The 144,179-nt window shown below is 35.2% G+C and overlaps 5 protein-coding genes and 1 long non-coding RNA gene across 8 annotated transcripts; 3 read left to right on the plus strand and 3 right to left on the minus strand.

Annotated features, from left to right (window-relative positions):
- The first annotated feature begins 22,101 nt into the window (after positions 1–22,101).
- Positions 22,102–57,564, plus strand: LOC149926226 (uncharacterized). Of its 3 annotated transcripts, none has more exons than XM_090160394.1 (8): positions 22,102–22,178; positions 22,249–22,285; positions 23,157–23,195; positions 32,353–32,508; positions 32,567–32,617; positions 33,939–34,112; positions 35,207–35,539; positions 56,832–57,564. In XM_090160394.1, the coding sequence occupies exons 1-8, from the start codon at positions 22,161–22,163 to the stop codon at positions 57,518–57,520; spliced, it is 1,497 nt and encodes a 498-aa protein (XP_090016520.1). In that variant the 5' UTR covers positions 22,102–22,160; the 3' UTR covers positions 57,521–57,564. The 3 variants fall into 3 exon arrangements, with proteins under 3 accessions (XP_090016520.1, XP_090016522.1, XP_090016521.1); XM_090160396.1 differs by having other exon boundaries at positions 35,207–35,311; XM_090160395.1 differs by lacking the exons at positions 22,102–22,178; positions 22,249–22,285; positions 23,157–23,195 and having other exon boundaries at positions 32,415–32,508; positions 32,550–32,617.
- An 8,381-nt stretch (positions 57,565–65,945) lies between these two features.
- On the plus strand, positions 65,946–67,884 carry LOC149926227 (uncharacterized). The gene is made up of 7 exons (XM_090161911.1): positions 65,946–65,953; positions 66,053–66,218; positions 66,297–66,611; positions 66,686–66,913; positions 67,060–67,192; positions 67,262–67,638; positions 67,726–67,884. Exons 1-7 carry the CDS (start codon positions 65,946–65,948, stop codon positions 67,882–67,884), a joined length of 1,386 nt encoding a protein of 461 aa, XP_090018037.1.
- Positions 67,885–74,756: 6,872 nt separating this feature from the next.
- On the plus strand, positions 74,757–89,545 carry LOC149926228 (uncharacterized). Its single transcript, XM_090161912.1, has 6 exons — positions 74,757–76,130; positions 80,451–80,902; positions 80,969–83,351; positions 88,237–88,435; positions 88,544–88,717; positions 89,136–89,545. The coding sequence occupies exons 1-6, from the start codon at positions 74,757–74,759 to the stop codon at positions 89,543–89,545; spliced, it is 4,992 nt and encodes a 1,663-aa protein (XP_090018038.1).
- A 16,207-nt stretch (positions 89,546–105,752) lies between these two features.
- On the minus strand, positions 105,753–106,901 carry LOC149926229 (uncharacterized). Its single transcript, XR_016477059.1, has 4 exons — positions 106,697–106,901; positions 106,362–106,561; positions 106,130–106,271; positions 105,753–105,967 (listed from the first exon to the last, which is right to left on the minus strand). It is a non-coding gene; the product is annotated as an uncharacterized LOC149926229 (long non-coding RNA).
- A 23,062-nt stretch (positions 106,902–129,963) lies between these two features.
- On the minus strand, positions 129,964–133,680 carry LOC149926230 (uncharacterized). Its single transcript, XM_090161913.1, has one exon. The coding sequence runs from the start codon at positions 133,678–133,680 to the stop codon at positions 129,964–129,966; it is 3,717 nt and encodes a 1,238-aa protein (XP_090018039.1).
- Positions 133,681–133,721: 41 nt separating this feature from the next.
- LOC149926231 (uncharacterized) lies at positions 133,722–135,018 on the minus strand. Its single transcript, XM_090161914.1, has 2 exons — positions 133,822–135,018; positions 133,722–133,775 (listed from the first exon to the last, which is right to left on the minus strand). The coding sequence occupies exons 1-2, from the start codon at positions 135,016–135,018 to the stop codon at positions 133,722–133,724; spliced, it is 1,251 nt and encodes a 416-aa protein (XP_090018040.1).
- Between the last annotated feature and the right edge of the window lie 9,161 nt (positions 135,019–144,179).

Raw genomic sequence — 144,179 nt, forward strand, 5'->3', positions numbered from 1 at the left:
TCTCTCCCCACTGGTTTAAGGGGTTTTCCCCCGAGATCTTCGGTTTCCCCTTCCATAAAAACTTGTTGAGGTTAACGGTAATAGTGAGTGTAGGGAGCTGTTGGCTCGCGTGGCTTGCAGGGCTTGTCACCACCCTCCTACGCATTGTAACCCGGCCACCTGAATTAAAGGCTTTAAAAGTCGCTCGATGACTTAGGCCTAGGGTGGTGCCTTGGGTATTAGCCTAGCTGATTATTATTTAAAAATATCAAGAAAACAAAATAAATTACTAAACATAATTAGTACAAATCACGTATAAAATTTATATATTTAAAAATGAGTATAAAATTAATTTGATTAAAGAAATTAAAATTAAAAATTACTTTTATAAAATAAAAAATACAGAGAACAATATAATCGTTTAAATAAATAATTATTGCCCCTTTAATAATGTAACCTCAACAAATTAACACCAAAAATTAAAATTACATTCCTCGAACTTCAATGCCAAGACTCGAACCCGTGCCCTGTCAATCATTGGACGAGTATCTTAACTAGTCTATTACACCATATTTTGCTTCTAAAAATTAACAACAACGAGTCTATCACAATCGACGAGAGTGACGCCGCGCGGCGGTCGTACGTACCATCGTAGCCATTTTACTTTTCTCTGCTAAGCGATAAAACAGGATAAATTCGGTCGGTGTATTAGTTTCCCCAGTAGCACGAATTCGTTGGGCCGACGTCGCTGAAAGTGCCTTTCCCGACTCGGTCGGCTTTTATTCCGCCAAAGGGTAAAAATGTCACCGTCGGCCGACTGTATGGTTTTGGTCGGCTGAGAGTCGCTACGTCGATGTCGGCCCGACTTATTACTGAACAGGTGGCCCACCTCCAAAACATCCAGTCTATCACCAAATATTTCATGGCAGCATATTAATTGGCCCGATTTCTTTCATTAAAGCCTACCCATAAAACAGTAGTTGACCCTACCAATATGCGTCATACTGATAGTTAATTGTAAATATGTTTCTTAAACCGGTTAGAAGCTAACTATTTTTATGGGTACATAACATTATATTTAACGTTATAATGTTTTAATACATAAAATATTCAATATTTGTACAATCATGGCACATATTTTAAAGTGGCCGCTTCGGAACTAAAACTTTTAGTTCCTCTATCACAAAATGGTCACCGTAAAAAAATATGAAAATAGAGGCTGAATATTACAGGTAATAGTTTTCAATTTCTGTACCAAAAATGTTTAAATATAAAAATAACACATATATAACTTCTAAGCCACTTAACTATTGAGGCTGAGAATCTTTGACCACAATTTTTTACACATCTAAAAATTATTTTTAACACTCATACTAAAAGAGTTTTTCTTAAAACAAAAAGTTCTATTAAGTCACTATAATTACTGCATTAGTTAATTAAATATTCAATAACTTTCACTATTTGTACTGCAGTGTTAATTACATAGATGCCACACACTAGGAACTATAATGCTCAATTCCTGTAGTACAAAATTATCACCATTGAGGCCGAGTGTTTGGCACTAAAATTTTCAATTACAGTACCACAAAAACTTTCAAGTTCAGAACTTAAATTATCACATGTTATGTTCTTGAGGCATTATATATTTAGCACATATTTCTGAGATTTCTTTAAAACAAATCTGAATAACAATAAGCTAGACTAGATTGTACTTTAACGATCCATACACTTCAAAATTTTTAAAATGCAGTATAAAAGTTAATACGCATTCAGCGACTTCATTCCACTTCCAAATCGTTCTCATTCACTTTGGCGTTAGATTTTTGAGCTTTTAAATTTCTTTTAAGTCGCCCACTTTGTCGGTCTTTAGCGTGCTTGAAGCATATGCTTATGGCACTTTCTACGTGTATATCTTTCACCCCTTTCAGGTTCGTAGAAAACAGCATCTAAATATAAATAACTTTAATCAATGGGTTCAACGTATAAATTTTTCAATAAATCAATTATACCTATTATGACATGCTTTAGTTGCATATCTTTGAATGTTATTTTCCCATTTCCGGCACTCCAGTTACAAAGGAGAGAAACTTCATGGCAACAACAACTATTTTACTGGCTTCTGAATCTACCCCTCCACCTTATGTTGCCGCTACACTTCTAACACCCTCCAAAGCTGTACTATCTATTTCTACTTGTTCTTCTATCCCAATAACTTTATATAATCTCCTCTTGAATTCAAGTCATTGTTGTCTAGGGTAATACGTTGAAAAATTTTTTTTTGTGCCTAAGCCTTTGCCTCTTAGAAAGCTCGTTCCGGTCTTTATAAAGCGGTATTTTTCGTCCATGCTTTGCACCTCGGAAAATTTTAAACCTAGGCCTAACGTGGGTATAACATTTGTATTATAAATACTTTTCAATTAAAAAAACGACATTTAAGATAAAATTATTATTAATGAATTTACAAACCTTCAGAAATATAAAAATCCTTTCAAAAATAAGATATTTTCCATTAAAAATATGAAACTGACCTGCACTCTCGGCGTGTTAGCTGAACCTTGATCGTTCTCTTTGTATCTTTCGAATGAGTTGCCGTTTCTAACCACAGCTGCCAGATATACGGCAAGCCGATTGTCAGGTATGCCAGAAAATACGCGTAAGGATTAAATAACACAAAAATCTAACTAAAAACTTAATATTTAGTTAAGAATTACAATAGAAATCAAATGTAATTACACCCCTTAATTATTTTGGTAGATAAAAATTAAATGAGCACCAGAATACAGACAATCAACGAATGTCCAACCCAACAATTGGCATTCCAGGAAAATTACCTTCGTGGAGACCTTCAGCGATTTTTTAAAAAATTCGTTGTTTTAAGGCTGTGTTAAGCCTCTATTGACTTAAAGATTTAGTCGTCAAGATGCGTTCAATCAGACCACGAAAAACCTAGAATACATACAGCTTAATTCTTAAATTAAATATAATTTTCCCGAAATCTACGTATATAAAGGAAGCAAATCAATCACTAGTAAGCATTGGTCCACATAACGTGTACAACCCGACTCTAACATAAGCCGGAATTTGTTTACTTCCGCTTAAAATATCGTTGGCCCGACGTACGTAAGCTTAAAATATCGTTGGCCCGACTAGTACATAAAAAAATAGTTACACAAATATTAGTCGGCACTCGGTCTGCATGACGTTCACAGACCGACTCCTTAAAAGTCCCGAATGCATGCTTAAAATATCGTTGGCCTGACGTCTAAATAAAACCGAAAAAAAACAAACACTAGTCGGCATTGGGTCTGCATGAAGTGAACAACCCGACCCTAAAAGGTTCTGGAATTTATGTTGTCTACAACGCTTAAAATTTCGTTGGCCCGACCTCTACATTAAATGGAAGGAAAACGCACAAGTCGAAATTGGGTCTTCATGAAGTGCACAGCCCGACTTCCAAAAAGTCCGGAAAATATACTTCAAATATCGTTGGCCCGACCGTCGGATTTGCGTTGGCATAGCAAACACAATCTAACTTAAAAAAAATTGAGTCGCAGGTTTTTAACAGCCCCTTAAAATAACGTCGGGCCGACTACTAAGAAAAAAATAAATAAAATGTATAGTCGGCATTAAGTCGGCATGAAGCGTGTCATACGACGCGGACCCTTTCCCGACTCAGCGACCATTATCCGACCTGAAATTGGATTCCGTGTGCTACTGGGGTTAATTAATAGCTTAATTAATAGTATAAATCGTTGTATTTTATGATAAAACCTTCAGGCAAGAATTCACTAAAGGTAGGCATGAGGCTTTTTATTAAACTGTAAATTATTTTATATTCTTATGGTTGAATTAATTTTTGGTGTATTTCCATTAAGCCTTTGTAATTTCCTGTCCGACCGCATGGTAGCATTCGCTTAATAATACACCAAGGACATATTTCATTGCACTAAGGTAAATACATTTTCATGCTTTTTAATATTTGAAATAATTCATTGATTGGTTGGATTAATTACTAAAGCAAAAGTTCAACTTTTTTATTACTTATGTTTATTTAAAAACTTTTTATGGTTTGTTGATGGCAAAAAAGTCAGTTATGGTTGTGAAGTCTAGAGAGTGGTTAAATTTTTGTTGCTTTTAAATTGAAATTAAGAGTTAGTTTCAGTATTTAATACTTTTAATGGGAAAATTTCTTGCATGAAAACCTAAAAAAGGTTTGTTGATGGTAGCAAAGTCTGTTATGGTGGTGTAGTCTAGAGAGCAGTTATATTTTTTTTATTAGAAATTAAATGCCTGATGTCATTTAAGATTTTATTGACCAAAGATGTAGTAATAAGTAAGATTACTTCTTTAATCTGTTTTATATTCGTTTATATTAATTAAATCATTATAATTGACCAAAATGTTTAAAATTTTAAAGGTGCTGTACGGGTAAACGGATATTGAAGATATCATTAAAGAATGGTTGAAACAAGCGACAAATAGAATTAGAAGCTCGAGCAAGGACAAAGGTAAAAATAAAACAAAACCTTAAACGCTGAACAAGTAGAAAACATCAAGAACAATGAGGATTGTTATAATTTTAAATTTCATTTGTCAAAATCGCCTGTAAAGTTTATTTGGCTTATTTTTAATCAAAAGGAAAACTGATTCGTCATTAATTGTACCACTATCCCACTACAATAAATTTTTTATTATACGATTTTTCGTTATGAATGTGTTTGGTTGCACTTGTTTCTTAAATAGTAGAAAAGTTATTAATAAGGCCTAATTTTATCGTTTATTTTCGATGTCAAATAATCACCGCAAAGTATTTGTCAGCAACTTTTAGAAAAATGTTTGATTGGTGTTGAGGAAGTGTAAGTAGGGTGTTGAGGAAGTGTCAAAAGGGTGTTGATAAAGTGAAAGTAGGGTGTTGAGGAAGTGTAAGTAGGGTGTTGAGGAGGTGTAAGTGTGGTGTTGATGAAGTGTATAATAAGTGTTTGGGTGGTGTTATTTAATTGTAAGGTTGGTGTTCGAAGGGTGTTATTCTAGTATTAACAAGTGTAACATTGGTCGTTAAAGGGTGTTAAGATAGTGTAAAGTCAGTATTTGAAAGGTGCTGAATAGGTGTTGAGGAAGTGTAAATAGGGTGTTGATAAAGTGAAAGTATGGTGTTGAGGAAGTGTAAGTGGGGTGTTGAGGAAGTGTAAGTGGGGTGTTGAGGAAGTGTAAGTAGGGTGTTGAGGAAGTGTAAATAGGGTGTTGATAAAGTGTGAATACGGTGTTGATAAAGTGTGAATACGGTGTTGATAAAGTGTAAGTATGGTGTTGAGAAAGTGTATAATAAGTGTTTGGGTGGTGTTATTGAAGTGTAAGGTTGGTGTTCGAAGGGTGTTATTCTAGTGTTAACATGTGTAACATTGGTCTTTAAAAGGTGTTAAGATAGTGGAAAGTCAGAATTTGAAAGGTGTTGAATAGGAATTTTTACTCGTGTTGTATGGTGTTGAGGAAGTGTAAGTAGGGTGTTTAGGAAGTGTAAATTGGGTGTTGATAAAGTGAAAGTTGGGTGTTGGGGAAGTGTAAGTGGGGTGTTGAGGAAGTGAAAGTGGGGTGTTGAGGAAGTGTAAGTGGGGTGTCGAGAAAGTGTAAGTGGGGTGTTGAGAAAGTGTATAATTAGTGTTTTGGTGGTGTTAAAGTGTGTAAAGATTTATTTTGAACACGTGTAGATTTGTTGTCATGCACGTTCGTCGGTGGTGTTAGCACATAGGTAAAACACATGAAAGAATTGTGTTTAAACACGTGATTTAGGTGGACATGATCAACCGTGGACAGACGTTGACTGAGCACGTGAAAAACACATGCTATAAACACGTGCAAATGACGTGAAATTGCTACCTGGGTGGTTATTCTACGCTTCCATTTACGCCATATATTCTTCAGGATCCTCATCTGACCACTCTTTCTGTCGAGCTAACCGACGCTTCAAACCCCTCTCATAGTCGCGGGAGAAAAACTTGTCTAAAATAAGTAATGAAAGCGATTAAAATTGGAAAATTTGGCGTCATTATTATTAAACCGAAACTCCGCCCTATCCGTAAAAGTATACGGGACTGTCTTAATAAGTAGTTCATCAAGAGACAAGTCATATGATCTTGCAAAACGTTTCAACCGATTAATATGTAGCTTAGGATCATCATCAGCTTTACTAGAAAACCAAAAATTAAGGGTAGGTGGACGTTTGCTAGACACCCTACTAAATAGCACCAAATCAACCACCTCGATGACCCTACTCATGTCATCTCCCGTCGCCCCATCTGCACCATCCATACTTATACTAACGCTAGCTTGTTGAGAGCTATCAAAACCGCAAAGCCTATACAAAGCAGTATTGAATTGCTCAATTCTTAAGTCGGTAGAATCGAGAGAAGAGCTATCAAAGGCAGGGACTCTTTCAAAATCTTTGCCCGCAGACTTATTGTCCATATAAGTTAATTATAATAACACACTAAAAAAACACTTAATTTAACAATAAAAAAACTAACTCCTAATAAAACCATTTAAAAAGGAAAAGAATCGTAAAACAAATCACGGCTAATTTGGACAAGCAGACGACCAGCCAAAACTCAGGGGCAGGAGCACTTCACCGCAAAGCAACCAAAAACCAAAAACCATATGGCAACCGCAAGAAGAACAAGGCTTAAAACTTTGCGTAGGAGGTACTGCAGGGATGTTTAAATTAATAAAATCAAAAATAGTAGATTCTCACCCAGACTCCTAACTTAATAATAACAGGGGCGTAAATGGGGCCCCACGCCCCCGCGTTGCGGGGAGGCCCCGGAGTTCCAAGGGGCCCCTTTTTTGTTCATTTTATAACCTTGCTTTGGTTCTATTCAAGTACGGCAATTATAAATGATGATTGGAAAATTTGCTAGCTAGAAGATTTTGTTTTTAAATTACCAAAATTTCTGCCTGACAGTTAACGGACGAAGCCTTAAATCTCAATGTTGCGTAATTTTCGCGTATTTAGTCGACGCGTGTTAAGAGCTTTTATTTAGTAATATAACCCAAGGTTCCTAGAAATTTCACTAAATTAGGTTGACCGATTCGGGCGACTTTCCTATGGTGAACTTCGCGCCCGTTCATTGGCTACTAGTGTGACGTCATCCCTAGACTTGCAAAGTTGGTTTGCATGAAATTTTTGCCTTGTTCGCACGTTAAGTCAGCGCCGGCAGGTTATGTAAAACTTCACTTGAGATAAATTCATTTAAATATGTAAGTAATATAGATTGTTATTTAATCTAGATTTCATTATCATGTTTAGGGATTATAATTTATTATTTTAATACCATTAATTATCAAAAGTTACGTTACATTTTTAAAAGAATTGTATCGTTGTTGTATTGCCTAGGCAACTTTTAGAAATGTTATGGCATTTTTAATTCCAATTTGGAGAGTTAATTAACTTTTTACACGGTTTTTTATAGCTAACGATGACTGGAACTAGGTGTGCAGTTGCAGTTTGCAAGAACTGTTTAAAAGCCACTAAAAAAATATCAGCAACTCAAAGTATTAGCTACCACACTTTTGCAAAGGATCCAGCACGTCAAAAAATTTTGATTATACGATGCCGTAGAGCTGATAAATTTAATCCATTAACATCGCATGTTTGTTCGGAGCATTTTGAAACTGAAGACTTTGAAAGAGATTTGAGGTCTGAATTAACTGGAATACCAAGGAAGGGCCATAATACAATTTTAAAAAGTTCCGCCTGTCCATCAAAGAAATTAACAAATTATCAATCGAAGGAAAGTTGTGGTACCACCCATTCCAGTAATAGACAGTCGCGTGCCAAAAAAAGACAACTTAGAAAAATTGCTATAGATATAATTATATGTGATAATGCACCTGAACCAACAAATGCCAGTTCCAGAAGCCTAATTGAGACTTTAGAATTAACTAGGACCATGAACTGCTGCTGTGATAAAGATTAAGAAATTAAACAACTTAAAGTGAAATTAGAGAAATCTGAAAAGAAAAGCGTTATAGTAATGCCACATGCGCATTAAGGAAATGTAGACAGAGCAAAGGAGAACTTAAGAGGATAATTAATATGAAAGACATTTCAATTCAATATATCTCTAAACAACTGAAGACTCTCGAAGCTCAACGTGATAAAAGATACTCTGATCTGGTACAGTCTCAAAAGATTTTAACCTCAGTATTTTCTAAAGTCAGGTAAAACTATTGATGGGGAAAAAGAAAGTGGCGTCGAGTCAAGATGACTTAAATAAAGCATTTGCCCTGCGTTATTGTAGCAAGAGAGGCTGTGTATTTTTACGAACAGAAATGGGAATACCTTTTCCAGGGCTTTCAACTTTGAAAAGATACGCATCCAAAATTAACGTTAGTGATGGAGTCCTTGATGATATCTTAAAAATTATGAAAGTTGTTAGCAAAGGTAAATCTAGTTTAGACAGAGTATCAGTTATCACATATGATGAAATGAAAATTAAATCACAATATGAATACGACACAAAACATGATCAGATAGTTGGGAAATATTCACAAATGCAAGTTATAATGCTTAGGGAATTATTAAGTTGCTGGAAACAGCCAATTTTCATTGGTTTTGATACCAAAATGACAAAATCTCTCTAATTTGATATTATATCAAAAGTACATGAAATTGGGTATAACGTTATAGGGTCAGTTTGTGATATTGGGGGAGGTAACCAAGGCTTGTGGAGGGAGCTAGGGGTTGGTGTATGCAATAATAAAAGAAACTGGTTTAATCGTCCAATTACTAATGAAAAAATCTTTTGCTTTGCTGATGCCCCTAATGCATTAAAGTTAATTAGAAACTGGTTTTTAGACACAGGGTTTGTTTTAGATGATGTAAAAATTGGTGTGGAATCTATTAAGACACTATTAATATTAGACAATAAAGAAATTGAGGCACGCCATAAGCTATCTAATAGTCACATAGAGTGTCATGGTATCCAAAGGCAAAATGTGCATGTAGCTGCTGAACTTCTATCAAATACTGTTTCAATGGCCGTACGCAGTATTGCAAAATTTGAACAATTAAATTTATCAGAAGAAAAAAAAATTGAGTATGAAGACACTGCATCTTTCATCAAAACCATAAACGACTGGTTTGATATTTTTAACTCGAGGCAAAAGGACAATTTGTTAATTACTAAATGTGCATATGGGGTCCATTTAAAGGAACAAAACGAAATTTTAGATCAAATGACAACATTAATAAGTAGCATGACTTGTAAAGGGAAATCTTACCTACAAGTGTTTTAGAGAGCACTATTAATTTCAATTCAGTCCTTAAAGGATTTATTTGCCGAAGTTAAGCAAAAACATAATGTTAAATATATTCTAAGCCAAAAGTTAAACCAAGACTGCCTTGAATTTTTTTTTCATAAGTTCGCACGAGAGGGGGTCTGGATGACAACCCAACTCCCCTCAATGCATTAAGTAGAATCAGAATTATAATACTCGGACGAAATCCTGGCATATTAAGTGAAAATACCAATACAACTGATCAAAATTTGGAAGAGTATTTGGTTTCAAGCGCGTTGAATATGAAGAAAGCTTAACTGAAACTGATAGTTTTCATATAGAAAGTATCCCTCAAAAGGAATCTACCCTTGAACCATTGTGTCAAAGCACTCCGAGCAAAAACCATATTCCTATTAATTCTAAACCCTCAAGTTCTTACGTTTATGTCCCAAATAATAAGAAAAAGAGAAATAGTAGTAGTGATGAGAATGATTTTGTTGAAAATGAATATTCAAATTTAGAAGAGAACGGATTGGAATATTTGGCTGGTTGGGTGACAAAAAACATTTAAATACTTATCCTCAGTTAAACTTAAATAATAAAGACATAACAGATCATGCATATTGTCTCCCTTCTTGGGCAAAGATGCTATCATATGGTGGACTTGTAGTCCCATCTAATTTTTTTTAAATGAGGTTAAAAAGTATGAAGCCATATTTCAGGAATATTTGCCAAATAAGACGCTTAACAATGAAAAACAAATTGTAAATACTATTAGCCAAACAAATTTTAAAACAAATAAGTTGTGTCCCCTAGAAGTTATCAAAAGCTATGTTAAAAATTGAATTTTTGTAAGAATGAACTACCTTAACAATATTATAGTACGGGTAAAAGAGGGTAGCTCACCGGCAAAATTCGTCCCAACTTGCAATGTGGCCTAAAAATTCTATTTTGATGTCTACTTTGAGGATCCGATGAGTCCGCAGCGATGCGGGGTGGAAATCACAGTTTTGGGGGGGGGGGGCAGGAGGGGGCAGTTGCCCCCTAAATTTGCTTTCACCGAATTGAGCCGTGTTTGGTGTTGTTCCCGATGGTACATTTCACCCTGAGTCAATTGCGACCAACCACATGCCCGTACGATGAACCATTTTCGATTTAGGGCCGAATTTGTACTGAATCGCGTGGTTTTTTCTCTAATATGAAAAAAAAATCCCCTAATGTTAAATTTAGCAATCCGGTCAAGTTGTGTATCGTTTCTGTAGTATGTTTTAACTTTGAGTCGAATGAGACACGCCGCGGTTCGCTGGAACTAATAGTTTGTTTCGGAGGTATGACCAAAAGTACACTAAACAAATGTTTTTTTTTCCGGAATTTCACTAAATGTTGAAAAGGTATATCAACCATTTGGCCAGGACCAACCATACTTTCGGATCGTACGTATTGTTTTGTGCCGAATCGAATAAGACCAACCGTAATTCCGTAGGATGAATAGTTTCCGAGCTATAACGAAATATGTGCGAACCATAAATGGTGTTTTTTCAAAAAGTGGTTGGTCGCATTCGACTCAGGGTGAAATGAACCATCGGGAATGACACCAAACACGGCTCAATTCGGTGAAAGCAAATTTAGGGGGCAACTGCCCCCTCCTGCCCCCCTTGCCCCCCCTCCCAAAAACTGTGATGTCCACCCCGCATCGCTGCGGACTCATCGGATCCTCAAAGTAGAATTCATAGGCCACATTGCAAGTTGGGACGAATTTTGCCGCTGGAGAGCTCTTTTTGGGCCTCTTTTACCCGTACTATTAAGCCAAAACCAAAATCTCAGGAATCCGAAGATAGCGGTAGGAAAAAACACAAAAAGATGACAAAAATTGTGACATGATGTAGAATGAACTCCTCAAAATACTTGACCGTTAAAATGCCCAGTTTCTCGATATACTTTTTTTCTATATTCAGAATTTAACATAACCAAGCATTTTTTTGATTTACCTATTTTGTTTCTCAGTAATTTTTAAATTAGGTTAACCTTTCCTTGAAATATATAAATTTAAAAATAAATTCCTTAGCTTTAATTTGTAATAACACAGCAAAACTTAAATTAAAAATTATGTAGAAACATTTGTAATAATAGAAGATATTATAAAGTACCTATAGTTCATGTATTAAAAATTTGTGATATTTTAGAAAATGCCACTGTAATAAAAACTTGTGATATTTTAGAAAATGCTAATGTAATAATAACTTGTGATATTTAAAAAATGTTAATCATATGTAATATTAACTTTGTGAAATTTAAAAAAATCTATGTAATAATAACTTGTGATATTTTAAATTTTAACATTGAGGTAAAATGTTAACTAAACTTAATTTTATTATTAAATTCATTGGGTTATTTGTGAAGTTTAGAAAAATTATTTGATCACATTTGTAATATTTTTGTAAAACGGGTAATGTTTCTTCAACTGGCAACGTTGAAAAAAGGTACGATTTTAATTAATTTAGTTCGAAAAAACTTTGTCTCTATTTTCTCTTAAAATCAAAAACATTAAGATTAAAAATTTAGTTTTCAGGTCCATCTTAAAAAAATGGGAAAATAAAACCTTGCAATTCGGCGAATTGAATTCGAGCGCCCAACCATGGCTACTGTGGTTCGTGAGTCTAGGGATGACGTCACAAACGCTATCGGCAAGAACGTGAAAATTTTTCTAGATTTCGGAGTAGCGAACGGGCCCCCCTTGAATATTACCGCAGAGCTCCGATGTACGCTGAATTAGGGAAATTCAGGCACAGCCTAGTTTGAGGGATCAACGTAAGTGCAGCTCGTGAAAGGTAGCCCGGTAGTCGTCGCTAATTGCAACGGAAGCCCATCTTCACTTTTCGATTCAGCGAGCATGTCAAGATTCAACTTTGTATGAAACCGTTAGTTTTTTTTATCTAATAAAAGTAAAATATACTTACGCTTGTGACTGGGTGTTAGTAATAAAAATCCCAATGTCTTCTAATCTCTACGGTAGTTATTATTAGCATGTTTGTCACAGTCACTAAATTATTTTGAAAGATTGCATTTTTGCATCTTTCTGTAGCAATGCTCAAACAAAAAGCCCACCTGAGGCCTATTGAGCAATTCTATTTGTCATAAAAAATAAATCATGATTACGCTCTCCAAAATTCTAGTAACTAAAGTCCAACTTTCTAGATTGGATGTTAGAGTATCTTATTTTTTTTCAAACTAAACCACCGCTTTTGATGAAATATTTATTACTTTAGCTTAGGGGAAAACTAGACTCGAAAACGAAAGGAAAATTAATAAAATACAAGGCAAGTTGGGTTAAGTCACGGGTAAAAAGAGCAATTTTAGTGTTAAACTGTACTAAAATACGTAGGTTAAAAGTAACATCAATAACTTTATGGACGGTTCAGTGCCGTAACTAGGGCGGTGCCAGCGGTGCCTAGGCACAGGGCGCAGACCCAAGAGGGGCGCAGAAATGACCAGTTTTGGCAACACTGCATTTTTCAATGGCGCAGTTATAGAGCTCGCACCGGGCGCATAAAAGCTAGTTACGGTACAGGGACGGTTCACTCAACCCCGTTTCGAATTGTTTCTAAACGGTTCGATACTTTAAAAAGTGTATTTATATTGTGTCGACTCACTCTTTTACTGTTTGAAGTGTTTCGCCTGTTTTAATTTCTTTTAAAAACCAGAAATAAATTTGTAAAATTGGTAATGGCTGAAAATAAGATAAAGTACTCAAGTGGTGCCCTAAAAATGAGATTGAGGGAACAAAAAGAGCAAGTAACTAAAAAATGTATGAAAATCGACGCTTTATTTGTGAAGAGTTTTAAGAGTGGTAGTGAAAGCATTTGTCCGACAAGTTCGACAACGACATCGTAGGACACACAGCAGTTAGTTTGGATGTTAATGAACATGAATCTTCTATTAATGTTAATGTTGAAGAACTTGAAGGAATTGAAGTAGCTAACGGAAATTTAGCTAAGGCTATAGATGTTATATTTAAAGATAATGAACAGGATATTTCCGAGAGAGAACAAAGAGACGACTCCAATGCGCAAGATTCAATAATTTCGACGGTTAGGGGACTTTTCAAAGAACAACTTAGTCAGGAAGATAAGGTGAAAATATTACGAGCAGAACCATGTAAACCAAAGGGGCCATTTCCCAAAGATAAGAAGTCTTTACGATCTTTTAGTACCGTTTATTATTATTATTGTAAAACTAAGACTGGCTAAATTATTAAAAGGTATTAACTGTGCTACTCTCCTATATTTGACGGCGTGTATTGTGAACCTTGCTGGCTCTTTGCAACAGAATCTGAACAACCGTGGCGAAAAGGAAATATTAGAGATTGGAAAGGCTTAAGTAAGATAATAAAAACCCATGATTCTTCAATTTCTCATATCCAAGCGTGTGTCATTTACAACACATGGAAACAAAATAAAACTATTGACAGCATTGGCGCATTCGATGGCCAGATCCACGAGTGGAAAGCTATATTAACGAGAATTATTGACGTGGTTCGTAGGTTAGCTTTGTGTAACATACCTTTCCGTGGTCACCGTGAAGATATAAGTAGTATTGGGCAAAAATCTGGAAATTTTCTTAACATTATTAATTTGCTGTCTACTTATGACTCTTTATTGCAAGCACATTTGAATGATCCCCGAAAAGTCAAGTATTGGAGCCCAGCTGTCCAAATTGAAATGATTTCAATACTTTCAGACTCGGTGTTGAAATCGATAGTTTCAGAAATAAATTCATGTTCATTCTTTTCTTAATTTTAGATACCACGCAAGACGCATCGAAAAAGGATCAATTAAGCATAGTTATTAGAACTGTTTTACTGAATAGTTCCAATTCATCAAATGGCGATAAACTTCAAATTAGGGAATCGTTTCGGGGTTTTATCGAAGTTTCAGACCAGGGTGCTTCGGGTTTTGAGAATAAAATCTTGAATGTTCTTGACGATTTAGGAAATGATTTGAGTAAATGTAGAGGGCAAGGCTATGACGGAGCAGCCAATATGAGTGGACATTATTCTGGTTTGCAAAGAAGAATTAGAAATCGAGTAAAAAATGCCGAATATAAACATTGCGCTGCACACAATCTAAACCTTGTTTTGAACGATTAGGTTTCCAATATAACTGAAATTCGGGAATTTTACGTAACTGTTGAAAGTTTGTACGTGTTTTTCAGCGAAAGTTTACCACGTTGGCCAAAACTCAACAAGGTTTTGGAAGAAAACAATCAAATAGTTTTGACTTTAAAAAAACTATGTCCAACGAGGTGGTCTTCCCGATTTGATTGTTTGTTGTCTATAAAATATAACTTTAAATCCGTAATGTGTCTTTCTAATATCATATAAGAAAGCAAGAAAAAACCAGAAAGGGATACAGCTTTATCTCTTAGGAAAAAACTTGATAAATTCGATTTTGTTTTAATTCTTACTTTTCAAAGCATTGTTCTGGAAAATGTAAATCTTGTTTCAAACACCTTGCAACGGACTAACATTGATTTAGGAACAGCCCAAACATTGCTAGAGAACGCCAAAAATAATTTGATTGGTATGCGAAACAATTTTTATGACCTTTTTAAAGAAGCGTCTCAATTGGCGGCTTCGTGGAATATATATTGTACATTGACTTCTAGACGTAAGAGAACGATAAAAAAGTTCTTCGATTCAAAAATTCAGGACGCTGTTAAAAGATTCCAAATTGATGTGTTTAACGCTTCACTTGACATATTAATAAACCAAATTAATAACCGATTTACTAGCATGAACGAAGTTGCTAAGAATTTTAATTTCATTCATCCAAAGACCTTATTTCAGCTTACCCAAGAAGAGTTGCATTTTCAAGTTAATAACGTTTTAGAAAAGTACGATAAAGATTTTTCCAACAGCCTCGTGGATCAGATCATATCATTTAAAACTGCAATGGCTGAACAAATTAAGACAAAGAACTCAATAGTGGAATTGGCGAATCTCTTGTTAGTTAAAAATACTTCTCTTTTAAGTAGCTTACACTTTTTCAATTTTATTTAACGTTACCCGTTACTTCAGCTACTGCCGAACGAAGTTTTTCGAAGTTGAAACTTATAAAAACTTACCTTCGAAATAATATGACTACAAGTCGATTAAATTCTCTTGGTATATTTAGTATTGAAAATGATAGAACACGCAACATCAATTTAAAAAATGAATTAAAATAATTATAATTGTTTTTTTAACCTCGCTATGAAGAGTAATTTATTTTATGTAATTTTATCTTTCTACAAAGCACTCAAGGCCAAACATTGCGAATGCTTAGTTATTATAAAATAAAGTGATTTTCCCTTAGCGTCAATTTACTGATACTGTATTAAATGCACATACTTAATCCGACGTTAAATAATATTTTTTCGCGTGAAAACATAAAAGTTTATTTACTTCGTTTCTCTGCCCGCAAAGTAAGTAAATTGAATAGTAAATGTCGTTTCGTGTTTAGAATTGTTGGTGTGATAAGTAAACTAGAAATGGAATTTATTTGGCGATTTAAGTATCCTGAATATTTCCCAGAATGTGGCTAAAATCGCCTACTTTACAAAATTATTTAATATTAATTAAAGTGCTAAATGAAAAATGTGCTTCCTAGAAAACCTGGTCTACTTTATATTTAAAAATGAAACCAACTACAATTTCGCCTGGCTATTTTATTCATAGTGCACCTATTATATTCCCTCTCTTACTATGCCATATGAAAATTCGCCATTTTTGCCTTCACATAGGCAGTGTGTCCTGCCCTCAGTAGGTACGAGACATCTACGAAATGGTTTCGGAGCGGTATTTAGGTATTCGGGAAGGTCGAGAGAAATAATATCTTTGAAAGTGCTAAGTCCCCAAAACTTACCTTAAATACTCCATTGATTAATAGTAAACAATAGCCTCTCAAAAGGAGTCACCTAAGGGGGAACCAAAAAGACCCGAGGAACGAATGTTTGAATAAGACCCAAGGCACGGTTCTTAAAAATGAAATAAATTGCATAGAAATTGTTTAGTATAACCATTAGTGGTTTTTTTTATATTACTTCAAAAAAATTTAAATAAATAATTGGTCAAAAATTAGAAAAATTTTATATTATTTTTATATAAAAATAATGCTTAGACCAAAACGATATTTTACAAGAACGTTTCTATGTATAAGATGATGCACTGAAAAAAGTCTTCTTGATATTGGAGGTGTGCCGCCTAGTAAGTAAAATATTAAGTGTCACCCCACGTTTTGGCTCGTATATCAAAATTTATAGCAGATACAATAAAATAGATTTCAAATTCTGTTTCAGCGTACAGTTTTATCTTAGCATACCCTTTTTTATGTTTTCCCAACGTTTAGCGAACGCGATATTAAAATTAATGTCAATAACATACACCAAAATTAAACCAAAAAACTCAAATTTCAAAAAATCATAACTTTTAAAAATTTTGAAATATTTCCGGTAAACTTCGTAAATCTTCATTGTAGAGATAGATGAACGCACAAAAAAGTTTGGTTAAAATCTGTTACTCTCATGCAGCAAAGTCTGATGATTTCAGAAATAATTACCCAAAGGTGATATAACAACGGTGTCGTTCCGGACAGTTAATGAGGATGTAGCCATTAGAAATATAATCGTACTAACTCGGGACCAAAACGGAGACTGCCTGACGTAGCCAATGTGCGTCCGCTAATACTCGCGTGGAGCAGTGCTGCCAAACATGCTAGGGGAAAGACCCAGGGTCGGAAACGGCTACACTTTCACTAATCATTCTTAAAGGGAATACGATGTGAGCCCTGATCTTTATCAGAGTGACAAAATCTTACAACAGTTGCGTGTTAAGGGAATACTTTGTTTGTGCTGATCTTTATCAGACGGATTGAAAAATTTCAAAAGTTGGGTGTAGTTGGAATTCGTCGGTGAAGAAATATGATTTTTAATATGTTACAACTGTAAATCGCTGATATTTTCCAGGCCCTAGCGGCCAACATTTTGATTTTTCGAAGTTGCGCCCAGCAAGATTTTTGTTCACGATGTTCAGAAGTACAACAATTTTTACAAATACATTTTTGAGCTTTCGGTCAGCAACACTTTTAATCGGCATTCTCTAGAGTACATCATATCCAAATTTCAGTAAAATTGGCCGAAAGACCACTTTCCATAGACGGTGAGCCGTGTCTTTTCAGCAAAATTGGCCGAAGTACATTTTTCCATAGGCGCTGTGCTGGGTCCTTTGTTAATAGTGCGTAGAATATAACTAACGTAGAATTAAATCGACTTATTAAAGCATTCATTAAACCTCGCAGAGCGCCATCTGTCATCAAAGGTTTATTTGGAAAATCAATTAATACAATCCATGGATTTATTTAAATTGTCTATTTATTCAGTTTTCAAACACTGTTTTGATAAGAAAAACAAACAGATTTAGGATAAAATAGTTAATTAACGTCCCAAATTTCTAATATTTTTTCTTATCAAAATAGTGTATTAAAACTGTATAAATAGACAGGTTAGGACACCCTTACCTACCATTAAAATTATTTGACGTGTATGGACAACCATGCATGTGATCAGCGAATAGCCACGTATTCTAATCATAACTTTACAACAAGCTTATTAATGCACGTTTATTTTATTAGGATGCTCCCAGAAGCGGTCGTCCTAAAACAACTACAAACGCTCATGCGGGAACTTGGAGAGAATTCATTAGACTTGTAACTGCGTTTGAAAACGGCAGCGTACTCACCACAAGCCGAAACATGTCGCGCCTTTTTTTTAGTTGAATTATTTTAATGTTTAAAATATTTTAACAATAAATTTGCTTTATAGTGTACTTTGAATCGTTGCATGGAGAGAATTCGTCTACGAAATCTTTGGCCCTTGAACAAAATATTAAGGGACCGCACTCTTTCGTGTGCAAGAGTTGCTTCTTCAACCGTAAGGGCTAAACTAAAGCAACGCGGTCAAAGACAACGACGATCAATATGTAAGCCGTTATTAACTGCGAGACATTGAGCAGTTCGTTTTGCTTTTTGGCGTCACCCTCTACGATGGCCTAGAAAGGTTCTGTCCAGACTTATTTTGTTTTCGGACGAAAAGGTTGATATTTGAACCTTGATTTATCGTATTTTAATTTGATTGTAATATGGTTACGACACTAGTCGTTTCAGAGCTCTTCTAGTTCGCCGACAGTCTGGATTACAAGGCATCGTAACCAACGCCATTACTCCAGAACTACCACAAGAACCCAAACAAGTGGGCGTTTCTCAGTTAATGTTGGGGCTAGCCGGTGTTTTAAGACCCGTAGTTGGTCGTCTAAATGCGCAATCGCAGATATTTAAATTCTTAGGGATTGTATGATACCTTCGCTAGCGGCTACATACGGCTTTGAAGATGCCGTAAAGTGATTATTTCTATATTTTTACTTTAAGTCACTAAGGCATTTAAATTATACAATAAGTAAAAACAACGATATTTTAAGAGTGCACAAGAATTGTTTATTAAAAAATAAAATATTTAAAACCCGACTAGTTTCGGCCGCAACATCGCTCCGTCATCAGGGGTCTAACGGAGCGATGTTGCGGCCGAAACTAGTCGGGTTTTAAATATTTTATTTTTTAATAAACAATTCTTGTGCACTCTTAAAATATCGTTGTTTTTACTTATTGTATAATTTATATTTCTGTGCAAGTCGCTAAATAACTCTAGACACTAAGGCATTATTTTAACTTTTCGGTTTTTTACATAAGGGTCTATTTCATGCAAGACAATTGTCCGGCTCATACTGCTAGGGCAACGAGAGCGTTCCTAGAGGCTGAAGATTTGGAACTTCTTGAGTGGCCGCCTCTTTCTCCCGACCTCAACCCAATGGAAAACCTCTGGTCCAGAATGACGTGTGTAATAGAGCGTAGGATACCAAACAGTGTCGATGATTTACGAAATATGCAAACGATGCTTTTAACCGTTTACCCGCGGTGTATTTACGCTCTCTTACAAATTATTTTCTTCGAAGGTTAACATAGTGCGTAAGGAGGAGAGGAGACGCAATTCCTTACTAAATTTCAGCTTCGATAATAATTTTGTTGTATTTGGTTTCATTACCAAATAGTTGATAAAGAACGTTAAATAATAAATATCTTTCGTCTCTCGTATTTTACTTTTATTTTTTACAAGTTCTTTATTTTTGAATTTTCATAATTATCCAATTCCCTATAGTTTTCAGACATTTGTCGTTAAATATTTCGTTATTATTATTTAACGATGCGAAAATATCCGCCGCTTTGAACCAAGGACTATGGCCACCCAATTCACAGATTTACCACAATTCCCCCCCCCCCCCCAACAATTGTAGTGTTCGTTTAATATCTTAAAACGTATAACGTATTCAAGGGAAAGCATTGAGAACAAGACATTCTAGCTTCTAAATCGCCACCCGGTTTAAAATAATCACAATGAAATTCTTTGGGTGCTACGAAATCAAAGGGATTTTTTAATTTATTATTAGATTTCAAGTTATTTTTCAACACGTTGTCGAATCTCAGTTGGTTTTAATAAATGTGGACAGCTGGAACTATGTGTGCAGATTCATATTCTTCGAATCTGGCCAAAGTCTTCAAAATGCCATATCTTTTTAAAGCGTTGGTCTCAGTGAGATAGAAATTACACTTTCTAATTAATTCATAATTCAGAGTCGTAGCCATAATATATAAAAAGTTTTCAAAAACGACATTTTTCGTTTCGCCCCTGCATTTACATGCTTTGCGAAAAATAACATCGGATTATGAGATAATATCATTTATAAAAAATATAAGTAAATGGTTTCACCGTCGTACCTCCTAAAGATTTCGAGAATAATTTAATTTAGTGCAAAAATCAACACGGCTGAAGACTTTTCAAACAGAGTGTACGTATACGGTAATAGCCAAATTATACAATTTTCCTATAAGCATTCTCGATCGATTAGTTGTTACATATTTAATGTCAGTTTTCACATAGTAGTAATTATTTAATAGTTAATATACATTTTTATTAAAGTTATTTATTCATAATTTTATCTGATTTAAATGATTTAAGAATTTAACAATAATTTGAAATTATTTTATTTTATTATTATTATTATTAAATTAGTTTTAAGACTTAAGATGGCTTCTTAAGTTGTACAGTATGATATAGACAGCTGTCAGCGGGGCCTTTTGAAAGTAGATATATATTTATTTACCTATTTGTAGATTGATTTTGAATTAAAGATGTTTTAGCAGGATTTAAAAGCTTGAAATGGGTTTTTATATTTTCTGATATCATATTAAGAATATCAATTTGTGACTATGTGAAAAAGTAGACTACTGATAAGTGCAAATTTATTTTGTGAAAATTATTCTGGTACAGTTAGAACAGTTAGAAAAGACTAGACTCCCGGTACATTTTCTTCAATTTAAATGAATTTTAGACTAGAAAAAAAATATTGAATGTTGACAACATTTTTACAAAATTAAATTGACAATTTAGTTCTGTAGCCGCTGTTTTTAATGAAATTTAAAGAATTCTGGTAAATTTAATTCGGTTTAAATGCATTTTAGACCAGAAATGAAGTTTAGAAGTAAACGGGTTAAAATTTTTTTCACAAGGAAATAGAGCCATAAGCATTTTGGTTAGCATTTTCATTGCGATTAAATTTATGTAGCTGCTGATTTTTTTCTATTAAAGTTTAAATAATTCTGGTAAATTTACAGTTATAAAAGTTACGACTCCTAACATATTTACAATTTCACAGAGTTTTGGACTAGAAAAACGTTTGTGAATGCGTTGCACTATTTCTACAAATATTAAGTTAAAATGTGGATGTGTGAGATAAAATTTATCTAGTCGCCGTTTCTCTTTCACGAAATTTTAAGAATTCTGGTAAATTTGTATATACTTCAGTTTAAATGCATCTTAAACTATACATGAAATTAAAAACTGAATGGGTGAAACAATTTTATCATAGGAAAGCGCGTAAAAAATATTAAATTGGTAAGTATTACGTGCAGAATAGCTTTTGTAATATATTAAACTCATTGCAATCGTGGTACAGAGAGGCAATGCCACCCTCGTAGATGGTTTGTACTTTATCCCGCACTGTGCATGTGAGTGGTAATTTTTTGTTATTTCATGACTGCGTCATAAAAATGTGATCACAGTCCTGTAGTGTAAAATTTTCCCACTACCCCTAAAATAGGTTTTCCTATTTGAGTTCTTGTGTTCGTGCGGTAGCCTACTTATTAGGCGTTTTAGGGTTTTTAAGGTCAAACTTTAAAACACTCTAGCGCTTCTCCAATTCATCACAGAGAATTGCGACCAGGACAGTCATACATCATTACTCAAATTTACTGTACTGATTTTTGAAACACCTTGTATATTAGAGATTATAAAAAATGCTTATGATAAATTAAATTAGTATATTATATTGGCCGTGCCGTGATCGTATATTTGAAATATACGTTTGCTAAAACGTGAAGGGTCTGACACTTGTAGCAACACGCCCAAGGGACATATTCAAATATTCGAAGGGGGTTTTCTAAAACGGTTGTAAGCACAATTTTAAGTTAAAAACACGTATTTTTTACGTATTTAACACTAAATTACAACCCGGGGTATAGGTACGAAGACAATGATCATTCTACTGCCATCGGGAATTTATGTGTTCTAACGCAAACATCTGATGCTTCTATTGGTAGTAATGAAACATTGCTTTCAAATGATATCAATTTATTGGTTTCTAGACGTACAATTTATGGATGAATACAATGGCGTTATTTGAAACAATAAAGATTAGGCTGTATTAACAAAATGTTTTTGTATGATAAAAGTAGTAGATAAACATTTGAATTCGCAGATTTGTGACGATGAACATTGAATTAATTGTGAGTAAAAGTACTGAAAAACTTATTTCATTATTTCAATTAAAAATACAAATTTTTTGTCTTTTTTTAGACACATTACTCTTTCGTTTTGCTGTATTTCCTGAAATGTAAGATAGTTTTATTCTTGATAACTAAAAGAATTGATTATTTTGATAGATTGTAAAAATGTGTACTACTCGCATTTACGGTTAACCGAGACCCCTGAGAGTACGAATCATTTTACGGCGGTATTATAGAACGTCAGAAAAAGCAACAACTCTGAAGTAAAGCCAGGAGTTGAAAACGTAGAGGACGATCGATCCACGGACACACAAACTTTGAGGATCATATATGTTGATAATAATAATCAGCCAAAGCACTTGCGACTTTAAGGCCTTTTAACCAGTGGCAGAGTTATACATCATAGGAGGGTGGTGGCCAGCCCTTCTATACGTATACTATTGCCAGTTACCTAACCATGTTACTATAAGAAGGGTCAACCAAAGCTCTCGAGGGAAAACCACTTTAACCAGTGGGAAGAAAACTTGCAAACTCTACGCAGTACGAGATATTACGGATTTTCACCCAGTGCGACTACCTGGGATCAAACTCGGATCCTCTTACTGCGAGACGAAAGTGCCCACCACTCCGCCACCCCACCTTGTAAATTGTAGGCCCGTTAATTACTCTTTATTGTGAACCAAAAGAGTTGTCGATACATGCTAAGAACAGACAAGTTTTTTAATGGTTATTGAAAAATATTAAATCATTCCTAGGTTATTTTTGTGAAATAAACTTAGCGTAAGAAACATATGAATGATGTTTATTTCTTAAAGGATGTTATAGCACTTTTAAAAAATACGTTATTTGCTATCCTAAAAAAATACGGTTCTCTCTTTACCCGAACCACGACAGAAAACGTGAACTATTTTGGAATAAAAATGTCTATTAATTTGAGTGTCTCATTTAAAAAAAAATAAATACTTAATTTATTTTTAGGTATAGCCGCAGAAACCCAGTGCCAACGACGAAAGAGCAGTACGTAATTTATATTGCAATTGTCTTTAATTTTAAGTGGTCCATGTAGTTAAAAGTAGTTAAAAACTATAAAACACAAAAAATATAATTACAAGCCGGCTACCGTTTGACAAAAACCAGAAAACACAATCTATTCAACTTTTGACTAAGTAGTTTATTATAGTTTCATATTAATTAAAAACTACTGTAAAAGAACCTTTAATCAGATTTTATTATTGATAACTAAGGCCTAAGGTAGTATGAGTATTAGCCTAGTTTATAATTATTATTATTATTATTATTATTATTAAGTCTTTGAGTATTTTTTATTTATTATTGAGTCTTTAAAATTATTCGATCGAAGCGTTTTTCTCCGAGAGTTACGAAATTTTCAGGATGTATTTGTAGGGTTGTGAAATCAGATTTGAGAAATGGTTCACAGTTTAAAAAAAATCAAAGGTAGGTTTTACACACACGTTTTCACTAACAGAGTTGTAGATAATTCTCGAAAAAGTAAAAATAAAACTGATTCGATTTAAAAAGATCAATTTTCCACGGATATAGCAGTAAATAGCACATCAATTTAAATTTGTTTTGGAACGTATGCTTTTGACACAAATGTGTGTGTTGGAATTAAATATGCAGATTTCAGATAAAGGAACGTTTACAGTTTTTTAATTGAAATAACACATTATACAGTAGATTATTCTAGCTACCCCAACTGTCTACCTCGTGACACGATAGTTCTCTGGGTGAGCAGTAGAATACTACTATCCTACTATACAATTGTACACTATTGTACACTATTGTACATAGACAATGTCGCATCGGTTGGGTCTCATAGTATAATGTGGTCTGGACGTCAGTGACTAAAATGCAGAACTTACAACAATTTTTAAAATCAGCCCTGGCCGCCGGTGACAAAAATACTGCGAGGAAGTAAATTAAGCGTTATTTTATTATATTTTTCTAATCGACTCTCGACGCCAGTAATAAACACGAAAGATGATAAAAAGTCGGCGCGAAAGCTAAACCCTAAAAAATAAACTATTTTTAAACAATGGACCAATAATTCTTCGAGCACAAAAAATACGCGAAACTCGGACCACATAGAGCTTCGAGTCGAAAATATTAAAAATTACAATAAATAACCAGAAAATCCGACAGTAGACCGGTTTCGCTCATCAATACTGTGTAGGCATAGACTAAGGAAGGTTACACAAGGACATTTCGTGCAGGATAAGTCTTATCGCTAGATGGCGCTGGGACTTCAAAATAGTCGTGCGAACCAAAGACTAGGGAATTACCTAGAATACACCATATACACTTTAGGAAATTAAATCTAGTAGCACGTGCTTTTCATTTAAGATAAAAAAACGTGGTTGTGATTGTGTATCATTTTGATGGTAAACAGTAGTGATATTTTAAGTCTTATGAGATTTTAAGAATGATTTCCATTGATGATGACTTTGAAAGCCTATTTCATGGTAAGTACAGAGTTTTTAAATAATATATCTCTAATGCAATTCATTAAGATATCAATTGTTTCAGAGTCAATGTCATTATCATCCGTTGATGAAAATTAACCCATAACATTGGTTCCTGATCAAATTTGAAATGGTAAATTACTAAATGTATATCAAATTTCGCTGATTAAATGAAAATAAATGTAATTAATATGGTTTAGGGTCTCAATCATTCTTCACGGTTGATTATAAAGGAAATGTAGCTAGCGAACAAGATACCCAACCTGCATCAGTTCCTACTACCTGTAAATTTTGCCTTGCAAGAAAAAAATGCCCTGGAGGCAGAAAATGATAATAAAGTAACCTGAGTTATACAGGGTGTTAACTAAAAAAAACGATACAGAGCTTATTACTCAAAATGGTTTTATTGTAAGAATTTAAAATTTGCAGGTTACATAGAGTGTGCAGGGGGACAAATGACAATGAAAATTTCAAAGACCTTTAACCAGGTCTTCAAGGTCATTCAAATTCTCTAGAACCGTTAGAATAAAAAGAATGGTTCCAATTATAAAATGGGGTCTTCGTTTAATTTTAAGACTAAACAGCTTTGACCCAATCTAATTTGACTAATGAGAAGCCGAGAAATGTTAAACCAATAACCATAAGGTCGTATGTGGTTTTATAATCAAGACACGACCTTTTAAGGCTTATAAATTGAAAACTACCAGATCTAATGGATCGAAATTGTCGTGAAACTCTAAGCTGAATGGCGGAGTTCGTAAATTGTCACTTATGATGACCTTGAAACATTTTTCAAGGTCATTCAAAATTTACCTCAAGAACCATTAGGATTAAGAGAATGGTTCCAGTAAGAAAAATGCCCGCCAAGGTTTCTTAAGTCAAAATACAATACGTCTTAAATCAATTAATTAATTTTTTTGTAGTTTTAATGGTTTAATTAACTCGGATAAAAGGTATTTTGACCTAAAATACCTTGGCGGCCATTTTCTAATTGGAACCATTCTCCTTATCCTAATCCTAATGGTTCTCGAAATAAATTTTTAATGACCTTGAACTAATGTTTCAAGGTCATCACAAGTTACAATTTACGAACTCCCCCACTCAGTTTAGAGTGTCACGACAATTTTGATCCATTAGATCTGTAGTTTTCAATTTATAAGCCCTTAAATGTCGTGTCTTGATTAGAATACCCCACACGACCTTATGGTTTTTGGTCTAAAATTTCTCAGCTTCCCATTGGTCAAATTATATCAGGTTAAAGCTGTTAAGCTTTATTATTAAACGTATAACACATTACTAATTGGAACCATTCATCTAATCCTAATGGTTCTCGAGGTAAAATTTGAGATTCCTTGAAGACCTGGTTCAAGTTCATTAAAATTTTCATTGACATTTGTCCCCCTGCATCCTCTATGTTACCTGCAAATTTCAAATTTTAACATAAAACGCATTTTGAGTAATTGGCTATGTATCGTTTTTTAGTTAACACCCTGTATACTTCACTGATATCGTATTTTAAAATTTATATTTTAACATCAGCAAGAAAAAACCAAGAACGAAGAAGGCCGTAAACCTCACCTTAACAAGTACATTACAATTTTCTATGAAATTAATTTACATTTCATTTTTCAGCAATGAAATTTAAGACAGCTGCGAAAGAGTTCTTTAATGAATGTCTTCAGAATATTAACAATGCTGCAAGATCATATCATGCAGTATAATATAAATCTGTATATTCTGGGTTCTTGCAGATGTCTGTTGCAGGTATCATGTTCTGGAGTCCTATAATTTATCTAAAATGAAGACATTAATCGAGTCTCTGGATCACCCAGTAGTAGGTAACTCTAAACTAAATTAATTCCTTACGAGAAACATCATACCAATTATAAGAAAATATAAATATTTCACAGATAAATCAGCAATAAGCGAAAAGAAAACAGTCACTTTTATATCTAGTCACAACAACGCTGTGCAATTCTCTCGGCAATGGAGAATGGAAAACATTAAATAACCATTTTAAAGTAGAAGCTTAACTAAGATTACGAAAAGCTTTATCTGAAAATTTAAATAAATGAAATGATTTTTGTGCAATACGCTAAAGAAATTTTATAATAAAACATTTTATGGAAGGAATATTTATTAAGAAATGTAACGTGTTTTTTTTCTGTACAAATACTTTATATCGACAATTGCAAATTCGCATAAAAATGGTACCTCGAAATAAATTCCGTTTACACATTAATTTGTTCAGTGTTTTCTCCACTCGTAGATATTTTTAATGTTGCACTTCTTAGCTGGTCCAGGTTTCCAATTGACACTAGACTGTTGGTCTAAATTTGGGTAAGTTCCACAAGATTGGCGATGAGTACTGCTACCTATATTTTCAAAACCCAATTCGGTACCTTCCTAAGCCAACCAGGTCAACACTGACCCAAACAATTTTCTTACTGTCTCGTGGGTTTTTCATGTGATCTTTGTCATTATAGCGACTATCTCTTCGGCATTTTGGGTGAATGCACCCTTTGAGCTTAGACATATTCAATGATAGATTTCTACCCTAAAAGAAACCAAAAAACCTTATAACACTATTTTAATATACAAAGTAATCTTATTTTAAACTTACCTCTTAAAATCGTAAGTTTTTCCAAATATTTATTATCGTATTAAATTAAATATCTACTCTCGTGTAAGCCGGCGTAGATACTTTCGAAATGCCTTGCCAAAAATAAATAGCAGACGAGAACTTAAAAAAAAATCAAAACATATCCCTTGTGATCGCCGTTTCGCCAGAAGTCTGCTAGAGCACGGCTGTTTGCCCCCAGAAACTACTTCGGTACACGGTGGAAAGCAGAAATGGGGTACATGCTACCATGCGTGTGAAACCTTCCTTAGTCTATGGTGTAGGTATCTGTCGAGTAACTTACAAACGGATCTTTAAGTAGCTAAGCCTAACATTAGATAAATATCAACACACGTGCCAAAGCGGTGGAAGGTCGATAGGTTGTGATCACTTTGCGGTTGCTGGAAGCCTTTTGTTCAGAGAATTCATCGAACTATTCTCAATTACAAAGATCTGTCTAAAAATGATCTTGCAGACACTTTGTACAACGCTCCATGGGACATTGTTTTTCCTTTGAGTGATATTGATGTGACTTGGGAAGTTTGGCTTGATCTCTTTTGTTCGTGCGTTAGGGACAATGTTCCGAGTTTAACCATTCATGGGAAGAAGCGTCAGCCCTGGATTACGGCTGATCTTGTTCACGCGAGCCACGTTTTTCTTTTTTTAGGAAGGCCAAAAAGTTGAGAAGAGATTTTGATTGGAAGAAGTATCGGGATTTTAACAACACTTTGAGAACTAAGACTAGAGGTGCATATGATATATTCGGTCAAATTTGCATGATACCATTGCTACTTATCCTAAGCGGTTTTGGCGTTTCGTCCCCTCAAAGTCCCAGCTCCCTCCACCGTCTTCGTTTAAAGTAAAGAATGGGCCAATATCATGTCCTTTGGCCATAGCTAAGGCCTTTGGTGAATTCTTCTACCGAAGCTTTAGCACGCCCGACACTGCCTTACTCTACCATCCGTTTCGACACCAGAAACAAAAAACATTTTCCATCACTTCTGTTGAAGTATCAGATGTTGCTTTGGCCTTGAAACGTTTGAAGAATGGTTCGGCCTGTGGGCCGGATGGTATTACAGCTAGGCTTCTTAAATTGATGTCTTCTGCTATAATTGACCCGCTGGTGAAAATGTTTAACTTATCACTATCGATGTCTTCTCTGCCTTCTGGTTGGAAGCTTGCTAATGTTGTACCAGTCTTCAAAGGGTTGGGCAAGCGTAACGATCTTTCAAATTATCGACATATATCACTCATGTCTGTCGTTAGAAAATTACTGGAATCGATTGTTTACTAGAAGCTGAATAAGTTCTTGGAAGATTATTCCTTAATACCTACCTCGCAGTATGGATTTCGACAGGGTCGCTCTTGCACGGACCAGCTTCAGAAATCTTTCCACGAGTGGTCTTCCTTTCTCGATGAGCGTAAATCCACCTGACATTCACGTAGTGTCGTTTGACTGGTTAATAGCGTTTGACTCCGTTTGCCACAAGCAGCTTCTTTTAAATCGTCAAATAATCGGGATCACTGAAGAGGTATTGCTTTGGCTTCTGGATTTTTTATCCAATCGCTTTCAACGAGTGATTTATCGTGGTGAATTCAGCACGTACCTTCCAGTTCATTCTGGAGTGCCTCTAAGCTCGATTTTGGGACCATTACTTTGCAACATATTTGTGTCTGATCTGCCGTCTATGTTGACTTCTAAATGTTCTCTATATTAGTATGCGGATGACAGCTATATATCTCCCGCGGGTCATTTGAACTTGCAAGATAACATCACTAGTATTTTCAATTGGGGTGTGGCCAACAACATTTCCCTCAATATTAAAAAATTCAACTTCATGGTAATTACAAGGAGGAAGTCCCATGATGATGTCACCTATAATATTAATGGCGTTCCTCTTTACCGTGTGTACTCTGTGAAGATTCTCGGTGTCGTCGTTTCAAGAGATCTAAAGTGGACCTCCCACATTAACTACGCTAGAACCACTGGTTTAACGCCTGCATCTACCTCACTCTTTCGTTCGATGTGCTTGCCAGTGCTGGACTATGCGTCTCCAGTTTGAAATCTAAAGAAGGATATTGCAGAACTGGAACGCGTGCAGCGTAATTTCACGAGTTACTTCCTTAAGTCGCCTCGGTCATATTCCTTATAGCCAACGGTTACGAAATCTTCACCTTTGGCCACTCTCCGTTCGTTGAAGTGTTTCGGATATGGTCACACTCTTGAAAATTGTCAAGTCACCGACTTTTATATCGATGACAAAATTACATCATGCACCCAGAAGACCTACCCTACGTATAATCTAAAGTTTGCTAGATGCTTGGCTTTAGAAAATTCATTCTTCTTCAGAAGTGCACGGACTTGGAATCTTTTGCCAGCTGATATCCGGGAGAATGCCACTTCTCTTTCAATTCAACATTTTCGATCTTTGGTCTCGGGGTTTTTCTTTTCGGATTTCCTTCTTCAAAATTCTTAATACATTTATTTATAATTTAATTAATATCTGGTATAATTTATATTGTGTATTTGTTTTATTATTTTTTTATTTTAATTGTTTGTACTGTTTTGGTAACCACCCTGTATAGGCTTTGCCTCTATGGTTGCCTGCAAACTTTGTGTTGCGAAATAAATTTTATTATTATTTTTATTTTAGTGGGGTATGGTAGAGGGTGGTGAAGATGATAAATAACAAATGTAGAAGTGAACACAAACTGACGGTGACTGGATATTCGGTAATAAACACAAAAATGGTTAAAACTTTATCATAAAAAGGATCTAACAAATTTGAAACTATTTTCGATCTATGCGTTTTGAAATTTATTTAATGTTTTGCTTAGCTACATAAAATTGCTTTGTAAGTCACTTTACACATACCTATACAGTTCTGATGAGCAGCAATCAGGGAAAAACCGGTCTACTGTTGGATTTTCTGGCTATTAATGGTAATTTTAAATATTTTCGACTCGAAGGCCGATGTGGTCAGAGTTTCGTGTATTTATTTTATGCTCGAAGTCTTATCGATCCGAGTATTACCAGACGAAAATAGGGAAAGTATGTATCTGTAGCTTGAGCCGTATAAACCGTCATGTGACCCACGGAAATGCCTTTTTGCACATAATAATCCAAACTGTAAAAGTAGTTCCACTTTGGTTTTTTTAAAACAAGGCGATAAACGACAGCTCGTTTAGCACAGTATGAAATGGAAAATATGTTACAATTGTTTAATTTATGAAAAATAGCTTTTTTTAAACAATGTATTGGTCCGCAATTACCCGCCAACCCGTTTTGTCCCAAAAATTCGTGAGAAGTGACGCCTTTCCAAGGCTGACTAGAAGTGAACTTCACTCTATTTTCTACTGGTATTACGCATAGTTTTTAATTTGTTTCAAATTTGTTAGGGCTTAGCTTTCACGCCGCCTTTTTATGATAGATTTTTACCATTTCTTCTTGTTAATTACCGAAAATCAGTCCATTGGTGGTTCGTATTCTCGACGCCAGTGACTAAAAATCGGTGATGCAGTGGTCTGGACAGTTTCGTTTTTTGTTGCTTTTTTTAATCGATGCTGAACGCCAGTGACTAAAATGACCCCAGAGTCGATTTGAAAAAAAAATAATTCTGCCTACAGTACTACATCACTACAATTTAGTCCCCGTCGTCCATACCAGACTGATATTCCTACAAGACACTTGTCTTTAAATACATTATGACGCGCCAAGGTGGAAATCAAGCTTAACATTTTGACTTTATCGATTTTTTCAATTTGTATGGTTATTTTTTTATACCTACTCTAAATGCAATTAAAAAGGCGAAATACGTAATTTTTATAAAAAAGGGAATTTTTTTTAAGCGATGCACCTAAGATGTTTCAAATAAAATGTGTTAAAAAACAAAAATACTAAAACCGGCTTCATACTGTAAAAAATTTGTCCTTCTGATTTTAGTACCAAACAAGGTAAAATTTAGTACAGACAAATATTAAATATTAAATATTAAATTATATTAAATATTAAATTAAATTAAATATTTAATATTAAATTAAATTAAATATTAAATTAAATTTATTATTAAATTAAATTAAATATTAAATTAAATTAAATATTTTTAAAAACTTTAAAGTTAAATGACGGCACTTGTACATATAAATTTTATTTAAAAAATTAAAAACCTGATGAAGCTCCCGAACGGGAACGAAACTAGTCGTCTAGTTTTTAATAAAACTTAATTTTATTGTACATACAGTGGTTTTTAATTTTTTAAATAATAAATTCAATATTCAATTAAATTGAATATCAAGTTAAATTAAATATTAAATTGAATTGAATATTAAATTTTATTGAATATTAAATTAAATTAAATAATAAACTAATTTAAACATTAAATTAAATTAAATATTAAATTAAACATTAAATTAAACATTAAATTAAACAATAAATATAAAATTAAATTAAATATTAAATTAAACAATAAATTTAATATTATATTTAATATAAAATTAAATTAAATATTAAATTATAATTTTAAGTAAAAAGGTAAACCATAAACCTCAACACCTCTTATTTCCGTAACCGTTCAAGATGGGTGGTATGTTCAAAGGACATTTTGTGATCTGTATCACACCCTGTACATAATCCTAGACGAATCCTAGAAAGAAATTAATTCGATGTATACCCACGATTCTAACATGTTGGGGTAAATGTCTGAAGTAATATTTCTTACCTTTTTGGTCATTGAAAAATCATCGAGATTACTACAAATTTTATATTATAAAATGAAAAACCCACTATTTTTATCTGTTCAACTTAGATAAAATATTTTGTTGCTTTATTAATAGAAATTAACTGATTTAATAACATTTACTTAAAAATATGTTGAATATGGACCTCGATTGGATAGATCCCTAGATTTTAATTTTAAATAAACAAGTAACGCGAATCAGAAGAACTTGTCACTATGATAATAGGTAGAATACCTTATCTTTAATGGATATTAGGCGTAATGTTCCACAGAACCATGTTCTTTTTATTAAATTTAGGATTGGTTAAACAATAATTTTAACTTTTATTTTATAGAAGGAGATTCAGTAGATTGCGACGCAACGACAGGAAATTTCAAACCTTTGAGTTGTATTAAAATAGGTCTTAATAAAGTGGTTTGTTCCTGTCATTATCCTGAAAATAATAACCCCGTGGCTAATTTCCTTCCACCAAATACAAAATGTTTACCAGGTAAAACATAATTGAAACAAATACTGAATCATTTCAAAAAGTGTGTTATTATTTATAGATAAAGGAGAAACACCGTGTCAGCATATGAAAAAGGTTCTGACGAAAGAAAGTAAATATCATTTTAAAATATTCTTAGTAAAGAAAAACAAAAATTGCACAAATTTCTATAGCTTAAAAAATTATAGTATCTGTATATTTTACTCCTACCTAAAATATTTTTTTCAGAATTAACTTATTTAGATGTAATCAAATAAGTTAAAAATTAATTTGTATTTATGGTTATAGTACCATGTCTTTCCCCCTTTTTATCATAGGTGGTTTTATCCTTTTAATTTTCATGTTCTTCCTTTACTCTTTTGAAATATTTTTTCAATCTAAACTCTTTCTGAACTGTTGTCTTTCATCTGTAATATCTAAAAAAAAGTTTACGCCTTTCTAACGGTAATTTTACGAGACGTATCTCATCATACTTTCAAATAATCTAAGCTTAGAGCCCATAGTAACTTATAAAATTTGTATAAATTACTTAAATTTAATTTTCAATTTGAAAATTTGTTATGTGTGACAAGAAAATGATTAATTTTACAATCCCAATGATAATAATAATCAGCTAGGCTAATACCGAAGGCACCACCTTAGGCCTAAGTCATCGAGCAACTTTTGAAGCCTTTAATTTAGGTGGCCGGGTTACAATGCGTAGGAGGGTGGTGGCAAGCCCTGCAAGTCACGTGAGCCAACAGCTCCCTACACTTACTATTACCGTTAACCTTAACAAGTGTTTACTGGGGTTTTTGAAAGATTGTTTTATAATAGATGCTATTTAGAAATCATATTGAGTAACAGTTAGACCAGCATTTCAGACTTATTTATTTCTGGTTTTATTAATTAGTTGGTGTTTTTACGAGTAGTAAACTAAAAATAAATTAATTTAAGCATTTCCATGTGGTATAGAGGTCGTGCGGTAAGCGATAATTTATTAAAGTTCTTATTATAAAAATTTTAATAAACATTACGGTTTTGATTTAAAGACGACAAATTTTCAAATATTAATCTTAATAACAATCGTTTTATGGGCAACGAACACTTAAAGTACAATATCTCATAAAGGCATAGTAAATGTATTAATTTTCATATATCACTGATTTTTGAGAACCATTTTGAGCTTATATATTATATAAATGTAAATTGCAATATATAATATAACCATATAGGAATTAAAATAATGCGTATTTGATAACACTTGGATCCGTTGTAAGCATTTAGCTAAGTTTTTTACTAACTAAGAAAATTCACGTTATTTTTTAAGTGATACAAATTTAAATGATTTCTTATTAAAAAAATTAAATATAGTTTAGTGATTAAAGTATAATATTTATAGTTTTCTGGTCAAAGAGAAAGTGGTTTTTATATTTTTCGGTCCCCTAATTCAGAACGACAAGACGAAGTTAAATGCGACACTAATGGCCGATTCTTGCATAAACAAAGACGCATGTTTAGAAAGTTCAAGAATAATAAGCCACTAGTTCCACCGGAATATATATGGGTTTGTGTGAATCCAGAGCATGGATGGAAAATACGAGAAGTAAAATCGGCATCAGATGATTGTGAGTAAAGTTTCTGAATGATTGTTTGAAATCACGCTCATTTGTAAATTAATGAACCGTTAAAAGGGTGCATTTGTAAAAATATAGAAATATGATAAGCGTAGACTTATTCAGACTTACAAAATATGAAATATTCTCCTATTTTATTTCAATGAAATCGAAAACAAAGCGTTCAAATTTTGCATTTAATTCAATGTCCGATTTGAATCTGTGGCCGGTTTTTAATACGTTTTCCATATTATAAGAAATTACCTAAATCATTTATTTTTAACAATTAATAACACTAGCGTAATGTTTTTTATCTCCGAAAAGGCCGTTAGTTGTTTTTTAGTTATAAAGAAAAGCTACTAACAATAATGATCATTTAACTTCTGGATTTTTCACTCAAGAATAATTCCATTAGAGTTATATCCACTTCTCCATTCGACGTCAATCAATAAAAATTTAACTTTGTTATTTAATATATCAACGCTTTGTTGTAAAGACAATAATACTAAGAAGATAAACTATCTACAAAACTAAATACTTGTAGTTGCTCTAAGTCCGTGGGATAAACAGTGGGTCAGAATAGTCAGTTTTATTTAGTTTGTGACTTACAAAAAATAACGATACTTCAATATCTAGGAACCAATTAACTTTGTCTGGTGAAAACTTAGGTACACCTGACGTTTATTTACTCTTATGCCAGAAAATTTGACCAATACTTTTTTTAAAACTGGATTAGTTATAAAAATGTCTATATTGATAGAAAATTTTATTATTGTTTTTTTCAAACACTTTTAAAATTAAATTACTTCACACTTTTTCTATCTTAGTCAATTTTCTGTAAAATTCTTGACTTTTGTATTGGTTTCAGACAACATTGATTAATAATTGAAGCTTAAAATTTAAAACTTCATGTAATAAAAAATATTTTCTAGAAATTCTCAATGTTTTAAATCAAATGTAATATCTTTAAATAAGCGCATTAAAGCCGGTTTCGTACTAATTCGTTGTTAACGTTAAAAGTTTAATTTAAAACAATAGATTGTCTGTAACAAAATCCAGCATAATAAAAATATATTGATTGATTATATCTTAAATATTGTTAACAGGCGTGCCAAAAACTACCACTAAGACAGTTTCCACTACTACAACGTCCTCCAAAACCAGTAGTATGACAACTACTACTTCGAAACCTGACGACGCAAATGATAAAAGTAATGATAATAATGATGATATTAAAACAACTACCAGTAAAGCGGAAGATAAGGAAGATAATGAAAAAATAACTACCAGTAGAGCAGACAATAATGATAATGACAAAAAAATAACTACCAGTAAACCAGAAGATAAGGATTATCATAAACAAACAACAACAAGTAAACCAGAAACAAAAAGTAGTCAATGCAATGATATAAGAAGGAAACTTAAGAGTCGTCCGAATTGTAAGGAATAAAACTTTGCTACTTTATTTTCTTAATTCACAGAAAACGTAGACCTTCGATTTGTACGTCGCTAACTATTGGCTTTTAGAAATATTTTATGCTACTTGTTTTTCTCTATGACTTATGACATAACTTTACCCTTAAGCCACTTCTCGCATTTAAACTCCAGATAGGTAAAACTTAATTTGCTATTATCAGTTAGTAAACTATATATGTTCACGGACAAAGTTTATTTCGATTAACAAATACTTGACCCCAAATTTTTAATGTCTGATAACGTTTTTGCGTATACATTTCTTTAGGCTGAGTAAGTGCTAGAGATAAGTGAGTGCGTCTACCGATAAGGGGCACCTGCGGGCGGGGGAAACGGGCCCCTATAGGGGCCCCCATTTTGCGTACATTTTCGGCAGGTCAAAAGGTTAGGTCAAAAGGTTAGCTGTTTTACGAGGTTGATTTACGATGTTAGGTCAATAGGTTATCTGCCCCTATGGACACGATGCAAACAGCCGTTAAATAGGTGTGAAACGGACCCCTGTAGGGGCCCCATTTTGCGTACATTTTCGGCGGGGTCAAAAGGTTAGCTGATTTACGATAGGTTATCTGCCCCTATTCCGCAGGTGGTGTGGACTGACACGATGTTATGCAAACAGCCGTTAAATAGGTGTGAAACAGGCCCCTGTAGGGGCCCCCATTTTGCGTACATTTTCGGCGGGGTTAAAAGGTTAGCTGATTTACGATGTTACCCTCATAAAACCTAACCCTGGGTCAATAGGTTATCTGCCCCTATGGACACGATGCAAACAGCCGTTAAATAAGGGTGAAACAGACCCCTGTAGGGGCCCCCATTTTGCGGCAATATTCGGCAGGTCAATAGGTTAGATGATTTACGAGGTTAGGTCAATAGGTTATCTGCCCCTATGGTGGTGACACGATGTTATGCAAACAGCCTGCCCGTCATAGTTAATAGCTGGAGGCACCCCATTTTAGGTCAAAAGGTTAGCTGATTTACGAGGTTGATTTACGATGTTATAACCCATAAAACCCAGGTGCTAACCCATTATAGGTCAATAGGTTATCTGCCCCTATGGTGGTGACACGATGTTATGCAAACAGCCTACCCGTCATAGTTAATGTCGGGCACAATTCGAGTTGGTTTTCGCCGACAAACACTTTCGGGCCCCTAAGGGTAGCGTAAAATAGCGGGCGGTCATCGGTAAAAGTGTTTTGGAAAAAAAGAGCAGAGTGTATACAATTTATAAGGTTTTATTTATACATTCAAAGTTACAGTACATTAAGCGGATGAAAACGTTTAAAGATAAAACAATTTATTTTTAATATATTTATGGCTGGTAGATACCATATTAAACAAATTGTAAAAGTTAAATACACAAAACATATTTTGGTTGGCCACTGTTTCTTTAAAATCGTCAATAATTTTAAATGCTGTTACGTAATTGGACGCGTAGCGGACAACGGTATCATACCTTTCATGTTCATCCGATAGAAATAAATTGTTGGGTGCACATGGTTCTTTATACAATATTTCGTAAATTTTACGATAATTATCGGTTATAACGTAACCCATTAATTCAAAGAGTTTTTGGTTCACTTTAAGGAGTTGAATGTGCGAATTAATGAAATATTTGAGTCTGTCCAATTCTCGAGTTTCCGGCGCTTTGATTACGACCGACGCTTCGGATATCGTACTTTGCAAGGTTAATTCTTTTTGGTCAGACATGGCGGCGGTCACTAGCGCATCAGATAGCGGGAACGGTGATCGAAAGGGCAACAGTTGGGGATCATTTATTTGTTCCCAGTGGCCGTATAAATCATCCCAGGCGCGCGAAGACATTTCAAAGACCTGGTGTGTGATTTTATTGCATAGAGCTACAGATATATCGAGCTCAGACGTAAAACCCGTAGTAACGAAAAGCTCGGATGAAAGTGAATACCGAGGGTTAACTTTCCGCTGAGTCGGATCAAATTTAGACATTTTAGTAGGCGCTGGAACGTTATCTACACAGCTTCGTTTAGACATGATGCTCGAGAAACGGTTTGTAGTGTACTGCCGATGGATGACGGGGATGAATCCCTTATATAGCGATAATAATTTGATGACGTAATCAGGATGATGTAATGGGTTGACTCAATGACTCACGCGATTAGTCAAATTTTGCGGTGTTATGTGTATAGCGACGGCCATATTGGTAAACCAAAGAGATAGAAATTCTACAAGTCCCATTAAAAGTAAAATCAACGCGATTAGTAATGCGTTTTTAGGATTGTTCGCGATAAGGCGAGTAACGGGAAAGGCGGGATCGTCCCTATTCGGTAGGGCTGGTGGAATCATCTGACATGATGTTATGCAAAAAGCCAGTAGCTATAAACCCGAGTAATGGGCCCCCTACGGCATCTGTCAAACACTTTTTTCCACGTGCGAGTGGTGTTATGAAATAAATCCAAATAGTTCAATGGGTCGAGCCTTTTGTGTATCTATTCATAACTATTTTCACCGACAAACACTTTCCCCGTGTAACATTATTTTCAAACACTTTTACGATGCGCAAAGCTATCCGTCTTACGGAATATCGGCCCTAAGGGGTAAAGGGTAGATAGAGGATGGCCCTTGCCCCCAGCGCGTAAAATAGACACAGCGGGTGTCCCCTCTCGCTATCTAAAAGTGTCGTTTTTACATCAGGTGTGGATTCTTCGCGCTAAAATGGTTATAACAAACGATTGTTCCCACCAAAAATGTAAAATCCATCTCCGCTGTTCTCGGATGAGGACGTAGCCATTTAAGTTTTTATCAATTTTTATATTTTTAGCTTGGCGATGTATTCCAAAATTAAATGGTAACCACGTATGCGTTACAATTTCAAGATGCAAGATACTCGAGAATGGTAAAATAGTCTATATTTAAAGTTAAAATGCGAAAACTATATTTGTATAGTCGAAATTTATTTTAACGTATTAAAATAAAAATTCATCTTTCTGACAAGAGTCTTACCCATCATACATACACCATCTAATCTGGAATCTATGTTTAACAATTGGAGGAATTCGTGTTTACGATAGGCTCTTTTTAACGTAACTTAGTACATTAATTGAGTATTTTGAAATATTTTAATATCGGAATTTTTTTTGATGTATTAAAAGTAGAGTTAAGATGCTTTTATAGTATTTTCTATGTATTAGCATATCTGAACTTGCGGTTCAATTTTGGGTACATGGACCACTTACACGCTAATGATATTCAAATTAAGTTTAAAAATATTTCCATTTGAACGAGTCCCTCTTTTTATATCAGCAAAGTACTGAACGATTCTATCTTATGGATTTAAATAGTTCTAACAATAGTACAACTACAACATTTGAGAAAGACACTTTTCCCCATTGTGAAAGTGGAATACAAAATAAGAATCACTTCAATTTAAAACGCACTTTAAATTTAAGTATAGACTATTTTACCATTCTCGAGTAACTCTTCTTTTCTTTAAAAGCTGAAGAAATATTAGAAACGACATCAGTGATCAATTAATTGTTTCCGAGTATGACAGACGATTTTTGATATTAAAGAGTCATTTTTCAAAAGTAAGATTGTTTTCGGTTATTTTTTTTTAAAGCTAGCTTAGAAATCACATTATTTTTATATATAATTATTTAGTTGTAATGTTAATTCTTAATTACTGGTAGCCTTCACTAGAAACTATTATAAGAATTATATATGAATTTATAACCAAGCGTGTATTTACCACTAGTGAATGCAATATCAGTCGAAGAATTGAAGAAAGACGGAATCACGTCATTATTAAGAACTGGTGACTACTTCTGTATATATTGTGACGGTTCAGTTTTTCATGTTCCAACTGTCGGACGGCTAGCATGGTACTGTGACGGATACTCAATCTGTTTGAAGTACCGTAAAGCTGTTTATTTCCAATCAAAAAGAATTCTAAGTATAAGAATTCCTCCAGGTGTATTAAACGCGTTACCACGCATATATTTGTGTTTAAATTGTGATATGTTGGGCACTAAGAGAGCAGCCAATTTGTCATATTGCGAAGTAACTGGTGGATGTTGTGTATTTCCAAAAATTAAAAAATAATAATAGTATGTGTGTGTTTTTCTATTATTTTTCCACCTATATTTGGCGTATTGAAAGCTATTTTAACGTATTGAACGTAGAGTCAGAGGTTTTTATAGTATTTTACTATCTATATTTACATTTTGGAAAGCTATTTAAACGTATTGAGCGTACAGAGTATTTTGCATTATTTATGGTAATAAAAGGTAATTATTGTAGAAAATAAAAGATATTTTAATTAAAACATTTCGGTGATCTATTCCAAAATTAAATGGTAACCCCGTATGCGTAACAATTTCAATATGCAAGATACTCGAGAATGGTAAAATAGTCTATATTTAAAGTTAAAATGCGAAAACTATATTTGTAGTGTTCAATTTAAAAGAAAATTACTTCAATTTTTAAATAAGATTTTTTTTCTGTATCTACCCTATATCATTTACATATTATTTTTTTATTCTAATTTAACCATAACTTTAAAAACGTTGCACGTCTGAATAGCTGTGTAGAGTACTATTAACAGAGATAAATATTTCTGGGTTCAGTTAATGTGATGATTCGAGTGAAAAATTTGAATATGTTAAAGTTATTGGATTGAAGGAAACTTCAGTGTTTTCAGAGTGATAATTAAGGGAAGTTGCCGTACAATATAGTTGAAAATTATCTTTTTATGTCTGTGTCCACCCATTGATTATATTAGGAAGTGAAAAAATTTCATTTAGCAAGCTTTTCTTCAATTTCGGTATCCACCCTGTATCATTTAAAAGCTCAAGCATTGTTTTTATCAAGTTAATTTCAAAAATATCTTAAAACAAGCTTCCCTAAGTCTGACTAGCTCTGTAGGGTAATAATAAAATAGCTAAATATTTTTTGGGTTTAATACTTGTGATGCTTAGTGAAAATTTTCCATATATTACAGTATTAGGTTGGCTAATTATTTTTTTCACCTGCTACCATTCTCAACGGGTGAACATAGAATAACAAAGATAATTGTCCAATATATTTAAAGCCAACTTTCCTTACATTTCACTATGAAAACACTGAAGCTTCTTTCAATGCGATAACTTTATTACATGCATTTTTTTTCCAGAATTACAATTATTGAATCGAAAAAAATATGGAACCACCCTAGAATTAACCAACACAGGTATTCAGAAGAGATGGTGTTCAATTTAAAAAAAATTACTTTTTTTGGATCCACCCTATATCAGTTATATAAAACCTGAAATTATTTATTTTTTTTGAATTCTAATTTAACCATCACTTTAAAAACGGTAACTTCCCTTAAATTTCAAACTGAAAACACTAAAGTTTCATGCAATCCAATAACTTTGACTTTTGAAATTTTTTCACTCAGAATTATCACATTAAATGGGAGCCACTCTGTATCGTAAAATTAAAAGCTCAAGCAATATTTTTTCCAAATTCATTTTTAACTTATCTTAAAACACGCTTCCCTAAGTCTGACTAGCTCTGTAGGTTAATAATAAAATAGCTAAATATTTTTTGGATTCAATAATTTTGATTCTGAGTGAAATATTTGCATATATTACAGTATTAGTTTGACTAATTAATTTTTTTTTCATCTGCTACCATACTCAATGGGTGAACATAGAATAATAAAGGTAATTTTCCAATATATTTAAAGCCAACTTCCCTTACATTTCACTATGAAAACACTGAAGCTTCTTTCAATGCGATAACTTTATTACATGCATTTTTTTTCCAGGATCCACCCTATATCAGTTATAAAAAACCTGAAATTATTTATTTTTTTGAATTCTAATTTAACCATCACTTTAATAACGGTAACTTCCCTTAAATTTCAAACTTAAAACACTAAAGTTTCATGCAATCCAATAACTTTGACTTTTGAAAATTTTTCACTCAGAATCATCACATTAAATGGGAGCCACTCTGTATCGTAAAATTAAAAGCTCAAGCAATTTTTTTTCCAAATTCATTTTTAACTTATCTTAAAACACGCTTCCCTAAGTCTGACTAGCTCTGTAGGTTAATAATAAAATAGCTAAATATTTTTTGGATTCAATAATTTTGATTCTGAGTGAAATATTTGCATATATTACAGTATTAGTTTGACTAATTAATTTTTTTTTCATCTGCTACCATACTCAATGGTTGAACATAGAATAATAAAGGTAATTTTCCACTATATTTAAAGCCAACTTCCCTTACATTTCACTATGAAAACACTGAAGCTTCTTTCAATGCGATAACTTTATTACATGCATTTTTTTCCCAGAATTACGATTATGGAATCGAAAAAAAAAATATGTGACCACCTTAGAATTACCCAACACAGGTATTCAGAAGAGATGGTGTTCAATTTAAAAAATTACTTTTTTTGGATCCACCCTATATCAGTTATAAAAAACCTGAAATTATTTATTTTTTTCAATTCTAATTTAACCATCACTTTAATAACGGTAACTTCCCTTAAATTTCAAACTGAAAACACTAAAGTTTCATGCAATCCAATAACTTTGACTTTTGAAAATTTTTCACTCAGAATCATCACATTAAATGGGAGCCACTCTGTATCGTAAAATTAAAAACTCAAGCATTGTTTTTATCAAGTTAATTTTAAACATATCTTAAAACACGCTTCCCTAAGTCTGACTAGCTCTGTAGGTTAATAATAAAATAGCTAAATATTTTTTGGGAGTCAATAATTTTGATTCTGAGTGAAATATTTGCATATATTACAGTATTAGTTTGGCTAATTAATTTTTTTTCATCTGCTACCATACTCAATGGGTGAACATAGAATAACAAGGGTAATTTTCCATTATATTTAAAACCAACTTCCCTTACATTTCACTATGGAAACACTGAAGCTTCTTTCAATGCGATAACTTAATGACATGCAATTTTTTTGCCCAGAATTACAATAATTGAATCGAAAAATTATCCAACTCGGCTTATTACGCGGATAATACAGAAATATAAATTACTTGATCAAAACGTTTTACGAATAATTTTGAGAGCTTTATCTATTGAATAAAAGTTAACCATCCCCAACCTCAAGGTTGGTATCGCGCTTAGATAGAAGACCCGATATGTTCGCGAATTCCGACAACGACCATAATTTCAAACTATGTTTTTTATATTTTTTATTTATTTCTTTCTTTTATTTTGTTTAATTATATATATTTAAAATTGAAGCTGAAACAAATTTTAAAATGACTTTGGTTTCCCCATAAGACATGCTACCCTCCCCACCTCGCCGTCTTGCACGCGTGCGCTGATTTCCCCTGGGGGGGGGGGGCGCGGTCTGGGGCGCGGATTTCTCGGAGGGGCGCGTCGCGGTTAATTTAAAAATCAAATGAAAACATAGATTTAAGTGTTTTGCGCTGTTAATTTGAATTTGAAACATGGATTTGAGTGTTTTGACGTCATAGAATATTCGTTGTTAAAGTAACGTAGAATGGAAATATTTTTAAACTTTATTTTAATATCATTGTAGTACTTAAATATGCGGGGCACTTGACCCTATATCACGAGTATTTCTTAAAACGACTATACATCTAAACTCTACTTTTAACGCGGCAAAATACAATTCCGATATTCAAATATTTAAAAATACTTAATGAAAAGAGACTTTAACCGTTTTTAAAATTCACAATATATTTATGCCATCCCGATTCTCTTTGAGCTACGGAATAATATTTCTGGGTTTAAACCCCCCCCCCCCAAAATGACGTAATCTATAAAAATGACGTAATCTATAAAAATGACGTAATTTAAAAATGACTCACTAAAGATGACGTAATCTACACCATGAAACGTAAAGATTACGTAGATGCGTTGTGGTTTTCATAAGCCAGCCGCTATGGGAAAGAGGAAGATGTCTCCGCTTAGTGTACCCAAGAAATGCTGGATATGCGCGGAAATATACCGGTCCGTGAGAGGTTTCAAACAACATTTAATGACACATTTATCGTGTAATACAATGAAAGAAGATTCGGATCTGGCGTGTGATTGTGATGAGAGTGAATCGCTCCATTACACGGAGGCCGAGGAAATGTCAGATGATAAAATTATCGATTATCTTAACGAACTTATTGTGGCATGTAAAAAGCGCGGTGCCACAATGGAATCAATCGAGTCAACTACATCTAACCTGCCAGCCGAATTAAAAATGCCGACTGAAAAGGAAATGGCTGCTCTGATTTATTTTCAAGAATATTGTAAAACTAATCAAATTCATAATATTAAAACCGCTGTAAAGAAAATGTGAATAAACGTTTTTATATTGAATACATTGTTATTTTTAAAGGTGACCGTATAAAATAATTTTTACATTTGGGTAAATTGACACTTAATATTTTTAAAATACGTTTATAATATTTTTCCAACGTGGGCGAATGAATGGACACAATGAACTATTAATTACGTAATCTAAAAAATGACGCGAGCAATGAGAAATAACGAGTCTGATTTATAAGATAATAAAAAATATTTATTTTATAAGATGATATATTACAAAAATTATTTTTCTTTTACGAGTCAAATAAAAATATTATAGTGCGATACAAAAAAAAATTAAAATGGACATCGTATTTGGTTGTCTATTTCAGCGCGGTTCTGGGTAATCCAGTCGGCGAAAAGTAGACTTCGTTCCAAAGAACACGGTTGTCGGGTGTTTAGAGTTTGATGTCGGAATAGACATTTTACTGGCGGGGGCGTATCAAAGGTCGCAGCTCGGGGACAGTCAAAAGTTTCCAAATCGTATATGGCGGTCTCAATATAATCGGCTAAAAATTTACACTTTACGTCTCCTTTTGTAAAAATCATATCAGCACTCGAAACAGCTGATATAAGGCAGGCGGGTAGTTTATAATAGGGGAGATACCCCGCGGTCCAGCAAATACCGTGAAGGTTCCTAGACACCCAGCCGTTTTGTCTTTTAATGGCGTTCGGAAGTTGTTGTACTGGATAGGGTTGTTCGAAAGTCCAAGCTTGAACGGCGGGAGGTGTCGATACTGTTGATATAGCTAGTTCCTTCACGACAATGTCGGGGGGCTCTCCGCCGGAGCGCGAGGCGGATTTTCCTAGTAGAAAGTCAAATTCGACAACGGCCATTCTCGCCATGCCACCGACACGATACTGAGGGTTTAGTTATGAATAAAACGGGGTATAGTCGCGCGACGGGAATTTATACTCCGTTTATGACGACGTAACACTAGCCTTTGAGAAAAAACGCGCGCGGCTAAAGAACAGTAGCATCCACTATATGTATGCATAAATATTTTTTCGTCCCAAAGTTCCCCCCGACCGCGCCCCTCCGAGAAATCCGCGCCCCAGACCGCGCCCCCCCCCCCCAGGGGAAATCAGCGCACGCGTGCAAGACGGCGAGGTGGGGAGGGTAGCATGTCTTATGGGGAAACCAAAGTCATTTTAAAATTTGTTTCAGCTTCAATTTTAAATATATATAATTAAACAAAATAAAAGAAAGAAATAAATAAAAAATATAAAAAACATAGTTTGAAATTATGGTCGTTGTCGGAATTCGCGAACATATCGGGTCTTCTATCTAAGCGCGATACCAACCTTGAGGTTGGGGATGGTTAACTTTTATTCAATAGATAAAGCTCTCAAAATTATTCGTAAAACGTTTTGATCAAGTAATTTATATTTCTGTATTATCCGCGTAATAAGCCGAGTTGGATAATTTTTCGATTCAATTATTGTAATTCTGGGCAAAAAAATTGCATGTCATTAAGTTATCGCATTGAAAGAAGCTTCAGTGTTTCCATAGTGAAATGTAAGGGAAGTTGGTTTTAAATATAATGGAAAATTACCCTTGTTATTCTATGTTCACCCATTGAGTATGGTAGCAGATGAAAAAAAATTAATTAGCCAAACTAATACTGTAATATATGCAAATATTTCACTCAGAATCAAAATTATTGACTCCCAAAAAATATTTAGCTATTTTATTATTAACCTACAGAGCTAGTCAGACTTAGGGAAGCGTGTTTTAAGATATGTTTAAAATTAACTTGATAAAAACAATGCTTGAGTTTTTAATTTTACGATACAGAGTGGCTCCCATTTAATGTGATGATTCTGAGTGAAAAATTTTCAAAAGTCAAAGTTATTGGATTGCATGAAACTTTAGTGTTTTCAGTTTGAAATTTAAGGGAAGTTACCGTTATTAAAGTGATGGTTAAATTAGAATTGAAAAAAATAAATAATTTCAGGTTTTTTATAACTGATATAGGGTGGATCCAAAAAAAGTAATTTTTTAAATTGAACACCATCTCTTCTGAATACCTGTGTTGGGTAATTCTAAGGTGGTCACATATTTTTTTTTTCGATTCCATAATCGTAATTCTGGGAAAAAAATGCATGTAATAAAGTTATCGCATTGAAAGAAGCTTCAGTGTTTTCATAGTGAAATGTAAGGGAAGTTGGCTTTAAATATAGTGGAAAATTACCTTTATTATTCTATGTTCAACCATTGAGTATGGTAGCAGATGAAAAAAAATTAATTAGTCAAACTAATACTGTAATATATGCAAATATTTCACTCAGAATCAAAATTATTGAATCCAAAAAATATTTAGCTATTTTATTATTAACCTACAGAGCTAGTCAGACTTAGGGAAGCGTGTTTTAAGATAAGTTAAAAATGAATTTGGAAAAAAAATTGCTTGAGCTTTTAATTTTACGATACAGAGTGGCTCCCATTTAATGTGATGATTCTGAGTGAAAAATTTTCAAAAGTCAAAGTTATTGGATTGCATGAAACTTTAGTGTTTTAAGTTTGAAATTTAAGGGAAGTTACCGTTATTAAAGTGATGGTTAAATTAGAATTCAAAAAAATAAATAATTTCAGGTTTTTTATAACTGATATAGGGTGGATCCTGGAAAAAAAATGCATGTAATAAAGTTATCGCATTGAAAGAAGCTTCAGTGTTTTCATAGTGAAATGTAAGGGAAGTTGGCTTTAAATATATTGGAAAATTACCTTTATTATTCTATGTTCACCCATTGAGTATGGTAGCAGATGAAAAAAAAATTAATTAGTCAAACTAATACTGTAATATATGCAAATATTTCACTCAGAATCAAAATTATTGAATCCAAAAAATATTTAGCTATTTTATTATTAACCTACAGAGCTAGTCAGACTTAGGGAAGCGTGTTTTAAGATAAGTTAAAAATGAATTTGGAAAAAATATTGCTTGAGCTTTTAATTTTACGATACAGAGTGGCTCCCATTTAATGTGATAATTCTGAGTGAAAAAATTTCAAAAGTCAAAGTTATTGGATTGCATGAAACTTTAGTGTTTTCAGTTTGAAATTTAAGGGAAGTTACCGTTTTTAAAGTGATGGTTAAATTAGAATTCAAAAAAAATAAATAATTTCAGGTTTTATATAACTGATATAGGGTGGATCCAAAAAAAGTAATTTTTTTTAAATTGAACACCATCTCTTCTGAATACCTGTGTTGGTTAATTCTAGGGTGGTTCCATATTTTTTTCGATTCAATAATTGTAATTCTGGAAAAAAAATGCATGTAATAAAGTTATCGCATTGAAAGAAGCTTCAGTGTTTTCATAGTGAAATGTAAGGAAAGTTGGCTTTAAATATATTGGACAATTATCTTTGTTATTCTATGTTCACCCGTTGAGAATGGTAGCAGGTGAAAAAAATAATTAGCCAACCTAATACTGTAATATATGGAAAATTTTCACTAAGCATCACAAGTATTAAACCCAAAAAATATTTAGCTATTTTATTATTACCCTACAGAGCTAGTCAGACTTAGGGAAGCTTGTTTTAAGATATTTTTGAAATTAACTTGATAAAAACAATGCTTGAGCTTTTAAATGATACAGGGTGGATACCGAAATTGAAGAAAAGCTTGCTAAATGAAATTTTTTCACTTCCTAATATAATCAATGGGTGGACACAGACATAAAAAGATAATTTTCAACTATATTGTACGGCAACTTCCCTTAATTATCACTCTGAAAACACTGAAGTTTCCTTCAATCCAATAACTTTAACATATTCAAATTTTTCACTCGAATCATCACATTAACTGAACCCAGAAATATTTATCTCTGTTAATAGTACTCTACACAGCTATTCAGACGTGCAACGTTTTTAAAGTTATGGTTAAATTAGAATAAAAAAATAATATGTAAATGATATAGGGTAGATACAGAAAAAAAATCTTATTTAAAAATTGAAGTAATTTTCTTTTAAATTGAACACTACAAATATAGTTTTCGCATTTTAACTTTAAATATAGACTATTTTACCATTCTCGAGTATCTTGCATATTGAAATTGTTACGCATACGGGGTTACCATTTAATTTTGGAATAGATCACCGAAATGTTTTAATTAAAATATCTTTTATTTTCTACAATAATTACCTTTTATTACCATAAATAATGCAAAATACTCTGTACGCTCAATACGTTTAAATAGCTTTCCAAAATGTAAATATAGATAGTAAAATACTATAAAAACCTCTGACTCTACGTTCAATACGTTAAAATAGCTTTCAATACGCCAAATATAGGTGGAAAAATAATAGAAAAACACACACATACTATTATTATTTTTTAATTTTTGGAAATACACAACATCCACCAGTTACTTCGCAATATGACAAATTGGCTGCTCTCTTAGTGCCCAACATATCACAATTTAAACACAAATATATGCGTGGTAACGCGTTTAATACACCTGGAGGAATTCTTATACTTAGAATTCTTTTTGATTGGAAATAAACAGCTTTACGGTACTTCAAACAGATTGAGTATCCGTCACAGTACCATGCTAGCCGTCCGACAGTTGGAACATGAAAAACTGAACCGTCACAATATATACAGAAGTAGTCACCAGTTCTTAATAATGACGTGATTCCGTCTTTCTTCAATTCTTCGACTGATATTGCATTCACTAGTGGTAAATACACGCTTGGTTATAAATTCATATATAATTCTTATAATAGTTTCTAGTGAAGGCTACCAGTAATTAAGAATTAACATTACAACTAAATAATTATATATAAAAATAATGTGATTTCTAAGCTAGCTTTAAAAAAAAATAACCGAAAACAATCTTACTTTTGAAAAATGACTCTTTAATATCAAAAATCGTCTGTCATACTCGGAAACAATTAATTGATCACTGATGTCGTTTCTAATATTTCTTCAGCTTTTAAAGAAAAGAAGAGTTACTCGAGAATGGTAAAATAGTCTATACTTAAATTTAAAGTGCGTTTTAAATTGAAGTGATTCTTATTTTGTATTCCACTTTCACAATGGGGAAAAGTGTCTTTCTCAAATGTTGTAGTTGTACTATTGTTAGAACTATTTAAATCCATAAGATAGAATCGTTCAGTACTTTGCTGATATAAAAAGAGGGACTCGTTCAAATGGAAATATTTTTAAACTTAATTTGAATATCATTAGCGTGTAAGTGGTCCATGTACCCAAAATTGAACCGCAAGTTCAGATATGCTAATACATAGAAAATACTATAAAAGCATCTTAACTCTACTTTTAATACATCAAAAAAAATTCCGATATTAAAATATTTCAAAATACTCAATTAATGTACTAAGTTACGTTAAAAAAGAGCCTATCGTAAACACGAATTCCTCCAATTGTTAAACATAGATTCCAGATTAGATGGTGTATGTATGATGGGTAAGACTCTTGTCAGAAAGATGAATTTTTATTTTAATACGTTAAAATAAATTTCGACTATACAAATATAGTTTTCGCATTTTAACTTTAAATATAGACTATTTTACCATTCTCGAGTATCTTGCATCTTGAAATTGTAACGCATACGTGGTTACCATTTAATTTTGGAATACATCGCCAAGCTAAAAATATAAAAATTGATAAAAACTTAAATGGCTACGTCCTCATCCGAGAACAGCGGAGATGGATTTTACATTTTTGGTGGGAACAATCGTTTGTTATAACCATTTTAGCGCGAAGAATCCACACCTGATGTAAAAACGACACTTTTAGATAGCGAGAGGGGACACCCGCTGTGTCTATTTTACGCGCTGGGGGCAAGGGCCATCCTCTATCTACCCTTTACCCCTTAGGGCCGATATTCCGTAAGACGGATAGCTTTGCGCATCGTAAAAGTGTTTGAAAATAATGTTACACGGGGAAAGTGTTTGTCGGTGAAAATAGTTATGAATAGATACACAAAAGGCTCGACCCATTGAACTATTTGGATTTATTTCATAACACCACTCGCACGTGGAAAAAAGTGTTTGACAGATGCCGTAGGGGGCCCATTACTCGGGTTTATAGCTACTGGCTTTTTGCATAACATCATGTCAGATGATTCCACCAGCCCTACCGAATAGGGACGATCCCGCCTTTCCCGTTACTCGCCTTATCGCGAACAATCCTAAAAACGCATTACTAATCGCGTTGATTTTACTTTTAATGGGACTTGTAGAATTTCTATCTCTTTGGTTTACCAATATGGCCGTCGCTATACACATAACACCGCAAAATTTGACTAATCGCGTGAGTCATTGAGTCAACCCATTACATCATCCTGATTACGTCATCAAATTATTATCGCTATATAAGGGATTCATCCCCGTCATCCATCGGCAGTACACTACAAACCGTTTCTCGAGCATCATGTCTAAACGAAGCTGTGTAGATAACGTTCCAGCGCCTACTAAAATGTCTAAATTTGATCCGACTCAGCGGAAAGTTAACCCTCGGTATTCACTTTCATCCGAGCTTTTCGTTACTACGGGTTTTACGTCTGAGCTCGATATATCTGTAGCTCTATGCAATAAAATCACACACCAGGTCTTTGAAATGTCTTCGCGCGCCTGGGATGATTTATACGGCCACTGGGAACAAATAAATGATCCCCAACTGTTGCCCTTTCGATCACCGTTCCCGCTATCTGATGCGCTAGTGACCGCCGCCATGTCTGACCAAAAAGAATTAACCTTGCAAAGTACGATATCCGAAGCGTCGGTCGTAATCAAAGCGCCGGAAACTCGAGAATTGGACAGACTCAAATATTTCATTAATTCGCACATTCAACTCCTTAAAGTGAACCAAAAACTCTTTGAATTAATGGGTTACGTTATAACCGATAATTATCGTAAAATTTACGAAATATTGTATAAAGAACCATGTGCACCCAACAATTTATTTCTATCGGATGAACATGAAAGGTATGATACCGTTGTCCGCTACGCGTCCAATTACGTAACAGCATTTAAAATTATTGACGATTTTAAAGAAACAGTGGCCAACCAAAATATGTTTTGTGTATTTAACTTTTACAATTTGTTTAATATGGTATCTACCAGCCATAAATATATTAAAAATAAATTGTTTTATCTTTAAACGTTTTCATCCGCTTAATGTACTGTAACTTTGAATGTATAAATAAAACCTTATAATTTGTATACACTCTGCTCTTTTTTTCCAAAACACTTTTACCGATGACCGCCCGCTATTTTACGCTACCCTTAGGGGCCCGAAAGTGTTTGTCGGCGAAAACCAACTCGAATTGTGCCCGACATTAACTATGACGGGTAGGCTGTTTGCATAACATCGTGTCACCACCATAGGGGCAGATAACCTATTGACCTATAATGGGTTAGCACCTGGGTTTTATGGGTTATAACATCGTAAATCAACCTCGTAAATCAGCTAACCTTTTGACCTAAAATGGGGTGCCTCCAGCTATTAACTATGACGGGCAGGCTGTTTGCATAACATCGTGTCACCACCATAGGGGCAGATAACCTATTGACCTAACCTCGTAAATCATCTAACCTATTGACCTGCCGAATATTGCCGCAAAATGGGGGCCCCTACAGGGGTCTGTTTCACCCTTATTTAACGGCTGTTTGCATCGTGTCCATAGGGGCAGATAACCTATTGACCCAGGGTTAGGTTTTATGAGGGTAACATCGTAAATCAGCTAACCTTTTAACCCCGCCGAAAATGTACGCAAAATGGGGGCCCCTACAGGGGCCTGTTTCACACCTATTTAACGGCTGTTTGCATAACATCGTGTCAGTCCACACCACCTGCGGAATAGGGGCAGATAACCTATCGTAAATCAGCTAACCTTTTGACCCCGCCGAAAATGTACGCAAAATGGGGCCCCTACAGGGGTCCGTTTCACACCTATTTAACGGCTGTTTGCATCGTGTCCATAGGGGCAGATAACCTATTGACCTAACATCGTAAATCAACCTCGTAAAACAGCTAACCTTTTGACCTAACCTTTTGACCTGCCGAAAATGTACGCAAAATGGGGGCCCCTATAGGGGCCCGTTTCCCCCGCCCGCAGGTGCCCCTTATCGGTAGACGCACTCACTTATCTCTAGTGCTATTATAATCGCGAGACAAGCGAAAGTAACATGTTTGGCAGTGATATAGAAGCGCTTAAAATTTAATGGGACTATAATCTTAAGAAAATCTTGTGAATCATAGGGTGCCATTTTGACTGGATCATTTTGTATATTTCGAGCACAAAAGCAGTCCAAAGTAGAGATCGGCGTTTGAAGACAGTTGGTCCGCCGTAGTGTAAATCAATTGACAAAGATAGCAGTAATTTGGAAGGTTCATATAGAACCATTGGGCTTTATTTAGCAAGTCTGTTATTGACAGCAAACACTGAGTAAAGCCAAAAATGCAATACGGTGAAGATGATCCCCAAAAGGACGAAACCGGTTATAGTTGCATTTTCAGACTAACAGTGAATATATAAAGTATGATAAATTAGAACTATATATTCATTAATTTAATTACAAAACCGTTTTATTAAAAGCGAGGACTATTTTCGCTGTTTTCTTTTGAAAGCTTCAACACGTTTAACTATGGCGTGCTAAAGACTACTGTTAATGTTTTCGCGCTTAATCAGTTTTTTCTGCGTGTATAAACACGAATTGTTTGAGTAAGTAAAGTACATAGAATGTTTGAAATACTTTTATATATGTTTTAACCTACTAGAACATTTAAATCGTGTTTATCCTTTATGGTAAACATTTTGTAGCTTTAGTTTTTTGATATTAACGGTAACTTTTAAAAGTAGTTAAACTGAAAATAGTATCGCTACCACCTTTGATTATAAATGAGGTTGAAGGACTTAACCAAAAACGTATACTTGATGTAAAACATGAACTATGTTCTGAGAGAATGGCAGCGTGGCTAGCAATTTGACCTTGCAGCAAGAAACGCCAACTTGGATCTCAGCTAGTCGCACTAGGTGATAATTCGGAAATATTCTAGGTAAATTTTAAACGTTATCTCATTAGTAGTTGAGGATTTTTAGCTGAAATCTTCGGTTTAATCTGCTCAAAACTACTTGCTGAAGTTAACAACAATATAAGGTGAATAGCAAACGGTTTGCTTTTGTGACCTTAATGTCTGATCACCACCTTCCTAAGCTCTGCTTAACCCGGCTACTTGATGAGCGACTTTACAAGTTGCAAGATAATAAAATTAGATAACGTATTTCGGGCAGGGTTTTATTATGCACAGGACTAAGATCTTAGTTTATATCTAGGTAATGTTCGAATTATAGAAATTACAATAATATTACTAACCCTATGCAATTAATTTCGAGCATTTAAGCCATCATATATGTTTTAAAGTTTTAAATGTATTTGTTACTTAGTAATATTTTTGTGGTGTCTGATTTATAATTACGAAAGGGAAATAAGTAGTTATACATGGTATTTTAAAGTGATCGATCCAAGCGTGTTTCTCTAAAAGACGTACGACGGTCTGAATACACAGAATCCTCCTGATGTGTTAAGTTTGTTTCAGATATATAGAGCAACCTAGAACGTCGGTGGCATAACCAATATTTATTCACGTCCAAAATTATTTGTACTTACACTTATTTGTTACTTCTGTGGTCACACTTATTTGATATTTCTGATCAAACATAGTTGTTACTTCTGATCAAACATAATTGTTACTTCTGGTCACCCTTTGAGTGTCACACTTATTTGTTACTTCTGGTGACACATTGTAAGCATCACGTACTACTCCGATAAGTGTCACACTTATTTGTTAGTTTGGGTTATATAAGAACGGCCAAGATAAATTCAAGTTTACGTGTACACTTAATAGTTTCTTCTGGTTATACGTCGTAAGAATCCCGTACTACTTCTATAAGTGTCACACTTATTTGTTACTTCTGGTCCTACGTTGTAAGCATCCCGTACTACTCCGATAAGTGTCACACTGCTGTGTTACCGCTGGTTATAATAGAACGGCCTTCAAAAACCCAAGAGATAAATTCCCGTCTAGCCTATACAACCACGCGTATTTTCAATGTTGGAAGTTGAGGGGGGTAGGTATACGCTGTCCAAAAAACCTTACTTAGAATTAAAATCAAGCGACGTATTTGCAATTCTATGTTATATGGAAACCACAGCTATTTAAAAAGTTAACTTTCATGGAAATCGGACTTAAATTTGGGAACGTTATGTCGAAATTTAGGCGAAAATATAAAACCACGAAAATTGGGGTCCCGTAAATTACCCCGAAAATCCTACTTAAAATTAATATATACTGATATAACAAAAGGGATAGGTCCGCCGAATCCTAACGTAACCAAAATATTTTCTTTTACGTTATGAGACTTAATTTTAACGAAATATCTACCACACAAATCGAAACCACCGAAAAACGGTAAATTGGGCAAATGCCCAACTTCGTGGGTTCAGATTTAAAAAAATTTTTAATGTCTCTCTATGGCGATCAATGTAGATTCGACCGAGATATCATTGATAATTCTAGCCCTAACCGTTGAAGAGAAATGCTTGACACGGTGGCATCGGAATTGGCTACACTGTGCGAGAAACTAATACACAGAAATCCATAGGATTGTGTGTAAAAACGGCGTATAGGAAAATCGCGACATTATAGACGCACAGTAATGAATTGAATTTGTAAATTTCAGAGAAGTCGAAGCATTTGTTTACGTTATAACTAATTTTCTCTCTGCGAGGCTACCTAGCAAGTGTCATTAAAAAAGTTGAAAGAAACAAAGAAGAAAGATGAATACAGTCGTTTAAATCAAAGTACGGTTATTTTTCACCGGGTTTCGAGGGATTAAAAGTAGAAAAGTTAGTCGTAAACTCAATAGCTTCTTATAAATTAAATAAGAAAATGCGTATAAGTTTGTTTGAATTAAAGCTTCAAATTTTCGAAAAACAGCTTAATTTTAATGTATAAACTTTAGAAAAATGGTTTAAGAGCAATAAAAGAAAGAAAGACTTCGTTAGGTTTGCATATTTAGCTTAAAATCACTAAAATTTACATTGATTTGTCTAACCAGTTTCGAAACGTCTAGCGTTCCATCATCATCTTTCGAAACTGGTTAGACGTATCATAGTAATTACCATGATTTTAAACTAAGTATGCAAATCTAACGAAGTCTTTCTTTATTTTATTACCCATCATTAGCATATTGACTTAACACATACATTATCATTAAGCCTTAAAAATGGTTTAAAGATATCGCTGTCCGCTGACCAATATTTGGAAAAATGCTTTATCATTTATGGCGTTACAATTAAGACGACAAGTTTCGAAGATTCTCTACGGTAGCTCTTTGATGGTCGAAAGGGGTATACAGTAGTCGTAGCCTTTAATAGAGCCCACAAAAAGGAGACAAACGGTGCTAAGTCATGAGATCTAGCAGATAAATGCACAGACACATTCCTCCAATTACATCTATTTTTGAACTAATTGTTGAGGTAGTTCACAACGTCTCTGTGTTGGTGAGTAGGCGCACCATGGTTTTGAATCCATAGGTTAATGATAACTTGCAGGGTAATGGCATTCAATTCGTCCGCAACCTCGTTTTGAAAAAAGCCCAAGTTAATAAGGCCACTGAGACGAGGTGGAAAGAAAAATGAACAATAATAATAAATAATCATAATAATAATCAGCTAGGCTAAAACCCATGGCACCACCTTAGGCCTAAGTCATCAAGCGACTTATAAAACTGGGTTACAATGCGTAGGAGGGTGGTGGCAAGCCCTTCATGCCACGCGAGCCAACAGCTCCCTACACTAACTTTTACCGTTACAAGTTATTATGGAAGGGGAAACCGAAGAACTATGGGAAAACCCCTTAAACCAGTGGGAAGAGAACTTTTAAACTCAAAGCAGAAGGAGTAGTTCCGAGTTTTCACCCAGTGCCACACGCTGGGATCGAACCCGGCTCCACTTGCTGCGAGGCGAAAGTGCTAACCATTCCGCCACCCCACCTACAAATAACTCTTTATCCTAAGAAACCTGCCTAGATAATGACTTCGAACTATTCTTGATGGTTTGAGGAAATCCTCAGTGGGGGTTAACGCCGTTGCATTTATGATTGTTCTGATGGTTGTATGGCCCATAAATCGAAATTGAGCACTCATCCGACACTAGTAGATGACGCAGGAAAATCTGGTCTTTATTTGACATAATATTAAACCAGTTGCAGAACTCGAAAAGGCGTTGCGTGACCCCATCGCGTAGTGATTGGTGTAATAGAGTTGCTCGGTTAGTATTGTGTCTTTAGACATAGTTCTGATGCACGATCGAAGATGAGCATTGAAGGAGGCCAAAAGCTCATCTTCTTAGTCAATGTTGTTGAGTCCTTGTCCGCGGACCCTCGGATTGATGTATTTTTTAAGTCAATGATAACATTCGAGTGAGTAAGTCGACAGCTAGGATAACGATTTCGAAACCACTAACATAGGCCAACGGAGTTGTATATTATACTAATAAAGATGTACTATATCCTAATAGACCTATAATCATCCACTTTTAATCTTTATTTTAATTAATAAAATTTAAACTTTTTTAAATCAAATATCGGAAGCTTTAATTCCAACAAAATAGTTGTTTTTGCTCATTTTTGTTTAAAAGAAGCTATTGCCTCCGTGGCCAACTTGTCTTCTTTCAAGCCCTCAATACTCGGGGAAAAATTACTTGTTTGTCTCACTTTTTTCTGCGACCTACCAGTGAAATTAAATTGATTTCAATGTTTTGAATATACCCTGAAAATCTTTGAATTTTTCGTCACGTCCTTTTTGAGAAAATTTTAAAGACCTTGTATATGTAGTTCAAAAGATGTAAAAATCTCTTGCTTATGTTAGAAATATAAGTTTTAATAATTGTCTCTTATGTTCTTAGGGAGAGGGTATTTTCCGTCATGTAACAGTAAAGGAGAATTTTCGGAAATCCAGTGCAGGATGGTGGTGAAAAAGACCATATGCTTTTGCGTATCAGTCGAAGGAACAGTTTTGGAAGAAGTATCTGGTCTATCAAGAGTGAACTTTCGAAAATGTCAAAAAACGCGTCAACAAAGGAACTGGAGTTCGGATTGGCTGGCCTACGATTACTATTATGAAACACGTAAAGAATACGCCGATTATGACGATTATTGGTACCTTCCTTTTCAGCGTAATCACAACATGGACAAGGAACAATATCGATGGACTGACGAAAATTTCTTTAATTACGATACCAGTGACGAAAACCCAGGAACATTTGATTACGATAACGTACCTTGGTGGTTTAGAGAAATATTCCACGGTAAAAGGAACCCGAAAAATGGTAAAAGTGAGATGTCAGATATAGATTTTATTTTTAACAATATCGACGACGAAAAATCAGAGAGCATGGATTACTATGATTACGACTACAAGATACCAAGATGGTTTGATAGGTACCTTAAACGTAACGGAAAAAATAGATATGACAAAACTCGGATGGCAGAGGAAGATTTATTTTATGACGGTACCGATGACGAAATACAAAATGACGACAAGATACCTTACTGGTTTAAACGATATTTTTATCGTTATATCACCAAAAATTAATGTAAAATAGTGTTATCTATAATAAACAAAGATCATTTAATGTATTCTCATGGCAGACCTAAAACGTTAATGAAAATCGAATTACATTTTATTGCCAACGGTATTTTGGGTACCCTATAAATACCATTGATTATAAAAATATAATAGCTTCTCTATGCTCAATTATTTTTTAGATTTTTGTTACTTTTCCCATATAATTCTGTTCAAGAGCTTCATACGTGCTAAGTGGCCTAGAAATTTCAAAATAGAAGCTGCAACAGATTTTTATTTTTATGTGGATCGTTTTTAGTGCATTCCCTATATAATCCCAAGATTTGAGATATTAAATGATATATTACTACGAGTAGTGTTAAAATATTTCTTAAGTAATTTAAAGGTGTTAGTAAAGCTATTTGTACAAAGAGGAGGGTACAATGTTTTTTTCGAGCTGATTTATTTCTAAGCATATAAAATATGAGTTAATTATTTCTTAAAGTTTATGTTTCATCTCATGAGGTATGTACCTACACCGAAATAACACTTTCAATGCACGTTTTTTTTAAATTTACACAATTCGAAAGCTGCGAAATAAAGAAAGCTAAATAATAAAAACGGGGAATAGGAAAGCGATATCCATCGACGAAAAAGGGTTCAACTCAACTTCTGACGAGTAAAGAAGAGAACGAGCCTGCCAATTGTCAAGGGTCATCTTCATTTGATACTGAGTTTTCTCCATGAAACGAGAAGATCTGAAAAAGTAATTTAACGCCTATTAACACTTGCCACCGTTTTATCCAACTTTGTTAATGAATTTAGATTTAAACTTAATTTTTTAAGTTTTCACAAGTTAACCTTCGTTGAAACTTGATTAATAATAGGGTTCTACTATGCCAAATCGACTAACGCCCTCACGGCAGCACCTCCGATTTTATTCAAACTTGAAGTGTTAGGTCAAAATTTGTAGAAAATTCGGAGAAATAGGCTTATGAAGCTCGGTAGTGCGGGTACTTTTTCAACCGTTATAAAATACGAAGTTTCAGCACTTATAATTTAAAAAATAATAGTAAATTTATAAATTAATTTGCCATAATGACTATATGTGGTGGACATTTGTTAAAATTTATTAGATCTCTTCTCCGTAAAATAAATTCCTTAAGTCAATGCAATATTCATCGTAACTCCCAAGTAAGATAAGTTAATAATTCGATATTTTGCAATCGCTTCATTTTTAATGGATGCCGTTTAAAGGAAAATACATTGAAATTCACTATCTAAGAAATAAGTTTTAAAACTATACTACCTTTGATGCCAATAATTTTACCAACAACGTGAAAACATGCTATTGTTTTTAGCGTTGGGAAAGCAAAATTGAAAAAGCATATAAGATTAGAAAGCGAAGATTTGGAGCAGGAACATGAAAATATAAACGCGTTGATTGTAAGATTTTTTCTATTAATTATGCCAGTTTTCTGACATTAAATAAATTAAACCTATAATTAAAGTGTTATAAAAGGTATTTTAATTTAATTTTACCAGCCATTATTAGAGAAAGAAATGTTTTATCTAGTTTTAAAGTGTTCACTTTATTTTAAGAAAATCCTTATTTTTTAATTTAAAAAAGATCTATTTTACCGTTCAAACGTTATGTATTTTTCACAGTTATTTGGTAGACAAATGTTTTAATGATAAATTTATGGAAATTATTCATAAAGAGTAAAAATAAAATGGACGAAACTTATTAGGTTATGGAAAACGAAAATGGTTTTACCCAAAACAACTTTTCTCTTGCCGAAAATAAATTTTAATAATAGCCATTTTTTCTGACATTGTCAAAAATAAAGCTATTTTAAAAAAGTTATACAAGGCGTTTCAATTTCCCAGACATTTTTCTGAAAATATGTTAAATTTATAATTTTGAAATATTGTGGGTAAGTTTCTTAGTGTTATTTAATAAAAGTTACTCACATAAAGCCATGGTACTAACCAAATCAGTGTTGTGGAATATTAAAACACAGATTGATGCATATTAAGGAACTGCCTAGTTCACCTATAAATGATAATTAATTTTCTACTTTATCGAAAATACGCAGAATCTGCGACAGCGATCCCGTGGAGGTTCCGGCGCCAGGGCCCCCAAAGAGAAAAAAGTAGGGCATAGCCTCACTGAAATATATTTGTGCGGAAAGCCCCAAAAATACATTTTCAATTACTGGTTTTAATATTATAAAATATATTATTTTGGCATTACTTAAGAAGGGTACCTATAAAGAAAAAGGCTTAAAATATATTTATATAAAATGTTCGAACCCAAAATTTATCCGTCACGTACACAGTTTTAATTCATGTACACAGAGAATTATCCGAATTGATTTTGGGAAACTTATTTTATGGAGAACAATATTGATACGTTTTTGCAAATGTCCACCGTTATTGCAACCTATTTCATAAACATACTTTAAATTTTTATTTAATTGAAAGTGCTTAAACTTTGTATTTAATAACGGTAGAAAAAGTGTACCCGCCTAACGCTTTGGATTTTTCCTTAATATGTCTAGTATAACTACATGCGAAGTTTCAATAAAATCGTGGGTGTGGACGTTGGTGATGCTTTGTGGACGTTGGTCGATATGGCGTGGAATGACTCATTTCTATTACTACGAAATAAATAGTGATTAATTAAGTTTATTTGTTTAACTATTAGTTTTTACGCTAACATTAGGTTGTAAAACCTTAAATTGTTAAAAAAAAATATTCGTCCACAAATTCATTGTGTCTGTCAATACGGTTCCATAATGTGTTTCACATTTAACAACAATATTTCTCAAAAATGTTGGCTAATCAAAATAGGATTTAAGTCTATGTAAATGTAGTTTGTTACAATATAGAACGTGACTAACTATGGTCAATAACAGTTCAATTTGAACATACCAAAGTAAAGTAGTTTCGGACGTCATTTGTATGACACTTGTGTAAGCCAAATATAATTATCAGTGGTGCCGCTCTAATTTTTAGGCATAAGTTGCGAAATTAAATACACTATCTACTGCAATCTCAAAATATGCGTGTGTTGTAGAAAAGACCTGAAGAATAACAAGTTGGCAAGCCTAAATATACCTCTCCTCGGAAGAATTGTCCCTAGTTGTATTAATTTACCGAGATAACCCTTAAAGATATATCTCCGCAATTCAGAGTTATTTACTGAAAACGTTATCCTGGTTCGATCCCACCCAGTATAAAATTTTAATTATAATTAAAATAATTGAGACGAAACAACCGAATTTAATTTATTCAGAATATTATAAACTAAGTAGTTACAACAGTGAGTTAGACGCACTATAACAATGCACAATTGAATTAAACCCTTTTTACAGAACAAGTTTATCAGTTAAATATAATACGAAGCAAATTTTAATGAAATAAATATCTACAGAGGGTATTATAACGACCGTTCGCTTTTTGGTTTATAATTTTAACGGAATTGGGCCGATTTTAATTAAACAATAGTTTATCGAAATTTTGTTAAAAGAATATTCCCTAAGGCCACGCGATTAATTTACGAGAATAATTTCCCGTCGCCGTTATATCGAAAATTTATTTGATTCGGGATTGCCTGAACTGTAATGTTGTGGGCGAGTGATTAGAAAATAAAATGGCAACCAGAATTATGCAAAATTATTAATGTTTATTTTTATTCAGAACAGTCTATGGAACGTTCTAGATTTAACTTTCATCAATAACCCAACAATATATATCCCTTCTACGTAATTGTACAGAACTGGTACTCAAGTGTCTAAGACTAGATTTGTCTTAGTTCATCGTGATTGAAAAATAAACCAAAACATACTTACACTTAAGTAAATATCATAAATTATACTGAGTAATTTTAACTAAATTCAAACTAACTAACTATAAACTCTGTCTTAATTAACAGCTGAGAGCTGTTCGCTACTAATTACTTTCAATCTACTTAATTACCCTCACAGGTTGAATTGATAATTTCAAGGGTATAATTAGGTTATTCCAATTCAAAAAAAATAACAATCAATTTTATCTTACAGCTGACTTAAGTTAGTTCACAATTACTTTAACACTTTCAGTCTTAAGCACGCACTGTTCATACACTTAAGTCCATTCACTCACGTTCCACACGCGAAACACAATTTAACTCTTTTCTTGACCGAAGACTGAACATACTAATTAAAACCGCAAAGTTACCTCATAACTTTTGACCGACACCAGGACCCCGTCATGTAGTATTTCGTCTGACAGCCGAGAACTAAGACTAAATCTTCTAAATTGACGGCAACGGCCTTATATACCTTTATTTCGTGTTTTATTTGACCCCTCGAGATTTGACTAAAGTTCGAAAAATTGAAGAGATTATATTTTTTACCCGGTTTGATTAATAGTTCTCCACACGGTGGCGCTATATTATTACTTTTATATAGTTTCCGCGGGAGTATATAATTATCCTTTTTCTAAGCGTTATTAAAAGGTAAAAAGCCCGCCTTATCATAATGGTTTCTTTACTTTTTATTTTCCTAAAGGAAGTCAATGGCTCGGCGGTAAACTATCTGCATTGTAACGATGCGACCCGAGTTTAATTCCTGAACACGATCAAATATAATTTATACATATTTAAAATGATGTAGAATACATTATAGTACCTAGCGTTATAACTTTGTAAATGACATTCGCCAAAGCTGTTTTTTAGAAAAACACCGTAACTAACTAGCGTTGGTGGATGAGTGGTTAGAGATTATCTCTTGCACGAGGCAGACCCGGGTTCGATTTCCAGCCGGCGCCAATAAATCGCAAATTGATACTAAGACGAATACCGTGAACAATTGGTGGAAACACTGCCATTGGACATTGAGAGGTTGCATAAAACTCAGCATTCGGTCCGTCCCAAAGTCATTAAGTAGAAGCTGGAGAGAAAACGCCCGTACAAACACAACATACTCAACATCTACAACCATCATAACACAGACACACCACAATCTCTACACCCACAACCGACATAACACGAACTCAACATGCACAACCATCAAAACACAAACACAACAAACTCAACACTCACAACCGTCATAACACGAACCCAACATTCACAACCTACGCATAAACATTACAAAAACGTAATACACCAAACCGTCACGACGGTTAGCGAAAAAACACCATCCAACCCAAACCGCAAATGAATCCGTTAACGCTCACGGTCACACCGTGGTTTTGCCAACCCTTCGAGAAACTGCGAATGCAGAGATTTCGAGAAACTGCGTACGCAATGATTAACCTTTGCATGGAAAATGCGAACGCGTTCGCAGGACAGACCCACAGACAGACACGGTGATTGTTATACCACTCCAGGGTACAAAGTCCCCTCGGAGAGGTAAAAAGGTGAGGAAAATCGATGGAAATTATTTTAGAAATATATTTCGCTTTTGAAAAAAAAAACAAAACTCTTTAAACCTAAAACATTTTCAATATCTGCGCCTTCGTAGATCTCAACTACTCCCCCTTTATTCAACCTTTAACTGCTTTGATAAAACCATTTTTTATTTAATAGCTGTCCCTTTGCTCTGCCTCACAGGGCATATTTTGCCTAAAATTTATGTTTGTAAAAGAAAGCCATAAGTTAGAAAATAAAAAGTTTTATTTTAAAAAATATTTGAAATAGAACAGACCAGTACTTTGCTGTAGGAAATTTTACTATATTATTGGATGTAATTAACGGTATTTAAAATAGTTTTAAATATTAAAATATGTTAGGCCTATACTAAACAATGTATAATTGCATTATGTCAAATTGACTTCTAATTGTCCATTAGGGTTTAGATAACAAACTATAGATGTATAACTGGCTCTAGTGAGCAAGTGAAATATGCTAATTTTTTCAGACTAGTTAACTTTTGAAAAAAGTTATTGGAATCTGTTGATTCGTTGAGTACCAGTGAAAATCACAAATCTCAGAGAAAACTGCTCTTGATTTCCCAGCGGAAGATTTTATTAAATCTAATGCGAAACTTTTTATTTTACATCCCCATTAAAAGTGACCCAGCATTATATCATCTGGAATCGCCAATTGTAGAATTTCACAGATTGAATCCTCGGAATGTAGTTGGTTATTTTTGCATAAGGTCAATAATATTGAAATTGAAAGACAAAGCTACTTGGATAGGTTTTTTTTATTAAATAGACAATATTTTGACATTTACATTTTGTATTTATAGCATTTTGGTATTTGATGGATGTGATTATGTAATATGAAAACTGAACAAGGAAAAACATTGTTACAGATCAGTTTCGTAATGTAATATTGATTAAAAATAGAGAAAGAATACCCTCGGAAGAACGCTTATCTAATAATTACCAGAAGTGAAGACAAGTACATTGTGAAAAACTAAATGAAAAGAGACTTAAAACGCTTTTAAAATTCACAACTTAATAATTACCATTTATGTACAATAATTTATTTCGATAACAATGATGTGACAGAAAGCTTGTAAAATTTTATAACAATGATGCGGAAAAAGCTTGTAAAAATAATTTATCCAAGATACAAGCGGGCCAGCGAATTATTTCTTAACAGCATTGCCAGACGTACGATAATTAACGCACGGTGCGATAATTTAATCAAAATTTATAGGGCGCACTATAATTTTCATTGCGTATGATATCGTACCATTAATTCGATAATTCTGCCTCAACATGGACACCCGTAGCCATAGAGATAGCAATTAAATAGAGGCACTTTTGTATCTGGCGAAGTTGACCGCGAGTGCCGACCCCTTTTCGCCAATGTAGCACGCCATGAGATGGGCAGATTACGTGGCGCCATCGACGCACGGTTAAATGAAATACATTATGCCTTTTTGAAAATCAACTGTCAGTTGATGTAAACAAAGGAAGGAAGGATGGCGTTGCAAATTCTGCCCATCTCCGCTTTCATACATGCGTCGGGGGGGGGGATGAAATTTCTCGGTCAAAAGCAGGGGTGCCTTAACGCGGTAATCTTTCCTCTATTGCTTTTCTATCTCTATGTCGGACATAGTTGGTTGTTAATAACTCCATAAAGACAATCGTGCGAGCCGAGTGCATGGTGAAACGCATCAGTGAGTGGGTGACTTTCTTGCATCGGTCACCCAAATGGAGCTAAGTCTTTAGGACGAAATCACCCGAGGGCCTTGACGTAAAGACCGTCGGCGCCACAAGATGGAATTCCATATAAAGAATAAGAAGTGTCATACTTATTTAACAATATTTTTATTCTTATGCTAATATTAAAAAATTCCACATTTATTTACGATATTTATTTATTAATTCCTAATAATCGGGCCGAATCGAACCTTGGAATCAAATAGCAAGTGATTCGGGCATTTTTTAATTAATATTATTTATTTTGATTGCTATACGATTCCCGGTTTGAAAGCATTGAAATGGCCCCATACTTAGAACCCTATTTGGTTAGACTGCAAACCTTCTTTCGCAATTTCTACTTTTTTCATCCATTGATCCATTCCAGACAGCACTCTCTTCTTAGTGCACCTGATAAGGGGATATTTAGGGGCAGTCTATGATTTGAAAGTGCTGTGTTTGTCCACTTAGCATCCAGACTTACAGTCAGTCTCTTAAAATTTTCTTCATTCTCGCGGTTTTCAATTTCAACAATAGCGTATACTACTTAGTCATATGACGATGGAGGCTCCACCGGCGCCAATGCCAAGGGGCCTCCCCCCTTCCTTTGGGGCTTGGTCGTGTAGGCTGGGCAAGCTTCCTATACTTATACCTCGCTTCATAATCCTTTCTACGGCAATAGTATAAATAGTAGGCTACAAACTCAACTCGTTACAGTTTCTTGTCGACTTTTCTCGAGTCTGCGTCTTTTGAGTTTCAATTCCTATTTCAAATTTTCAATCCTTTCGGCGTTTAATTTTTTCGGGTCAAGGATCTAGCTTCGAACTTCGGAAGTACGAAGTTTCGTAATTTAGAGTCATCAGTCTTGTACTCTTGTTTGGGAGTTATACAATTTCAGTTTAACTTATTTAAGACTTTAGGTTCGCTTCGTCTAACGGACACCTTTCTACAGCTAACAGATAAAAGGTAATTATTTTTATTTATTATTTCTTAAATTTTTAGGTCAGTTTCTTACTTTATAAAGTTTCCTACTTTGATTTCGTTTGTTTTTATTTTATTTAAACTTGTAACGGTGGTTTGGTACCTCTTTGCTTTTTTCATTACTTTATTTTCTACTCAGCAGTCCTTAATTCGATATAAATATTTTATCAATTAAATTACTATAGCATTGATTTCCTTTAAATTTAATTTAATTTATTTCGTTGATCAGTTCCATTTTTGTTCTTTTCAAATTTACAGTATTTACTATGTCGAGTTTCCTTAAAACTCCTTCACCGAGTACCGCGAGTACTAGTACTTCGACGTCTTCAATATGGTCAAGTTCTTTTGAACTGGACTCACTGGAAGACTTGGAAGAAGTCTCTCCTTCTTCCCCGAAAGTCCTTGCCTTGGATGATGCCCTAAAAACCCTTTTTTTAGGGGCGATTTTGGCAACAAAAACATACAAGAACATGTTGCTTATATTGGTAGTTGCCCGTCGACCAAATCTGGAGTCAGCAAGACTGCGGTTGCTGTATGCAACTATTGCGACAAAGAAGTAAAAACGGCCCAAAACAACCCCACAAATTGGGAACGCCACGTGACGGTACGTTATTTACGATTAACTCTTCGAAAGACCCTCATTATTAATTATTAATAATTATTTATTTAACGGCATGTACAGATGGTCCACAAAGTAGCTTTGCGGATCAAGAATCGCAAACGCCTGGCGCCCAAAACCGCCTTTTCCCCCGAAGTCCCCCCGAAGAGGAAAAAGTCTATAGAAAATGAAAACGTAGTAAAAGCCAAAAATTTAACATTTCTTCAAATGTTGATCAATATGGTTGCCATAGACGGTTTACCTTTCTCCGCGGTTGAAGGAAAAGGGCTGAGGATGGCCTTTCAGTTCGCCAACCCGGACCTGAAAGTGCCATCGAGACGATCTTTGGTCAGGGGCATCGAAAATACCGTTAAAACCGATTTGCTACCCAAAATGAAAGTAAGTTTAAAGTGTATATTTTTTCCAAATATCTATACTTAATTAATTAATGTAAAATTAAAATTTATTTTTAGACGTTGTTGGCCAACTTGAAGCCAAAGGAGGCTCACCTAACGCTCGACCTTTGGAGCAGTCGACAGAGGCAATCAGTAATGGGAGTGAGGGTCCAGTTTATAGACCAGACTTGGACGTTCAGGAACCTCCTCCTATCATTTATCCATTTCCCCGGTAGCCATACGGCGGAACGAATTGCGGCCAAATTGAAAGAGATTTTGCAATCCGTTGGACTGACTCTTTCAATGGTGATTATATACATCCGTGTTTTATACTTGTTATATTTATCATATCAGGAGGAAATATGTATAACTCTCCGAATTTATTCTGAAGCTTTCTTACCTTGGTTATTCTATTAACATGAATTGGAGCCTAACAAATTTACTTTTCTTAGATATATAGTGTGTGTGCGGACAACGCCCAAAATATTTCGAAGGCCCTGAATATGATGGACGTGGTGGAAACTAATTACCAAGAAGAAGGGACTTCGGAGGATGAGGAAATTAACCAGGCCATTTTAGATGATGGTATATCTTTAAGTTTGCTACTAACTCGTAATTTTGTAATATATTATTAAAAAGTCTTTCCGCCTATAGGTTGGAGTTCTTTAAACCAAATTTTCAATCCCGAAAATTTTGCAATGCCGGAACCAGACATTTCGGCGGAAGACGTGTATGAAGACCTCCTCACGACGCCGGAAGAAGTCATCCAGGGGGTTCTGGATGACAATCCATTATGGGAAAGGAAGCGCTGTATTGCCCATTCACTGCAGTTAGTTGTGAATAAGTCCATTAGGAGCAGCGATGTAGTGAAAGGAATGATCGAACGCGTAAGCGCTTGGATCGCTTTCCTGCATCGCTCTCCTAAATGGACTGAAGCTTTTAAGCAGCGTTCTCCTTCTCATTTGGATGTCCGCTCTATTGGCGGTGTACGGTGGAACGCCGTATATTTGGCACTGGAGCGATTGGCCGAAGTAAGATCATTCTTAAACGCGCTTATTTAATTTAATTTTTCAAAAAAATCAGTTTAAAACACGTACGTATTTATTCAATTTCTATAGGACGGAATGGTTAAAGCACTCCGAGATACAATTTTGGACGCGAGGGAAGCGAAGCAATGCCCAACCGACATTGAAATCCCGAGCGTCGCCGACCAAAAAATGATGAGAGATATCCTATCACTACTAAAACCAATTAAGGTGGCGACGGATGCTTTCTAAGTGAACGGACCGACTTCCCACCTGGTCATCGGTCAATTGATGACGGTTTTCCAAATCCTAAAAGGCGTGGAAATTCCGTCATTGGACGAATTTAAGACAAATTTATTGTCTAATTTGGCATCTCGTTTTGCCGAAGAAATTCGGGATAAAGAATACATCGCCGCTGCCATTCTAGATCCTTGGCAAAAAACCACCCTATTTCAAGGTATGTTAGTTTTGTCAGAATGTCTGATAGAAAACACGAAATTAAGTTTTTTTCCTATATAGATATTTACAGCAACCCCGGAAATTTTCTTCCGACAGACCTTCCGGATCTAGACAGTCAAACTGTAAATTTTCAAACTCCGGATATCGGCACAGCCACCGCTACCGTGTTGGACTTCTTAAAGCGCCTCCCCAACGTCAGCGGGGAAAATTCAAAAGACATAGTCGCCACGCCGAAGAACTCAACACGTTTTCCTCATTTGATGGCACCGAGAAATCCGGCGGGAAAGTCAAGCTGCCCTCAATATGAGAAAGAGCTGAAATCATACCTTGAGGAGAAGCTGTGTGATCAGGAGGAAATTCAAATATTGGACTATTGGATGATCCATGAAAAACGCTTCCCCACTCTTGCAAAACTGGTGAGGTGAGTGATGTCGATACCGGCATCCTCCGCCGATGTCGAAAGGATGTTTTCAATTGCGGGAGCCATCATGAGATATCGGCGGAGTAAAATCTCGCTCGAGCATGTAGCTCAACTGCTAACATACAGGGAATATCGGTTATTTCACCGCACGTAAGGTAAGTTGACAAATTCAAAATGAATAGACGCAAAATCTAATCACTGTCTCTCTATCTTAGGAACAATTTGACGACAGCGTACGTCGTATTTGACAAAAACAAAAGGCCTTTCTAAAGGCCATTAGAAAGTGTTCATCGTGTAAAATGCAAAATTATTGAGTTTATATTAAGCGTAGTTGTTTCGCAATTTACAGGATGAACACTTTCTAATGACGTATGAAGTTCCACGGAGGAAGGCTTTAGTTTCCGCCGTGGAGCATTAGCGGAGTTCATTGCCTCCCCGTTTGGCATATGTCGGTAACTAATTTAGGTTTCGCTATCATTGCTTAAAAAATGTGAAAACTTAATTAGGCTAAAATGACACGCTCTAAAGAAATAACGCTTCCGTTTAAGATTATTTACAGGTACGAGCAAAGAGTTCAAGATTTATTTAATTATTAAATGAACCATTATTTTCGTGGATGTAAATAGAAATAAATAACAATAATGAAATGCAACCGTATTGTTTTTGTTTTCGAATAGCCTACAATTTTAAGTTAAAACCGATTATTACCTTCCACCAGAAGTAAATAGAAGAAATGGCCCTTTTTACCTATCGTTAGTGCAAGTATTCCCTTGACCACAAACTCATTTTTGGCGGGAAATCGCGGATTAATACATTGTTTAATTTCCATTTAAATAGTAATATCATTATTTATCACGTCGAAACGATGGTAATAGTATTGAATTTAATTAGGCTTAAGTTAAACTGATGTGTCAACATTTTGCTACCGCGAAATATTGCTACTGTTGTTTAAATAAGCTTAGGTGTATATAAAAAAAGCTAAACCGCATCAAGTTGCCTTAATACTCGGCTACGTATTTATTTTTCTTTATATACTAGCTTTAATACCCGGCTTCGCCCGGGGTCTTTTTGATTTGTACGTAATAAAAGTACCGCACCATAACAAAACCGTCTTCAGAAAACTTCGTATTTTTATTTCCTTCAGACGATTCTTCCTAATAACTTTTGAGAGAGCGAACTTTGAATTTGTTCTTTAATTAGGCGACGGAAAAGCTAACTAACATTTAAAGAGACTTATTTTGTACTCCTTAACCAAACTTTATTTTATTTCTCCATTTAGGAGCGACCTAAATTTTTGAGCCCTTTCACTTGGCGCCTTTTCGAGTTTTAATTTCCACAAATGTTGAGTCCGTTGAAGAGCCCCCAAATTCGACCCCTTCTACCTGTCCGTCAATGTAGAGCCTACGGGCGACTAAGATAAGCCCTTCCCGTCAAAACCTCAAGCAAAGAGGCGAAAGTCCAAAGTCGAGTAAAATAAAACTGAATTAGATATAATAAAATTGAATTAGATTAATAACCATGTCAGGTATTTGGAATTAGGTGCGTTTAGTTGCAAATCAGGCCCTAAACATTGAGTTAAAATTTCAAAGCTCTAGAGCTAACCGTTCTCGAGTTTTTATGAACATGACATTTACAAATAACCAGAAGAAAATAGGGGGAAGTACGCTTCTAGTCAGCTTTGGAAAGGCGTCACTTTTCACGAATTTTCGTGCCAAAACGGTTTGGCGGGAAATCGCGGATGAATACATCGTTTAAAAAGTAATTTTTCTTAAATTGAACAATTGTAACATATTGCCCTTCTCATTCTCTGCTATTTGAGTTAAGGCGTATTTGCTTTCGTCGATTATAGCCGTGTTGAATCAAAACAAAAGTAGAACTACTTTTTCAGTTTGGTTTATTATGCGTAAAAAGGCGTTTTCGTGGGTCACACGACGACTTCTACGGCTCAAAGCTACCGATACGTACTTCCCCTATTTTCTTCTGAAATAACTAAATAAATAAATCTATATAAAAAAATCTGATGTTTGTATATATCTATATATATTGGTTTGTTACCTTCTATGCACGCCCAAGATAATGTCCGATTCGCCCAAAATTTGGCCTGTGGCATTGTGGCCCCTGCCGTAAGGTTTTAGGGCTGTCTTGAGATTGCTTACCTTTGTATTTTTTGAACACGGGACCAATAACCGGTGACCGCAAGACCGAAACCCGTGACATCACGCTGTCAAGAGACGCGGGTATTAAGAGACACCGGAGTTTATCTCTCTGGCTCTAATTGCCTCACTTAGCATGGCACGACCTTCGACCCTTTTCGCTTGCGTTCGTTCTCTTTTCTCAGCCCCCCACCCCTCCCCATCTGTGTCACGCAGACACCTTTGCCCGGGCCGTATTCATTCCATGCATACCCATAATTCCAACCGATACGCCATTTGATTTTAAACGCCTGCAATTTCCAATCAATCTTAGCTTCGCAAGGACAGTCACTTAAAACTGCGGGAATTAATTTAGAAAACCCATGCTTTATGTGGCGTGCTCAAGAGTTGGAGCTGCAAATAACGTGTACATACTTACTCCAAACGGAGAAACTAAAAATATTGTGTACAAAAACGCTTTATCATAATTACATCTTAAACTAATCAAAGAAATCAAATGTATGTTAATATTACAAGATATGATATTTTGCACTATTAAACGTTTGCAATTTAAAAAAATGCCTATTTACTATTTAAAAATAATTTAATTTGCATATTTAAAGTAAAGTGCATTTTGTTTCCGTTTACTAAACCCCAATTTACTCAACTAGCTGAAAGCACGGCCGGAGGCCGGGCTTCTCAGCTAGTAAATAAATAAATAAAAGGACAAACTTTAAGACTTATAGTTATAGATTGATTATATCACCGGCGTTGTGGGTTGCTCTGTATACTAAACAAACTTAACACATCAGGAGGATTGTGTGTATTCATTTTTACGGCGCCAAATGATCATTAAATTATACATACTATATTTTGAAAGCTTATATTTCAATCTACAATATGGAAAATTTAAAAAAGTGAGTATTAAGCCTGATTCCCACTTAGCGCGAAATTTAGTTTTCGTGATACGAATTGACGGTCGCGAATAAAATTTACTAAAGTGCAAAGCTACGGCAAAAAATTAATTCGTCGCGAAAATATCGAAAAGTCGTTAGTTTTCTTCGTAGACAACATTTAAAAACTACAAAGAATTTGGAGCTAAAATTTAGTTTTCTCACTAAAATTATATATGTTAATAACCTGTAAATTTTCATCAAAATTGGTTATGGTGCCGAGGGGGACTTTTTCCAAAAACGGACGATTTGACGTGGAATTACCCAATTCCAAAATTCGATGGTTTAGTAAAATAGTATAAACATGAAATTATCATTGTTTGTTTATACATAAATGTTTCCGGTGAAATCGGAACAATGAAACCATAAAGATCAAGTGAAAGTGTGAAACAACCATAGCGTTACTGGAACAAGGGGAGGGCTAACAGTACAAATAAATCGCACTTTTACATACCACCATATATAACATAATAAAAATTTGTATGATTATCATAAAAAGCATACTAAACTGATTTCCAGAGTTTTGCCCTAATTCAGGTTTCTTTCAACACCGAGACCCATAGTGCCTAAAATATGTTCAGGCCGAAATATATATTACAACTACTACCCAATGTTCTGTCAGGAAATTCGTATTAACATTTTAGAAAGTGTCATACTGGTTATGTTACTTATGATACCTCTGTAGCTAATCACTATACAACGATCAATATTAAAAATATAAATATAACAATAATGTATCTACATCTGCCTAGATATTTTTAATGTTAGAGTATACAAATCGTTGTGAAAATAATACGTAAAATAATTAAACTGATTAAAAAAATAAAATATTTTCAATGTAGGCTCGCCACCCGGTGAGCGATTTTTGAAGAAAAAACCAGCCCATTGCTCAACGTGATCAAATCCGTGGTCTACGAGCTTTCAAAATTGAAAAAGCTGCCACGCCGCTAGAGGCAGTATCGCGTAAAAGTGAGCAGGCTAGCCCGTCGATCGGCTGATCTTGCTCACCGCGTCGTGAGAGCTTTCATCTGAACAAACCGCGACGCCGCTATAGGGAGTATCACTTAAAAGTGAAAAGACTAGCCCGTCGATCGGCGGATCTCTCTCACCGCGTCGTGAACATTCAGCCGCTGAAAAGAAAATTCCGCGCTCGCCTTGAGCTTGCTCAGTTGAAGAGAGATAACATATTATCGCCTGCGTTGAGATCAGGTTCACTTGAATGCTCGCGGAAAAAATTTCTGAGCGTTCACTTTGGAAAGCTGCTCAACATTTTTGCCCACCTCTGCTATGTCCGTAGCCTCTAGGACGATCCTAGGGATGTCAGCTGGATTTTTAAAAGTTCATCTGTGGTTTTATTTTGCATTGATTTTGCGCCAGTAACGACGTCTTAGGGACGTTAATTACTATTTAATATTAAATAAAAATAATTTATTCACAGTAAATTTAAAATTTTCGGTGAAACTTTATTTAATTATTTAAAATTTGAAATACATACAATTCTGAATTACAAAAAAATATTGCAAACCATACATATTTTCTGCTATTTTAATTTTGAAAGCTATATATCAATTTATTAATGCATTTCAATAAATTATCGCTTTATAAATTTAGCTTTAAGTGAACCCTTGACTGAGATTGAAAAATAATAAAATGTAATGGACCAAAGTGAACTTTGAAAAAAGCTATCGTTCCGCTATACTTTGCAAATAGACCACCCCAAAACATACTTTTGGAGTTACAATTTGACTAAATAAACTACTGCTTTATGAATTAGGGCTTTAAGTGAACCCTTGAATGAGATTGAACAATAATAGAACCTAAAAGAAAAATAATAAAAAGTTATTTGCTAAAATGTACTTTGAAAATAGCGAATCATCCGTTCCTTTTAAAGTAACCACCCCAAAACTTACTTTTGGAGTTACAATTTGACTATATAAACTACTGCTTTATAAATTAGGGCTTTAAGTGAAGCCTTGAATGAGAGTGAACAATAATACAACCTAAAAGCAAAATAATAAAAAGTTATTGGCCAAAATGTACTTTGAAAACAGCGAATCATCCGTTCCTTTCAAAGAGACCACCCTCAAACTTACTTTTGGAGTTACAATTTCACTAAATAAACTACTGCTTTATAAATTAGGGCTTTCAGTGAACCCTTTAATGAGATTGAACAATAATACAACCTAAAAGCAAAATAATAAAAAGTTATTGGCCAAAATGTACTTTGAAAACAGCGAATCATCCGTTCCATTCAAAGAGACCCTCAAACTTACTTTTGGAGTTACAATTTCACTAAATAAACTACTGCTTTATAAATTAGGGCTTTAAGTGAACCATTTAATGAGATTGAACAATAATACAACCTAAAAGCAAAATAATAAAAAGTTATTGGCCAAAATGTATGTTAGGATTCTAAAATATGTTTATTATGTATATATAAATAGTACTTGTATAATCCGCGTGATGGCGCTGTAAACACAAATTGTTCAAGACTTAGCTACAAACGTGGGGAACAAGCACTTCTCCTGAGTGGCTTATGTTGAACAGATATAGTTTTGGTTAAACAATATTAAAGCATTATTATAGTAAAACATGAGTAATTAATTATCAAGTATATGGAACCCAAAGTTGGTAAGAACAAACCCCAACAACTGGCGACGGAGAGGATTTTTTTTTCCACCAACATCAAGAAATTTAAAGTATACTAGTAAAAGCCATTAAGCCTCAGGAGATAGTCAAAACACGTCCTAACCAAAACTAAAACAAAGATGCCGTTATTCAAACAGCAAAGGCACAAGAAGAACAATGAAATACAACAAAAGAAACAAGGTTAAACAAAGGCCAGAAAATTATCTCAAGAAAAGCTCAAGCCAAGTAAGACATTTAAAATTTATCAAGAATATCAAGTTATCAAGAACATCAAGTTATATAAAAAGAAAGAATTATCAAGTTATCAAGAATATCAAGTTATATAAAAAGAAAGAATTATCAAGTTATCAAGAACATCAAGTTATATAAAAAGAAAGAAATAGCAAGTTATCAAGAATATCAAGTTAAATGAAACTACTCAAGAATATTAAGTTATTAAATATATCAAGTCATTAAAGAATAAAACAAGACTTTCAAGTAACAAAAATAAACATCAACATTAACACTGCAATGGCTACAACATTTTTTGGAAATTTTCCACCATTTGATTTGGAAAATGACAAATGGGTTATATACATTGAACGATTAAATCAATATTTCATTGCCGCAGATATTATTGAACCTCCAGTTACAGTATCTAATAATCCCACAGTTATTGCCCGAAATCAAGCAGCTATTAATGCAATTCGAGTGAAGAAAAGAGCTCAATTATTAACATTTATGGGAACACCCATGTACACCTTATTACGAAGTTTAGTTGCACCTGATAAACCTGAAGACAAAACGTATCAAGAAATAGTTGACATTCTTAATTCCCATTTGGAACCTGAACCTCATGAAGTCGTGGAACGTGATAAGTTTTATAAAAGAAATAGAGAACAAGGTGAATCTATTGCATCGTATGTGGCAACACTAAGAAAACTCGCTGAATTTTGCAATTTCGGAAATACCTTGGATACAATGTTACGGGACCGCCTATTAAGTGGAGTTAACAATGACGCAATAAAAAGAAAGTTATTGGCTGAAAGACAATTGGATTTTCAGAAAGCTTTGGACATTGCAATTTCAGTAGAGCAAATTGCTAAAGAATCTCGTGACATTAATAATAGCAAAACAGATGATCAGCATATTAACAAGATCTCTCTCTACAAACGTAACCAACAACGACAAAACTCAACACCGAAAAATGTTAACACTTATCAGCCCAGAGGTCATAGAGGACATGGAAGATTTCAACCAAATGGTCATACATCAAGATATCACACCTTATCAAGGGGAAATTTTCAAAATCAATATTTTACTCCCAAACACACTCAAGATCATTTTTCCAACATTTCATGTATTCGCTGCGATTCTAATCAACACCCAGAATGGGAATGTTTTTACAAAGAGGCAACATGTTTTTTTTGTAACACCAAAGGACATATTGCTAAAGCATGTCGTAAAAAACGAAACAATCACGGACGAAATGGATATTCAAATAGTCAATCTCGAGGAAATCCCAGAGGACAAATGCAGTTTACTCGGGGACGGAATAGATATAACAATAACAATTCAACGAACTATGTAGATCTCACTGACAAACAATTATCAACTGATGATGACAATCAAGAATATGATCTATATCATATTGAAGACTCAAATGAATCAATACTCTCCATTGAAGAAAATGATCACGATCATACATTATCTCATATTAATGATTCACATGAAATAATACCTCCAATTAAACTTGCATGTGAAGTAAATGGAAATCGGATAATATTTGAAATGGACACCGGATCTACCTACACTTTAATATCAGATGTTCAACGACAAAGTATCAACCTACAAGAACAACTACATCCTAGTTCCTTAAGACTAAAATCTTTTTCCGGTCATAATGTAATACTTAAAGGAGGGTCATTCCATGACAAAACGCCTGCCACAGAACACCCGACCCCTTTCGATTTTGCCCAAATTTTGTATACAGGGTTTTTTGGGCCTAGGAAAACGATTTTGACAGTTTCATAACGATCGGTTCAGCCGTTTACGAGATACAGCATACGCGTTTTTTCAAAAGTACGCCTTGGTCCCCTAAATGTTTTCTACTATATCTTAAGACATAATTATCGCAAAATCATATGTAATACCTCATTTTAAAGACAATGCGCACCCTAATATGAATATTTAATCAGAGTTGTCATTTGACGTAAATGTCATTAAAATCTGGGCCTTTAAATAATTTGACCTTTGACCTTGCCCAGACACCTCAGTCGTAGGTCAACGATTTTAGCATTTTTAAAATTCCCACTATCGAATACATAATAATCACTCAAAATCTCAAAGTAATATTTGTAGTTTTCGAGATATTAATTTTTGAAATTTACCCCTCAAATTAATGAAAATGCTATTTTATACACGAAACTAGTTGACCTACTAAATAAATTAAAAATATTATTATTTTGGTAATTTTGAGTTTAGAATATCAAATACACTAATTCTTAAATTAAGTTGAGTTATTTACATATTATTTTTAGTTTTGCATGTTATCTGTAGACAGAAGACATCACTAAATTGCTTGTCCTTAGTATATTCTGGCGTTCAATATTATTGTAGCGTATCTTACTGCACCCTAAAATGGAAATGTGCTAGATATCTCAAGAAAACCCAATATTGCTCTTAGTCATATCGATTACGTTTTTAATAACGTAAAAATGTTTTAATATCTTTTTAATATATAATAGTTATAATTGAGTAGTTAAATATATTAACAGCGATAATTGAGTAGCGAAATAGAATTTATTTAACTGTATATTCTCGAACAAAGCCCTGAAATGGATCGAAATTGTTCGTTTTGGAGAGACAGTAGTAAATGTCATTTGCAAACACTTTCGAAAACAGTTGGTATCAACAACCATCTGTCCGAGGATGACAAATTAGTTCTTAGCAGCCGAACAGCTATACCTATGTCCAAAATAAGAAACATATGTCGTCACCATGAAGAACTTTTTATGAAAAGGTATTCAACGAGTCAAAAGAAGTGTATGAATCCTTTTGGGACTCACGACGCTGAAAGAAAGAGTGGACTAAAAACTATTTCATTGGATTTGTTCAAAAAATTAAAGTTACGAGGAATTGAAGTTATCGCTGGAAATAAGTTGTGCCTCCAGTGTTTTATGTCTGCTGGAAAAAAAGTAAAGGATGAACTCCAAATACAGTTGGACGTTTCAGAAGTTCACACTGCACAAGAATCACAAGAAAGCGATTCTTTTTCATTTAGTCAACCTTGTTCATCGGGAGATGCGACGCAAGACGACAAAGCTATAGCTTTAGTGGCAGTTAACGAAACTCTAATAAACTTGGGAGAATCTCCTGTTAAAAGAAGTAAGAAATATATTCAATTTGAAAGAATTTATATATGTATACATATATAAATACCTATATTTTTTAACTTTTGTACAGAAGGTTTGTCATCTCGCCAAAAAACAATTCTAAGCAGGACTAAGTTAAACGCTGTGAACAATTCATTGAAACGCAAATTAGAAGAGTCAATGGAAATTTCTCTTGATGAAACAGACGATAATATGGTTACGGACGATGTTTTTAGAAAGCTCGAAGAACATCGATTATATGAGAATATTTTGAACGAACTGAGAGAGAAATTCAATAACTCCAAGACATCATACGGCGAAAAGCTTCAGATCCTGACCTTGTCACCATTTGGAATACAACGCACAATGGAGGAATTTGGAGCACCAGAATACATGGTCAAACGAAGCAGGAATCTTAAATCTAGTCAAGGAATTCTTTCGCTACCAGAGAAACAATCGAAGGGATTAATATTGACCGAAGACGTTAAATCAAAGGTCGTTAAATTTTACGAAAATGACGATAACAGTCGTATGACACCTGGACAAAAGGAGTTTGTGTCAGTTAGAAACCACGAGACAGGTCAAAAAGAACATCATCAAAAGAGGCTTGTACTGCTGAACCTGAGAGAGCTCTATAACAAATTCAAGGAAGAGCATGATTTGACGTTAGGATTTTCGTCATTTTGTTATCTACGACCACCTTGGTGTGTATTAGCAGGTTCGTCAGGTACACATTCAGTGTGTGTCTGCACCTATCACCAAAATGTCAAGCTAATGATATCAGCTCTACCGTCTCCTTGTCCTTTAAAATGTGATATCGATTTCATGGCGCTCACCGTGTGTGACACTCAAAACAGGAATTGTATGATGAGGGTGTGCAAGGACTGTCCTGGGAAAAATGGTCTACTTGAAAATGAATATTTAACGAACCTTTTAGAAGATTTTGAAAATATAAAGTTCATGCAATGGGTGACAACTGACAGCACAAAGCTCATGACCTTGAGCGAGAATGTTGAAAACTTTTTCGACTCTTTGGCCATTAAACTACTTGAACTAACGCGTCATCATTACACATCTAAGTCGCAATCTAATTATCTTAAAAACCTCAAAAAAACTAAAACCTGGTGACGTAATTGTTCTCGGTGATTTTGCGGAGAACTATTCCTTCGTAATTCAAGACGAAGCACAAGGGTTCCATTGGGACAATTCTCAAGCGACAGTGCATCCCTTCGTAATCTACTTCAGGGTAGTCGAAAACGGAGAACTTAACCACTTAAATTTTTGTATTATCAGTGATACCAGAACACATACAACCAATACTGTTCACAGTTTTTTAACTTATCTAATTCCAAATATAAAAACACATGTTCCTAATGTTAGAAAGCTAATTTATTTTACGGATGGATGTGCTGGACAGTATAAAAACAAATACAACTTTTCTAATCTCTGTTGCCACAAACAAGATTTTGGTTTGGACGCTGAATGGCATTTTTTTGCCACATCTCATGGCAAGGGACCTTGTGACGGAATTGGCGGAACAGTGAAGCGTAAAACAGCAAGAGTCAGTCTTCAGCGACCAGTGACTGGACAGATTTTGACTCCAACAGATATGTTTAATTTCTGCCTATCAAACTTCGAAAATATCAAGTTCATCTATGTTAAAAACGAAGAAATTGAGCGACAAAAGGAACTTTTAAAAGAAAGGTTTTCTAAAGCCATAACAGTAAAAGGAACTCGAGGGTTTCATAAATTCGTTCCGAAATCGTTAAATGAAATCATGGTTTCTCCGTTATCTAATGACGATTCGCTAACCACAGTTAAGGTTTCGACTTTAGAATTGTCAGATACTCGAAATCAAGAGGCTGAAAACTTTAAAGTGGGAAATTTGGTAGCCAGCGTCTACAAAGGCCAACTTTACGTTGGATTAATTGAGGAAGTATCAGAAGAGTTTGGAGACTTCTTTGTAAACTTTTTGCGTCCCCCTGGTATTTCGGACAAATACACATGGCCCAGAAGGATCGATAGCAGTTGGGTGTCAAGTGAAAATGTTCTATGTGCAATTGAAATTCTTGTAGGTTTACCAAATTCGAAAGGCTATCAAATCAAAGAACACGATAAAAATAAAATTACCAAAGCCTTTTCCATGTATAAAGAAGTTTAAGCTGTTTTGTGTAAATAAAAAATTAATTGGTGTGTAAACTATAAAAATAAATGGTTTTGGTATTTCATTTTGTGTGTGGTGGGGTAAATTTCAAAAATTAATATCTCGAAAACTACAAATATTACTTTGAGATTTTGAGTGATTATTATGTATTCGATAGTGGGAATTTTAAAAATGCTAAAATCGTTGACCTACGACTGAGGTGTCTGGGCAAGGTCAAAGGTCAAATTATTTAAAGACCCAGATTTTAATGACATTTACGTCAAATGACAACTCTGATTAAATATTCATATTAGGGTGCGCATTGTCTTTAAAATGAGGTATTACATGTGATTTTGCGATAATTATGTCATAAGATATACTAGAAAACATTTAGGGGGTCAAGGCGAACTTTTGAAAAAACGCGTATGCTGTATCTCGTAAACGGCTGAACCGATCGTTATGAAACTGTCAAAATCGTTTTCCTAGGCCCAAAAAACCTTGTATACAAAATTTTGGCGAAATCGAAAGGGGTCGGGTGTTAAAATTAAAAAAAACTAGGTCGTTTTGTCATGGAATGACCCAGGAATAATGTCTGTCAACGTCAAATACAATAACAAAACATTAGAGTTACCACTTTTGGTATATGAAGGCTCTGGAAGGAATTTAATAGGCAGAAACTGGATCTTTTCCCAATTCAACATTTTACAGAGGCCTGATAGTCAAGTTTTGTACCTCCAGTCATCACAAGATCGTTTGAATGGAATTCTTGAAAGACACAAAGCAGTATTCCAACCAACAAAAGGACATATTAAAGGAGTTAAAGTTAAACTTCATATTCGCAAGGATGCTCCTACTCCAAAATTTTGGAAAGCTCGATCGATACCCTATCATCTTAAAGCAAAAGTAGAAAATACATTACAGCAAATGCAAAATGATAATATTATTTATCCAGTTCCATTTGCTGATTATGCAGCCCCAATAGTTCCGGTTCTCAAACCAGATGGCACTGTACGTGTATGTGGAGATTTTAAGGTGACAACAAACCAAATTTTAGACACTGAAAAGTATCCTTTACCCAAGGTGGACGATATATTTTCAAAACTTCATGGATGCACAGTATTTAGTAGACTTGATTTAAAAAATGCATACAATCAGCTTGCGTTAGATGAGTAGTCGCGAAAGCACGTTATTATTAATACTACTAAGGGATTATTTGAACATACAAGTCTACCATTTGGCATTGCTTCAGCCGCAGCTATATTTCAACGATATATTGAATCTTTATTGACGAATCACAATACTGCCTCCCCTTTCCAAGACGATATCATTATTGGTGGAAAGTCTATTAATGATCATTTGGATAAATTGGAATCCTTATTCAAAGAATTGGATGACCATAATGTAAAGTTAAATAGGGCGAAATGTGAATTTTTAAAGGATTCTATAGAATTTTTGGGTTATCGTTTAGATAAAGATGGTATTCATCCACAGTTATCCAAAGTTCAAGCTATTCAAGACGCACCAATACCACAGAATGTTGAACAATTGAGATCATTTTTAGGGCTTATTAATTATTACTCTAGATTCATTCCAAATTCTTCAACCTTATTGGCACCTTTCAATAATCTTCTTCATTCTAATGTAAAATATATTTGGACACCTCAACATCAAGAACTTTTTGACAGAGCAAAGCAAATGATCCAATCTTCACGAATTTTAATTCATTTTGATCCCGCAAAAGATGTAATTTTAGCCTGTGATGCCTCACCAATAGGTGTAGGTGCGGTTATTTCGCACAAAATAAATGGTCAAGAACGACCAATAGCTTTTGCTTCTCGTACGCTAACTCCTACTGAACAAAAATATACTCAAATCGAAAAAGAGGCCCTTTCCATCATATTTGGTGTTCAACGTTTTAGAGATTACCTTTTAGGAAAACGAATTACGTTAATAACTGATCATAAACCTTTGATTGTAATTTTTGGACATCACAAACCCATACCAGCTACAACAGCTTCTAGACTTCAACGATGGCAACTTATTTTATCGGGTTTTGATTACAACATTGTTTATAGGACTGGTATTGAAAATGCAAATGCAGATGCTATGAGCCGTCTTCCTTTACAAACACCAAGTTTTAAAGTTCCTGTACCACCAGAACTTGTTTTATTACTCAGCCCACTTTCTGATTTTCCGATCAATGTACCCTTAATGGCTGAGGCTACAGATCACGACCCTGTGTTATCTCAAGTCAAGAAATTCACATTGGAAGGTTGGCCGTTGAAAAATAATAAAATTTCACCCGAACTAAAATTGTATCATCAACGTTCAACTGATATTACCTTAATAGACAACGTTTTGATCATCGCAAACAAAGTTATCGTTCCTAAATCCTTACAAGAAAGTATATTATCTGAACTTCATAGCACACATCAAGGTGTTCGCTCAATGAAAGAGTTGGCAAGGTCAAAAGTGTGGTGGCCAACACTTAATACAGAAATAGAAAGAACATCTCAAGACTGCCAAATTTGTAGAGCACTCGCTCCTATGCCACACAAACAATTTTCAAAATGGCAACCTGAAAATGCTCCATGGAAAAGGGTCCACGTGGATTTTGCTGGCCCTATTAACAATCAATATTTATTAATCACTGTAGATTCTTTTTCCAAATGGATGGAAATTGATATAACAAAATCTACTACTACATCTGAAGTAATTCAATGCTTACATTCCCACATGGCAAGATTTGGCATAATACCAAGTTTAGTTACGGATAATGCAACTTGTTTCACAAGTATGGAATTTAAGAATTTTACAGCTCAAAATGGGATAAAACACGTCACCATAGCGCCTTACAATCCAGCTTCCAATGGACAGGCTGAGCGTTCGGTTCGCACTGTTAAGACAACTCTCAAAAAGCTAAATGGTGAAACCACTCCTGAAATTGACTTCATACATACTGGATTCAACAAATTCAAAACAGGTTCTCTTCAGCAACGTATCAACCGAATTTTGATTAACTATCGTCGAACTCCTGTGAATAATGGACTTTCACCAGCTGAGAAAATGCTAAATAGACCTATTTTGACTCGTTTAGATCTTTTTAATCCTACCGCTAATCCCAAGCGATTTTGCAACGCTTCTTGCTCAAATAAAGAGTTACCAACCATTTCTTCAAAAGTGTACATTCGAGATTATAGTACCAATGCCAACAGAAGTGTTATTAAATGGATACCTGGCACCATCATACGCCAGATAGGCAACATCATGTATGAAATACAGACTTCAAATGGACTACAACGTCGACATAGGAACCAAATACGATTTCATCGGGACTATCCATCCAAGCTTCATTCAACTGATCGTAATCGCTACTCAGTTTCAGTTCATAAGCCACATCAACAACCTCAATCCCAACATCCAGTCATATTTTTTAGACCGCAACAAGTTCCTCCTCCTGCTTGTTCATCTCCTTTACAACAATCTCCCTCACGATTCAATTCCAACAGACCTCCACATTCCGCTATTCAATATCGCATGGACTTTTTACCACAATCACCACCTACTCCGAGACGATTTCTCCAACCACACAACACTGCAAACAATGCTGTACCACCACGACGTTCTACCAGACTCAAGAAACCCCGTACCCTAATGGACATTTAACTACAAACATCCTTCTTTTTAAACTAAAAAAAAAAAAAAAGGTGATGTTAGGATTCTAAAATATGTTTATTATGTATATATAAATAGTACTTGTATAATCCGCGTGATGGCGCTGTAAACACAAATTGTTCAAGACTTAGCTACAAACGTGGGGAACAAGCACTTCTCCTGAGTGGCTTATGTTGAACAGTTATAGTTTTGGTTAAACAATATTAAAGCATTATTATAGTAAAACATGAGTAATTAATTATCAAGTATATGGAACCCAAAGTTGGTAAGAACAAACCCCAACAATGTACTTTGAAAACAGCGAATCATCCGTTCCATTCAAAGAGACCACCCTCAAACTTACTTTTGGAGTTACAATTTCACTAAATAAACTACTGCTTTATAAATTAGGGCTTTAAGTGAACCCTTTAATGAGATTGAACAATAATACAACCTAAAAGCAAAATAATAAAAAGTTATTGGCCAAAATGAACTTTGAAAACAGCGAATCGTCTGTTCCATTCAAAGAGACCACCCTCAAACTTACTTTTGGAGTTACAATTTCACTAAATAAACTACTGCTTTATAAATTAGGGCTTTCAGTGAACCCTTTAATGAGATTGAACAATAATACAACCTAAAAGCAAAATAATAAAAAGTTATTGGCCAAAATGTACTTCGAAAACAGCGAATCATCCGTTCCTTTCAAAGAGACCACCCTCAAACTTACTTTTGGAGTTACAATTTCACTAAATAAACTACTGCTTTATAAATTAGGGCTTTAAGTGAACCCTTTAATGAGATTGAACAATAATACAACCTAAAAGCAAAATAATAAAAAGTTATTGGCCAAAATGTACTTTGAAAACAGCGAATCATCCGTTCCATTCAAAGAGACCACCCTCAAACTTACTTTTGGAGTTACAATTTCACTAAATAAACTACTGCTTTATAAATTAGGGCTTTCAGTGAACCCTTTAATGAGATTGAACAATAATACAACCTAAAAGCAAAATAATAAAAAGTTATTGGCCAAAATGTACTTCGAAAACAGCGAATCATCCGTTCCTTTCAAAGAGACCACCCTCAAACTTACTTTTGGAGTTACAATTTCACTAAATAAACTACTGCTTTATAAATTAGGGCTTTAAGTGAACCATTTAATGAGATTGAACAATAATACAACCTAAAAGCAAAATAATAAAAAGTTATTGGCCAAAATGTACTTTGAAAACAGCGAATCATCCGTTACATTCAAAGAGACCACCCTCAAACTTACTTTTGGAGTTACAATTTCACTAAATAAACTACTGCTTTATAAATTAGGGCTTTCAGTGAACCCTTTAATGAGATTGAACAATAATACAACCTAAAAGCAAAATAATAAAAAGTTATTGGCCAAAATGTACTTTGAAAACAGCGAATCATCCGTTCCATTCAAAGAGACCACCCTCAAACTTACTTTTGGAGTTACAATTTCACTAAATAAACTACTGCTTTATGAATTAGGGCTTTAAGTGAACCCTTGAATGAGATTGAACAATAATAGAACCTAAAAGCAAAATAATAAAAAGTTATTGGCCAAAATGTACTTCGAAAACAGCGAATTATCCGTTCCTTTCAAAGAGACCACCCTCAAACTTACTTTTGGAGTTACAATTTCACTAAATAAACTACTGCTTTATAAATTAGGGCTTTCAGTGAACCCTTTAATGAGATTGAACAATAATACAACCTAAAAGCAAAATAATAAAAAGTTATTGGCCAAAATGTACTTCGAAAACAGCGAATCATCCGTTCCTTTCAAAGAGACCACCCTCAAACTTACTTTTGGAGTTACAATTTCACTAAATAAACTACTGCTTTATAAATTAGGGCTTTAAGTGAACCCTTTAATGAGATTGAACAATAATACAACCTAAAAGCAAAATAATAAAAAGTTATTGGCCAAAATGTACTTTGAAAACAGCGAATCATCCGTTCCATTCAAAGAGACCACCCTCAAACTTACTTTTGGAGTTACAATTTCACTAAATAAACTACTGCTTTATAAATTAGGGCTTTCAGTGAACCCTTTAATGAGATTGAACAATAATACAACCTAAAAGCAAAATAATAAAAAGTTATTGGCCAAAATGTACTTCGAAAACAGCGAATCATCCGTTCCTTTCAAAGAGACCACCCTCAAACTTACTTTTGGAGTTACAATTTCACTAAATAAACTACTGCTTTATAAATTAGGGCTTTAAGTGAACCATTTAATGAGATTGAACAATAATACAACCTAAAAGCAAAATAATAAAAAGTTATTGGCCAAAATGTACTTCGAAAACAGCGAATCATCCGTTCCTTTCAAAGAGACCACCCTCAAACTTACTTTTGGAGTTACAATTTCACTAAATAAACTACTGCTTTATAAATTAGGGCTTTCAGTGAACCCTTTAATGAGATTGAACAATAATACAACCTAAAAGCAAAATAATAAAAAGTTATTGGCCAAAATGTACTTCGAAAACAGCGAATCATCCGTTCCTTTCAAAGAGACCACCCTCAAACTTACTTTTGGAGTTACAGTGTCGTATTTTGGATTGGTCATAGCTGGGCTATATGGACCATGCAGGGACGTCCTAGGGACGATTTGTGTTTTCTGGGTACTGATCAAGTGATTATCTTTCCCATAGACAATGAGAGATGTCATACTAATTTTTATCATTGAGGCACCTATTTCAAAATTTTATTAAACGGTAAAGCTCTTAATAATTGACAATAGTTAACCATGATTAAAATAATAATTGATACTTTATAATTAATTTACTGGGAATTTTTGATACTGCAGCTCTTAACGAGTTACATTCATGCGTGTGAAGGCATAAATTTTTAAAAGTGAAATAAAATTAATTAAAAAAAATTATGGTTATTTTAATATTTTAATAAACAATGTACACATTATTAAAAGCAGCGCAACCAAATAAACCATTAACTTTAATAATAATAGTTAGTTCTATGTGATAATTAACATTAAATATGTAAATACTAATCGATCCAGAATGATTTATTATTTGAAAAGTTGTATAATTTAGCTATTACCGTATACGTACAGGGGTGCAAAGGCTTAAGTTTTTAAATGTTGATTGCAATTAATTTATGGTTATTTTATTGTTGTAAATAATTCTTTATGTATAATAAAATGCACCACAACCAAATATATTTACAAATAATACATTTATTAAAACTGAGAAGATTTAAAACTTTTAAATTTTATTATCAAACTTTGGAACAGGGTTGCTCATGAGCTTCCCAGACAATAAGTAAAGCCGTCATGTCAAAAATGTTTCAATAAAGCAAAGCCTTCGGTAGAATTTTACCTACTGTCGAGTAAACCATGCAATGTATTGGGATTTTGAAGTGTTTTATATTTTAAGTTGACAGTAATAACAAACCCGTTAAGATATCGCTAGCCTCCCTAATACTGAATCTTGGGCATGAAAATCACTTAAAATATGAAATTGGTAAAAAAAGCTTACGTTTTTGATAGCATAAATAGTGCTTTCAAAGTCTATGGAGAAGCATGTTGGCCCCTTATCGAGTGACGTCTAAAATAATTTGTCGAAAAGTTAATTTAGAAGAAACGACCTATGGACTGTGCAAAGGATGATAAAATACGCGAATAAGTAGATAAGTACCTTTTAATTATGGACTAATCTACTTATTCACAGTACATAGGTTGTTTTTTCTAACTTAACTTTTCGTATATACCACACTCCCCCTTTCCGGCTTTCCGTTGCTATGGAAAGCCTTTTGAAATTTTTAATGTTTAGTCTTAGATTCTCTTTTCCATATAACAGTCGCCAGCCAGATTTCCCGCTCGGTACTGATGAGTTCCAAATAGAACGAAACTGGTCTACCGTTGGAATTTCTGGCTATTATATTCAGTTTTTATGTAGTTTTTTACTCGAAGTTTGCTCGAAGACCCATTGGTACGAGTTATTTGTAAGTTTTTAAATATCTTCCCTTTTAATTATGGACTAATCTACGTATTCGCGTATTTTATCAAGATAATTTGTTGTTTCGCGGAGATTTATACGGAGGTATAGTCTGTATAGAATCTTAGCTTCCACTATATTATTGATCTTCACCACTGTTATATATGTATAAATTCATGTAAATGTTTCAGAGATTACGCCATTCTCCAGCTTTTAATCCCCTGCCGCTGGAGAACGCTCGTCCTAAATTAAATCAGTTGTTCATCTCTCGTACTCGGTGCATGTAGGTTATTTTAATACACATATTTTCTTCTTAAATATAGTAAGTCCTGAAGATATTAAAGACAAAGTATATAACAACCACCACTACCACCACATCAGCAGCCTCGTTACACAACTGGGTTTTTTGCTCGGATAAGTAATTTTTTTCAAAAACTATGCTATCTAGAAAGTTTAAATTTTTTAGTGTACGTTATCCATAGCGGTTGGCACTCGTTAGCCAAATTTCATCGAAATCGAAAAATATTTCACGTTCTTTGAAAATTTAATTTTTCACCGTTAGGTATTACATGAATATTATTAGGGATAAACTTGAAGAGCGTCATCGAAGACGTAAAATTATTGTTGGCGCCTGAAAAACAAAAGAGCTTATTTCACCGAAAAAACACGACTTGAAAAAGTGAAAAGTTGGGCAAGCTATAAGACGTTATCTCAATTTCCAATATTTTAGTTGTTTTAAAGATTTTTTTCATTTCCTAAACGTTTCTCAAAATTTGCAACACTGTCTCAATTGACCAGCGGTTACGATAGAAATTCGTGAAATGATTGTTATCTGTGATAACGTGTTATAATCTTAGGGATATTCAACGGCTCAAAAAAGGGACGCGGCCCCTTTCGCCAAGCGACGATTTGCGGCAAAGCAGTGTTCACAGGAGATGTTTACATTTTCATTAGCTGTGGATCGAATACTTTCCCAATTGTTGAAAAGTACATATTTTTTGCAGAGAAAGATACCGCCTGGAGAAGTCGATAGCAAAATAGACCCAAGGTTTAAAGGTCAGTACAAAAATTTAAATTTATTTAGAATAAAAAGGCAATGCACGCTGTGTTTTACATCATTGTGATAATTTGTCATTAAAATAACTCCTCAATGATCCCGAGAAGATCGTAAGGAACTAGTTGTCATTTACTACGGAGAAGGGGGAAGAAATCTAAGACGAGTGAGTGAGGTCTTAGAACAACGACACCCGGATAAAAGACCCTCCATAAATACAGTGAGGCGAGCTGTGAATGACTTTCAGCAGTATGGTAATGTTGAAACTATGTTTCGTGGACTTGGTCAGCGTCATTTCGACTTTGAAAATACAGTGTAGCGTATTTGGCCGCGGCCAGTACGGATTTGGGTGGCAGTAAAACTTGCGTCTGGAAAATATTAAAAAGACATAAGTACCATCCATAGAGAGCTTCACTTCATCAATGTTTATTAGATGGATACGCTGAAAGACGGCTTGAATTTTGCCACTAGCTGTTTAATTCGGTGGCTGAGAACCCTCAATTTATCCGTAACGTGTTATTTTCGGATGAAGCTTCCTTTTCAAGAGACGGGCCTTACAATCACTTTTGGCAAGACGAAAATCCACACTGAGGTTTTGAACACCGTCTTCAATTACAATTTGGCCGCTTAAACGTTTGGGTTGGTCTTGTAGGAAACCGTCTAATTAGTCCAGTATTTTTCTCTCGAAATCTGTCTGGTTAGAGTATTTTGATTTCTTACGAAACGAACTGCAAGATCATCTTGATGAACTGCCACTAGCCCAACGAGCCAGACTGTGGTTTCAACAAGACGGCGCCCCACCTCATTACCCCAGATACGTAAAATATATCCGGGACAATGAATTTCCACAACGATGGTTATGGAAAATCGGTCCGGTACGCTGGCCAGCAAGGTCTCCAGATCTGACGATGTTGGGCTTTTTCCTTTGGGGCTTTATTAAAGGAAGAGTATACGCCACTCTTGTTGAATCGCTAGAAGAACTACGTCAACGAATTAATATCGCTTGCCGGGAAGTAACGCCGGAAATGATTCAAGGTGCTTTTCACAACATGATTGTTCGCGCTCAAGCCTGCATCGAAGTCATTGGCAGAATATTCGAACCACACCCTTGAATTTCGTTTGTCATTTTGCAAATGGTTAAATAAAATTTGTCGATTTTCCTGAAAAATTTAAATATTTTTCCAATTTACGTAATGTAAATTATCTAAGCTCATTTCGCCATTGTCTCCTCGATTTTAATATGGTGTTTATTGAATTGAACAAAAGTTTTTCAACTTGTGACTTTTATAAAGATATCCTACTGTACTTATGGAAATTGAGAACTAATTTTAGCTAGCCCAACTTGTGACTTTTTCAAGTCGTGTTTTTTCGGCGCATATTTCTACGTTTTCGAAGATGCTCTACAAGTTTCTCATTGACAATTTTAATGTAACATCTAACGGTGCAAAATTAAAGTTTCAAAAAAACGTGAAAATATTTTACGATTTCGATGAAATTTCGCTAACGAGTGTCCCCGCTGTGGATAACGTATACTTAAAATTTCAACTTTCAAGATAACATAGTTTTTGAAAAAAAATCACTTTTCCGAGCAAAAAAACACCCGGTTTACTGGATGAACACGCTGAAAATTCCAGGCACAACTTTCAATGGTAAATAGCATGATGCGCGCGGCGAAGTCTATTTCTCATCCAAATCGAGATATCAATCATTTTTGGGGAGAAATGGCCGTCCACGTTCGATGTTCCTATTTACCCCCGACTTTCGGGGCTTCTTTCTGGTTGGGGTAAAATAGCTTTGTCCGCACGGTTGAAGATATTTACCTCCCAAAATGAATTAACACCTAAAGTGGGGGTAAATAGCAAGCAAGGATCGAACCGAACTATAGCCGAACTATAGCCGAGGAACCGAGGATGTTTTTGCTCTTATTAAAAACATGAATAACTGAAATTTTGGCCCATTTTCTACCGTAAATTTATATCTAAGGAGAATGAATATGTGGAGACGATCGTCCGGCTACCGGCACCTTGAACGCTTTTTCCCCTGTCTTGCGCGGAGGAGGAGTCAATACTCGAAAGTTTTAGTTTTAGTTTTGTAACTTTTGTTTTAGGTTCTTTTCGTGGGAACCGTCGAAAAGCGAACCGTGAGGGGGCGGTGCTGCTTGGAGGGACGAAACATCTACAATATTTGAAATTAAAACTTTTATTTGGAAGCTTTATTTAGCCATTTGACCCAGTGGCGTAGCGTGAATTTCTTTCACCCGGGGCAAACCCTAAATTTGCCGCCCTCCCCTTTATTTTCGCAACTAAGCAAAAAATCGGTGAAAAATCTGTGAAACTTTGTTGCTCTGTTGATTGCAAAGGATTCAAGTCATTTAAAAATTAAAATATTATTTTGCGTTTAGCGAACTCTTTAATGAAATGGTCAATATTAATTGGTACCTCTTGTTCGATTGCCAAGAAACCCAGATTTCTTAATCTCAACATGCACATTGTAGACCTTCAATATTTTTTTATAATTTTTCTGATACACGATCTCGGCCGGCTGCATTCGTTTCTATTTTCCAGGCCACTGGCTGCCCCCTACATCTAAGCCACCCGGGGCCATGGCCCCCTTTGCCCCTCCCACGCTACGCCACTGATTTGACAATTTAATCGTAGCCTAGGCCTCGGCCTCGGCCCGAGGCAGTTTTTCGACCCTTGTTCGATGCTTGATAGCAAGCACTGCGCGGACCAGGCTATTTACGTAAAGAGACTGGTCCGCGCGGTCGTTGCTGTTTGCTCCACTAAAGTTAGGGCAAATAGCCTTGATCTAAGTTTCCACTAATAGATCCCGACTATTTACCCCTCAGAGATGGTGGTAGATAGACACTACGTATTATACATTTTTTATCTGTTTGTGCCTTTTTGCCCGAGGTTTACTGTAGCAATTCAATGTTAGAGAGTCCGACCAAATGCCACCTATGATCTTAAAGTTTTTCCCCGTAAATGGCCGTTATTTTGGCGTCTGAATGACAAGAAAAATTTCAAGAATATTACATAATAAAATTATGATTAACAACAGTAATAAAAAGTTGTGTGCCGCGTTTAAAGTAATAATATAGTTACATCACCAAGAGATAATTCTAAATCACAGAAATGTCTACTCTTCTGACGTTGCACATCTTCAAAATCACTTGAACTTGTGTTTTTAGAATGGGAACGCTTTCCGCGCTCTTTAAATAGCAAGCACGTCCCACTTGCACCTATGCAGCACCCAGGTCACGACAAACATGAATTTGGCAAAACTAAAATTTTTCTACAATCCGAAAACATCTGAACACGAGATTCACCGGCATATCTCAAGGAATTTTTGTTTCGCCACTAGAGTGTTTTTAAAGCTATATTACCTATGAAAACTTGCATTTTTTTCAAAAATTAAAATCGTCCTCTTCAGGGAAGCTTTATAAGAAAATAAAGATGTCGGCATTTTTTGATAGAGGCGTTTAAATTCTGATACAAAAAAGATACTCAAACTACGAGATACATTATCGTTCCGGGTCAGACCGTTTTTTATTTCCCCTTTAAAAGAGCAGTTATAATCTAAAATACTCTCAAAGCTCTCAATAGAGTAATGGCAATGTGATGTCATGGGACGTCAACCATGCTTTTTCGCAGAGATTAACCTTTCGCGCCCAAAATGGTGACCATTGTAAAAGCTAAGGAGTGCCATTACTCTATAGTTTGAAAGAAAAATCCCTAGTTGTATTTTAGCAGAATATTAAGCTCATTAACCAAAGTTATCTTCGAGTGTTTTTCCGTGAGACGCTTTTGCGTAGTGTGTCAACGAGAGAGTGAAGGTAAGCTCTTAGAAAATATCAACCCCCCCCCCCCCCCCGGCATCAAAGACAAATTTCCCAGACTTCTATGGGAACACTGATTTTCCTATCTTGTAAAAGAGATTGGAATTATCTCGTCCTTCATAGAGAGGTCCCTAGCGATTAATTGGAGGGAATGGCATTCTGCGGCTGAAAGAAGGAATCTGCTTACCAGGTGGCCAAAATTTAATAGGAATATAACTGTAATACAAGGGCGCCCGCAAAGGGGGGGGGGAAAAGAAATAACCACCTTTTCAAGAGCTATGCTCCGTGGCCCTTCCCCCCTTTCCAAGATATATGCGCCGTTGCCCCCCTTTTATCGGGGTTTGCTTCGTTTTTATTTTCTATCGAATGATTTTCGGGAGTACATTTCAGTAGAGTAGTAGAGCAATTACTTGAAATAATAGTTATAAAACTTCGGAAATGCTTTTATACCTATTATACTTTTAGCGGTGTGTAGGGAAAAGATAGCTTAATTATAATAGCATTTGATAAGAGGGCGTTTTTAAAAACAGTATTTTATTAAAATGTCGCTTTGCTAAAACAGCGGTTGTCGAAATAGTATTTCTCATTACAGCGGTGTGTCGAAAGAGCGTTTAGTTTAGTCGTTGTTTCTTGGTTAAGCGTTTCTCAGAACAGCGGTTTGTCAAAACAGCGCTTTCCATAAATAGCGGCTTATGTCAAGACAGCGGTTTCTCAAAACAGCATATAGATAAACAATGAATGAAATTAAACTAAAGAAAATTTAGAGCGAAATTCAACAATCGGAGGTCTCGAAGTAGAGAGTCGTACTACTGTTCAGGAAATCTAATTATAATGTGGGGAAGGTTAGTTTAAATTTATAGGTTAAATAATTTTAGTTATTTCATTCCGCTTGGAATATGAATTGACGATGGAGAATGTTATTACACATACATATGAAATTCAGGTGTCGTTTTAGCTTCAGAAAATAGAAAAATTAAAAGTCTTATACGGTAATATTGTAGTATTGGATATCCGCTGCCATTTTGATTCATTTAAATTTTAAAATTTGCTAATTAGTTTTAGTGTCTGTAAACAAAAAAGACCCGTTTTCCAAAATATTGCTATTTAAACTTCGGACCTACCTCCAAATTGACCCCTTTTCCAAAATATTGATATTTAAAATAAGGGCCTACCTCCAAATTGAACCCTTTTTCAAAATATTGCTATTTAAAATAAGGGCCTACCTCCAAATTGACCCCATTTCCAAAATATTGCTATTTAAAATAAGGGCCTACCTCCCAATTGACCCGTTTTCCTAAATATTGCTATTTAAACTTCGGGCCTACCTCCAAATTGACCCCTTTTCCAAATTATTGCTATTTAAATTTAGTTCCTGCTAAAAAATGAGGTAAGGTAAAGTTAGGTTAATTTTAAGGTTAGGCCCGTATACAGGCGCCTCAAAGAAAGATACATAGAAGCAGTTCTTAATTACCATTAAAATATAATTAATCCATTGAAAAACAAAATTGAGTCAGCTCTCGGTGTTCTTGATTGTTTTGCTGTAATTTTATACGATGTTCAGTAATTGAAATTTTGCCACAGATAATTTTTTAATTAATTCTTATTTAAATATGCGATTAAATAGAGATTCGGTTTCTTGTCTGTCGAATGGGAATATCGTTTACGTATCGTTCATTCTCATTCAAATTTTAAAATGTGTTGGTCGATTGGGAATTCGGTTGAATGCGCCCACAGCGTTAATTTAGGTTACTTTGCAATACTAACTTTTAGCGCTATAGAAAACAGCGCGGTTTTGGGAAACGCCGTTTCGACCAAATGCTGTTTTGAGAACCGCCGCTATGACAAAGCGCGGTTTGACCAAATTGTTGTTTTGAAAAACACTGTATAGAGAATCGCTGCTATTTCGACAAAAAGCTTATTTGAAAAACGCTGTTTAAACAAACGTTGTTTTGGGAAATGCTGTAGTCCCTACAAACCGTTTAAGCTTTAACTCGTTTATTGCCAGATAACGTTTTATGTGTGTCCGTAGTGTTTGTGCTAAGGCGAGCGAGGCTGCCCTATGTTCGCCGATTCTTGGAGTATTGTCTGCGGACGCCCATGCTTAAATATCGTCGAAAGGCAGAATTGGTTTTCGTACACTAAATACATTTCCCATCCGAGATGTTTTTCTGAAACGGTGGTAAGCGATAAAACCGCTGAAGTAGATAAGTCCATAGTGAAAAGGGATAATAAAGCTAAACCCTAAACAAAGTTTTATTTAATTTAATTATTCACTCGAAGATCTATTTGGTCCGAGTTTCCCGTTTTTGTCCGCCCGGTACGAGCTGTTAGTATGTTTTTAATTTTCTTCAAATTTGTTTATGGTTTAGCTTTATGATCCCTTTTCATTATGGACATATCTACCTATTCGCCAAATTTATCATCCTTTCCAATGCAGTCCATAGGTGGTTCCTTTTGACTTAACAGTACTTTTAGTACAATGTATAGTCCATAAACCGCGTGCTATAGAGGTTCTATCTGGAAATATCGTAACATCGGACGGACAGGTATCATGTTGCACAATTATCCAGTCGCCAAAAAGGCAGAGGCGATATTGGTTCGATTCCAAGGCTTCTCGTGAGTTCAAGGTTAAGATTCGATGTTAAAGGTAAACCGAAGTTTACAATTACTACGGTTTATATTTCGAAGGGAATGCCAGTGGCGTGGATCTTGTCCTACTCCTTACATTCGGTTTCTGGATTTAGTTAATAAGTCTTTGTTTTTTTAATTAAAAAACATACCTTTTCTGTTTAAATGGTAAATATTTGCGAGCTATATAAAATATAATAATAATAATAATCAGCTAGGCTAATACCCAAGGCACCACCTTAGGCCTAAGTCATCGAGCGACTTTTAAAGCCTTTAATTCAGGTAGCCGGGTTACAATGCGTAGGAGGGTGGTGGCAAGCCCTGCATGCCACGCGTTCGAGCCAACAGCTCCCTACACTAACTATTACCGTTAACCATATATTTATGGGAAGTCTTCGAAGGTACATTTATCAAGCGAATTGCATCGGCAGTATAGAAAGATGATTTGTTTATTCTAACATCTATTATTTCGGGGACAATTATGTAAATATTGTTGGGAAAATAAGTTTTAAATTAATTTTGATGTTTGGCGGAAACGCCTTTGTTAAAGATTTTTTAGAGCTTCTGACTTTAGTACACGCCCATACGCCGAAAGACTCTTTCACATTTCCAAATCGAAGGTATTAAATAACGAAATTTTATTGGACGACGAGAGTTCAACGTCGGCGGTCAGTTTCAAAACGTACCCGAAATGATAATGTCACGAGCATGTCGCGTGATATATAAGTACAACCGATTAGTACCACGAATAATATGGTTAATTTACTTTATAGCTATCACGTTTTACGTCACGTACACCTGTCTGCATCGTTCTTAGACTTTCTGTTCGGAAAAGTCAATTTTATATTTCTCATGATCAAAATCAAGCTACAAGCGAAGAATCTGAAGCGGGTGGTCGGTACTATTCTGGAAACTTAAAAACATAAATCGCGTATACGATACTTGTCTCTTAAACTCACCTACAAGAAAGTAGTAGTTTTCTTTTGTTGCTATATTATCGCCATGTCCTTCGCTATACGATCCATTAGCCTCTTTTACCTTTATTGCGATGTTAATAAAATAAATCCCGCGGTTATGAACTTCGCTATCGTTGTGGACAATGTCACTTTCTATACCTTGTTTGTTGGACAGTTAATATGGTTTTGCGTTGCCTTTATATTCCTCGCATCGAGTCTCAATAAACTGGCGGAAACAGTGAACGAAATATTTTATCTCATGAGACAAGACAACAAAAAATTTGTCAAACTCTTACCCGTGGTACGAAAGGATATAAACCGTCTTAGAGATTTAGTTGAAGAATTGAATCAATATCTTTTCATTTGCATTTTGAATTGGTACCTCGAAAGTCTAGTATTCACTTGCATTGGATTAAAGAGAATAATAACTGTGGTCGGATTTTCGAAAATGGATTTTTTGGTTTGGACTTTCCAAATACTGGATAGATTTCAGTACATGTTCCTGGTATTAGCTGGGACGGTCGTAGGTTCCAGATTACCAGCCACGGTGGATATGTGTTTCCCGACATTGCACAAACTTGGCGAAACGACGGTGCAATTGAATCTGGGTTATCAAATTACGATGTTACAATCTCAGATTTCGCACCCACTTATTGCATTTAGTGTTGGAGGATGTTTGAATATGACTAAGAGTCTATTGATTTCTTATTTAGGTCTGATTATTACATACGTCGTTGTGTATATACAAATGAGCCCAGAATTATTAAGTAAACTACATGAGTTGAGTATCATTTCAGAATCGGTTATCCGAAATAATTCTGTCCCATTGTCTTAAATGTACCCGGTCAGGGGCATTTTTTTGTTAAAAAAAAACTGTTGAGCTACCTTTTTTGGATTTAATGTCGGCGCCACCAGAGATAATAAAACAAGAAGAATAGCAGATTCAACCTTTGCTACTGGATTTTAAAAAGGTGCCGTCGAGTTTGAGCGAACTATATTTGGTTTTTCCTGATTGGCTTATTTACGCCGCCTCTTATTTATTTTAATATATCGTCTGCTTAAGCGCTGAAAGAATATTTTTTAGAGTAGGAAGTTTGTCAAAACCCAAGATTATTTTATCTCTGAGCAGGCGAGGAAGAATTAGCAGAATCTATCGATCATGTGGCTTTCCGGAATCAGAGCTGGAAGTAGAGGCCTAGGTCACTAAATGATGCAAATTCCGTATTAAGACGAGGCTTATAAAACTGGGTTTAGTAAACCGAAGTTTAATTTTTATAACACATTTAGGTATAGTAATTATCTTCGGTTTCGTAAACGGAGTCCAAACGCGTGTTTATAAGCCTCGCCTGAAAAAAAATCAGCGTGCTATTCCTTTTGCTGAATTGTACTTGATTGTGATGTGGAAATCCCTAGTGCGGATTTACATCGCTCCACATATGGTTATTCTGGCGGTTTAATGGGCCGTCCCTTCCAAAGGAACACTCATCGAACGCCAGGATAAAACGGATAAAATCTTCGTTGGCATCCGCCATGGTACTGAACCAGTTACCGAAATCCAACCTAAGGCGCTGATCACCATCGTGAAGTGCTTGGTGGAGCGTGGCACGAAATCGGTGAAATTAATGGTGGTTAAGGATGCTCCAGACATAATATTTTGACAAGTCCAAATCGGAGCATGCCATTCTTATACTTACTCGAGGGTAAGCAACAAAGTGGGCGAAGACTGTGTCTTCCATATTAGTGTTATGACGTCCAGGTCATTTGTCACAGACAATCATTACAATAACATGAGGCGTAAAAACATTTGGGTAGTATCAACTTGTTATTTTTCGTGACCTATTATTTCAGTGACAAAATATGCGATTTTGACCATACCAACTCCATTAAAGGTTTTCGAGTATGCTCTACAACTTACTCATTGAAACTTTTCTAAACCCGTGCAAAATTTCACGATTTTTCTGGAATTTACAAATAACAACGATCTCCACCCAGAAAATTTCACATTTCTAGTAGGTATAGTTTTTGAGAAAAATTCCTGGGCCGATCAAATGAAGACACCCTTTATACAAATGTCTATAGAACTTTACAGAATACGTTTCACGTTATTTTTAAAGAAATTTTAAAGAATAATTTTAGAATCTGATCAACGAAAGAATGAAATTAAACTAGAAATATCTATAAAATGATTATATATGTTTTCAAAATATTGTATATAATGTCTATAGAAATTTTTTAAATATACTATAGAATGTCTTTTACGATTTTCAAAATATTCTTTAGAATGTCTATAATATTGTATTTAAATTTATTTAGGGAATGGATGTCGCTTTTTTTTTAAAATTGAACCAACAGAATAACAATTAATAAACTAAAAAGTCAATTAAAACTATAATTAATGAAATCAACATACAGGACAACATAATTAAGGCGCAAGTTAGTAGAAAAAACAAATGAACATATTAAGAGTAATATTACAAATATAACGTAGTTTTTGAACTTTGAATCGTTTTTTTATTTAAATTAAAATGTAATTGTGTCGAGATTATTATCAATATTTTTAATTCAAAATTAAAGACAACTGTAATGAAATGAAATGTTTTATTTAAAGTGCACTACAACAGTATAACAAGTACCAACAAGACAACACACTGCAAGGAGGATTTGAAACTAACAATAGTTTGCAAAGCAAAAGCATATAAAGTAGATATGGTATATAAGGGTGCAGATTTAGAAAGTCTAAGAGAACCCAACGTTGAAAATTTAACTAAGAACAAATAGACAGATAACTAAACAACCAAAATGACAACATGAGCTTTAAAAAAATTACAATACATCAAAAAGGAATCGTATCGATGTTATTTGTCTTAAATGAAGGTAGATGAGAGGTACGGTTACAATAAAAATATTACAAAATTGAAGTCTTAGTAATAGAGCAAGGCACTTGTATTCGCCAATATCAAAATTAGGTTAAGCAAATATAACAACAATAATATGAGGACAATTACATATTCACTGACATATGAGTTATAGTTGTATCGACACGTTGGCGGAAGATATATTCACAATGAATTACATATTAGCTACATATAGTTACAAAGAAATGTAAGCAGGAGATAAATTTCATTAATAACGTAAATTTAATGATAGTTGGGAATTGACATGAGAAGCAAGTAACTTGTATACGCGAGATAGGTGAAAGTATTTTAGCTTTATGAAACGTAATGTTTTGACGCGTGGCATGTTTCGGCACGTGAAAACTTAAATAGGGGGTTAAATCAGATAGCAATGAGCGATGTAGAAGTTTCCAAACAAAAGTAATCTCACGCGGATCTTTATATAGTTGATAGTTTCAAGGCTCAAATAGACCAGAAGGTGTCCTAACCAACTATTTCCCCTAATCATAATAATTATGGAAAACCGAGATAAATTTGTCCCTACAATTTCCTATTTGCTCTAACTTTATTTGTGAATGAACCCCAATACTTTTGCAATAACAAATTTCACATTTTCCCTAAATAAACTATCATAGAATAAATTATAACTGTAATTGAACATTTTATTGGAACAGTAGAATTATATACCTCTAAAGTAAAATTGCAACATACACAGGGTCAAAATCAACGTTTAAAACACCGATCCTTCCGCTACATCTTAATAAACAACCCCAAAACTTGGAATTACAATTTCACTAAACCAGCTTACACAGTAAAAATTATAGTTGTAGGTGAGCCAGTAAGCGAAAAATAATATTCCTAAAATAGTAACACATACAAGGTTCAAATGAACTTTAGAAATCTTGATTCTGTCGCTACTTTTTAAAAACACCCTACTAAAGAAATTATTACTCTATGAATTAGAGCTGTAAGTGAACCAGTGAGTTTGTGTAAGGCTGTAACATATAGGATCAAATTGGCATTAGATCAGCATAATTTATACCTACCTTTGTAAAAACACATTTAAAAATTTCCCACAAAATCGACCTATTTTGGAGAAAAAAATTATTTTTCCCACATAGCCCAAAATGAGCCGAAATTTCCCACATTCTATCAAATCTGGTCATACAAAAACTTCAAGCAGTGCTTCCAGATATTTTAAAACGACTCTGGCAACGAAAAATATAATACATAAATAAGATGAAAACAAATAATCTTGCAAAACCGATTACAAACACTTTAAAAACTGTTGGTTTATTAATAGTTTAAAAAATATATTTATATTAAAAGATTTTAGAAAATATAAGAAAAACAAGTATAGCAATCTTTAAAAACATTTTATAGAAAATAGCTTTTAGATAATTATATAGAATACTCTATAACGTATAGAGGACCATAGACATTATATAAAACTATAGAACGTTTTAGACATTTGTAGAATATTTTTGGAAGAAAAGTTGTGCTTTTCCTGAATCAAAAATTTAAATAATAATACTCATCTTGATGACATTGAAACAGGGTCAGATATGTCATATTAAGTGAGATTAAATAAAGTCTGGGAGATTAATACGGGAGAGATGTTGTAGTGACGACTATCTACGGTCACTAATTTGTCAATTTGGTCATTTTTGTAAAGTTCATTTTCTAAGTCCTCAATAATATTAAAGAAATTCTATTTGATTCCCAAAAATCATTTTCCATCGGGGAAAGTCTCTGAATAAACTCCATAATGGGTAAAAGATGAGATAGAGCTTGGTAACCAGGTTGCCAAACGGAGTAGCAGTAAATAATTTTAATAGGTGGTTTATCTATTAATTAATTTCTCCAATTAATAACACTGTTGACCCATGAGGATTTCCCACCCATCTAAGTTCCTGTCACCATTCGAAACGGTGAAAAAGTTTCATATCAGACATTTTTGTTAAAACAAAGGCAATATACTACGTAGATGATTAGTAAATTGTTGGTTTTATACCTTCTATCCAAAAATCAACCCAACATTTTAATTTCAAAAATCATTTGATTAAAAACACTAATTTGTTGATGAAAATTGCTGATTAAAAATATTCTTTCACCAGTTTGTTAAAGTTTTTTTCAATTAAACATACATCAAGTTTTGAGTAAAATTCTTATTTAGAAACTTAACATTAGAATGGATTATAATTCCATCACCAAAAAAGTAAACAAAAAGTTAAACATCAATTTTTCCATTTTCAAGTAAAAACTCTATTTCAGAAATTAAACATTTAAACCGCAAATTGTCCAGAATAAAATAATTTACTCTATTTTCGAAAGGAATTTCTTTTACAAAAACTTTGATTAAACGAAACTTGTTTTGAGTTGGACTGTTAGCTTAACATATTTTATCGCTTAGACTTATGTTTAAAAGACAAATGTTCATTTTCACATTCTAAAAAACCGTACGGTACGTTAAAAATATTATCAACTAACACACGTTTACAAAATGTTTTTTTTGAAAGTCTTATTTAAATTTGCAACTCGTAATAAGATATTATATTTATCTTTAATTACAATACAAGAAATTTTCACCTTGAACTCTGTATTATGGACAAAAATCATCTTTTTAAAAGCGTCAAACTGAAAAATTTCCGCGTTTTGTCTAGTCATTGTTATTGCTTTCAATTTAATAACTCATTTGTCGTCTGCCTTGACGTAGCTAAAGGACTTTGGACCGGTAGAGAGAAAATTTTGTAATATATGTATTTGGTGTTTCGCGAGTTAGCTCGCCCAAATTACCGCTAAGAGGTGGTAGGTATTCGTTTGGTAAATGCGAAAAATGAACACCATCTGTATCGAAATAAAGCAGGCGCTTTCCCAATTTATTAATTAGTTTATGTAAATGAATTGGTCCGTAGCTGTTGACAAAGGCAGCTATTATAACATTAACTTTGGTAAAAGTAGGAGCTATTTCACTCTTTTTTCGATACATCAACATAGCGAAATCGTTATTAATTAAGTGAAAATCTGTTAATCGATTTGTTTTGTCCGAGACAATTTCGGTTTATTGGGAATAGCAGTGAATAATTTTAGTTGTTGATTATTCCATTCTTAGTGCCATTCTTCCGTATAGTGAATTCTGAGCTAATTTGGCTGATGTTCTAAGTGCTCTATTGTCAACAATTTCTTCAGGCTCTCACCTAACTCCGTCGGCTTCATATATTGACTCTAAATATTGTTTTTTTCTCTTTATACGCGTTAACATTAGGTGGAAATCCAGAATTTTTAACTTTGGATTTAAAGAAAATGCCAATAAATGAATTATAAAATTATGGTTGGATTATAGTGATAGACTTCGAATATATCTAACAATTGGTATTAACATTCGGTTATAGCATAATAAATTTCTACCGATAGTAAAACTACTGCAAGCGCTCGCTCATTCCGAGTATGTTTGCATTTATCTAAGTTTGTTATTGAGTCGATAGGGGATAACTAGTAAAAAAAAATATTTTGGTAGAAGTATTCTACAGGATGTAATTCCAAAATAAACGTTTGGAGTATAATCAAAGTTATTCGTAATAATTTTAGCCTGTTTACAACCAAACCTATTTTATGTATACAAAACGCGTAGAGACTGAAAAAGTCGAAATATCGGATTTCTTCTTCAATTGAGGAGTCTATTTCGTGGTATAATTTAATTGTTTCTACCCACCCACCAACTAGAATAATTATAATACTTAGCCTCAGTATATCTAGTATGGTGCATTTGAAAATATGTGTCGTTTGGCAGATTTTCTTCAATTTAACTCTTTACGGTCTAATTCTTTTTCGTGAATTCCTCTCAATATTTTTCTTAACACAGGGTTGAATGTAAAACGAAGAAAGTGTTTTGGGCACCCTTGCCAGAAATCACCCATTACGTCAATAGCTACAGGAGGGATGTTACTAAAACCATCTACAAAATATGGACCTACAGGATGTTCTCCCCCCTCAGACCTAACTGTTTGCAAAACCAAATTGTTTTCTTTTTCATACCACGCGAGATATTTTAGAGGAATCTGACTATGATTCTGTCTGCTTGCTAAACCATTAGCTGGGATAGTTCACAAGGTGTATAGTTCTAAAAACAAATCATTAAACACGTTGTTAAAGGCCCCAGAAAGAGAACAAACCCCTATAGTTTGTAATATCAATTTGGACTAACTCTTGATATAGCTGGCGAAATTTCTGCATAGACAATCTTAAAATATTCCAATCAAAAATACAATACGCCCTTGATTCCGATTTAATACAATATATTGCCTCTAGCTGTTTGCGGGTATACCAAGCCTTAAATTCTCGATATTTCGGCTCCTTCATTTGATGGGGATCAAAATATTTTGCGTCTGTAATTTTTCCAGAACAATTTAAAAGTATCTTTGTCCAGAAGACATAGGGAAAATAGCCTTTTGATTCGGGCAAAGAAAACATTTTTGGAAAAATTCCTTAGTGGGACATTAACATAATTTAAAGAGTCCACAAACCGTATGTTTACTCCTTTTATGTATATAGCAAGAGTTTTTGCACCATCGTAAATAACAACATTCCATCAAACGATATTAAATTGTGCGCCATAACAATAACATTCGTATATTATGACCTAATCGTTTTTCACTTCCTTTTCCCTCATCAAGTAAAATTAACTCATACTGGAATATAAAATTTAGAAAATCATCCACGCAACGCTCTCCCTCGAAAATTATAGTCTGAACAGAACTATTTAAATTTCTGTCTGGGCCACAAGTAAGACCGGTTTATGAATATTCTGGTCAATTATTGCCTCAATATCGAAATATATGTACGAACTGGATTTACGTTTAAAAGTTGAATGTTTAACATAATATTGTTTAGGTGGATGTTCAACTTTACAAGATTTGCATGTGCTTTTACATTTGTTGGGTTTTGATGTATCAAATTGAATGTAAAATAATAAATATTCTGAAATTTAGCAATACCCCCCCATCTCTACAGCTCCTTGGGCAGGCACACGAGGGGTCGGAGTGTTCATTTACTGGTGGCTTTACCGGGGAGTCGGGGTCCGGCTCTTGTAACCCAGCACGGGCGGTGGCGCACTGGGAGATGTTAGCTCCGTCCAAAAGGTCCTATCTCCACCTCCGACTTCGGTCCGGTGTGGGCTGGTAACTGGGTTTCGGCCCATGCTAACGGAGAGGGGCCGGGCAAACTGGCCGTCTCGGCGGATTGCGTTGCCTGCTGTGGGGCTGCGGGCCTCCGTATGAGGGCACGGCGGACCCATCTCCCGGCCTTTTGGAGTTCCAGCGGGATGTCCGGTGCCAGCTGTGCCGGGTTATGCGGGCTGCTGTGTGCCCACCGTTCCCCTTTAGGCGCTCCTTCCAATGGGCTTGGCTCTCTACCTTTCTAGGTAGGGTGCCGGCTGGCGTTGCCAGAGCATCCACTCTTATTCCCCCTGCTGTGTGCGAAGTGGAGGCTGGTCGACCCATTGCTGCACCTTCTGCTGGGTTGAGTGGCTTGCGTCAAGGGCGCGACCATCAGTAGTGGGGTTCTGCTACCCATGCTGGTTTTGCCGCCTGTCCGGGTCTGTGGCATAATGATGACAGACCTCCGGTGGTGTGGTTTAAATCTTACCGGGTACACCGGGTTATAAATCTGACACATGTCTAGCTCCTTGGGCAATTCCTACAGCTTTGTGCAATTGTTTAGCGGCTTTAGTTTGCGCTCTACTGCGAGGAATTGTTAAAGTACGATATTCTTTAAGAATTGAATTTAATGAAAGATTACGCTTTTTGATTCCGCAATTTCACAAAGTTTTTGTCCCACCACAAAAGCTCGAATAAGGAATAGATAATCTTTATTATTTACGTAGTAAAAGTTGGCTAAAGATTTTAAAAAAGCGTCAAGGTTATAATATCTCTGTTTTTTAATGATAAAAATTTTATTCCTAATTTTTACGGTTTTTTCAATAACATTACATTAAATTCAATTTCACCATCTAGTAATAAGTCTTTTTTAGATTGGGAAATGCAAGATAAGTGATAAAATATTCGAGAAACAGTTAACTGGTCAATTTTAATAAATTTCATGTTAATTGGGTGTTCTAAATTTTCCGACTGGATTGCACTCAGAAAATCAAAGCCTAAGGGCCCGTTCCAGAGACGTTTTCAAAAATCTCGTTTAAAAACAAGACTCGCGATTTAACGAAACCGATTTACCGAGACCTAGACTAGAGTTATAAAAACGCGTTCCAGAGACATTTTAATGAGACTTCGTAAACTCCCGCTCTCGTTATTTCGACTTTTTTTTAATAAGCTCCGCCCCCGTCCGGAGCCACTAAAATCGCCGGAAAATATCGGCGGTAAGCGGGTCACTTCAATCGCTCAGTTAAGCCTTAGCGTTGTCTGTGATTTCTTTCTTGTAAACAGTGGCAATTTTCCACTTTCGAGTTTCGACTACGTAATCTCGGCTATTTATCAGTTATTTTATTATATTTATTAAATTTTATTTATAAATTTACAATTTTTGGTGGTTATTTACATTTGTTTTTATATAATATTTGCATTTATTTATTTATTTAAAAATGGGGTTAGCAAAGAAGCAGAGCTAAGGGCGAAGTTTAACTCAGGTTGAATGAAAGGCAAAAGGAAGTAATTGTTGCTGGGCTTGAAGCTAGAATGGGTTTGGTCAACGGAGTTATGGCAGTAGTGAAAGCCTACAAAAACAAAGAGATGGCAAAAGAAGTGTCAGCCGTTGGTAAGGGGACAAAAAGAACTCTCTTACAAATTAGAAAAAAATGGTCTTTCTTAAAAAACATCGTAAAGACACTGGCCCAAGATATCATAATGATCAGAAAATCAACTGGAGATTAGCTGACACCACTTGAGAATAGAGTCGTGAAACTAATTGGCGAAACTATGATTCGTGGTATAGCAGGTGTTGAAAATCGCATTGGTAGTACAGCAATGAAGAAACAAGTACATTAAACTCTACTTTATTTACTTTAAATATAAAATTTGAATTGTTAAATATACATTACAATTTGAAACAATATAAATAAAGCCCCTTACCTTCTACAAGAGCTAGCAGTTTCACATACCACCAGCGAGAATGAGTGGTTTTTTATTGGTACGCCAAGTGCGGGGTGTTTTCACATAACTCCTATGAGTACTCCACCGAGCGAGGTCGGTAATGCTCCCCTTAATTTAGCTGCAAAGAGACGTGGTAAAATATTTCTATTAAGTAGAGGATATCATTATTTAATTAAAAATTAATTAGGATTTCAATATTGATGACAAAACAAAGATTGACAATGCAAGATATTGTCAATAAAATGGGTATATTTAGAAACGCTCAGTTTAGATGTATTACCTACTAGCAGATATAGCTCAGTTACATTTTTTAAATAGACGCAAGGGCTGAAAACCCACTTCCAAATCCGCCTAGGCCAATGGTAAAGGAAAAATCCAAAAGTGTTTTATGTATTGTTAACGTTGCTCTTTTCCTACATTCTCTGAAAAATAGATTGACATTAATTAAGATATAAGTAATAATTTGGTATACCTGTTAAAGGTGTCAAAAGAAGCTATAAAAAACATCATACCTGTGCCCTCCGAACCTATTGCTGCTAGCAGTGCTGAAACATTAGACCACGTTGCTCTGTCTGTAGTAAATAATCAAGAACGATTGAATGGGTTTTAGGAAATTATTCTAAACGAAATGCGCAATTTTCTCTCTCCTTTTCCAGTCATTTGTACAATACCAATAAAATTCTGGTTATCATACTCAACTCTTTTGTTCGGGCTGAAAAGGAAATTGAAAATTTTATTTCAATGACCTCGCCTTATGAACGAATAATTAATAACCCTGAAACATAATTACATTTACCAGCAGTATGTCTACTACTTTTAAATTAATTTAATGAATATTACTTATTACCTTTTCTCTAGCTTTCAGATGTAACACTTCCCACGACAATGAAACTTATTTCTTTATTGTTGTCAGCTGACCCATCGTCCAACGGAGCTGTCTCCATCTTCAAGCAGGTTTTTTCACTTAATATCAGTTTGGCGGTAGATTTGAATTTCATTTGGATATTTTTCAAAGGTGGTTATCACCTTCCGGTAATTTTTTACCCATAAAAGTAGTTAGGGGCTCAATAAACATTTCATTCAGTATATTAGGCAGTTTTTATCATTGGGTATCAGGTCAAAAGGGAGATGTGTTCCCCATTCTCTTTAAATGATAGCTACAATAATAAATAAATACTTCTATTTTAAGAATTGAAATAATTTTTATTTATATAATGTGTACAAAAAATAATTTGACTGATGTTGTGAATGATTCGACAAACACTCAACTTGACTGTTTTGTGTCGTTAAAAATTTTCCGTCTTTTCAAAACAAATACAGCAGATGATTATGATGATCTATAATAAGATTATTTTATAATACAATTGCTCCCAGAGTCACATTTTAAATATATCAAAACGAAAAGATCTTTCTTTCTTCTTTTCGTTTTGATATTAAATAAAAATAATGATAAACGAATTCTTACCTGCGTAGCAAAATCTAATCTACGGGGTGTCTTCAATTCGGGCCTTGGCCATTCCCATTTGTAGCTCAATAAACGCGGATTCAGGTAAATGTTTGATTGTTAGTGCCAAAAATCCTTTTTTATATTCAATTCATAGTATTGGGTCACTCGCGATACATTATTTTCAGCGGGACATCAGTTTCGATACTGTTTACACCTTGTTTTATCATGTTAGCTCGAAGAAACTCCGCCGCCATTTTTTCACTATTTTCGCCTCCGAACGCGTAAACGAGAGCTCCGGAGCTCTCGTCTAGCTCTCGTTGAAAAACAAAACTTTTTGTCTCGTTCAAATGTCTCTGGAACGCGTTTTTGAAAAAGTTTCGTTAATTAACAAGACACGCCCCCTTTTTCGTTAGTTAACGAGAATTTTTCGTCTCTGGAACGGGCCCTAAGTCTTGTGATTTTACATATTCAATGATTTCGCTTAGAATCTTTTCGAATATGGTTAAAAATGAAAGGGTTGGAATTTTAATTTAAATTTATTAATTCTTATTCAACATCAAGTTGCTTGCAACGCCACTTTTTTATTTTCTTGCGGGAAGATTTCTAATTTTATATGTCAGACTCGTCACTATCAAGCGTCATCTCCTCATCTGGCCTATCAAAAATTGAAACCGCCTGGGTAGCGGAGATTTGACTATCGCTTGTAGATGCCATTTTAAACAGTTATATTTTAATTCTAAAAATGTCGAGCTTTTGTACCGTTCGAATGTCATTAATAATTTTTTTAAAAAGGGCAAATATTTTAAAATATTTTTCAAGGGTAAATAAAAGTATTTTAAATTTCATTATAATTTATTTTTTAATATAATTTCTAACTGGTAAAAATCCTTGAATATCAAAGTTTTAATAATACAAGGATAAAGACTAATTGTGATTTATCAGTATGTGTAAGGTATTTCAAATAAAATGTAAATGTCATTTTAAATATAAACCTATAGAAATATAAAATTATAAATTATTTTTTGAAGGATTTTATATTTAAAATCTATCTTTATTATGGTATCAAATTTTTTTCCATGACAAAATCGAAAACGCACTAAGATTTCAAAATTTCAATTTCTTTAAAAAAAATAACTTGGGGTATAAAACAAGTTTACTAAAATTGTGTGGCTAAGTGAGGTTTAATTTAAAGCTAGATATTTCCACAGTGTGTAATTGATAAAAAATGAGGTCGCAAAAAACGAGTTAAAACAGAATAAATACGAGTTATTAACCTCGTAATAAAAGCATAAAAAGGATGTCCTTTACTCATAATTTAATAAAAACATCTAAGGATCTTCTGCTTTGTTCTGGTAAGATTAGAGGTCGGCGTTTGGATAACAATTAACCGTTTGTTTGGATAATATCCATTAACCAAAATTATCCAAAAAATAATCAGTTATTTTTGGCTTTTTCCCATATTAAAACGTTTTTGTCCATGGATAATATCCATGGATGATTATGATTAATTGAAATTTTGCCAGTTAATTTATCTGATCCGCCGATCTCTAGGTAAGATAACCCACCCGCTTGCAATCTAACCTTTTTCTTTAAAATATATGTAGCTGCATGTTGTTAGAAATTATAATCTTTTTGAAACAATGAAAATAGAAAATTATTGTTTAAAATCAGATTTCGAGTAAATTATTTTTTTGCGTGCCCCTTTTTAAAAACCCTTTTAAATTAAACCCGTCTGTGTTGAGCGCACCTTTTTCTGGAAAAAATGATAACGATAATTGTTTATTATCCGTCAACTCTAACAATTTTACCTGCCGTAACGCCGGATTCGTTTTTGAGGGTTAAATTTTTCACACCAAAAATTTGGTCGAAGGTTGGTTTTGTTATGTAATTTGACGATTTAATGGAGCCAATCTCAACAAAATTTCATGGTTTAGTCAACCTAAAGACCGCCGAAATCTCTGACTTAGAGTTTGATGAAATGTTAAAAAAAATCTGGGAGAGTGCCAAAGCAGAATTGAAAAGTTTTCGGGATGGAATGCCTACAACAACTAGGAAAACTTTAGCTTTAAATTGGCTATTTAATATTAGCCAAATTGATTCCTTATTTTATGGAAATGTTAAAACTTTCTATCGTAAGATGTTTACGAAAACAAATATTGACGAAACTTACAGCAGTTTCAAAATATTGCATTCCATGGAAGAAAGGCCCAGGTTATATTAAGAAAGTAAAAAGGATAGTATTTTTAATTAAAGGGACTTAAAAAGAGGCTAAGGCAATTGTGATAACGTTGGCTTCACAACTAATAGCAGCCGAATGACATATTTCAAATTGAGGAGAGTGGTCTCTTTGAAGTCCCTTTAAGTGATTGTTATATGGAGCTATATTTAACTTTTGATTTATGTTTTAGGATGGTTATGATCTATCATTGGGAGAAAAAGATGCAGTCCTTTCAAATTTTATGGATTTAATATTCCAATCTGGAAAGCTCATTACCAATTCAACACGTGAGATGACTGGTATTGTTGAGAACACCCAATCTGCCAAACGCAATGATGTTGTATTATACTTTGTGGTAGGTCCAATCATTATTAAACTAGTCAAAAGAAGAAAGTGTGAGACAAAAAAAAATATATTGGGTAGGAAGATAGCATTGGAAATGTACACTAACAGGTTGAAAAATACACGCAAGACTGAAGTGAGAACTAAGAGCTTGGATAACAAAGAAAAGCAAACCCAAAATAAAAACAGCAAAGAAAAAATCAGAATTGAAATGCTTGTTATCTTATGTTCCTAAACCGAGATTTTAATTGCCAAAAAGCGTATGTAGATTTTTTTAAATATTAAAATGAATTGGGTATGAGGAAAATTTTTACTTTCTTGAGTATTACACCCTTCCACGGATTTAAGTATTAATCTCCCTTCTTTTAACTTTCTCAATGTTTGGGAATTTCTAGTATATTGGTAGAGACTGGGGCTTCGTCCTGCTTTACATATGTTTAAGAGGATTCTTGGTTTTAAGTGCGATTTTAATATGAAATTAGTTCATTCCCCAAGTAGGAATGGAATTATTTCCAAAAAAAATTAATCTAAATTTAAAAAAAAATAGTTACTTTCTCTTATAAAATATCAATTATATAATTATATTACTTGTTTGGCGTAGCCCTGATAAAGTTTCTTGGTTTAGAATAATTTTTTCTTAGTTGGGATTCAACGTATGCTTCCCATTCATCAAAATAGGGCAGGAAGACATCTTTCAACCAGGCTAGTCTTGGGTCGTTAATGTCTCGAATGGGATTCAGATTTGGATTTCTTGAATGGCAACCCTTCAACAGATGGCCAATGTTCAAAATGTCAAAACCATTTATTAAAGATTTCTATAAAGCGAATTGTCTCAACATATACTCCAGGGAATTCATCTTTTATTGCATTGGCCACTAACTGACTGAGAACCTGAGTCGCTAGCTTTACCTTCATCCTAGTCTCTAAGTTTATGCGTTCAGAAGACAATTTGTGTAATTTGCGCAAATTAGTTGATTTGTTTAAGTCTCTCTTGTACACCGTTCTTATAGTGTTCCATGTCAACTTCTCTCAATTTATTTGCATTAGTCTATATTTGCAACTTTCCGTGCTGTTAGCTAGACAGTTCTGAACCGTTTTTATCAAATGAGGAACATCATATTAAAAATAAATGGGTGTCCCATCTGTGCTGTAAGGGTTCCTTTTTTATATCCTTCTACTGTATTCATTTTAAAACATTTTCTGTTGGTAGTACGACCGTCACCCACTACGGCCAGAATTTTAAACCCGCAAGCTTCGAGCTTAGAAATGGCTTCTTAAATTAGCATATCTAGTGTTTCGGCTGTAAGGGATTTAGTTCCGAAGTGGGCAAATGAAGATTAAAAACTAGTTGTAATGCCTCTAATCATAAATTGGAGTAGATGGGTAGCTATAGAATTTTTCCTGGTACGTGTTATTTTTACGTGTGTAGCAAATAACATTTCCTGACTCCACTCTATACACCACATCTTCTTATATTTTTATTTCATCCCAAACCAACAAAAAACACTCGGGATCCACTTTCGATTTTGCATGTTTTTTAAATTTTTCAAAATCTTCACGCATTTTTTCTAATTGGCTTCCATGAAATCCTGGTGTTGTTCCTATAATTTCTGAATGCCTTTTAAGGGTTGATTTTGAAGGCAATTGTAATTTGTTAGACTTTTGCAGGACATCATATAAAGCCCCTGATTTTCCGTGCATATATATGCACCATTGCACAACTGTTAGGTTCCATCTCCTACTGTTTGAATTTTGGTTTTTTATCATTTTTAGCTGTGTTTTTAAAAATTGTGTGGGTAAACCTTTTTTATGGTCTACGTCTGATTTCACCTTTTCTTCCAAAATGGCCAGCTGTGCTTCATGATCATCATCACCAAAATTCTAATCGTTTGACTTTAATTTTCCGTATAGCTTCTTTTTTTTGCTCTGTTAACATAAACATGACGCGTGAAAAGTTTTCAATATTTCAACAAGCACTATATAATAAATGCCTTGCAGGTCCTGGCTCTCGGAAATATTACTCCCTGGCGATTTCCTAGGAGTATCACTTATTTAAGCGCATATTGAGGTTTTAAAGTTGCCTTTCTTCAGTTTTTATCTATGAACTATGATAAACAAAATGAAATTAAATACTGGTAACTGTTTTATTGGAAGCGTTTCAAAGTATGTAGCTTATTTTATGGTTTTCTTATTACTGATTAGAGTGAATTTTTAATAATTTTCAGGTCATAATTAGAAGGTCGCATGAGGAGGAAACAATAAATGAAGACATAAGTTACAAAATAATAAATATTTTTTTAGAAAAATATTGTATCTAGTTATCTTGTGTACTTAATAAATTTTATTAAATATTTACGAAATGCTTCAAATAAGTAACGCAGGGTATGGTTAAGAGTTTGATAAAAAAATCATAACAATTAAGTAACGCAGAGGATGGTTCGTTGCGTTGATATGAAAAAAAGGTAATGCTAAGTGTTTAATAAAATTATGTAAATTTGGTGTGCCTTTTACACAAGGCCTAAGACTTGGGTTAAAGTGGTTTAATTGTGAAATATGGTTTTATAACCTTATTGTAATAATTTTGCTTTAACTGTTAAATTAATTATTTCTAAAACTAAAGATTCCTTCTAATTTAGATATTTCCGTTAATATCTAAAGCGAAATTTCTAAGTTGGAATAATTAAAACACTAATACTTTGTCAGACAAGGTTAAAATATTCTGTTTAAACAGGTTTAAATTTAGGGTTTTTTAAAAGCTGAACCACATTTCTAAATTAAAAGTTGCTATTCGAAAAAGGTGTAGTTATCAAATGTATTTGGATGATCAATGACACAAGTTCTCTTCAAAATGTATCTTAAACTTATACAACTGGCTAACAGTTTTATTTTAGTGCTATGTAAAAACATCATTCAATCTAGCTGATAAAGAGTGTATTAAAATACCAAGGAGCGAACATCATACGGTATTATGACCAAATAATAAAGACGTCTAAGTCAAATTGAGTGGTCCAATATGCCACCAAACGCAATGCTTTTCCGGGGCTTGTACGTTTAACTGTATTAAACTTTGGCTTCAAAGTTAGGGTGATTTTTCTTCTTTAATTAGAGTATAAGGAATCGTATTGAAAATTATTGGGATAGATGCAAAGAAGTATTTTTATTCCCATTGAATTTTATATTAAGCACTTCAGAAAGCTATGTACAAATTTATGATTGACGGTTTAACGGCAATGAGGATTGATATATGGTCGCTTTCTTTTTCCACTTTGTTTGTAATTATGGTTTGAACTTCCAATTGAAGCATGTTAGCGCTGTAAAACATAAAATAAGAAATTATATTTTTGATTATTGAATAATTAAATGATTTCTTACGAATATTTTATAAGATTTTATAACTTCTTTTATTGCTGCCTCAAAGGGTTTAGGCGGGAAAAGCATTGATTGGCGTGGCATATTCGACCACTCGGTTTGACTAAGGTTTTATTGTTTGGTCATAATCCCGTATTATGTTGGCTCTTCGGTAGTTTTCCACATTTTTTATCGAATTGTTCAGTTGAGTTTCAGCTAAATTAAATGAAGTTTTCACAATGCACTAAAATATGAAAAACTGTTACCCGGTTGTTTAGGTTTAAAATAAATTTTGGCGAGTACTTGTGTTGAGGAGTTATGAGCTTCATTGATCATGCCCATACATTTCATGAGTCCCTCTTATATGTTAAATAGCAATTTTTCGTTTCGAAGTGTGGTTTGGCTTATTTTTCCGCTCTTCTTTATACATTGATAAATAACGGGTACAAAGTGAGTGGTTTCGAGGAGAGCCTACACTGAGAGAAAGAACCCTAGTTTTAAAAGGATAATTTTACATGAACCGTCTGTATATGACTTGCACAGAATAATTCTGTGATAATTACTGTTATCCTTTAATTTAACAGAAGATATTTACATGAAACGTGTGTGTACAACTTGTACAGAATGATCCTGTACAAATTACACGTATCCTTTATTTTATACAGGAACATAAGTACATAAATGACCTGTATTCTATAAAAATGGGTTGGTCTTGTAAAATGTGCAGAAGGACATGGTAAAAATGTTCAGGGATATTTGCAGCTGCATTTATTACACACTATGGTATAATGACCCCGTAGTTTGTGGTAAGCCATATAAAAACATCGTGTAATGTATTGCCGTAAAAACAAAAGAAGTTTTAGTTTTCACTGTGACTGATTTAACTTATGAAATTGTTATAGCATTTAGATTGGCAAGAGCTTACATAATTTATCATTTTACAGTTGTTTTCCACGGAAATTGGTTAAATATAGCCGTGTTCTACCTTACACGCAGCCGCCGTACTTTTGTTGTTATAATTAAGTCCTATATTTATCAGCATTAATCTTACAGAAATGTAAAAGATAGCCAAAATAAATAATAGTTAAACGCTGGGTACGCCACCAAACCAAATTTTAAATGTACGTAACTCAACCTGAAACACTTTAAATTGGTTTTAAACGAGAAATAAAAAACCTATTTATTTTTTGAACTTCAACTTTCATGAGCAATTAATTTTTTTCGCTTTTGATGCATAGATCAGCTTTTTGACCATTTAAAATTATTGAGATATATTTTCTTTGAGAGGTTGAGACTAAAATGCAGTGCAGTCTGAACAGTGTGGACAGCAGTAATCGCTAGAAATCTACTATCCTACTATAGGTAATATGCCACGAGGACAAGTTCACGTGGTAAACGTTGCTTATAACATCCTACGTTTTCATTATATGTTCGCATAGGGAATTATGGTCTGGATGACGGTGACTTAAATGCAGTGACACAGTCGTCGGTCATGGGGCCGCTTTGTCTTACCTCTTTTTATAACATAAAATACTAAGTCTCCTTTGTTAGTTACTTTTTGCTATACTGGCTGTATATACACACCGAATACTTATACTGGACAGATATAAATGACGGTTGTAAACTTGTAAATGGTTTAGTATTTACGTCGTGTACGAAAACTAGCTTGGAACCACTTAATTTCCGATTATAGGAAAGGGCTTTATTCGAAATCGAATAGTACTTTACCGAAGCATCTGGGTTCAAGCAGGAAAGTGTTTATTGAATTGGTATTTGAATAAATAAGTAAATCTATTGCTACGATTTCATTTGCCAAATTAAAATGATCTTTACATTTGTATATATATTAGCTCCTTTAAAAGACTAAAATTTAATATTAGAAATTTAGAAGCAATCGTTAAAGGTAATCGAGTTTAGCGTCTTCGCTGATGACTTCATTAGGGCTTTGTCTCTGACGCTGATTCCGAGTAACAAGTAAAGCGGTTCAAAAATGGAATATTTATTTGGTTAGATTTTGTTTCACTACTAAAAAAGTCTGGTTTCAAATCGTCCGATATAGAGCAACTACTTTTAATAATTTCGTTCGGAATTAAAATTTCAATAATATTGACTATCTAAAGAGGAGCGGGCCCGAATTATAAAATATAAATTGTTTCGGGGGAACGTGCGAAACTCTACCCCGTCTAGAATTGGTTGTTTTGTCGAATTATTATGTTAGACAGAACAAAATGTATGATGTATTTCAAACGCCGACGCACGCCAAAACATTCTTGGACTACAACTCCTACCCCGCGAACCATGTTAAATATTGTATAAACAATTTCTAAATTTTTGAATAGACACAATTTCCTATAATCCCGTCAAAGATTTATCCATGATCAAAGTTCAATTAAATTTTGGTCACTATCCCGACCCATTAATATCATGAAACAATTTTCGGCGCAATTTCCGACTCTTGCTATGTTTCACCCACGACTAATAAAATTAAATAATGGGCATCAGCTTACAGACTCAGGAACAGTTGACTTCGATCATATTGACTCGTGACTGTCATTTCCTTCCTTGTTATTTAGGTTTTAATGAGATTTTACAAAGAAAACGTAGCAGGTACAATATAAACAAAGCCAATTATTAAAATGGGAAGTTAAAAATAAAAAAAAATAAGTAAATCATGAACGGGCACCATTTATAAGATTGTTTGTTTAATTGATTGATTGTGAATCTGAAAGAATATTAGAAATTATAATAAAAAATAGACATTAAAATTTAAAAAAAATCCATCTATGCATACCTTACCAAATTTCCAATTACACCATAGACTGGGAAAATAATTCTATCTTAGCCACAGAAAATGATTATTACACACGGAAAATCTCCGAGAGTATATTTATCAAAAATATACATCAGGACTTCAATCTTAAATTAGGTTTTAGCCTTAAAAATAACTGGAATGTAAATAAACTAGGTACGCGTACGTTTCCAAATAAGAATTCTCAAAAGCCCAAAAATTAAATAAATGATTAAAAAACATTCCAAAAAAGGTCCTATCTCTTGACGTTGTTTCGTTTTTTAGTGTATTTCCTTATATTTTATTTGGCCGAAGCTATTTCGGACCAAATTTTCGGCCAGCATAGCTTTCGACCGAATTGTGCCAAAAAAGGCCCAAACTTTCGGCCGATATAGCTTCTGACGAACTGTTGAAGGCTATTCCGTCCGAGGGGTCCGTCACTTCGAGGAATTGTGTACGAGGTTCCGAATCAAGGAATCTGGAATCAAGATTCTTGATTCTGCTTAGATTCTAGATTCTAGCCAGATTCCGTGATTCCGCCATGATTCCTTAATATTCCGTGATTACACTCGATTCTTTGACACTTATTTGATTCCGCGATTATTGTTCGGCAAATGAACAGAGCAGTATAGCCCCCTCTTCCTAGACACACGTGGCGGTCGTAGAGCGTGTGCATCCGTATGTAACGCAGGTGTTTTGAAAAACAAGTTGGCAAGCCAAAATATACCTCTCCTCGGAAGAATTGTCCCTAGTGGTATTAATTTCTCGAGATAACCCTTAAAGATATATCTCCGCAATTTAGAGTTATTTGTTAAAAATATTAACCCATTTCTATCCCGCCCGGTTTAAAATTTTAATTATAATTAAAATAATTGAGACGAAACGACCAATTTTAATTTATTCAGAATATCACAAGTTAAGTAGTTACAACAGTAAGTTAGACGTACTATAACAATGCACAATTGAATTAAACCCTTTTACAGAACAAGTTTATCAGTTAAATATAATACGAAGCAAATTTTAATGAAATATCTACAGAGGCTTTTTGGAATTACTCGCTTACGAAATACTTGCCGCATCTTTAACGCTCATTTTATTTCAACACTCGCCCTTGATGAAGATACCGTAGATATCTGGTAGTGGACGACTCGTTCACTTCCTGTTGACGTTGTGACGCATACCACATGAAAAAGACCAATGCCGTCCAATTTCCAATATCATATAATGACTCGCACACCCAAGAAATCATTGACTGCGTTAGAAATCGTAGATATCCAAATATCCACACCAAATGTATTTACAAGAAGCAAAAACCTTACCATCAACAAAGCACAGAGAGCCACTTGACTAACCGCCAGCTTTTAAAGCAATTAACTTAAAATTATCTCCTTTGAATTAACAGAACTATATATAGGTCGTTAAGAAAGTGGACCACCCACAGGGTCTACCCTTTAACCCTCTAATCTCGGCTGACTGCGCTAAAACAAGATTTAACCTTTAAAAAATACCAGATTAGGCCTTCATAAATTCATTATTAAAAAAAGACTTTATTACCTATTATGCTTACGATGCCTGTCTTAATTTCAGTGAATCTAAGCAGCTATCGGTGGTTCTGTGGTAGAGCGCTCGACTGCCAAGCCGAATGGTCTGGGTTCGAAACCTGGGTGGCGCATTTGTTTTTAATCAATAGAGAAACGCTAAATTAGAATTTCTTCGATGCAATAATTTCAATTTCAATTCTATTTCAATTAAACCAAAATTTCGTACTCTATTAAATACGCTTCCGATAAAGCTGAAGGTCTAATTTTCAATAAGGCGTAACAAGTGTCGGTGGTTCTGTGGTAGAACGTCCGCCTGTCAATCAGGAGGTCTCGGGTTCAAATCCCGCCCGATGCGATCGCAAATTGATACTAAGACGAATACCGTGTACAACTGGTGGAAACCCTGCCATTGGACGTTGAGAGGTAGCATTACACTCAGCACTCGGTCCGTCCCAAAGTCATTAAGAAGAAGTTGGAGAGAAAACGCCCATATAGACACAACAGACTCAACATGCACATCCATCAGAACACAAACACAACAAATTCAACACTCACAACCTACGCATAAACATTACAAAAACCGTAATACACCAAACCGTCACGACGGTGAGCGAAAAAACACCATCCAAACCAAACCGCAAATGCATCCGTTAACGCTCACCGTCACACGGTGGTTTTGCCAACCCTTTGAGAAACTGCGTACGCAGTGATTACACTTTGCACCGAAAATGCGAACGCGTTCGCAGTCCTGACAGACAGACCCACCCACAGACCCACCCACAGACAGACACGGTCGTTGTATAACCCCTCCTAGGGGACTTTGTCCCCTCGGAGAGGTAAAAAGGGTGGATATTAATAGGTGGTTCTACAAAAGATTTTCGCTATAGAGGCTCATGGGAATTCAGTATGTTTGAGCAAGGCATCGTCTGCTAAGATCCGGCTGCTGATACTAAGGCCCGCGTATAGACAATTTTAGTTTTAAATATTAACAGCGTTACAAATAGATAAATAAAGGCTAGGGTTGTATTAAAAGTATCTTTTTATGTGTTATGTATATTATAAGGTAGTCTGGTTTTAGTTATTTCTTATCTACTAACCTTGAAAGATATAAAATACTCAGCAAAAATAAATAATCTTCTATAGCAGTTAGAACTTTCACTTTACTGTTAAACTAAACGACAGGTAAGCCTTGTCTTAAATAGCGGACGACACAAAATTATCGGCCAACTTCGAGATTTCATTTTGACCGTAGTGACGCAAACTTACTGAAAACACGTGACCACCGATCTTTTGTAAAAACACCTATTAGCGTGCCGACGTATTTGGTGGGAAAATCGGTTAAGTTTGTATGGTTAATAACCATTAGCGTCGTAGGGGTCATGGACCTCTTTTAGTGGTTGCTATAAGAACTCTTAAATATCTTTAACATTTGTTTTGATTAGGAAAGCGCGGAAAAATGTGTCGATCAATCAACAAGTGGTGTCTTGGTTGAAATCTAAGAATAAGCTATGTTTTGGCGGGAAAATCGGCATATTTCTTACGGGTAAAGTTTGTATCTTTTTACTAGGCGAATTATATGTTAACCGTTAGGAAGCGTCTTGGGATCATTGACCTCTTTTAGTGGTCTTAAGAAGGAATTGAGAGTAAAATATAAAAGGTTATACCAAGAATGTATTTATTTATACTCAGGGATAATGAATATGTCGAGATTATTTTTAGCGTTTCTCCAATTCAACCCGTTGGGGCCCCCGGTATGCTCCTCCACTTTAATAAAATTAAATAATACTGCAATCTCATTGGTTCTTAAAAATTACGTTTTTCGACGCGACTAACGCTGCTGCGAGGACGCATTAAATAAGACCGCCTCTTTTTCCACCCCCCCCCCTCCCTGAGCGTGACGGGGTTAGGGCCTGAACGTGTCCGTCGATAGTCTCGACATATACATTCTCCCTGAGTATAAATAAATACATTCTTGGTTATACCATAATGTTTTATAAGCTGTGTTTTAATAACCGTTAGGAAGCGCGGTAAAAAATGATTCATATTTAATGACTTCTTAACATATTTGTTCGGGGTAAAGTTTTTAGGGTGGTTTCGAGTGGTCTCTCTTTTAGTGGTTGATATATGAACTATTAAAATTAGTCATTTTGGGCGTTAAAATTCTTTCGCGTGTGTTTTGGCCGCCATCTTTAATAACCGTTAGGACGCGAGGGGAAAACTATTCATATTTAATGACCTGTTAACAGTAAATAACGGGGAAGAGTTTGTAAGGTGTATTACTTGCCTTGCGTGGCCATCTTAATGACGGGTATTTTTAGGAAATTTATTCGTTTTAGAAGCGCCATATTTACGTTATAAGATCACGTTCAAGGTTGTTTTCTACAAAGTTGAAATTTGTACTGTACATTATACGTGCCGGGGGACACTCATTACTTAAATTGCAACTAAATCTAAAAATATTTTCGTTTTTTGAAAATTTCAATTTTAACCGCTAAGTGCTATAAGAAAATTGTCCATGAGAAAATTTTAGAGCGTTACCGAAAACGTACAAATAGCGTTGGCGCGAAAAAAATAGATGCCTCTTTCACTGGCAAAATACGACTTGAACAAGTGACAAGTTGGGCAAGCTAAAATAACTTTTTTTGAATTCCATTGGGAGAGTGACTTTAAGAAAGTCAGAAATCTTTTAATCTGGTGTTTAATGGAATAAACACCATTGAAAAATCGAGGAGACAATGGCGAAGAAATAAAATTACTTTATTAAATTATTAATGGTGATTTAAAGTACGTAAGATCTGGGGACCTTGCTGGCCAATGTGCCGAACCCTTTCACCCTATTTGTCAGAAATTTGTTAATCTGGTGTTTAATGGAATAAACACCGCTGTAAAATCGAGGAGACAATGGCGAAGAAATAAAATTACTTTATTAAATTATTAATGGTGATTTACAGTACGTAAGATCTGGGGACCTTGCTGGCCAATGTGCCGAACCCTTTCACCCTATTAGATAAATGAGCTAAAACTTGGCGAACTGCCGTTGGCGCAACGAGCAAGACTGTAATTTTAGCAAGACGGTGCCCCGCCTCATTACCACAGAGCCGTGATAGATTACCTAAACAACGAATTTCCACAACGATGGATAGGGAGAAACGGTCCCGTACACTGGCCAGCAAGGTCACTCGATCTGTATCCGTTGGATTTCTTTCTTTGGGGCTTCGTCAAGGACAAGGTGTACGTCACTGCCGTTGAGACCCTTGAAGAGCTGCGACAACGAATTGTAAGTGCTTGCCGGGAAGTAACCCCGGAAATGATTTAAGCCGCATTCGACAGTATGATTGTTCGCGCCCAAGCCTGCATCGCAGCCGAAGGTGGTATTTTCGAAACGTTGTTATAAATTTTGTTTGTAAGTAGATAAATAAAACGTCTCTTGGTTTCTTTCAAAAAATTCGCATTTTTCGTCCTACGAAATTAAATCGTGTAACACCTTCTTCACCATTGTCTCCTCGATTTTTCAGTGGTGTTTATTGCATTTAACACCAGATTAACTAATTTCTGACTTTTATAAAGTTACACTACTCTCCCAATGGAATTCAAAAAAAATATTTTAGCTTAACCAACTTGTCACTTTTTCAAGTCATATTTTGTCCATCGGCACGTATAATGTACAGTACAAATTTCAACTTTGTAGAAAACAACCTTGAACGTGATCTTATAACGTAAATATGGCGCTTCTAAAACTAATTAATTTCCTAAAAATACCCGTTACAAAGATGGCCACGCAAGGCACGTAATACACCTTACAAACTCTTCCCCGTTATTTACTGTTAACAGCTCATTAAATATGAATATTTTTTCCCGCGCGTCCTAACGGTTATTAAAGATGGCGGCCAAAACACATGCGAAAGAATTTTCCCGCCAAAAATGACTAATTTTAATAATTCATATATCAACCGCTAAAAGAGAGACCACTCGAAACCACCCTTAAAACTTTACCCCGAACAAATATGTTAAGAAGTCATTAGATATGAATCATATTTTACCGCGCTTCCTAACGATTATTAAAACACAGCTTATTAAACATTATGGTATAACCTTTTATTATACCTTTTATGTTTTACTCTCAATGCATTCTTTAAACCACTACAAGAGGTCAATGATCCCCAAGACGCTTCCTAACAGTTAACAGTTAATTCGCCCAGTAAAAAGATACAAACTTTACCCCTAAGAAATATGCCGATTTTCCGGCCAAAACATAGCTAATTCTTAAATTTCAACCAAGACATCGCTTGTTGAAAATCAAATGATAATAGGCTTTGCTACTTTTACTTTGAGACAATAACGGCTGACAGTGAAATTAGACCAAAGTTCTAGATTATATATTAGCTTGCGAGGTACAATTAATGGCCGCAAAAGAGATATTAATCAGTCATTTCGGGAGTGGCTTCGATACGCTCCTTATTTTAAACGGTCTATCAAAAAGAAAGATTAAACCAGAGATAATTTATAACGATTCCAAAGCCCTGGGTATGTTTCTCGCTCAATTTAAAATGGTGTTTATCGATAGTTACCTTTTTCTAACCTACATCCCTTCGAAATTTCTCAAAAACGTTTAATATTTACCAAAAGAAAGGTTATTTTGTATTCATTTGCTACGGAAGATAATTTAGATTATATCGGCGCCCTTCCCGAGAAAGAATTTATTGGTATCGATAAATTTACGAATGAAGAAATCGTAGAATTTAATAGTAAATAAATATGTTAAGAAGTCATTAAATATGAATAATATTTACCGCGCTTCCTAACGGTTATTAAAACACAGATTATATTTAACTCTCAATTCCTTCTTAAGACCACTAAAAGAGGTCAATGATCCCAAGACGCTTCCTAACGGTTAACATATAATTCGCCTAGTAAAAAGATACAAACTTTACCCCTAAGAAATATGTCGATTTTCCCGCCAAAACATAGCTAATTCTTAGATTTCACCCAAGACACCACTTGTTGATTGATCGACACATTTTCTAACGCTTTCCTAATCAAAACATATGTTAAAGATATTTAAGATTTCTTATAACATCCACTAAAAGAGGTAAATGACCCCAAAGACGCTAACGGTAATTGACGGGCTTTAATTTTCCCGCCAAATATTAATATTCATGTGAAACATACTTGTACATCGTATATAATAAACCTTTTCATAACTCATTATAATAGTTTAACCACTTGTTGATTTATACACGCGACGCTAACATTTTCCCACGCTTTCCTAATCAAAACACAAGTTAATAAGCATTTTTGGCGGGAATTTTTTTTATTTGTAGGCTTCAACCATATAGCAACCACTAAAAGAGGTCAATGACCCCTGCAACGCTAACGGTTATTAACCAAACAAACTTTACCGATTTTCCCGCCAAATACCTCGGCACGCTAATTAATATTCACCCTTTTTTAATTGACCTTGAAAACGTACTCTGGTTAACTTGATTGTCAGGTCAACTAATTAGGTAAATTAATTATGCACCCTTTTTCTAAACACCTGCGGTACGCACGGATGCACACGCGTGCGGGGGGGGGAACGCGTTTCCCCGCTTCATACCCCCCAACATGCACCTGTGGACAGGGGGGGCGCTGCGACCCCGCGTGTGTCTAGGAAGAGGGGGTATACTACTAACATTGTACTAAAAATTTAAAAAAATTAAAATGTATGTAAAATATTTTATCGAAAAGTATTTGATCCTTTGCGGATTTGATTGGATACAATCTTGATCTGATAACCAATAATAAAACTGTCTATTTTGAAAGGGATTTTAGTTTTCATCGACATATCTCTTAATAAAGAGTCATCGGTTTATTTTCCCCTTATGTTTGTTTTTGATGTTGATGTGATTGTTGGCCAGGTCGAGGATTATAGCCACGATGGAAAGCAAGATCCTGACAAACCACCCCTTCGAAATGGGCGCCAGAAAATTCAGTCGTCTTGACAGGAGTTCGAGAGGCAAAATTGTCCATTATCTTGAACGTAGGAAACCAACCTCTTAATGTAGCTGGCCAATCTTGTTTCGTCTCTATGTATCTTAAAACTCTATAAAATGTCCAGATTTAGTATACATGTTTAAAAAGTAAATGTAAATTCGAAAGAGTAAGTAAGACCAAAGAACTGGAGAAACGTGCATTGCAGGAACTACATGTACTAAGTACTTTTATTTAATGAAACTTAGTTAACCCTTTTCTCGGTTTTCTTTTAACTTGTTGCCTTTCTGAAATTTTAGACAGGTAGGTTATGGATAGTTATCGTATTTAAAAAAAAAAATGCTACCAATGGAAGCGGTCTAATTTTGCAAGGCAAATGGTCAAAGTTCTACTTAATTACCGTAGCGGTTACTAAAGGGAAGCATACCTATGAAATATAACCAAGTAAAAATATAATTATTTCTATTTAATTTTTAATCAAAATTTAAAGGACGGTTTATATAAATTGTTTATATCTTGACATTAGAATTAGTTCGGTTGAGTTTGTCTTCTCAAGACGCTGTTCAAATGATTTTTCGTTCAAGTAGATCGACTAGATAAGATCCCCTTCGGTTTTAAAAATAGGTCCTATTCGCAACTGGGGTGAAATAAAATCACACCTATCAATTTGAATGAATAAACTTTTAGTTATGGATAGCCAGGCCAAGTTTTGATATTTAGTTTCAATTACTATCTGAAATTTCTTTCACTTCCAAACATTCAGCAATGGCATGGTAAAATCACCTAACTACACACATATTTTGCATGTAGATTAAAACTTAGGCTAACAAAATAACGAAATACCGTTACACAGCTATTATTTAATTTTTAATAAATATACTAGTTGCATTTACACTGGTTGTGTATAAAATGCATGCAAGTATATTGTGCCACAAATTCTAGAAAAAAATCGAATTGACGAGGTGTACCGATCAACTACCCATGAGGTCCTCATCTTCATCGAAATAATGTTTTTTTTTTAATACTTAAATTTTTTTAAATGGGGGTAGTCACGCTAGGAATAAAATAATCGCATTATTATGTGTTTTTGGTCTTATCAATTTAAATAATATTTTTTGTAACACATCCATTCAGTTAGTTATTTCATTAAATATACGTTACCTCTATGTATTGTACATTGTCTTCTTCGATAATTAATAGATATATTTTATAACGTCTCTGTTTATTATTTCTTCTAAAGTGTCGCTGCGAAATACTTTGATCGTTGCTAGCTCTCCTGTTAACTTGTACAATTAAATGCGAGCGAAAGAGAGCGCCAGCTGCCAACAACCAGTGGCCGACGACAAAGAGCCCGGAATTCCGCCCCGCTTGTAAGAGAAAAATTGATATAAGTATAATATATTAAAAGTTAATATGCGATGTGATTTAAAGAACAAACACAAAACTCGATAATTTTACCGTTATCATCGAAAAAAACAATTAACGGATGTCGCTTACAATTTAAGCTTTTCTTCTACACTAGTACGAGAAATTATCTCTACATCACCTTTGGACTGTTCGGCTTTGGCAACTGGCTTCTTAATGATGTGGAGCGGGCAATGGTCTCCGATATATCGATTACATTCAAATGTGCATTATGAAACATAATTAATTATGGAGAGAGCTATGATTGTTTAGTCCCGAATAAAAACACGAGGTGTGAACAGCGTTTCCATTTGGAAATTATTATTTTTTCAGGATGTTTTGACTAATACTGCAGTGATAATAGTTGGAAAACATCCGCTTAAATTTAAAAACCCAATTTAAATGGAAAATACGCGGCCAGAAACACGTGCTCCGACGCGTACCAAGCACAATACGTTTTTTGCCTCGTCCCTAGTCTACTTTAATTTATTATGAGGTCTATGCTCCTAAAAATCTTTTACCCCTTTTAACAGGTCAGTTAGCGTTTGTTTTGCCTCTACGCTAACCGTACGCTCTTCAAAGTCGAAAAACATCTCGCGCGCTTTTGTTTTAAGTAAATGACCCTCGGACGTAATTTGATAAAAGTAAGCTAAACAACGAAATTCTAAAATTTGTGGCACTTAACTTTTAGTTATAAAACATTTTGGACATTAATTGGGACCTGTATCATAAGCTCTTAAATTCGCTTAATTGCGGCTTAAACACTACTTTGAAATTTGTATTTAGGCCTTGGTCGTTTTCCATTTCTTCGGTAAGTAAGTGTCGTGGTCGTGTAATGGCCCCAGCTACAGATTCCCGCGTTATTTGTAACTCTTCAATTTACGGAAAACAAAAATACCTGGCCGTATGTAAAATGTAAACTAAAGCGCATATTGGCCCTAAACTCTTCAGCATAAATTATTCGGACGCCGAGCGAAAAAGTCTTTGGGATGGGAAAACTAGCAACTACACGTGCGTCAGGTGTGTGGAGCCTGTCGGAGCTACGTCAAATCCTCATCCCACGGTAGAGTTCGACGCCGCCGCTATACACACCGCCGCGCCGACTTTTTTACTATTTTTCGGCGCGCCGCTGCTGAAATGACTCATTCTCCCCGCCGTTTCATTTTCCGATTTTACTCCTATACCAAAAAACTCAAAAGACTGCTTTCTTATGAAATTTCTATTGGACATGATGACTTACAAAACACAAACTCTTATGTTTCAACATTTAGCTATTTCCTCAATGTACTCTTCTCGACGCTACAGTAGCAAATCAAAGTAAATAAACACAGATTTTCTGGTAAATAGTGCTTAAGCCTATAAAATCGTAGACGTGGCGGTCTCTCTGTACAGTTCTTCCTCTGAGTGAGACTCCGGCACCTAGTAACCTCGAAATCGCTACACACTGGTTTACAAATCGTCATTGGTGTTGAGTTTCTTAATTTTTTGGAGTGGCTAATATCAGTATTTGTTTTTAATAAGTTTGCTGATAAAACTTAAGTTAATCTTGATTTTTATGAAATATTGTACGGAATATAGTTCTTCAGTTCTTTTATTGCTCAACAAGAGGTCTAAGACCCATCACGTTAAGACAGTGAACAATACAAATTATACATATACAGAGGAGATATATACAGTTTGTATGTACAGGAAAACAGTACAATGTGAGGGAGATACAAGGGAAATAAGACAAAATAAAGGAATTATGTGTTACATTATTACATGTAAACGAGTTAAATATAAAGTCCTAGGAACTCAGTTAGCTCCTTGTGAAACTGTTTGGGGTTGGGAAGGGACTTTAGGAAGTCCGGGAGAGAGTTCCAGTCCCGGATCGAAGAGGGGAGGAAGGAGTGCCTGCGGACGGAGAGTCGAAAGCCAGGAAGAATGAGGGCCGTGGATTTCATTCCGCGCGGAGCTCGACGCCAAGACGAGATGGTGGACGTAAGCGGGGCCAGGGCTCCGTTGGAGCGGTGAATAATACTGTTTACTATTGCGAAGCGTCTGACGCGTCAACGGTCCGAGAGGGAATCCCATTTAAACATTTTCAAGACCCGCGTCATGCTTGTACTACAAGAGAAACCGATGTTGGCAACAAAACGGAGGGCTTTACGTTGGATGGTTTCAATGGTATGCATGCCGCTGGCGGTGTTGGGGGACCAGACTGGGGAACTACACTCCAGAATGGGGAGGACATATGTTTTTATAGCAAGGGTTTTTGTCTGGAAGGAGCAATGTGCGAGGTGTCGGCGCACAAAACCTAGGGCACGGGCGGCTTTGGAAGTGACGGGTACAGGATAGCGTTACCCATAGGTATTTTTGGGAGGTGACGGACTTCAGTTCGATATCCTTCAAGGTGTAGTGGGGAGAGTGAGCTGGCTGCCCTGGGCGGTGAAGGGAGAGGACTGAGCATTTGAAGGCATTTAGAGGTAGCCTGTTAGAGTCACTCCAAGACAGAATACGATTCAGATCCTCTTGTAGGGTATATTGCGGGTGGCTTACAAACGACCAAGTTATCTTGCAGTGAAATAACCTTGTTTTGCAGTGGGCAATTACATTTCACCGTTGAAAAATCATACATCCGCTTAAAATTACTAAAACCATAACCTCGAAAAATGGCCAACCCTGACTTTTGTTTTGTTCCTCCGGGTTGGGACCAATTAAAAATCAGGAATTCCCGATTTTCAGGGTCGAGGTTGCGGTCCCCGTACGAACACTTGCTCTACTTTTAAAATAACCTTTTACTCAAACATTATTTTCAAATACTTCTAGCGCTCAGTGTCCTTATGCCATTAATGCTAGATGTATTTCGTATAAGCCCGCTTGTAATAGCGAAACTCGTTGGGTAGACTGTAAAAGTGAATACGCATATGCGTTAGTAGAAAGAAATATGCAGTCGGCGAAAAAATATGCCTTTGTCAAACTTCTCCAAGTCCCTATTACAACAAAATGAAGGTGAGATTACAACGTATCCCGCGTGCAGTTTTAGTTAGAATAGTCAATAATTGCGTACATTTTTGGTAATGTAAATACACAATGAAAACATTGTTGTCTTGTGCAATAACGAAGAAGAACTAAACCGCAGTCACACTATGGTTTGAAACTAAATTTAATGGCGAGTTTCACTCAAATATATTTCTCAAAACGGGGATTATGTGGGTTTGAAGGTAAAGCATGACCATGACCGTATCTTAAGGATCAACATTTTTAACAGTTTCTTTCCGACACGTTTAATTATAAAATGTTGCTTATTAAATTTGAATAAGACTCGGAATCCAAGGTTTAAGCCACGTTTATACGTTCACCTCGAAAGTGTTTTGGACGGGTTTCTTAGCGGGATTTAAGCCGTTGTATAGGGAGATAGTTTAGGTCCCATAACAAAGGGAACCTTCCCAAGCGGGAGCTAATTTTGCTGAAAATCTATCACCGGGCGACGATTGGTAGTGTGTTTTCTTTAAGACTAAATCTCCCTCCGTGAACTCAAACTGGGGCTTCTTTTTGTCATAAAGAACCTCGTTCTTTTTCTGGGCTTCTACTAAATTTGCCCGGGCCTTTATGGCTCTACTAATTAATTCTTCTTTTGCTAGTGTGTCTTTTTGCTGGCAGCCTTTTGATAACTGATTATGGTCTACATTCATTATGGGTGGTTCCCTTATTTCCCTGCCAAAATTTAGGAATGCGGAGAAAATCCCGTAGACTCATTTTTTGAACTGCGTAAGGCCATAGCGAACTGTTGCAACCCGTCGTCCCAATACTGGTGACTTTCTTTAACGTAACATTTTATCATCATTCCGAGGTTTTTATTAGCTCGTTCGGTTTGGTAACTTTGAGGACTATAGCATGAAGTGAAGCGCTGTTTAATGGAAAATAGCCTACATACTTCTTTCATAAGATTGGATACGAATCGCGGCCCATTATCACTAACTATTCTTTTGGGGACTCCAAATCGAGATAACACTTATTTGACCAGTCGTCGCTTTCTTCAGAGGGAAAGCTTCTACCCACTTGGTGGAATAATCTATTGCTGCTAAAATTTGAGTGTTCCCCCTTTTACTTGTCGGGTATTCACCTTTAAGGTCGATCCCTATTACTTCCCAAGGCTGAGAGGGTTCTGCGGATATCATAAAACCGGCCAGCTTGACGGACGGAGATTTATGGGCCTGACAGACTTTAAATGACTTGACAAATCTACTAACATCTTTCGTCATTCCCTCCCACGTGTACTATTTTCTAATTCTTTCTAATGTTTAACTATAACCTTGATGACCGGACGATGGAATATCGTGACCGGCGGACATTATTGTGTTTACTAGACTTTTGGGAACTACGTTTTTAAACAAGTCTACTTTTTGACTTTCGGAACTATCCCTATTAGTCGTTTCTATAGGGCTATTTCCCCTGTTTTTGCTACTATGCCCTTCTCCTAACTGACCTACTACAAGAATATTTGTATAAATTATTCCGTCAATTATTTTACAGGAGGGTGCTATTCGTTTTACCCAGATGCCTATTTTGTCATTGGCGCCAACTGAACCGTCCTCCAAACAGGTCAACAGACGGTCAACGTTTGAGTCCGTACTCTGTTCTTCTATTATCAGTTCTCTATCGAATGTGATACTTTCCAATTTTTCGGTTGCTATGTCTACTAGTCCTACGACAGGTTCTTCCATTTCTAACGCTTCTGGTATACGGAAGAGCGCGTCTGCTACTACATTGCCCTTACCGGGGATGTATATAATTTTAAAATTATAAGGCTGGAATCTAGTACTCCACGTAGTAAATTTACCGGTCGGATCTTTTGCTTTTTTTTTAAACCACTCGAGAGATTTGTGGTCTGTAATGATTTCGAAGGGGGCTCCCTCTAGGTATATCCTGAACTTCTCTACGGTCCAGACAATAGCTAAACATTCTCTCTCGGTGACTGAGAGTTTTCTTTGGGTTGAGTCTAAGGTTTTACTCGCGTATTGAACAACTCTACTTTTCCTATTGACAGCGTCCGTGTGAAGCGTAAACGTTGAAGTTAAGGCTCCAACGGAAGTTGACACAGTTTGGTGACCAGTCGTTGCAATTCCCTGTCCGTAGTCTTGACCGTGACGACGCGAACAAGTTGATCGGCCCCTGGATGGATTTTAATGATTCTGGCCATCTTCCATTTGGTTGGCGGTAACTCCTCCTTAAGTAGTACCAAATCTCCAATTTCTAGATTGCGAGTACTCTTCGTCCATTTTGGACGTTGTTGGAGTCGTGACAGGTACTCGGCTTGCCAACGTCGCCAAAAGTGTTGTAATATCTGTTGTCCGAGCTGCCATCGGGAGAGACGGTTGATGTTGGTTGAAGTGAAATCGGGTTCTGGTATGGACGTCAAGGAGTCCCCAATCAGAAAATGTCCTGGTGTCAAGACTGCTAAGTCGGCTGGATCTGATGTCATTGGAGTCAGGGGACGGGAGTTTAGACATGCTTCTACTTGACATAGTAGTGTCTGCATTTCTTCGAACGTCAGTCGTGTCTCCCCGATGACTCTCTTCAGGTGATATTTCACTGATTTCACGCCCGCTTCCCAGAGGCCACCAAAATGCGGAGCTGCCGGGGGGTTGAAATGCCAGATGGTTCCTTCGTCGCTCATCCATTGCGCTATGGTCTGGTCTTTGGTGTTAGTTGAGACAATTCGTATAAATTCCTTAAGTTCCTTGTTGGCTCCAACGAAGTTCGTCCCGCAATCGCTATAGACGTCGGTGCATTTGCCTCGACGGGAGACGAAACGTTTGAAGGCTGCCAAGAATGCAGCAGTAGTCATGTCGCTGACTAGTTCGAGGTGCAGTGCACGGGTCGAGAAACAGGCGAATATGGCGATATAGCCTTTGAATGATCGGCATCCTCGTCCCTTCATGACTTTCAGATTGAACGGACCGGCGTAGTCGACTCCACTTTTGAGGAACGCTCGTCCGGGGTTGACTCTAGGAGCTGGTAGATTGCCCATAAGTTGAGTGATGGTTTTTGCCTGTTGTCGGACACATCTCAAACACCTTCGGAAATGAAAGCGAACAGCATCACGAAGCCCCATGATCCAGAACTTCGATTGTAAGGACGCCATCATTAGTTGCGGCCCTCCATGTAGTGTTTTGGCATGTTCGTTGTTGATGATGAGATCAGTGAATGTACTTTTTCGAGGCAGGATGACTGGGTGAATTTGATCGATTGAGATTTTCGCATGTCGGATTCGTCCGCCAACTCTAAGGACACCGGCTGCGTCCAAGAATGGTGTCAGCCCCAGAATTTTGCTTTTTGTTGGTAGAGGTTTTTTATCTTCCAGATGTCGGATTTCTGCTCCGACGTGAGCCGATTGAGTGACTTTTATCCAATGATTGAATGCGCGATTGTTCTCTTCCTTCGTTAACGGGCCCAGTTCTCTTGATTCCGGCAAGGTTCGGCTGTTGCGAAGATAACGTTGAATGTACCCGGTAACGTGAAGGAGCTTCGTTAATGATGAATATCGTTCTAAGAGACTGGTATCGCTCTTGGAATGCACAGCGATGACTGGTTTGATTCGCTCCTCAATTCTGCATTCGGGATACTCTTCAATGGGTGATTCATCGGTGTTGATTGGTTCAGTTTGTAGCCAGTTTGGACCATGCCACCATAGAGGGTGCGTTAGAAGTTCCTTGGCGTCAATGCCACGTGAGGCACAATCCGCGGGGTTGAGTTTACCCGAAACGTGATGCCACTGGATAACGGGTCGTATGTTTTGAACTTCTGACACCCGGTTTGCGATGAATGTCTTCCATCGTTGAGGATGTGAGGCCAGCCAGGACAGTACGATGCGACTGTCGCTCCATCCATGAACTTCTGATATGGTGCTTCGTAGAGACTGTTGTACGAGTGTGATAAGTCGTGCGAGAAGGACTGTAGCGCATAGTTCTAGTCTAGGTAACGTAATTTGTCGAAGAGGAGAAATTCTGGTCTTGGCGACGATCAATTGAACCGAGACCAGTCCGGCTTCATCAATAGTTTTCAAATAAACCGCCGCCGCATACGCCTTTTCCGACGCATCGCAGAAGCCATGTAAGCTCAAGTTTGAGGCTTGAGGTTGACTGATGAAGCGCTGGATTCGGATATCTTCAATGCCGGTTAGATCTTTTCGGAAGGTATGCCATTTGTGAACGATCGTCGATGGTAACTCTTCATCCCAGGTAACCTTGATTTGCCACATCTCTTGCAGCAGGATTTTCGCTCGGATCAGGATTGGAGACAAGAGACCTAAGGGATCGAAAACCTTGGCGGTATCAGACAGGATGGTGCGTTTAGTAACGACTTCTCTGGAATTCGGTGATGTAAGAACAAATGAGAGGACGTCTATTGCCGGTTTCCATTGTAGGCCCAAGGTTGGGATTGATTCGGCGTTGTTGATATTTAAGGGAACCAGGATTTCCCTCTGCTCCAAAGGTATTATTTCCATGACGCCTGGATCGTTTGACGCCCATTTCCGCAATGGAAGTCCTGCTTCGCTCGTGGCTTGACTGAGCTGTTGTTGTAGTTTTATGGCGCTGATTGTATTGGTTGCGCCTGAAAGGAGATCGTCCATGTAGAAATCGTCCTTGAGGACTTGAGAAGCCAACGGATACTTGGACTCTACGTCTTTAGATAACTGTTGTAAGACCTTAGTAGCCAAATAGGGTGCTGACGCTGTCCCGTATGTCACCGTACGTAGTTGATAATCTTCGATCGGATCTTCCTTTCGATGTCTCCATAGTATTCGTTGGTAGCGGAGGTCTTCGTTGTGAATTAAGATTTGGCGATACATTTTCTCGATATCGGCCATTAGTGCGACTGCGTTACTTCGAAATCTGATGAGTAGGTTTACGAGATCTAACTGTAGTTTTGGACCTACGAGGAGGATGTTGTTCAAAGAGACTCCGTTGGAGGTTTTAGAGGACCCGTCAAATACGACTCTTAGTTTTGTTGTCGAACTTGATTCCTTGAAGACTGCATGGTGCGGTAAATAGTAGGTGTTATCTGTGAGTCTGCTTTCAGTGGAAACGAGCTCCATGTGACGCAACTGGATATATTCTTCCATGAATCTTCGGTATTTCTCGTAGTTCAACGGATTAGCTTCTAAACGGCGTTTGACGTATTTGAATCTTCGTAATGCTATACTCCTAGATTCACCGAGCGGCTCGGGACCCTCCTTGATTGGAAGTCTGACAACGAACCGTCCACTAGCGTTTCGGCTGAATGTGTCTTCAAACTTCTGTTCGCACTGGATCTCGGTAGATGTGAAATTGGACTGATCTGCTAGTTCTTCGATTTCCCAGAACCTGGCGAGTTGGGTTTCCAGCTGGCAATGATGAACTTTAATTGACGATGTGGTACTGTTCCGGTGGTACCCGCTACCACCCAACGCTCCAGGTACTCCAGATCTTCCCATTAGTTTACCATCTCGAATGAGGTCTAGGAAAACGTTTGCTCCAAGCAGTATATCGACTGAGCCTGGAATGTTGAACGTTGGATCTGCAAGTTGTAGTTGCTTGATGCGCGACCAGTTACGAGTATTGACGGCGAAATTCGGAAGCCTTTCCGTGAAGTCTTTAAGGATCAGGACTTCAATTGTTGCCTTGAAGGTGGGATCTCTACTGGAACTGATGGACAGCGTTGCGCCTCCTCTAGATTGGCTGAGACTGGTCTCACCAATTCCACCTATCGTCAGGGTCTGGTGAGTTCGTCTGACTTGTAACTTTTGCATGAACTGTTCGGAAATAAAACTCGCTTGCGAGCCAGAGTCGATCAGCGCTCTACTTGGCCAGATGGAACCGTTACCACCCCGGACCTGAATGATTGCTGTCGGCAGTAGAACTTGAGAAGGCTCGATATGCTGGCGGGATACATGTGCAAGGACTTCGCTTCTCGAGTTTTCACGGGACGTGGAGTTCATCTCTTGCGAATCTTGATGCAAAAGAGTGTTATGCCTCGCCTTGCATTTTCGACAATTACCGGATTTGCAGTCGTGGCTGACGTGGTCGTTTCTTAGGCAGTTGAAGCAAAGTGAGTGCGATTTGACTAAATTCCATCGAGCTTCACGCGTAGCCTTCAGCAAGGATGGGCATTTGAATGTGGGGTGCGAGTCAGTGCAGATCGAGCATGCGTTGTCTCGTATGGAACCGTGATGTGATACCGGATATTTCCTGGGAAATGGCGTTGATGCTTGCTTGCTTCTGGTTTCTCTCGATGTGGATTGGGAAGCGGCCAAGGCTCGAGCTCTCTGTTCGAGAAACGTGGTTAATTCCTCATACGTAGGTCTCGTAGTACCTGTCAGCGATAGCTCCCATTGTCTTCTAGACTCGTTATCGAGTTTTTCTCCAATTACATAAATGAGTATGGCATTCCAGTGTTGGACGGGCTCTTGCAGAACTTTCAGAGAGCGAATACACTCTGCCGTCGTGTCAATCAAGCGTCTTAGCGAAGCTGCTGATTCGTCTCTGACAGAAGCTTGATTAAGTAGCCGTTTGATGTGAGCGTTAACGATCTCTCGAGTGTTGTTGAACCGATTGAGAAGAATATCCCATGCCTCGCCGTAGTTTCCATCCGTGACTGGGATCGCGTGGATAAGCATAGCTGCCTCACCGCGTAGAGATGTTTTGAGGAACTGAAACTTCTGGGCACTTGATAGAGTTCCATTGTTATGAACCGTGGCTGTAAAGAGGTCATGGAACGGGAACCAGTCTATGTAGTTTCCTCCGAAGACTGGAAGCTCTAGTTTCGGTAGCTTAATATCAGCTGTCGGTAGACTACTTGGTACGGTTGGCACTTGAATATTGAGCGTGTCGAAGAATATAACTATGTTTTCCATACGGGTGACGAGAGCATTGTACTCTGCTTCGTGCGCATTGAAGTCATCTACTGGGCAGTTGGTACTGATGTACTGTTGAACTGTTTCCAAATCGGCGGCTAATGCATCGGCTTTCTTTTTGTACGTTGCCACTGCGACTGGTGTGATGGGCATGGTGGCATGATTCGTGATGACCGCCTCGAACCTGGTAATCTGACCCTTGATCGATGGTCTGCGAGCTGTATGATGATCCATACCGATTGATAATGGAAGTTACGCACTTGAATCGGACTCTGAATGGTGACACTACTTCCCACGAAGACTGGATACTGGTAACGGCAAGGAATTGGAAACCTCAACTAATTACCGCGACTGTATCCGGCTCGACGGACCAAAAATATGTTCGTGATAGATGTCAACAGAATAAACGACGATTCATGATATGCAAACTTTAATTTAAAATCATATTTACAGGAGACGAACAGGAATCAAACTGACGCCTTTTTGAGATTTACAAAGGTTTTTATACAGAATTTAAAAAATGTAATATTGATTAAGAAATGCTAATATCTGATTGATAAGCGTTAAAAACAATTATGATATAAGACAAACAAGAAGTCGCGTACGCCCAAACAATAACCTTGATGACCGGACGATGGAATATCGTGACCGGCGGACATTATTGTGTTTACTAGACTTTTGGGAACTACGTTTTTAAACAAGTCTACTTTTTGACTTTCGGAACTATCCCTATTAGTCGTTTCTATAGGGCTATTTCCCCTGTTTTTGCTACTATGCCCTTCTCCTAACTGACCTACTACAAGAATATTTGTATAAATTATTCCGTCAATTATTTTACAGGAGGGTGCTATTCGTTTTACCCAGATGCCTATTTTGTCATTGGCGCCAACTGAACCGTCCTCCAAACAGGTCAACAGACGGTCAACGTTTTAGTCCGTACTCTGTTCTTCTATTATCAGTTCTCTATCGAATGTGATACTTTCCAATTTTTCGGTTGCTATGTCTACTAGTCCTACGACAGGTTCTTCCATTTCTAACGCTTCTGGTATACGGAAGAGCGCGTCTGCTACTACATTGCCCTTACCGGGGATGTATATAATTTTAAAATTATAAGGCTGGAATCTAGTACTCCACGTAGTAAATTTACCGGTCGGATCTTTTGCTTTTTTTTTAACCACTCGAGAGATTTGTGGTCTGTAATGATTTCGAAGGGGGCTCCCTCTAGGTATATCCTGAACTTCTCTACGGTCCAGACAATAGCTAAACATTCTCTCTCGGTGACTGAGAGTTTTCTTTGGGTTGAGTCTAAGGTTTTACTCGCGTATTGAACAACTCTACTTTTCCTATTGACAGCGTCCGTGTGAAGCGTAAACGAGAGGTTAAAATCGGGCAACGCTATTATTGGGGCGGTGCTTAGTCTATTCTTAAGCGTGTCGAAGGCATCCTGCGGTTCCAATTCCCACAGCCAAATAACATTGTCATGGGTCAAATGATGTAGGGGGTTAGCTATTTCAGCGAACTTAGGGATAAAACGTCTATAGAATCCCGCCATGCCTAGGAACCGCCTGAGTTGACGTACTGTTCGAGGAATGGGGTAGTCCGTAATTGAGTGCATCTTTCGGGGTCTACTTCATTACCTTGAATAGAAACAAGGTGTCCCAGGATATGCCTTTTCTTTCAGCAAAATTGTGTTTTGACGATTTAATGGTTAGGCCATCGTTTCTTAGAATCGTTAGGACCTTTTCAAAAACTTTCGAGATGGTCTTCAAATGTATCAGATACAAAATATAGATCGTCAAAATAATCGTTGGTTAGCGCAAACATCATGACTTTGGGTCTATAAATCCCACTATGGGTTACAAAGGCGCAAGTATCTCTACTTCCCTCATGCAACGGAATTTGCCAATAACCGGATCACAGTCCATTACAGTTATGTAATCTGGGGCTTTTATGGATTCTAAAATGTCCTCGATTCGGGGCAAATGGTACGTATCTTTGCGCGTGACGTGATTAAGTTTCCTATAATCTATAACTAGACGGTGTTTCCCATCAGGTTTTCCAACTACAAGTGTAGGTGCGGACCAGGGACTATTGCACGGTTCTATTAAACTCAAATCTAACATTTCCTGAACTATACTATCGATTATCTCTTTCTTATGTAGATAATATCTATATGGGGAACACGCTATCGGCCTTCTATCACCCGTGTCGACGTAGTGCTCCGTGGATTGCGTTATATCTGGGTTAACTGAGAACACGCTCTTAAATTTGGTAACTTAAGTCCTTAATCGTTCACGTTGTTCATTGTCTACTGGCGCTGCTTCTAAAGCCTTATTAATCTCTTCACTATCAGAATCCTCGCCTTCAAATAAACAACATTCATCTAAATTGAAATTACTACCACTATTGTAAAATTCGTACCAGACGGACGGACTTGCATCCCAACACCAACTCAACTGACCGTAACTAACTATCATTCCCGACGATTTTAAAAAGTCCATCCCTAAGATACAAGGGTAGGCTAGGTCAGCAAGTACGAGCGCGTCATGTGTCAAACGTTTTCCTGGAAATTCTATAGGGATTCTAGTTGATTCTTTAACGTTTATTAGATTTTTGTTTACAACTCTAAGGTTAATATTGGTCGGTGAAATTTTAATTCCTAATTGTTCTAAATTATTAGAGATGGTACGATCAATATGTGTAACTGAGCTGCCCGAGTCTACTTATGCTATGGTCGGGATACCCGCTACCTTAAGTTCAATTAAACATTTCTTTTTATCACTATCGTTTGACACATTAAGGCAGTCTACGGCGAAGGGACTATTTTCAAGAGATTCTATCGAGATTTGGGGGGGAGGGCGTCCTGCCTTGTGGGGCCTCCCCGATTCCCGTTTGGCGAATCTTAACTAGAAAGTCCTTTGTACTTAAGTCGGAGGGTTTTCCGGTAAAAGTGGGCATAATAATTTTTGGCATTCCATAACGAGGCACACTGCGACCTATATTTAACGAGTTAATACTATGCAGAGTAGGACTACTATTAATTAGCTGAGAGGATTGACTACTTGCCAATAAGGCCATTCCGCCCCCAGATAGTGGTGCTACCTTGGACGAATATTACTGGACTCTAAACTTAAGCAAAAACCCGCGTTCTTCATTTGGCATCGCCTTGCAGCGCTCCTACCGAGAGAATCGCGAAACATTTCCACCAAAATAGAAAATTATATTTTCATTACGTCGTCTGCTCTCTCTCTCTCTCTGTGGATTTACACTTTCAGAGTTAGTTGCCGTTTAGCGGTCTTCCTCTTTTTGACGTTTTAATACAGTTTATTTATACTGAATTATCTGATTTAGAACGGTAATAATTTATAAATATTATAAGTTATTTTACTGATAGTTTTAACTAGTTTTAAAGAGAAATATAAACAATGCCTGGCACTAGATGCTCTTATGGGGTGTGTAAAAATGATAAGCGTTTTTCTAACAAACCTGATATGAAAGGTGTTACGTTCTTCAAAATTCCAAATCCGAAATATCAACTATCAAAAAGTGAACTCTGGGTTAAAGCATGTGGCCGGGATGACTTCACTATACAAAACCTTTCAAGTCGCTACAAAGACAACAAACTAAAACAATACTACATATGTTCCCAGCATTTTGTTAATGGAAATGGCCCTACAAATGAAAATCCAAACCCCGTACCAAACACTAAAATTGTAAGTACACTTATAATAATTCTAACTACTCATAAACATAAACAAAATAATTGATTTGAAATAGGTACAAAATAAGAAAGGAAGAAGAAGTGAAAGTTCCCCCCTTTATTTCACAGCTGATGTATTTGAAGTAAAAATTAATAACGACCTAAGTAACAATAAAAAGCATGAAGACACACAAGAACCACAAGTAAATGAAAAATTAGCAATAGATGTAACAGTACGAACAAAAGAGCAACCTCAAAATCAAAATCAAGAAGATTCATCTGATCTACAAATGACTGAAGAAGTTAATTCTCTGAAACAACTTTCAAATGTTGAATGCTTTTCTGGTTGGCTGAAAAATTTTGATGGCTCGAATTTAGAATTCTTTAAGTTAAATGAAAATCGGGCAACTATTATTTTGAAACTAATTGTGGATGAAAATTTTAAATCATCATTGTTTTTTTTAAATTATGAACTCGACAATCACCATGAGCTACTAAAAGTCATTCCAAATTCTATCAAAACAAGTGTTACCTTACAGAAAACTCTTTTAGAAATAAATAGGTGGAAAATTTGTTGTGGTAGTCCGGACCCCACTTTAAAAAAATAATATAATTCAAATCACAGAAAAAGTGGATATGTTTGTGCCGTTACAAATGCCATTATGTCTTCTGAATGTACGAGAATTTTTCTACCGCTATCCAACAGTAGTATGAGATGCAAGTTTTGCATTGCATACCGTGCCCAGCTTCGATCATCAGTTTTCAAACAAAAGAAAAGGAATCAATTCAACGAAGTTCCTAAAGCCAAGTACAAAACCTTGAAAAATAAAGAGTTGATAAGTAAATTAAAAGAGAACAAGAAAAAACAGAAGGCGCTTAAACGCAAGTTAACATCAGTTGAAAAGAAACTGGGGAATTATATTGAGAGGTACGGCGAACATCTTGGGTCAAGTTCAAGCAAAGATATCGAACTAATTTTAAAAGAAAACCTTAATAAAGAAACAGATAGCTTTGTAAAAGAATTTTTAGTTGAACAATTTAAAGTACATAACAAACACCCGAATGCTAGAAAATGGGGACCAAACATTGTAAAATGGTGTATATATATGCATAGCAAGTCACCAGTTGGATATAAATCCTTGAGAGAAACCGGTGTTTTGAAATTGCCCTCAGAAAGAACCCTTTTAAAATATTCCTCTAGAATGGTTGAAAAACCAGGTTTTACGGATGAAACCTTCAACGAATTTAAAGAACAGTTCTAAAGAGTAGCCTTAGAAGATCACCAGAAATACGTTTGTCTCGGTATTGATGAAATGAAAATTCGAGAAGACATTGTCTACCATAAATCCACGGGAGAAATGACGGGATTTGTAAATTTAGACAATTATCTCGATAGTATTAAAGCTCTTGAAGACCACAATATGGAGTCTAAAGGTTTGAACTTCGCTTCTCATGTCTTGCAAATAATGGTACGAGGGATAACCTCTTCGCTAAAATATCCACTTGTCTTCTTCCCAACTCATGCAGTTACTGCTGAATCGTTGGACTACTTGGTTTAAAGCGCGGTTGAACGGTTAGAAGGTATGGGGTGTCGTGTATTATTTATGACCTTTAACAAAATGTAGTAGTACTGAAAGACTTTATTCAAAATACAATCTTAACTAAACATTAAGGTGTCAAATATTTTCAAAATCTCACTATATATGTCTCACTTTTTATAACAATAATTAATTAAAATTTTCTTAGTGACTAGTACTAGTATTTCCTTTTTTAAGTTCGGCTAGTTGAGTTCTTAATTTCTTTTCCTTTGCAAGTTTTTTTAGCTTGATCTGGTGGTTTTGCATTAAACGAGTTTGAAGACCATTTGCCAAGGTGTTTAGTAGTTTATCTATCACAGTACGCAGGGACGATAACATTTTATTACGAACCAGATTTCCCCAGATGAGAGTCCATTGCGTTAACACTTCTTCGTTCGCAATTATTTCCTTCGAAACAGTCTGCTTAAGACCTTTCGGAAAACGTCGAATCTCGGGAGATAAATATTTATCTGCTATGGAAATCATCAGTTTAAAAAAACCATAAACACTGTCATTTATGTCAATTAGTGCTCCTCTATTCTTTTTTCGAGTCCAGTCTCCGTATTTTGATGGTTTATTAGAAGTAGTAGGATTAGTTTCCACCCTCTCCCTAACCAAATGTTTCAGCGTACTTGGAAGAGTCCAAATTAATCCTCTTATCACAGCTCCACAAACAAAATGCACGGCTTCTGGGTCATGGTTTTCTTCAAGATTATAAGGAGTAATTTCATCTTTAGTTGAAGCTTCTTCAATTGGATCTTGACTTCTCATAATGGTCAATTTTAGAATAAATTTTATTATCCGAGTCAACGTAGCGTGAGCGAGGTGTCGTAGGTCAAACTTTGTTGTCAATTCTGGTATAACTTTCTAAGGAAATAATTTGTATGGAGTAAGGACTTGTATTATTATTTAATTTAAGAATAAGCTAAATTTTCTTACTGCCATAATCCCCATTAAATCCTCTTCTATATCTTTATTCTGCAAAATTGACTTGGTTTCTGCGATAAAATTAGCACTTGAGAGATTTGTTAGGAGAGAAAAGCTCGCAATCAATTTATCTTGAATCTTCAAAAAGCAATCATAATCATCCAAGAACGCCAGTTTTCTTACAGCGATCCCAAAATGATTTTCGTAATTGATTCCAGTCACCTCTCTTAAATTAACTAAGGCATCCTTAATTACAATCAAATATGTTGATGTGGTTGCCACAATTTCTAAATAAAAAAATCGAAATGTAAATGATAAATCAATGTAAAACTTTGTTCTTTCAAACATTACCTTCAACATGTTCCCAAAAACATTTAGAGGGTATATTGACTTCGTATTCTTTCATTTCCATTTCAATTCTTATTCATATATAATCTAAAATACACAAAGATTTAATAAATCTGAAAATTATTAATAAAAATGATATTAACTTACTTTTAAATGTGTTTTCTCTCTACGAGCGACATGGATTTCGCGCACGTTTTTATTATTTGGTTGGAAATTTTTCCGATAAATGCCACTATGGCGCTGGAGGAGCCGCTGCCATGAAAGAACCGCGCGCGCTATTTGGTTTCGAGTCCAGTAATATTCGTCTAAGGTGCTACTAGAGATTGAGATTGCAAGTCTTGGAGCTGCTTTTGCATTGCGGCTAAATCAACTGTGGGTATTAGAGACATACCGGCAGGAATGGGACTAACTATGCTCGGCAAGGGACTATTCATAATTGACGTTGTCGTAGTCAGAGCATTTGAGACACTACTATTAATTGGCCTTGTACTAAGAACTAAACTTGTCACGGTTGTATTAATCGGACTACTACTACCGGAAATCGAAGGTACGCTACTTAAGACTACTAAGGGTAAACTAGTGGCTACTATTGCGGGGCTGCTAGTTGTGACTACTATATTAATAGATCCATTCCCTCCCAAAGGTACCCCAGTCGTGTTTGCGTTCATTTTCCTACTATTTCTTTCCTGGACCCGTTTGGCTCTAGTTATAGCATGGGTTTTCGAAAAGAATTGACAACAGTCGGAACAGCTTGAAAATGATCCTAATTGAGGTGTACACTTCAAGTGACAAACATATTGAATCGAACTATTAAATAAAAACCAAACAATACCGCTAACAAGAAAATACTACTAGGTTAATTTACATGACCCTCAAAATAACTACATGCAGCATGCACTCGACCAATGCCAGACTACTAAAAATACGGGGTCTACTATATTAAGAATGGCCGGTAGGCCATTCTTATTTAAGGGGTCAGTGCGATTTCCTATGGCTAAAATTAATACAGCCAAGCGCAGGAAAATCAAAAGTCGGGTCGTTAAAAAATTTTAAGACTTTATTTTAAGCAATTTTCATGCCCAAGATTCAGTATTATGGATGCCTAGCGGCATTATTCTTACTGCCAACAATTATTGTCTGCCAGTACTACAATTAATATTAATGTAACAGCGTTGGTGTACAGTACAGAGATGCTCATACGGATTTGTTGCTACTGTCAACTTCAGCGAGAAACGTATTAGAATCCCGTTATTTAACGAAAGTTAGTCGACTGTAGATAATAAGATTCTTACTGTTATGAGTTAGTGTACCATTTTTGACATGGAAGGCCAACTGATCAGCTCGTAGCCTGTTTCCCGGAAAAATGCAAAAATAAAATTTTGTCCGTCTTCGAGTTAACGTTGATTTTCGCACTTTACTCAAGAAATAATAAACCATTTCGTATGGGAACTTGATTTAAATCTCATTATTTATACGTAATTAAGTATTTTTTAAGTAACAATTATCATTTTCGTAATTCATTTAATTGCAATTTAATAGTAGTTAACATTTAACCGTTAAGCATTTGCTTCGTAGGGAAAATTATCCTGTAGAACCCGATCATATATTCTAGGTTAAAACTAACGTATTTAGTAGTACCAGAAATAATTTTGTGGAAAGTGAAATTTAGTTAATTTTGTTTTATCTCTTACATATTTTTTTTACCCAGCTAATATTTTCAGACTTAAAAAAATAATCATTGAATTTTGATTTAGGTGTATCTACTTAGCATTATGAAAATAATTTTGAGAATTTTAATTACAGTAATGAAGTATGGTAAATATTTCAATAATTTTTCATAACAATAAACGTTTTGGGCACTGAAACTTAATCCTCTATATAAAGGCCTCTTAATTATTCAAACGCTTAAAGATAAATTATTGTTATTTAAGGATCAGTAGTGTACGAGCCATACCGTTGTAAGGTAGTACAGCCAGAACAGGACTGGAGCCCCCCATTCAAGTACTGTTGATAAATGTACTTACTTACACTAAGCGCGTTAAATTTTTTTTTAGATTTTTAATATAATATATATTCATATTAATTGCCTTTGTGGCTATTTTCATTAACAATGTCTGTGTACCCCATTCTATTATAATATAAATTATACATGGTTGGTTTTTTATTTGAAAGCTCGGCAGAGTTGGAAAACTCTTGATACATGATTGAGATAAAAGTAAACGATTAGAAGCTCTTCACAAATCATGCTATGCTACCCATAAACACTATCTCATCAAAGGTCTGTTTTTGATTGAAAGTTTCACTAAAATTAGCATATTTCACTTGCTTACTAGAACCAGTTATACACCTATTATCTTGTTATCTAAGTCTTAATGGCAAATTAAACCTCAATTTGACATATCCAATTATCATCTTTATTTCCCAATGTTAAGTAAAATATTTAAAATAATATTCAATATATTAAATTACATTCAATAATATTAAAATGTCTGTACAAAATATTTTTAAAAATAAAACCTATTTATTTTCTAACTTATGGATTTTATTTTCAATTATAAATTTTAGTCAAAATTTAACCTGTGATGCAGAGCAAAGGGACAGCTATTAAATAAAAAATGCTTTTATCAAAGCAGTTGGAAGGTTGATTTAAGGGTTAGTTCGGATCTATGAAGGCACAGATATTTGAAATGTTTTAGATTAAAGAGTTATTTTTTGGAATTATTTTAAAAAGCAAAATATATTTCTAAAATAATTTCCATAAATTTTGCCTCACCTTTTATATATTTTAAAACCATTTCCTTAAATTTGAGCCTTGAAACTGTAACAGTAAACTGATAAAATTT

Source organism: Leiobunum rupestre, chromosome 10 (assembly GCF_980474605.1).
Source record: "Leiobunum rupestre chromosome 10, qqLeiRupe1.1.hap1, whole genome shotgun sequence".
In the NCBI taxonomy this organism is placed as follows: Eukaryota; Metazoa; Arthropoda; class Arachnida; order Opiliones; family Sclerosomatidae; genus Leiobunum; species Leiobunum rupestre.

Bases quoted from the DNA above. Each gene is read 5' to 3' on its own strand.
- LOC149926226 (XM_090160394.1), top strand. The intron at 22,286-23,156 runs GTAAGATAGTTT...ATTTATTTTTAG, and splicing joins TTTGCTGTATTTCCTGAAAT to GTATAGCCGCAGAAACCCAG. The intron at 32,618-33,938 runs GTAAATATCATT...CCCCTAATTCAG, and splicing joins AAAGGTTCTGACGAAAGAAA to AACGACAAGACGAAGTTAAA.
- LOC149926227 (XM_090161911.1), top strand. The intron at 66,219-66,296 runs GTACGTTATTTA...CGGCATGTACAG, and splicing joins ATTGGGAACGCCACGTGACG to ATGGTCCACAAAGTAGCTTT. The intron at 67,193-67,261 runs GTATATCTTTAA...TTCCGCCTATAG, and splicing joins CCAGGCCATTTTAGATGATG to GTTGGAGTTCTTTAAACCAA.
- LOC149926228 (XM_090161912.1), top strand. From the start codon at position 74,757: ATGGCTACAACATTTTTTGGAAATTTTCCACCATTTGATTTGGAAAAT. The intron at 76,131-80,450 runs GTAATACTTAAA...AACATTTTACAG, and splicing joins AATCTTTTTCCGGTCATAAT to AGGCCTGATAGTCAAGTTTT. The intron at 80,903-80,968 runs GTTAGATGAGTA...TGAACATACAAG, and splicing joins AATGCATACAATCAGCTTGC to TCTACCATTTGGCATTGCTT.
- LOC149926230 (XM_090161913.1), bottom strand. From the start codon at position 133,680: ATGCAAAAGTTACAAGTCAGACGAACTCACCAGACCCTGACGATAGGT.
- LOC149926231 (XM_090161914.1), bottom strand. From the start codon at position 135,018: ATGGATCATCATACAGCTCGCAGACCATCGATCAAGGGTCAGATTACC. The intron at 133,776-133,821 runs GTATCCCGCCAG...TACTGCCGACAG, and splicing joins GAAGCGAAGTCCTTGCACAT to CAATCATTCAGGTCCGGGGT.